This window comes from Bacillus rossius, chromosome 16 (genome assembly GCF_032445375.1).
Source record: "Bacillus rossius redtenbacheri isolate Brsri chromosome 16, Brsri_v3, whole genome shotgun sequence".
Taxonomy (NCBI): domain Eukaryota; kingdom Metazoa; phylum Arthropoda; class Insecta; order Phasmatodea; family Bacillidae; genus Bacillus; species Bacillus rossius.
In genome coordinates, this window is record NC_086343.1 from 15447095 (window position 1) to 15591273 (window position 144179).

Consider the following 144179-nt stretch of genomic DNA (forward strand, 5'->3'; position numbering starts at 1 on the left):
CCTCCCTCCCCTTGCCGAGCCCATCGAGCATCCACCTGGTGGAGGGAGGAGCCGGCCGGCGAAAAAAAAAAAAAAAAAAAAAAAAAGAAAGAAAAATATATTACCCCCTCCCTGCCGCCTTGGGTTCCCCACCACTTCGTCCGACTCGGAAACCCCCTGGTGCGGACCTGGGCAGGGCCTCTTGAACAGTCCAAGAGGTATATATAAGAGACCGGCAAGGACAAACTCCAGCTCATTGGTACCCTGGTCTCGAGGCGGAATCGCAGGCCACGCGACACACACGTACATAATCTTCCCTTCCTTCATTTCCTCTAGTTCACGAACACGCGGAAGAGGCAGGAGGAGAAATTATTACCATTTTTTTTTTTTTTTTTCCATCCAGCACCACCTCGAGTTTCCGTCAGTCACGTGGTTTCTCAAGAGACTCTCCCCACCACTGTTCGTTCCTCCCTTCTTGGATTGGACTACCCCCCTCTCCGGGGGTCCCCGCGTGGTCTCTTGTCCCCCCCCCCCGCCTTCACGGCTGCCCCCCTCCTTCTCTCCGGCGACGGCGAAGCCCCGTACCCGCTGACCCACTGTCGGTTCATTCGGTCGCGGCTCGTCCCAGCGGGAGGGACAGGGATAACGCCGCGATGATCCTCCAGTGGCTGTGGCGCCAGCTGGTGCTGGACGCCTACCCCACGCTCGTCGTGTTCCTGCTGGTCATCGCCTCGGCGCGCGCCGTCCAGCTCTTCAGGGAGCTGCGCAGGCTGCCCCCGGGTCCGTGGGGGTTCCCCGTCATCGGCTACCTGCCCTTCCTCACGGGCGACGCGCACCTGCACTTCGAGGAGCTGGCGCGCCGCTACGGCCCGGTGTTCAGCACGCGGCTCGGCAACCAGCTGGTGGTGGTGCTGAGCGACTACCGAGCCATCAGGGAGGCCTTCCGCCGCGACGAGTTCACGGGCCGGCCGCACAACGAGTTCAGCAGCATCCTGGGCGGATACGGTGAGTACTCGTGGCAGTTACATTTGTTTCACACAAGCCCTCGGTTAAGATCAACAACACCCACATCATCACAACGTAACATAGCACGAGACCAAGTCCATGCAATCAGTTTTATGTTTCTATTCCCGTCGCTACCATCCCCGGGATTCTTTCGATAATGATTGTTTGTACAAGGGGGAAAAAAAATGAAATTGTCAGTAATTTGCCCAAGTTTAACAGGTGAAAACGTGATGTATCTAATAATAATAATAAAAACATGTCGTGGCATTCTTTCGATAGTTATTGTTTGTACAAGGGGAAAAAAAATGAAATCGTCAGTAATTTGCCCAAGTTTAACAGGTGAAAACGTGATGTATCTAATAATAATAATAATAATAATAATAATAATAATAATAAAACATGTCATGGCATTCTTTTGATAGTTATTGTTTGTACAAGGGGGCGAAAAAAAATGAAACTGTCAGTAATTTGCCCAAGTTTAACAAGTGAAAACGTGATGTACATAATAATAATAAAAATAAACAAGTCGTGGGCTTCTATGCTCACGTCTTCAAGAACTAGAAACGCAATGACTTAAAAAAAAAAAAAATGACCCGAAGCCTGCGTTGCGTTTTTATGCGTCTTGCGTTCGTTTTTGAACTACTAGTAGTTTTAAAAATTGTCGGTATCGGTAATTTTTTTTTTTTTTTTTTTTTTTTTAGCGGCTTTGCGTCTCTTGCGTTCGTTTATGAAAAACCCCCGGCCCCCCCGCGCGAGGCCCGTCTGCGCGATCGATCTGTGCGTCGCGTCTGCTCGAAAAGACTTCGACGCACGTGCACAAATGGCACCGGCTCCGTCCGGGCTAGGAGTCGCGGGGAATAGCGTTCAGCGCTCGCACGCCAGCCGGTCACAATGCGATACCGTCACCTGCGTGGTGAGTCAGTGAAGTGATTCGTTAAGCCGGGAAAAAAAATTAAATAGGATAACATTTTCTAGTTCTTTATGTGTGTTTTTGTGTACACGTTCGGGAATTCAAATACAAATTTAGCTGTACATTGTTAGTTAAAAAAAAAAGGAAACTATGCTCGAAAAATTCCAGTGGAAACACAAGGCCAACTTAACTTTACAAACCCCTCCTTAAATTTTTGTAATGTACTGACTGGTTTGTTTTACGTTCCGGACTTCTGTTGTAGCCACTCGCTAGTTTATTTTTTTACGCGATAGCGTTAACCGCTTAGCTTCAATTCAATTGTAGACGGGCTTCAAGTAGTTATCCAGGGTTTGCCGCGTTCTGAAGACTGCTAGAAATCGTTCCCCACGTTCCTTTGTTCACTTACCTTGCGACTATCCTGCACTGGCAACCTCCTTTTGACATTCACTCTCGTCTTTATATTTGAATCCCCCTGGTTCGTTTGTATTCCATGATCTCACGAATACCGTTCAAGTTTTAAAACCTCACACACATTATTTCTTGTTTGAAATACATACAATACCGTTCAACGAGTAGTTTTTGTATTCATAAAAACATATACGTGATTGGCTTTCTCGAAAATCGCCATTACAATTTATTTTATGTTTACTGGATAGCTGTTATATTTTTTTGTATTAAAATAGGTACGTAAAAACTTCATTTAAATATTAAACCAAGAAACATGAATATCATTAAAACAAGTGTATCGCGGAAACACAAATATTACCTTAAAGAAATATGAAATTGCAAATAAAAAGTGAGAGTGTATGTCACCTTAATAACAATTATCGAATCAAATATAGCTATACAGATGGAACACGCTTTATTCAGAATGTTGCGTTTTATACGTGTGAGGAGTCATTTTCATTCAACCTTCTTACTGTCGTATTTTTGGAAACCAAGTAAAAAACTATATTTAAAAAATACATGCGTGTCCGTTATGTACATGAATAAATACGTACACATTTACATCTTCGCTCGGGAGCTTATATTTCTTTATATTTTATATAATGTCAAAATATTAAAATTTTGTTTGAAATTAATTTGACGTTCGTCTTTCCTTTTGTACCTTATAGAGGAATGTTTATTTTTGCATGAGAGACCAGATACTGTAATAAAAACAGACAACACATTTTGTTAATTTCGACTACTTTCGTCTGTTATAACAAGTTTATCGAGTACTGTTTACATTTAAAGGTATTTTTTTCTACTCCAGGGTTAAAGTAGCAAACAACCGTAGATAAGTCCCGTTATCACGTCAGCTTGAAAAAAGATTTGAGATACGAGATACACAGAAGATAGAGCTTCAATGTGTAAAAATAGACTTTCAGAACAGCGTGTATTGGTAAATTCATGGATGATGGTGGGGAGGGGGGTGAATTAAATTAAATTTTATCAAATGTTTTCAGCGGTACCTAACTCTTTCGGCTAGTTAAGATATTTGCTTGATTTATCAAAGGGGCATATCCTTAAATTTTCAGCTACCTCCGAATGTTGATAGAATAGAAAAAAAAAATAAGTACGAGTTTATTAACTTGAATGGTTCTTCAAAAGTTGTTTATGTAAAAAATATACCTAATTTGTAAAAATTAAAAAAAAGCTACGCGCAAATAATTATACAAGTAATTTTATCGTTACCGGAATGGAATCTTACGTTAAGTCCCTGGATGATGCCGAATGTGTTCGAGTCACGGGTTGCAAGAACCGCAACTGAATATTCACCGCCACGAGGAGTGTTTTCACTACGGAAATCTCCCTGGTGCGTAGTTCAGCGTCGACTGCTTACTCGCGAGTGCGTTACCCCGTTACTCTATCAAGGGCGTAACTAGACTAGTTTCCACCCGGGGCAAGACCTCAAATTGGCGCCCCCCCCCCCCTCCCCCCCCCCAATATTTTTATTTTTCAAAACCAACCAAACCAAAACCTTTCCCGAAAACACCTCATATCGCCACCACATATTAATTCTACCATTCCAAATATTTTTGATTCAACTCATACGGTAACTAAATAGATTTATGTGCGGTCAATAAATTTTTAATACATCGCAAGTTGGACAGTACCACTTTTTAAATATTAGACGATAAACATGTAAGTATCTTTCAATACAAATACTTCCGTTAATGTGCCTTAATGTCTTTTAACAATGTGATATTAAAGTAAATATATATAGTACAAATTACTCCCCCCAACTCAAACATACATGCGGTGCCCGGGGCTTTAGTCTGTCCCTAGTTACGTCCCTGTATTCTATTATCTTAGTTGCATAACGGGCTAACGCACTCCGAACAGATTATATTATTATTATTATTTTAGCAACTTCAGATTTCTGTTAGCTCCGGAAGGGAAATATTACTGGAATGCTTCCTCAGCAAGAAGCCAAGAGAAGGAAGATGGAAAATGTGCGATTTGCATACTAATGTGTACCTACTTTGCGTGCGTAGCAATGCACGGGAAAGAATGCATGAATATGCGTGAATATGTATAAGCACACTTGTTTTTTTTTAAAAAAAGCTCTATTAGTTCAATTCTTCACACCGCGTAAAACATTATAAGCTACAAATTTTACCTCAGGAAATATTAAGTGTAGTGTAGTAAAAAAATATTTTTCTTACCGTTAAAGCAAGATTTTTTTTCAAGCATATGCTTGCTACTTCACGTCATGTTTTTTTTTAGTAAAGCGTTATTTTTTTTTAGGGTTGGCAGGAATAGTGTTACATGACGTGTCGCAGATATTACAGTTCTCAAAAGCAGACACAATAATGTTTTGCGTGTCCTACCATCACTGTTGCCCGCGAAGAAAATCATTCGGGTGATGCTTCGCAAGAGGCGTTCCCGGAAAAGGACGCCACTGGTATACTAACTCATCTCCGGGAACTGTTACCGTCGAGACAAGTAGCCGCGACACGGACTCTATCAGCGGCGACGATTATTAGCGAGGGCGGGCTTCGGGACATTCCGACGATTCGCGCGCATGCGGATCCAGCTGTCCGCTGCATTTAAAGCCCCCCGGCAAGCAAGAAACTGTTTTGCTTTACGTCCACTATCCGCCGAGCGTCCAGTCAGCGCGACTCCGCGTAACCTACTTTACACGTTATATTCTTAAGTTCGGTAAGAGCTCTTCCGCCCCTTTTTTCTACTTCTTCACAGCGGCTGGCGGTCATCAACTCCTACAACCAAATTACGTGGCAAATAAATTTTGCTTTTTCACGGCTAGAAAAAAAATCAATCCTCGCGATTAATATAGGTATTTTTTTAAGGGTATTTATTCCAGGCTAAAAGCAGAAAAAAAAATAATCATCGTAACCGTGAAATTTAAATACGCAAGCGTATATTGTTTTGTCTTTAACATTTGTAAACACAAAATGTTGTGACAAAATATTTACGTTAAAAGTCACGCAGAAGTATGATCAAAAATTAATCTCTCAAGAATCATTTTTATTTCATGAGTTCATTTGTTTCCAAATAAATTGAGAAGAAAGTGTTCTTGAGCACAAAAAAAAAATAACACGAGAAAAAGGTAACTTAGACGAATAAGACATTTTGCATTACATATTTAAAAATAGAAAATTCTGTTTGAATGTAAAAGGAAACTGGGCTGTAAATGTATATCATTTGCTCATAAGAAGAACGTGTTTTATTGTAACAGAGACTGTGGTTATTACATTTGTACCAGCCGCTGGTACCGACTCAATTCTCTACGCTGTTTGTAATTCACACCGCGATATGGCTTTATTTCAATGAATATTAAAAATTTGCTCAGAACCTATTCTCTATGATTTTGGACTTGGTGAGCGGGAGACTTGTGAAAAATTATGCTTATATATGTAATAACAGATAAAAATATTTTAAAGTGGTTGTTCACAATCTTCTAAATGATATTTAGGAAAGTCATAATCTGGAGTGTCAGAATCAGTGAATTAACTGGTGCATCAGGAAAATACCTCCATTAGAACATTAAAAAAAATCACTGGTCACTTCTTATAATAATCTATAATAAAACGATACAATTAATATAAATATCGAGATTTCGAAATTTTATTAATTTATGAAAAAGTGGAGTTAATATTTAAAAATATAAGAATTGATCTTTTACTTCATTTCAAGATTATTATGAATAGGAATTTAATTTTAAAATTTTACGTTTATTTTAGTACTCGATAAAGTCAAATATAGGGATATATTATTTGAAATATGTTTTTCTGCTCCTAACAGTGGAACTTGAAACCATATAAATTTACTTTCTTTCTTTATAATCTTATAATAGTAAATTAACTTTTTACTTAGCGGGAACTACGACTTATTTATGTTTCATTCATGTGACTCCCACACTTATTTATACGTAACTAAAAAAACGGAAAAAATTCATTTAATTTATGTAACCATCAAAACTGCTTCAGGAGTAAATTAATTTTGAAGGAGTCGTAAAAGATAGGCGATCAAATGTCTCTGTTTTGCGGTAGTATCGATAGACTGATATTCAGAGCGAAGAGTACGGATCCTAACAACATGCACTGTTAGAAATTACAGGAAATTTACGGACTTCCCAAAGAAGAATGGGCCTCTGGAATAAACGAAAAGTTCTTCGTAATAACTGGTAACTGAATCTTGGTAGAAAATACACTCGATTCTGAATCACACTTTTTGTGTTTCGTAGAAAACAAGGTAAACAAGCCGCGGGAAAAAAAAGGAGTATTTTTTTCTTTAGTCTTTACAAGTTTTTGAATGATAAGTTGATGCCGAGATTGTTATTATTGTTTCGTTCAAATTAAATGAACATACTACCGGTTAATTGATGAAGGTGCAGCAAAGATACGAATATCCCTGAATAGATTCGCATTCGCAAATATTCGCATATTTCTTGACATTCGCATTAGCAAACTTCATGCGAATATTTTTTTTTCAAGTATGATTATCGAAACGAAATAAAATTGTTTTATTTGGAAATAAATTTAAATAAGACAATAATATTAATTTCTTAGCATTTTTTATCACAAACGTTTTTTGTCATTCTTTTCTTTTTTAAAACAACTTAAGGTTTTTCGCTAAGGTAACCTTGAAATCAAAACTTTTATCAGAATTTACTTTAACATTAATTAAAAGCTAGTAAAGCTCTAGATTTAGCATTATGAACAATGTTGATAAATGGGCGATGGCTTCTCCAGTAGTACCGGCGGGTGACGCTAGGGCGAGCGTCAGTCGCGTAGGCAGTTCGCACCCAACCAGGATTTGAAAACTGAATAGGCCTACGTATACCTAGGCGCGTCCGCGAATACCTTCAAATCTGACATTTGTCACGTCACTAGCTGGTGACAAAAATTCTTCGTAAATTTAAAGTTAATAAAATATATATTTTTTTGGCAGTGTGCTAGTATTGTAATGTATCTGGCAGATTATTCCTACCTACGTCCAGCAATTCTAACATTCCCCTCCCACATATGCGCCTTCTATAAGGGTAGGGTGGGAGTAACATTCCAGTTCGTTTTATATACATTCCAGAGCTTATTTAAAACAGAACTGTTAGGGATCACTCCCTGTTTGATCGGGAGGGTGTTAGAGCTTCGGCAATGACCAGCGGCTGGGGCCACCAACCCAGCACGGTCACCGCCTCAGCCCTGTACCTCACTCCTCCCCTCCTATGTCTGCGCCCTTTTAGGGTAGAATAGGAGTCGTCTTACGGATCTTGCTAATCCAGAGCCCAACATCTGAACTAGACTTGGAAAAACAAGTCCCCTCCGCTCTGTCCGACCTGCGGACCGCCAACTGCCTACGCCAAGTCAGTGGACATAGAGTTCCACAGGAAGTTAGCCTCAGGTTTCCGACAGACCCAAACAGCACGTACTGACTTCGGAAATTGGTGACCACCACGGTCTGCCACCGGACAGGCTTTTCAACCGACAAACTTGTCACCGAACTGAGCCAAATCCAGGTTTGGAAACCAGTACCGTGCTCCAGAGATGCTTGGCACTACACACCCTTTCCAAGCAAGGGCGTCACCAGGCGATGGCCTGGGGGGGGGGGGGGGGCAAGTTGTGGGAAAAGTACGTATTTTTTTTTGCATTTGGCTACATTATTTTATATCTCTAAGGCTCTAGGGGGGTCAACTGCCCCCCCTACCCCCCCCCCCCCCAGCGACGCCCTTGCCTCCAAGTGCACCATTTAAAGCGGAGGACGAGGATGGTTCGCTCAGCTGGCAGTAGTTGGCAGCGGGGCGACACGAAGTCGTCGCGAACAGTATTTTCCCCGCTCGCCGCCCGCGGGCCCTCGGTCGGGCGACAGTGCTGAGCTCTCTTTGTCGGTCAATGCCGACTTGTCCGCCTGTCTGCCGCGCCGCGTGTCGAAACAAGCCCGTGCCCTCGCTCCTGGTGATTCAGTGACGCCAGTCAAGGGGGGAGAGAAAAAAAGTTATACAATAAACGGAGGAAAATGTATGAAGACGGGTTAACTCGTTATTTTTGTCGGTTACAGCTGGTTTCGTTGGCGACGAAACATTTTTTTTCTTTCCACTTTGGACGAAGGATGAAGGTTAGGAGAAGGCTGGGTTCCACCCGCCATTTTTTTTTTTTTCGTTTTCTAGTGGCTGATATTAGTTAAGCGCTATTCATGTAAAGTTAACACTATACCTGTCTTGCATTTTCCGTTCTGTCGAAAATATTTTCAACGGATTTTTACATAGTGGAATATAATGGGTACAACATTTTGCGTAAGTTATAATTTAAAAAAAAACTATTTTTTCACCAATATAACACTTAAAAAATATCCGTTGAAATATTAGTGACAGAACAAAAATGCAAGTGTTAAATTTACAGCAAAAAATGGCAATGACGCGAGAAAAAAAAATCAACATGGCTTATTAGACCCAGATATACCATTGCTAAGTTCGTATTAAACCAGTAAATAATGGATCCAACAATCACCAAAAAAAAACCGGGAAATTAATTTTTTTTTTAAATTATTGCTAAGGTGATTCTGTTATTTATAACTATCATATTTAGTAGGTCAGGATGAGAGAGGGTCCTGAGTTGGAAAATCCTGGACAGACAAGGATATGCGAACCAGTTTAAAGTATAAGTCAACTCTTAAGTCTATCTGTCCAGCTGAACATGCAGTTGCAGATTAACTTTTTTCCCCTTGATATATTGGGATCAATGATAAAAACGCACGCCCTCAATTTTTTTTCTCCCGTGGTCCGTTCCGTAGAAGGAAATTTTTCTGTACATCGTGTCTTAAGCTGGTCATGAGAAAACATATTTTTTCCCCTCCTTGTTGTGCACAACTATCGTAGACGTATGGAATGCGGGCGGGAGCTCGTCAGACTCGGTTTTTATCGCAGACCTTGGAGCACGTTTCGTCAGATGCCAACAACACACAGTTAGGAAGAGATTACCACTGTAGATACGCCGTTTGCCTCGCCTCTTCTTCCTCGCAGGGTCTTCTAGCCTCTCGCTCCGTGCGCTACAATAACACTGCGCTCGCGCGGTTAAAAAAAACTATATATATATGTTCACCTTAAATTTACGAAAAAACAGTGTTTACAAACCTTAGCCAGTTATCTTCTTAAATTTACTGATACTTCGTACATTTATGGTTACTCAAAATAATTACCTTGGAGCTTTGGGAAAATCCTTCAGACCACTGCTATTTTTCCGTGAGCATGTTTACCCTGTAAATGATGGAATTGGGCGTAGTTTATACGAATATTCAGTTTTTTTTTATCTGAGGTATATTCATCATTGAAAAGTCCTCAATTTACTGTGACTTCTAATGATTTCTAACAGAGCAGAGCCGTTCAAGTTGAGTACAGGTTGAAAAAAAAAACCCTTGGTAGTGGTTGCCACCACTAAATATTATTTCTTTTTTTTAAATCAATTTTTCGCTCAAATTTTAAACCTCCAACATTTGTTTTAATAATGAAAAGTATGGATCCTTTCACAAGATCAACAGTCCCATTATAGAGTGTAATTTAAAGTATTTTTTTAATAATGTGACGATTCAAGTTCAACACGGTAAGAATAATAGGTTGTACCCGTCACTGAAACCTTAGGGTGTTCCTAGTCCGTGTAACCTTATTTGTTTTAGTTCTGGAATTTTTGCTAGTTTCAGATATTTTATAGAGAAATTTTCCGAACTAGAGACTATAAAAGTTTTCAGCTCTGAGAATTACTGCTGAGAAATTTTTTATTGTTATTAGTGACAACAATGTCATTATATAAAATCATGATCATGAACACATGGCAAAATTAGAGTAATTTTCTGGGAAAATAATTAATTTTTCAATTAAAAATAGAACGCAATAAAGGCATCCTTAAACATTTGAAAAATGAATGGAACTACCCTGTTAAAATGTATATATGTCATAGTATAAACTTTTTAGCCTAAATGAAATTTCTGGTATTACCAAACCTGAACCCGTTTCTGCTCATAACTGTATGAAACTTAACCCTTGGACTTGACTCCAATTCATGAACACCGACTCAGTACCTGGTGGTTCAAAGCCACTTATAGTTTTGCGAATAAAAAAATTTCCAGTCTTAATTTATATATTTTAATTTATATGTAAAACGTTTAGTGTTCTTTAGTTCATTAAAGTCTTCACTTGCAACTGGTTCCTTTAAGGGGACCGCCTAGTCAGAGGTGTATCTTTATAAGTGAGGCGGGATAAGTGCGACGCTCGCTAGTTATTCTAGCGCGGTATCGCCTCTAAGCGCAAGGCCCCGAACTGGCGCCCAGTCTTCTGAAACTATGAGATGTGAGCGGTAGCCATAACATTAGTTAGCGGAGAAATGAAGATAGAGGTGTAATGCAAGGTTCTTGGGTGCTTTCAAGAATCTGTACCGGGCGTTTCATGTCTAAAAATTATCATGAAAATTCACGTTTCAGCTCTTTTCACTCTCCTAAAAAATACAGCTTCAAAACGAGCTACGGAAATCAAACTACCCACCCGCCCTCGGAGAAATTCATAAAACGCTTTTTGTAATTAGACACCACTCTGATATCTTGAGCAGTTCACACATAGCGAGGTTTTTTTCTGAAGCTACGTACACCTTAAGTGTGCCCGGTTGGGCGGGGGCCTTAAGGTGTCCGCCTGGCTAGGTGGCCAATCGGTTTGCACACCTCCAGGTGTTAACACGGCATTTACATACCGCTCAAAAATTTATTGAAATTGCCTGATTACGAATAGCATCTAAGAGCCATTGCATGCTTCTATACAATATTTGTTCCTGGTTTAGTTTATAACGTGTATTTTTTTGGACAGAGAAGAAGCCTAAAACCGGTGTTTTCACGGACATTTTATGTGTGTGAAAAAAATTCAACGCACGGTATTGAAAGTGGTGTAGGGACGTGCAAGGGACCCTTTTAGCTTTAATATTCCAGCGTGCAAATTATATGGTCACCGCTGGAAGTCTCACAGAAGCGTGTCTCCGTGCCTGGCGCTTAGAGGCTAACGGGGCGTGCCGTGCGCGAGCCGGCGTCGCCCTTAGCGCCGCTGGAGCTTCGCGCGCTCTGTGTGCTGAATGCTGGTTTGTGTGACGCCCCTGTTTGCCCCTTCCCAGGGATCGTCAACAGCGACGGCCGGCTGTGGAAGGACCAGAGACGCTTCCTGCACGAACGCCTTCGCCAGTTCGGGATGAAGCACGCCGGAGTCGGCAAGGACCACATGGAGACGAGGATCATGGTGAGTGCTCACGCCGGGCGCACGCAGGTAGTGGTGGTAGTCTGGTGGTACTCTAATGCTCACGCCTGGGCGCACGCAGGGCTAGGCACGACGCGACACTTAGTCTGGTGGTACTAACATTTTATAATTAAATTTTTATATTTTCCACCATAACAAAGTGACAAAACACGCAAAATCAATTTTACAAAAAAAAAAAAAAAACGTATACAATGCTACGTAAAGTTATGCAGAAACTGAAAAACTTTAGCGTAATTTTGTTTCCCTGGGATAAATTATTTACATTTTAAGGGGCATAGGAGGATTTTGGGGTCGTGATAAAGCGGAACGTCTAAGCCATAAACGTCCGGAAACCTCTTGAACACCCACCACACTATTCAGACTTTTCCCCGTGTAACTACCATATTTTTGGTCCACTGAACAAGGCATTAGGAGGAGAAAGTTTTGAAGATGACGCTGCTATCGAACAGTAGGTGCGATTGGCTTCTGGGTAAATGTAGCTATATATTTTTTTCATGAAGGGATCGAAAACCGATTTGAAGATGTGTTTTTGCTGAAAGAAACCATATAGAAAACTTGAAAATAGCCTTGTCTCAAACTTTTTCAGCTGGCAACATATTAGAACTAGTAGTTAAATATTTTACCTCGTTATTGACTGAAAATAGAACACAATATAAATATTTTATTCATCGGCTTCATTTGTGGCGAAGTTAAGGCGATGCGTATTTTCTTTCGCTACCGTACCATTACATTACATAAAAAAATTAAGTATACCTTAATAGACTTGATCATATAGTAGACAAGATGATACAAACCAAACTTGAATGCTAACTAAATGTTCAAAGACGAAAACCAAAAATAGAACTGATTCGTATGTACCTTGAAATTAGGTATAGGCATACACCGACTGAAATGTAAATCAATTCTTAAAAATCATTATTTGCTAATATAAGATAATCTGAGAGAGTGTTACATTTAATACTAGTCACTCACACATAGGTTGATGAAGTAGGTAAAACAACTAAGTTATCATGCTGCGTATAGGAGCGTTAAATTTTTTTTTTTGGCACTAAAACAACAGCTGATATTAGTGGAAATACTCCACAGTAACTGATTCCAAAACTCCGATACTCAGATACGAGCGTCAGCTTTATCTTATCGTGGGTCCATAGTCCCGGCGTTGACGCCCGCAGCCTGTATGTTTAACCGGCGGTGGCCGGACCCCTTGATTGTTGATCAAGTGGTCGGGATGACTTACGGGCGGAACCAAGTCCCAAAGCTCCGTTCACCTCAGCAAGGCCTCTTAAGGCTCGGTCCCGCATTCAAGGGTTCAAACTAAAATGTTTTTTCGCGATACCTCTCTTGCATTTGTTGCTCTGTCGCAAGTTACTAACAGTTATACATAATGGGTGCAAAAAAGGCGCGTGAGTGTTTGTTATCATTATCACTTGAGCAACCTTGTTACAGGAATTTGTATCACAATTCGTAAAAGTCTCTTGAAAAAAAAAATCTGTGACTATAGTAAAAGAAAGAGCATTTGCGTAAGTAGCCCTTAATTGACGAGAAAATGAAAAAAATTCAACATGTCGCGTGAGACCCCGCCTTAACCTTTTTTAAGTCTGCTCAGTGGCGATGATCGCTGACGTGTCAAGCTCACACAGCGAGGGTCGCGGGTCCAAACCCAGCTTCCGGGAACGACTCAAATTCATGGGCATCGAGTCAATGTCCAGGTGGGATGGATCCCACCTATGATTTGCGTGTTCCCGTGTGAGGTGAGACACCACCTTTACGTGTATATTTTTCCCCCTTGTCTGCAGAGCGAGGTGGAGACCTTCCTGAGCTTCGTGTCGCGGCAGAGGCACGCGCCCGTCGACCTCAACACGCCGCTCGCCATGTCCATCAGCAACGTGATCTGCACCATCATCATGAGCGTGAGCTTCCGGCACGACGACGCGCGCTTCAAGCGCTTCATGGACCTCATCGACGAAGGGTTCAAGCTGTTCGGCTCCATCGCCGCCGTCAACTTCGTGCCCGTCATGCGCTACCTGCCGGGTCTGCAGCAGGTCACCAAGAAGCTGGCGCAGGTCAGTTGGAGTTGGCTAGCCTGCGTCTTTCCCTCTGCCTCTTCCACCACCCGAACCTTGCAGTGACGGTCGGCTACAAACGGAAAGATCCGAATCCGAATATCGGTCCAGACATCCTGATGTTTTTTTTTAAACCTCTTCAAGCAAAAGCCAGCATGCATCATACAAAAATCGTGTAGAAGAATTCCTCCTACTGTTCCCTTAATTTTCTGTTGTATGCCCCGCGTCTCTTATGACCTATCATATCGACTAGGCTGTAGTATAAACAGCTCTCTCTGTGTGTCATTTCATGTGGTTGGACCGTCGATAAATATGACTTGTTCCACTCAACTCTGTATCAGTGGTAAACATTTAGTTTTAAAACTTCCAAATCTCGTGTGGTTAACTCTCACAGGGCATAGAAAAAGGCAGCCAGTAAATAGCTGACCGGTATCAAGATACACCTGCCTACTGGTATACTACGCCTCGAAATGTTTTGGGGTCCCCACTCACATCACTGCTTCTTCCCGTGTCTTATCCCCGGGAACTGCTTGCTACAGCGTGCCATGCTCTCTCTCTCCTGCAGAACCGGCTGGAGATGGCGACGTTCTTCCAGGAGACCGTGGACAAGCACAGGGCCACCTTCGACCCGGCCTGCATACGCGACATCATCGACACGTACCTGCTGGAGATCGAGCACGCCAACGAGGAAGGACGCGGCGAGCAGCTGTTCGAGGGCAAGGACCACGGTGAGTTTAATGACGGTCCGTCCCAGACGTTAGGACGACTTTCGGACGAACGAGAGTCATGCAAACGAGTCCGGGACTGAGAACAATAGGAAAATACTCCGCGAGGACAATGGAAATTGAGGGAAAAACGACTTAACCATGCACGACTATGGAACAAATCACTTTTGACACAATCACCTTTAATGCAATACGATAATAGATCAGACTATGTCAGGACAAACGAATGTACAGTGGAGTCATAACCACAGGCATATGCACAACAAACAATTTTTTTTTTAAACTATCCCGATTGTTTGTGATGTTATTGTGGTCTGAAACAATGTGGAATCGTTTATTCTTGAGGCCTTGCTCCTGCACCAATTGTGACAGCTTCGGGTGGAACGTTCCGAAAAGAAATTTTAAACCGGCAATAATAGTTTTGTTCTTTTGGTGTTTTGCGGTAACGCCAACTTGTTTCTTCTGTCGGCCTGTTCTAATACCAACACCAATAATTGTTCTGTCAGGACGTCTCGTTGTCGGCTCAGGTTAATTTCTGTCCCTGTAGTCATCTACATATAACGTATGGTCTGGTCTTTCCTGTGTCGAAATCATCTATGACTGCCTGTCCTGTCATGGTGTTCCGAAGTCACCTATGGCTGTGTGACCTGTCATGGTGTCCCGGAGGCATCTATGGCTGTATGACCTGTCATGGTGTCCCGGAGGCATCTATGGCTGTATGACCTGTCATGGTGTTCCGGAGGCATCTATGACTGCCTGCCCTGTCATGGTGTCCCGGAGGCACCTATCGCTGTATGACCTGTCATGGTGTTGCGAAGTCATCCATGACTGTATGGCCTGGTCTCTGCCTATGATTGCCTGCCCTGTCATGATGTCCCAAAGTCCCCCACAACTAAATGTTCTGGTCCGGCCTGTACTGTTGTCTTGATGATATGTGTGACTCGTCTGTCCTGTCCTGACCTCGACCGGGTGTGTGTGTTCCCCCTCGCAGACCGGCAGATCCAGCAGATCATCGCCGACCTGTTCTCGGCCGGCATGGAGACCATCAAGACGACCTTGCAGTGGTCCGTGGTGTTCATGCTGCACCACCCGGAGGTGGCGCGCTCCGTGCAGGAGGAGCTGGACCAGGTGGTGGGGCGCGAGCGACTGCCCCGGCTCGAGGACCTCGCCTTCCTGCCCTACACTGAGTCCACCCTGCTGGAGGTGCTGCGGCGGTCCAGCATCGTGCCGCTCGGCACTGCGCACGCCGCCACCAGGTGAGCGTCCGGCGAACCCCGTCCACCGTCCATCGTCCAAAACACTCCCCTCTCGGTGAAGCCGCGCGCCATCATTTACAACCAACCACACGTTCCACATATCGATGGCTTAGAATCAGGGGCGCAACAACTAAATTTCCAAAAGGGGGGGGGGCAATATACCTTTTTTTTTTTATAAAGAATCATCGATCCCTCCTATTGAAGGGGGGGGGGGGGGGTCGTACGAGGGTCCTCCCCCGGGAAAATTTGTATTTCAAGGTGGAAAATGGCGCTATTTAAGCAGTTTTATCATCTAAAAAATTGATTACACAGTACTTTATTTGCCCCCGTTTGCCCCCGCTTGAAGGTTTCAGAAAAGGGGGGGGGGGGGGGTAGGAGCAAAATACCCTTGCCTTCCCCCCCCCCCCTGTTGTTGCGCCCCTGCTTAGAATGAAAACTTTGTATCTCATAAAATGCATACGAGGTTTTCTCTCTACAATGTGGAGTGCTACTGATATACGTGGTTTCTTTTTTTTTTTTTCCCGATAGAAAGCAGTAGGATGCACATTTTATTTCTTTCAGCCAAACATTTTGTGAGATACGAGGTTTTCCAGCCAAAAACATAAAAAAAAAAAAAACGTTTTTTCGTCAAAAAATTGAGATACGAGGTTTTCATTCTAAGCCATCTATATGTATCTTCAGACTTTTCGATTAGAAGTACTTTCCCTGTCCATCGCCTCGCTCAGAATTTTGGGTTTTCAAAAAGATGGTTAGTCCGGCGAATGGTAATTTTAGTTTTCAAATTTTTTTGTTTACTAAATTTATACGTAAAATTTCTGAAACGTGTTAATGTTAAATTTGAACAAATTCAATTTTTTTTCTGAAACATATATATATATATATATATATATATATATATATATTTAACCTTTCATTCTTCTTGTCGAATGTTTGGTGTAACAGCAAGAAACATTTTATTTTTTGCAATCTTTTATTTTGGTTGTTGCGCGGGTAAAAATTTATGTTCAAATTATCGAATGGTCATTTTCGCATCATGTTTGCAGATTTTTAATGGTGAAAAAATTCTTGGTGTTAAGCGGTGATTAATTTTTTTTTCGTTCTGAATGACTACGGCTGTAATAAAACTGACAATAATTTAATGTATAACAAAAATTAACATACAGTGAAATTTCGTTTTTTTAAAACTTATGATAGTAATAACAACGGTGTTATACAAAATTAAAGATCCAATGTTAACAAGCCGGGTGGTATCTGTACTGCAAACTAAGCGTGAGTGAGACATGTTATAGTCGTTTCACTTTTGTTAGTAATTTTACAAGGTTAAAACTTGGAAATTTGCATCTATCTGAGATAACTCTTGGCTTCTTGGTTTAGATCACAAGCCACGTTTGTGGAAGTAATGGATTGATTGCCCGTCGTTTCTTATTGCCTTGTTGCGGCCATTTTCAAAGGCCGAATCTATTACAGTTTTCATAGCTCCAGTTATGTAAGATTTGTGTTATTTTATACGTAATCCAAAGAAAAAGTAACAACGAGAAAAACCCCTACAACCAAATTGTATTTTAACAGTTAAATGGGAGAGATAGGAACTGAAATACACCATGTTGGTTTTAACCGTTTTCAGATCATAACTATTTTGTATCGTTTAATTGTCAACATTTGGCTTCGTTAAAGCAAAGTATATAAGTTTAAAGTTAACAGTGATTGGCCGCAACATAATTTACTGTGTGAAGTTGTTTACATAAATGTAGTAATACTATCAAAAGACAATAATTTTACGGTCTTTTAAAAGCCTTTAAATTGATACCTTCGTCTTAAAGAATGAAAGTTTACGTATTAAGACATAAATAATTGTCAGTCCTTAAAAACTGTTGAAACCAATATGGCGTCTTTTTGTTCTCATCTCTACCTTTTAATGTTACCACCTTATGTATGCTAAAATTATTCATGACCATGCGAGAACATTTGGACTGCGGCACTGGAACCTTTTAGACATTCAGAAGTACTACGTAAGTCGAGAAAACCTTTTTAAAACATTTTTTTAGTCCTTATCGTTTACCCACTGAGACGTAACATGGTATACGTAACAACTCAAAGGAAATTCGAAAAATGGGATCAATGACCCGACACGCATGCATGCTTGGGTGTTTTTTTTACGGGCCAACTGTCACTGCCCCCCCCCCCCCCTCCTTAACTCAACCCTTGATCGCCTTGGTGTTTTGCAATTGTCGTCTAGACAGCCCCCTCCCCTTTCATTTTTTATCTTCTCACTTTTGTGACCCTACAAGTGACATGCAAGTTCACGTGTCATTCCTCCCAACGAACGAGGTTAACGCTTTGACTGACTGCCTTTTACAAGTTTGTCGTTTAGCAGGATATATATATATATATATATATATTTTTTCATTTAGCGGTTCGCGAATGATTTGGGCAGGGTAAAGGTGTGACAACTGACGGAAAATTGCTTTTCAGGCATCCACCATACCGTAACCAAGTAACAAAAGCCTCGCGGGGAGTTTTATTTATTTTTATTGTGTCGTGCTTTGTTCACCTCCCCCCTCCCCCCCGAAACTCTCCACATTTAGCACGAGTAACACCCATAAAATAGCAGAGAATTTCTTTTTCCTGTGTTCTGCGCGGACGCAGTTCGTCTTTTGTGGTCGAAAAACCTGAGATTCGGTTCAGGGTGTCACTGGGAGGATTTCACACACGCATGACTCATTCGGGGGGAGATTTCTCCTTTTTTTTCCCAGGGGCGCGAGGGGGAGGGGGTGTTCAGGGGGGAAGCGGTAGCAAGGAAGGTGTGAAGCCATGTCGCAAGCCTTTGCAAAGGCGGAGGGGAAAATTGGCCTGAACTAATCGCAAATGACAGTAGGGGGGGAGAGGGGATCAAGAAGGGAGGGGGGTTATTGCAGTGGCACACTCGCTGATTTCGGGGGCGGCGCGACACCCGAGCCAGACCACGCGACCTCGCCACGCGAAATGATTTTCTCTCTTTCCACAAATTTCCCCCACCCCTACTTAATGTTTTTTTTTTCATTGGTTCCTGGTCGGACTGTCACGCTTGTGACGCCAAGCGAGACTTGGAACCGACCGTGATTTAAAAAAAAAAAAGAATATCCACAATGGGCTTATTTACCTATGGCTAATCCACCGACGTCGCTTGAACGAGTCGCACCACAGCAAATCACCACGGCGACAATGCAGTCAGGGATGATTTTCGTTAAAACGAGAGAAGAGATATGATCTTTTTTTCAACCGTTTTTAGTCCTTAATCATTTTATATATTTTGTTTTCATATTTGATCTTTGTTAAAGCGTAATATATTATTGAGAGGAGTGCTTACTGACTGTAAATGGAACAGAGATATTAAATGTAAAATTACTCTACAGAATAGTGTTCGCAGTGGTACTAGGAATCATGGCCGGGCATTTATGCTTCGTGTTGCCCCAGCACCTCCACTAGTTAAACGTTATTTGTAAACCGTTACCTGAAGAGCTTTCCAGTGTTAACTGCGTGCGTTTACACGCATGAAGAAAGAAAATTAAGTCCAAAGGTTAAATTTTTTTAAATATTTTTACTTTAATAATGTTCGCAGGCTTCCATTCGGCCATTGTCTGAAGTACATAGCTTGGCTTCTGGGTTGTTGCCGTGTCCTTGGCGAATAATTCACCAGCGTTTCGGTCGACATTGCAGTCGCCATCATCAAGGGAGCAGTTACCTATGTACTGTAACTGCTCCCTGCCAGGTCCTTTGGCGAATATTTTCACCGACGTTTCGGGTCGACATTGCAGTCGCCATCATCAAGAGAGCAGTTACCTACTGTAACTGCTCCCTGCCAGGTCCTTGGCGAATTTTTTTTTACCGATGTTTCGGTCGACATTGCAGTCGCCATCATCAGGGAGCAGTTAACTTCTGTAACTCCTCCCTGATGATGGCGACTGCAATGTCAACCGAAACTTCGGTGAATTATTCGCCAAGTACACGGCTGCAACCCAGAAGCCAAGCTACTTTATGTTTGACTTTTTTTTTTTTAATTATACTTGACTGAAACTCGTGAGGAAATCTCGGCAGGGCCGGCGCGTCCACACAGGCGAACTAGGCAACCGCCCAGGGCACCAAGTAGCTGGGGGGCGGCGCAGCACGACACATAAACAGCTGATATAATACGTTTTAACGATCATTGAAACTAGATGATGAAAATGGATTTTTTGTAACAGTTTGGAATGTTTTATATTGTGATAATAAGTAATTATTTAAAAGTCCACGGTCACCTGTTTATGATTTGTAATTAGTAAAAAGGTAAAAAAAAAAATGCCTGCTTACGTTTGATTGTTGACAAAATCTTAGGCTTACGTGTAGTATTTTTGAGCCAAGGGAAATTTTTTTTTTGGGGTTTCCTCCCCGGGGGTGGGGTGGGGGGGTGGGGGGTTAAGGTTTTTTCGCCTAGGGCGCCAATTGACCTTGCACCAGCCCTGAATCTCGGAACACGTGTATCGTGACGGGTCCGCGGAGCAGGAGTCTGACCGGCCGCGCGCGGGCGCTGTTTGCAGGGACGCCTGTCTGAACGGCTACAGGATCCCCAAGGACACGCAGGTGGTGCCGCTGCTGCACGCCGTGCACATGGACCCCGGCCTCTGGGAGGAGCCGGAGAGGTTCCGGCCGGAGAGGTTCCTCAGCGCCGAGGGCAAGGTCACCAAGCCGGAGTACTTCCTGCCGTTCGGCGTCGGTGAGTTGCGCCCTTCAGACACTCTCCGCACTCTCTAACACTCTCCAGAGCCCCCCACGTCCGTACAGTCGGTTTACTGACGATAATTTTTATGTGATAACCGTCATAAGAAAAACGTTGATGAACATGCATACTTTTTTTTTTTTTAATTTTTCAAATATTATCTACAGTTTTTTTTTGCAAATTTTAATTTAAATTAATTTGTTTTTAAACATAATCACGAACAATTATTAGTTTAAAAAAAACACCCGCCTTAACCTGTTTTGATATTATAATAGAAGATTTTTCTCGAACGGAGGCCGGCCGGTTCTTGCACGCTCGGCTCAGGCCGGAACGTGACAAATTTTTTTCGTGCGTGCGTGCAGCCGGCGTTCATCGGTTTATAAGACGTAATCACGTCAAAAAAAAAATAGTTTATCACAGCGAAAATTTTCACGGTGTAAAATTTTATCATGCAGCCAAAAATAATGGACAGGCTTTTAAAACAGTTACTTTAGTGATTGATATATAAATTACTGTTCCATATCATTAAAAAAATATATATATTCTTCTACTGTGAATATTAGAAATATAATTTGTATTTTCAAGCGTATTTAGGTATATAAGTCAGACTATGTGCCCGTTTGCAAAATTTATTTTCATTATAAATTATTACATTTTTATTTAATATATAATTAATTTCGTACACGTGTTTACGTTAATATTGACTACTCAGTCTTTATTTATTTTTTTTTAAGTTTGATTAAATTTATATTTTATCATTCCAGTCCTTTTTTTTAAATGTTATTTATTAATTATTTGCATGCAAAAATTAAAGTTTATTTTATTTTATCACGCCAAAATTAAGTTTTTTTATTACGCAATTACTACATTAAGGTTCGATAATCTGGCAAAATCGCCATACGTGCGCGATGGATATTACGTGGAAGCAAGGGCGTAGCCAGGGGGCGGGGTTTTAGGGGTTCAAACTCCCCCCCCCCCCCTTTAGCACCAAATCTTTAATTAATTTCTTATTCATCACTCAAACAAATTTCATATTAAAATTAATAAAAAAAAATTTTACCATTACAATATTTAAATTTAAGAACCGAAAACTGCTAAAATAGCAGTGTTTTACACCTTGAAATCCTAATTTTCCCGGGGGAGGACCCCCGGACCACTCGTTGTAATACCGGGGTGGGGGGGGGGCATGCTTATTAACACCCCCCATACACAAATCCTGGCTACGCCACTGCGTGGAAAGCGATCTGATTCCCTATTGAACGCGGCTGGTGTGCGTGCGCAGGACGGAGGATGTGCCTGGGAGACGTCCTGGCCAGGATGGAGCTGTTCCTGTTCTTCTCGTCGCTGCTGCACGTGTTCAACCTGGAGCTGCCCGAAGGAGAGCCCTTGCCCAGCCTCAAGGGCAACGCAGGGGTCACCGTCACCCCCGACCCCTACAAGGTAGGCCACCCCCTCCTCGCGGTCACGGCCTCCGAGTTGGGGAAGCCTTCTTTTCAACAGACGAGAGAGCCGAAACCCGAAGTTCCCCCGAAGTTTCTTCCCCCCCCCCCCCCCCCCCCCCCCCATGTATCTTCAATGTAGCTATCCTAACCAAATCAACCGTCCACAATGTTTTAAACGTATTTATGATGTAGCTAACCTAACCTTAATTGACCATTAGTATCCTTTCTATCAACACCGGCCATACTTATTTACAATGAACAAAAAAAAAAATACCCGAAGATGCACGATCGTACGTTTGGCTCTCTCTCGTCTGTGAAAAGAAGGATTCCCTCCGAGTTGTCTCATGAGTTGACGTCTTGGCTCTCGGTAGGCGGCGGTTCGTGAACGGGACGGAAGTAGCAAGGGAATGGAAACGGTTTTTAACAACAACCACGGTGCTGCCATCTGCGGCGGTTGGCGCAAACCAAAGTTCACCAAAGAAAAAAAGGGAAACTTTATAGTTAAATGAATAATTTTAACAAACTGTGCAGTATTTTAATAAAATTACTTGTCGACAATCAGGTGACGAATCCGGGCTTTAGTAATTTTTCATAATCGTCTTTTTTTTTTTCTTTTACCAGAGCTCTCATTATATAGTTTGAAATTTCTGTCTGCATATCAAATGATTCGATAATCTACGTAGCTGCCTCGGCAGCGAATCGATTCGCGCCAAGAAAACAATTCTACGCACGTTATATTTTGTGTCCGAGATTCGTATCATAATTGCATCTGCATCAAGGGAAAAACATGCATTTGCTAATGGCCAAGGTAGGTTGGATGTTATACATCCCTGGCGAGTAATTTAACACTCGCTCACTTTTTTTTTTCTCTTCTAGCTAGCCCGGTACCACTTTGCCCACAATGTTAGGTCCTCATAAATTGTGTAAGTTTGCAGGACGAAAGACGGGGGAGGTTACCCAGATTGTGTCTCCCACCCTCTGATGTTATCTCTGGTGTACACGAAGACCGGGGAAGGGGTATCTGCAGACAGGCGCAAGGAGTTAACTGTTGAGCACTCAGAGAACCAACCGTACAATGGTTGTCCTTTGTACGGTGCTTGGGGAGGGTGTGCGGGGTTTCACTTATCAGTGTTGGCCAATAAGGAGGAAGACGGCAGGGTTCACGAATGGCGCCCCGTCGTCGCTACAGGAACTGGGTTGGGGGGGAGGGGAGGATGTTGTCTAGGAGAGGTGAACAACCTCCACCCGAGACTCAACAAGGGTTGGTCCGCCCCCTCCGCTTCACGTCTTCCCCCCCTTCCCCGGAGGTCAATGACCCTCAAAGTCTGTCCGACCTCCAAGCACTACCGCTATGTCCCCCAGCGAAACCCCTCCCCCCCCCCTCATTCCTCCACCCCCACCCCGGGTCATAATTTGCGGTCACGCTATCTCTCTCCAAAACATCTACAACGAAACATTTTCCGCCCTTTTGTTGTCTTTTCCTTCCGGGAGGGGAATTGTTTTCGCTGGAGTCACCTCCTACCCTCAACCCCCCACACCAAGCTCTTGGGAATGTTTTCTTTCTTCTCAACATTGAGATGCTAGGCTGGACCGTCCGTTCCGTTGAAAAACCTTTTTTTTATTATCATTTTGTATCTCTTTAGTAAAGGAAGGGGGGGGGGGATATGTAGCATGTTTTTAATTTAATTCGCGCTGACCAGGCGTGGATGTAAAGTTTTCATTCCATAAAATAAACATTAGAAAAATGGAGTCGTAAAAATCTCTCACTCGTGCTTCATCGACATGTTTTACTAATTAACGATCGATTTTTGGGTCACTCCTTAAGTCAGTGGATAACCTCCTTAAACCGAGCGAATTGGCATTGGAATTGCTCTCGGGAAGAGAAGAACTTCAAGGTTCAAATCCCGGTCAAGTTAACTTTGATTTGTGTTGTCGTAAACAGAGCCCTCGATTGTTTCGCTGATTCAGTGGGTAGCAGCAAAGAAGACTTGGAGCACACGTGCACCTGTTTCACTTTGGTGATTGGACTAGAGTGCTCTCAACACGCGCTGAGCCAATCACATAGTGAGAATTCTAAAAAAAGACTTGATTATGTGTAGGCAAGCTGAATATAGCCTAAATGTGAATTGAATTCGGGGAAATAATCGTGGCTCTAGTTACAAATCTCCGTTTCATATTACACGGTTGACTTCAAAAATTAAAGCCACGTGTATATAGTACAAAGTGTGTCTGCATATGTTTCTGAATTGTCAAATCGAGAAATGTTTTGGGTCGTCTGGCGCAGGGTAAACTCAGGGTGTCCACATTATGAAAAGTAAGGTAAAATCAGGTAAAAGTTAGGGATTTTATTTGAAATCCTGGAAAAGTAATTTAAATGCCGTAACGAGTCTGCTAGATCATCCCATATGACTGTACTTTTTTTTACAGATGGTTTATAGTGCGTAGTCGTATACACTCTAAAATGGCGTATGCGAGGTTCTGTTGGAATGTTCACGTGATTAAGGAACTGGAGGGAAAACTAGCCAGGCAATGGGGATGATCGAGGTTCGATTTTCTTTATTTATTTCAAAAAACTGCAACATAGGTAAATTATTTTTAAAAATTAATAAGGGAAAATTAAAAAAAAAAAAATGTGAGTATTGACGACGGCGTTTTTTCGCAGGTGAGGCTCGAACGGAGAGCCATGGACGTCGACATGGAGTTCCTGGACGCGCCCAGCGACTGCTTCCTGCGGAGGAACTGCGGCACGTAGTGCCAACCTTCCCGCGCGAGAACCCAGTGACGGCGCCTCGCCTCTTCCTCCTCAAGTTCCTGTGCGCCGGTTGGCTCCCCTGCGGAAGAAAGCGCGCAGCCTTCGCTTCCCGCAAAACGGCGCGAGAAAAAAAAAAGAAACGAAAAGACGAGTGAGTTTCTTTTAGCGGGAGACGAAAATGGGGGGGAGCGTGTCCGAGCCACGAAAGACTGCCGTTTGCAGAAACAAGTGTTCGCGAAAAAAAAAAAAAAAAAAAAAGCTCAAGTGCCATAACATAAAATGTCTGTACGCTGTTGCGTTACTTGTGTTATTTATTTTTGACGAGAATCGATGCAAGGACCGGACGTTTGGTGGTTCCTATCTCTGTGGGAGGGGGGGGGGGGAAGGGATCCAAGCCTTATAAATAAGCTGTGCGATGATATTTCGTTCCTATGGAGCCAGTAGGGGCGAAAGATTCACAAACCCGGCTGTGCGCATGTCTACCATTAACACTTTTTTTTATTATCATATATATATTTTTTAACTATACTGTCTTTCCGTTCGGTTGACCGCGAAACGGCGAAATGTATTTGTTCACTAATGAATGTTTTGTGATAAATCCTGCTTGGACTGTACTTTTTTTAATTTTTTTTTTTTTCGTTGCTAGTCAGTTTGCTTTCATTGCACAGTATGATTGCAAATATCTCCCTCTGTGCGTACAAATCATTATTGTCTCAGGAAGTTATACCTCATGTTTGGTTGCGTTGATTTGGGACAACATATGAATAAATAAAATAAAATATTTGTACGCATGACAAATCTGAACGAATGTGGAAGTGAAATCTCTTTAAGGTATGCTGTACAAATTTGTTTTTTTGCTTCATTAGTTTTTTCTCCCACGAGTACCTTATGCTATTGAACAGTCAGAATTTTGTAAATCTTAGCCCATATTACCATGATTTTGAAACATATGAACATTAAACATCACTGGAATTATAATAGCGTATTGTTTAGTTTGTAAAACATAGCGTGTGTGACTTTATGGTTAATTTAGGTTAAAAGTAGAAGTGTTTGGTTCCTAACGGCTTTGAATTTTGAGCTGTGGCCTGTGTTTCAGCTAGTCTGTTAAATGAGTCTGCACATGTATTGCCAGAAATATGAAATAGTTAATGACACACATTTCTTTTAATTTATGTTGGGGGGAGTAATAACACTGCATGTATTTATTGTTCTAAAACTGATTATCTACCATACACTTCAACTATTCTTGCGCAAGTTCCAGTATCATTTTTATAAATTATACCAACAAATATTTGACGATTTTGAAGTAAAATTGGTCATGAAACATAATACAAGAAGTACAAAGCTGTGACAAATAAACAGCGTGATTTTATATTTTTGTGTTCCTTTGGTTTTTGTTTGCCACTAAAACGAGTCAGGACTTAGCATAAAGTGTGTTGTTCATCACTGTGAGTAGTTTAGTTAGTGATTTGTAGAAATTAACTTGAATATTTAAGTAAGCAACATTCATCACTTTATCTTATTCACATAAAGTTTCTTTGGTTTAATATCCCTGTAATTTGTGTTTTTAACAAAACAGAAACATGATAATGTAGATAAACCAAAATTTATATTTAAATGTGTTCAGAGTAAAAATTATTATTATTATTATTATTATTAGTTTTTCAACATTCATTTAAGTTTAATTTGGTTTGAATCATGGCCAAAATGTAAAATGTTATGAGTGTAATTTCCAATGCATAGGGTTATGCCAAAACCATGTAAAAATTCTTAGAACGTAGAATTGTATTTATTAAAATTTTCCATTGTGACAAAAACCTAATTCTAGCATGTATTATTATGTCCTATCAGTGTTTGTCTAGTGTTTGTACGATGTCAGTTGTACATATTATCATGAGCTTACTATTTTTTGTAACCAACGTAAGATAAAATTTTTACCAGCTGTATTTAAAAACAGTTTTAGATGTAGATGATGTTGTGTTAAAAGACCAAAATGTGACATTTCTATTGAAAAAATTGCACAAAAATAAATAATATCTCTTTAAATAAATGTGTTCTTTATTTTAAATTTATGAATAGTGTGTTTATTTTTACAGCCCAAACAAGAACTCTTATAAGAAAAAGGTCTCTTTCCATAAATTTTATAATTATTAAATGATAAAATCATCTTCATGGTAAAGAATTTTAAATATTACTAATTTCATATTGCTAGCACAAAGAAAATAGAAGGTAGTGAGTGTTAAGTGATGCAACCAAATACAATAAAAAATATTTCAATTTCAAGATAAGTGAACACAAACATCCAAAGATTTAAAACAAAACTATCATTTTAAATCACGTAAGTATATAATAAATTTAAAAATAGTATAGGGCGATTCAATTTTTTTTAAAGTTTTAGCACATAATTGATTGGAATGCTCGAAGCTTCTAGTGATTGGCCAGAGAAAATCGAGGTTTAAATGTATGTTAATTTTTTAAGATGACCAACGATAAAGTTTTTAAAACAATACATACACTCTTTAAATAAGTCGGATAATGTTTTATGTGTCCCTTGTGCCTTAGAGAAGTGAATTTCTTGACGATAAATTTATAGCAAAAAATTGTCAAAATTAAAAAAAAATTAAATGGCGGGCGACCACATCTTTTGCTTGAATCTAGAAGCGGGATCCTAATGAAGATGTTAACGGTGCGGTATAGAACCCAGTTTCCTACGTAGCTGGCTCATAATTTATGAGCATTAAGTTGTTAAGAATGGTCCATTGTGCCTTAAATTTGTAATGCCAAACCTCGCCATAAAGTATAAATTTATTAGAATTAATTTCGGATAATTACAAATAAATTTTAATCCTACTTCACCATTTCTCCCTCACCTTCCTTTTTACAAAACGGCCATTATGCAGACCTCATATTTTTTAAAGCATTATGATTTGAAAACAGGCTGTGTTAGAACAAAATAACATGATGGAGTTTAATGTGATTAATTGTAATTCCCTACTTCCGAGACATGGTAAGCAGTGGTTTAAACAAAAATAGAAAGGGTGAAGTATCCGATTATTATCTGCACAATACACGATGAATTTTCCCTTCGATTAGAAGGGACCAGGTAGTTAGACTTTGTCTCACTTGTCATCTTAGTCATTCAATTGTGTTATCATTAGTCTTATTTGAAAGTCTTACTGTAAATTTATTACAATAGCTTTCTTGCTTTTTATTTTTCGTTAAAAAATTTCTTCACCTGATATTTACTAAATATTATCCAATACGATAAAAAAATCAGGCCAATTTTCATAAATATGGTCACATGTGTGACATTTCACAGCTCGCAAATAACGTTTAGTAAGTAATATCCGGTGAGTAAAATAGTAATCTAACAGAAAATTCGAAAGAGCTACTGGAATAAATTTATAGGAAAATGTCTTAATTAACAGCAATGTCAAGAAAATTCAATAACTAACGGCGTATGAGACCAAGACTTGATGCTTCACGTAAGTTTTCAGTAATCCCAGGATTCTACACTAAATATTGTTAGTGTAACATAAATATTCATGTAAGATTACACATATTTGTACATTTGTACATTTTCATGAAAACATCTCTATCACTTAAAAATAGTGTTCGCAGTTGCAGTTTGGATTCTTACCCGGGAATTTATGTTTTGTGTTGTCCCAGTGCCTCCAATAGTAAATGGTTATTTGTAAACCGTTCCCTGTATAGCTTAACAATATAAACTGCGCATATTATAAAGCATAATAAAACCGAATAAAGTCAAATTATTGAATGTGCGATTATTTTTTCCATGGTTCAAAATGAAACATCGATTTGAAATATAAACTTATGCCCCAATTTTCGTAAGAAATACTCAGTATTATCTCGAATAACTTATTTATATTATTAAATACTATTTCTTGGGAAATACTGTTTTCCAAAGGAATCTTTTGTAAAAGTAGGCCTACAGGACATTGTTTCTGTGTTAAGCACATGTAAAAGAACAGTAAATAAAGTATCGTGAATGTTTCCGATGACGACAACACATCGCAGTCGTCAAAGATGGTTTTTAACGCCCATAACAATTAACGTCTGATGGCAGTATTATTACAGTGGTGGCCATCCCCAAGAATGAATTCAATACCAAACGACCATATTTCAGTGAACCGATACATAATTGTTTTACGTGCCGGATTCGGTGGTAGTTAATTCCGTTATGGCTGGATCACTACCAACACGAGCTACGTAGATCCGTAAGGAAATGGATACGCCATCTCATCACAACCCGGAGGTGTTCGGGAAAGTGCTACAACGAGAAGCCCAGGCTACCCATCCAAGCATCATTGCCACCCTTTCCTCCTAGGCTAACCCGTGGTGGACTCAAAGGATAACCCGTCCTAAATGCTGCATGCAAATTACGCTGACGTTAACACGTGTTATAGGATAAATACATCAATCTTATATGTGAGAGTGCTCACGTTGTTCTGACTTGCCGTGCTAACACGTGTTTTTTTTTTTTTTTTTTTGCGTTATCTGATGCCCAGCGCGTCACAAAACGTCGTATCACGCATCAGGCAAACTTCTGGACTTCATACTTTCGTCAGATGTGTTGTGCATCAGATGCAACTAGCAATGGAGGAACAAGTGATTGAATTTACTGCACGGTATTTAAAGCTAGAACTACAGGAACCAGCCGGGTGAGGGGCGAAGATCGGGAAGCGATCGGTTGAAAGATTGGAAAGTCGGGGCATGTTTTACAGTGATGGGATTCACCCTCACTTTTTCCCCTGACGAGCTAACATTACACATACTACTGCTGCAGAACATTCTTCCTATTCACCAAGTTCGTCTTGAAGTACACCACTACAACTATTTCACAAAACGATGCACCCTGCAAAGTATCCACGCATTATTTGACGACACGAGGAAACAACAGATCAACGTGAACGCTGCCGGGACATCGCGTGTTAACACGAAACTCAAGCGTAGTTTTGTATGCAGGTTAAGAATATCACAAGGCGCTTAACCAAGTTCTACCACAACTCTGTCACTCTTCAGACAACCCAGAGAGCCTGTGATGTGGCAGAAGTGCATCCAACTTCTACTAGCTCACCAGGCTAGTAATACTAAGCGACAATGACTTCACAAAGGGAGACTATTTGCAACAGCCTGTCACTATCGACTTCAGGTTTGCAGAAATAACGCTATGCTTTTAAGGAAACCAAGATGGCTTCTTCCATTTTCTTTTTTTCGCCCTCTTTAACTTGGGTGGTTCCATCCATTCCCCCAAATCTCGTTCCTCGACCTACCCAAACACGTCATCGGCGGTCGGAAGAAAAAAGAAGAAGAAGAAGACGGAATCAGGGCCACTAGTTCTCCGGAGCGAGGTACCGTCCCCTCATTGTTGACACTTTGAAAATGTTACGGCGTGCGAGAGTATCCCCCCCCCCTCCTCGACGCTTTTCCCGCCTTCTCCACCCCGCCCTCCTTACATCCTCGGGTCGTTGAACCCAGGAGTCGCTCTTTAAGCGCTGTGCCAACTCTCTTAACCCCCTCTCTCCAGCAGTCCTTCCCCCCCCCCTTACCAACCTCCCCCCTTCCCCTTTTCCGTCGCCCGAAAACGCGGTGTCGCGAATCCGCTTTCGCGTATCTGTGCCAACACGTTTCGCACGCCGGCGTGGCGCAGCTGGTCGTCCGCCGAGCGCGACAGTCCCCGACGAGGAGTTCTCTCCTGCCCCTCCTGCCCCCCAACCACTCCGCCCCGTCAACCACCGACCAGCGCAGTTTCGTCTCAACGATACAGACCTGCGCAATTCTCTGTTTCATTTCTGTTGTACGAGCTCGAACCTCGCTAAAGAACATTGGTGGTTTCTGACACTATACTCGAAAGACAATGAAACCATTAAAAAAAACATTAGAATGTTCAAACAAACGAGCCCATTCGCCTGCAGTCCTCCCGGAAGGTAAAACACGACAGCAGTTAATTTTTGAATGGATACCGATCAACGCGAATTCCGCTGGTGTACCCACTAATTATTGTTATTTAGAATAAATGAACCTACTAACATTACCTCATCCAACATTAACTGGTCAAAAAGTTAGGGAAAACACAATAATTATTGGGTGATCAGACAAAATTAATCAGGTAATAAAGACAAATATCATTTACAAAGACTAGTTCCAGTACGATGTGCTGACAGATACAGAAGGTTATGCTCGTTGTTGAAATGCGACGAGATATGGCGTCAGTATAGGACAGCAAACGAATCAGACACGAACACTACAGCAACAGTCCTCTAGTACGGTGCACGGTTCTCCAAGCATCCTCAAGCACCAACGTCCCCCCTTTCTCTCTCTCTATCTCTCTCTCCCTCCTCTCCAGGAGCTAGCCGGACAGTCGGAGCAGAGGAAATACAATGGTCAGAATAATTAGGAGATCCGACACACGTAATTAGGGGATCAGGCAAATAAGAACTAGGGTATCAGACAAAAGAGTTTTCAGCAGCAAGCAGTACGAGCGACAAGCGTGGCCGAACTTAAATTCAAGTGAGTACATCTGACATACATCATCACGACGTATTCCCGCATCACAACTCGGGCCACAGCCGGGGAATGCTCTTATGGCAGAGCGGGAACTCATTGTGCAGGAGTATTGGCCGTTCGAGGAGACTATACGCCGTACTAGAGGACTGTTGCCGTAGTGTGTTCATGTCTTGTTTCGTGTGCTGTCCTACTGACACAATATCTCGTCGCATGTCAATAAAGAACATGTCCTTCTGTATCTGGCAGCATATCGTACTGTAACTAGTCTCTGTATAGGATCTGGTATTGATCCTCTGACAATTTTTGTCTGATCCCCAAATTATTTTGACCAGTTTACGCTGGGTGTAGGTTCAATTATTTTCCTTGCAAAAATTAGTACACCTGCAAAATTCACTGAATTTTCTGGATCTACACACACTCGAAAATACACACAGAGACTACCAATGTTCCAATGTGTACAAATCTAGTGAAGGCATTTAAAAACAACGTGCATTTTGTAGGTCTTCAGCTACGAGACGAAGCTGCACTTGTCGGATTAGAACATAAGTTAAGAAAAAAAGCATAAGTAGAGTCATGCAAAATTCGTGTGATTATTTTGTTACAGTATAGATTGTTAATTTTTGTATACTGCATGACCTGTATCGCTGAAGCGCAGGTTATTAGTCACGCCATCTTTTCCAGACCAGCTATGTATTAAAAATTTGTAGCATTGTCTGTGTTTCGTGGTTGGCTGAGTTTCTTCCAGGTACATGTCTACTGCCAGCACAATCAATCACGGCCAACAGCGTGGAAGCAAACGCGTCCCAAATGTCCCTTCACTTGCAGACGGCCTCCAATTAAAAGGACTCAATCGCAATCACGGGCCTATAGTTTTGAAGTCTAATAAGCTGATAAAACATAACCCTACTAATGATAAACGCACAGTTAAAGAATTAAATCACCAGATCTTATGCGACCAGGAAAGAATGTTAAATGTGGAATCTGCCAACTAAGACCTGGTAATTGACTTGATTTTTGCATGCGTTTGTTTGATTCTAACGTGGCACCAAAAATTAACTCCCCAGATCTTCCTGACTCCTGCCATTTACACAAAACGTTTTTCTTTACCATATACGGGACTTACAAACTTTTCCCAATAAAGCCACGAAATATGTTCGTGATCGAACATCACTACACTGTTGGGAATCAACAGGACAAGGACCTCAAACCAGTTTCGTTATGTTGATTTATAAAAAAAAGTACAACAGTTAACCACACTACAGCACCAGTAACAAAATTATTTCAATGAATTGGGTTTCATGTGTTTTTCGCCAAAAGATTACGAGAACTATTGTGTGATAAAACACTGTAGCATCGTCTGTGTTTCGTGATTGGTTAATTTCTGCTGTTGAGACACGAATCACAGCAAATTCTGTGCGAAAGCAAACTCGTCCTGAATGGCCTGGATGGAATAAACCTCTGGTGCGGGCTAAAACTTACTGCAGTATAATAAGCGCTCGAACTTTATTTCCCCCGCGGAAAAAAAAATTGCTATGTACAGATATTAACATTTCCATAGGGACTGGAAAAATTCGTGGGTTCAAAAAGAGTAAGGATAGGTAATAAAGATTTATAAGATGAGATAAATAAAGATCTGCTTAATTTCCCGGAGACTGATTTGTTTCTATGATTCTGAACGCTCTACATTTTTGGACACTAATTGTGAACGGATACAGTTGTCCATTGAGAAACCCATTCTTTTCTCAGATCAACGCCAACATATTTGCGATGAGAGTAGAATTTCAAGGCCCGAATTTTAATGCACTGTTTTCGTGAAACATTGTTGTGAAATGTTTCTGACGCGAAAAGGACAGACAGACAGACAGACAGGTACTTGGCCAAAAAGATATATAGAGCACTATGCTGTAATTATGTTGCTGGGATCGTTTATGTTCTCCTCTTAGTGCGATTATTTATTCCCCTCCCAAAAAAAAAAGACCTGAGAGAGATAGATGAACGAAAGTATAAGACAGTGAGCGCATTCGCTTATTTCAGAAAAATATATATATGTATCTTATACAGTAAGTTGGGAATGCCTTGAATTTTATATTTGCTACAAGTGCGCTCGTGTTCCTCCTTGTTCAACCAGCAGCGTAGAGAGCACTGTTGAGACAGTCCCTGCATTTACCGCTACCTGTTATGAATTTCATATTTCGTTCAGAGATTTCACGTGTTCAGAATTGTTTGAAGAAACAGTAACCAGCACAGTTTTTTCTTTATGGCGTGTGTATTTCAAAAGTGTGTATTTTTTTTTTAAATTAATGAATAATTATTTATATCATGAGCAGTTATTTTGAAGTAGGTAATAATTTCGTTAATTCATGTACATTAACCTATTTTCATTGTAATAAAACTTATAATAAATACAAAAGAGTTTAATCCTAAATACTTGAAAAAGAAATGAAAGCTAAGAAACCCCGAGATGTGTTATTTTTAGAAAATTGTCTTCTTTCTCTCTCTCTCTCTCTCTCTCTCTCTCGCTTTCTCTGCCGGTTTACCCCTTACGATGTAGGTATTTACTAGTCGAGGTTTGAATTGCCAAAGAAGTTACACGCGTTATATATATACATACATATATATATATATATATATATATATATATATATATATATATATATATATGTGTGTGTGTGTGTGTGTATGTGTGTGTGTGTGTGTAACTTCTGATGACGTCATTGCATTTACCCTACCGACTGTAAATAGTTTTCACTTATTAAAAAAAAAAATACTTTTATTTTAAAATTACTGACCTTAGCCTTAGAATAAATTCTCTCTCGAGAAAAATTTTATACACACATATAAACATTTATTTTTTAATTTTCTAAGTTCCCAGTGGAAATTAAAATATGTGTGTGTGTGTGTGTATATATATAATTATAATGCTGATTGCAACTTGTTGCGCTCAGTGTACGGTGCGCACGCACCGGCCGTGGTGTACGTCGGCGAGTGAAAGTCAAACAACAGCCAACCCGCGAAGGTTGGCGGGGAGGGAAAAAAAAAAACAGTCGCCGGTTTTTCGGCGGCGGCGGGAAGGTAGGGAGCGTAGAAGATGTCGACTGCTGGATTGGTGAGCGAGGCCTAGGGGGTGGTGGAGGAAGGGGAGAGGGAGGAGTTATGGTGGGGGGGGGGGGGAGCGCGCGCATTTTGGCACACTGCGCACACGGGCGAGTTTGGCACCTTGCCTGCTTTTCGCGCCTCCCCCCCCCCCCCTCAAAGAGAAAAAAAAACTTTATTTGTTTATGCAAAACAGCTAGCGAGTTGGAAGTAGGTGTTGTTGATTCCCATTGCCCCTTCGTTACCCCTCTGCGCGCCAAACCCCCCTCGCTACTCCCTTCGTGCCGCTCCCGGGAGAAGAAAATGGCGCGCACATCACTAAGAAGATCCTCGAGTGGGCTTCTTCTGTTTGAATGTTTTTTTTCGGGCTGTTGCGTCAGGTCGGCTGCAATGCGCGTCTGCTGACCCCCCGAAAGTCCGAAGAATCTCCTTCAAACACCCCCCCCTCCCCCTCCACCAAAGTTTTTTTCCCCCCTTCATTTTTTGTTTCGTGTGATTTATCTGTTTACGCTTTTCTCCTTAAGGTAGGTTAACTCTCTTGTTTATGAGCACAATAACACGGTTCATGCACTTGAAGGAAATGAAAAACAGTTCATTGTACGCAGAAATTTTTTTTTTCCTGTACGTTTACAAAATATTCGTTTGGAAACCAATTACCAAGAAATATTTTGTAATACTACAAGAAATATATTGCAAATTTTTTACAACACATGGCAATGTTTATTTTTGCATATATGAATAACACTGAGTAGGTAATTCTTACAAAAATCGGAGCATAATTTTATATTTTAATTTATGTTTCATTTAAACATAATTTTTTTTTTTTAAACCATGGAAAGATAATTTAATATTATGTGATCGGGCTATATTTTGTTTCATTATGCTTATTAATGTGCCAGTCAGGGAACGGTTTACAAATAACTTTAACTATTGGAAGTACTGGGACAACACAAAGCATAAATGCCCGGGTAAGAATCCGAACCCAGTGTTACTGCGGACAATATTTTGTAGTGACACAGTTGTTTTCATGTAAATGTAGAAATTTACTAATATCTGTAATTTTATATAAATATTTCCGTTCGATTTAGAAAAAAAAAATATGGTGTAATATGTTTACAAGATGGCAAATAAAGTCCTTCAGTACGAGATAACTTACCCATTATCAAACGGCATAATTTTCACTTTTATCTTCTTCCATTGGCTTTTCTCCGAGGATGACGCTATTCAGTGAAATGCTTTATTTTTTTAATTGTTGGCAAGACTGATATCTAAAAACAAAGGAATAATTTTTAATACAATCTGCATGTAATAATTGTTATTGCTTATTTGACACTTATGAAATATGAAACTTTAAGGAAGAGCGATAGGAAACGAAAGACGCCTGTTTTGTCTTAACAGTTTTTAGGGTCACAACCATTTTTATCTATTAATTTAAAAATTTTGCTTTGTTGAATCATACAATTCCATGTTATGCCTGAAGATAATGGTTTCCTCTGTGTAGTCATTGGTGTATAATTTTGAACTCATTTTTAGGAATTTGTTATTTTCTTTGTAAATATATTACTTAAGGGTTTATATCCTGTTCCAGGTCATTATTTTATTTTTGAAGTTTGGGTAGTATTAAAATAAAACTTGGTATAAGCAAAACCATTTGATTTTTATATACTTACTTTCCGAAGAAGGATAAAATAATGAGTTGAAAGAATATCTTAATAAGTTTTCCCAAAAATCTTCATTCAAACGAGGAAAAAACTAAAAAATTCCATGTCTTTAACTTTTTAAAAATTATTTACCTAAATTTCCATTGATCTAGTCTAAAACTTTAACATGTAGACTATTGCTTTGAAAAAATAAAAAAATATTATAATCAAAATGTATATATTATAATATAAACATATTATATAAAATTATTATTTCATAATAAAACATATACAATTTTTATAAGAATATAAAAAATTTTTTCCACGAAAACAAATCTTAACTTATATTCATTTATTATAAACTTCGCATAACATACCTCAAAAAAGTATATCTATTAATTTCAAGCCTTAAAAGGCCTGTTAGCGAATTAAAAAAATGAAGAAAAAAAAAAGGTTGATTTTTCGTAAATGGATTACCGGTGCAGAGTCGAATCGAAGTGACGGGAACCCCGTACATACCTGTTCACGTTTCACGCTTAACACTATTACGTTGCGGGTTGCAGCTTCGTAGTCTATCCAGGCTACACCTCCAGGAGGCACCATAGATGACACAACACACGTGTCGTTTACCACAGAGCGTCAACACGATCGAAGTGGCGGATAAAAATTAACAACGGAAACAAAATAAGTAGAATATTGAAAGAAGAGTTTCTGTTTGATTTTGTTTATACAAATGTACGGTTTAATTTAATTTCCAGCCCGGTTAAATTTTGCTAACTTCACTTTTAAAAAAATAATTGGTTGTTTGTAAAGTCGGTTTACGGACGATAGTTTAACGTGACGTCATATCAAAACATTGATGAAATGATTGCATAATTTTATGAATAAAATTGAATCATTTAAATTTTAATAATAAAAGAATAAATACTTGAAATTATACAAGTAATCAGATTTTTAAAATGCAAGAATAATTAACCTTTATTGCAGAAATTGTTGTTGTAATAAACAAAAAACCACATTAACTTTTCACTTCACTTTATAAACAGTCGACGAAACAGTTCACGTGTAGATGACTTGTAATTAATTTTTAAAACCGGCGTTTAGCTATAAAGTTTAAATATAATTATGAACAAGTTTTCATATAAATAAACTGTAATCAAATATATATAATGAATTATATGAATCACCATAATTGTTTAGTCAATTGTAACATAACCTATTATTACTGCACTCGCCGACAGCGTAACGGAACACAGCGTAACGGAACAATGAGCGTAACGGGACACAGCGTAACGGAACAATGAGCGTAACGGGACACAGCGTAACGGAACAGTGAACGTAACGGGACACAGCGAAACGTAACAATGTGCGTAACGGGACACTTTTTTCGTGCGTGCATACGGCGTTCATCGATTTATTAGACGTTGTCACGTCAAAAAAAAAACGATAGATTCAGAAAAAAGAATCCAAGTCCCCTTACCTACCCTTTAAAGCAGGATTTTGGTACTTCTTAATGACATTCAGGTACTTCTTGATGAAATATTTGGTCACTCTTGATGACATTTAGCTACTTCTTGATGACATTTTGCTCACTTAGTATTTAAAAAAGAGGAGTAACCTTACTGCCCACATAATCTTTGTCATTACGAGTTACAATTGATACAATTAAGTGATTTGAAACGTAACTTCTTTGCTATGATTCCAACGATTGTAACTTGCAATAAACTCAAACCTACCAAATTTCAACAGTTGTTTTTTGTGCGAAAGTTTAGCTAGAAGACCGTGCGCTTGGGAGAGGAAAAATAGAAACAACACTTTTTCGAGAACCAATATTTTATTATAAACACAAAGGAATGCCAAATTTTAACAACAAAAAAATTTAAGGCACATATACTAACTCACAAAGCTGAGGAAATATCTCGATGAGGTGCGTGGTGGAAAGTAAATGACAGATAATGGGGTCAATGTGGTACATAAATTAAAAGAGACTATTTTTTTATTTAATATGTTTTTTTACATACGCCTTTGCTGGTTACACTTTACGTCATAAGAAATCTCATTAACGAAAGGAAAAAAAGATTTTTAAAAACAAGAGAAAATAATCCATAAACAGTCTAGGTCAAAATATTAAAAAATAGCTACATAAAAAACTGAAAACATAAAACACAATACCATATCAGGGGTGGGCCCGCGCGAATAGCTGGAGACTCGTCCAAGGTGAATCTCAATCACGCCACTCTTTATTTTAATATCTTGCAGTACAGGACGGTCGTATTAATATTATTTGTATTTTTATTTTGGTACTACTGTTATAAATAATAGAAAATTATGCATTATGCAATATATAACAAAATAAAAATAGTTATAGTGATTGTTTGAAAAAAAAAAATTCAATTTATACCCCCGAGTAGGGGAAGGAGTATATCCACACATAATTGTTATCTTTAATCTACTTCGAAATTCATTGGAAATGATTTTCGCTACTTTCTAAAAATTCGAGGGCCTCCGACCACCCTTCCCCCTTCCCCCCGGATCGATGAGAGTTTTCTGTCAATGTTCAAGTGAAGTCCTTTGGGAGTGCGTCAAAGTTAACATAAATAGGTGTGATTTTTTTTTCGTAATTGAGAAATCGGGGGCTTTCACTCTTCTTCCACCCGATGAGTTGGTACATAGGCAGTGAGTCCTTAGTGTCCCCGATCTAAGAAAAAATTATTCAAAGTCATAGACATAACAGTTATACCCCTACGGTTAATCTACGTCTTCTGAAAGGGGGGTTTCGAGTAAGGATGTTAGATATTTTAAAGCTTGGGCGTTTAGTTAGTTCAGTTTTGACAGCCCACGAAATTTTGGTCCCCCTTTTTTTTTGTGGACGGAAACTTTGGTTTCTTGTGACGTACAGTGTAACCAGAGATGGCGTCTGGGCCAGGGGCGTAGCCAGGATTTTATTTTTTTTTTGGCGGGGGGGGGGAATTAAACATTTGGCTATTCACCCACCCCCCTTTACGAAACGGGGGGTGTCCGGGGGCCATACCCCGGAAAAATTTGGATTTTTACGTGCAAAATGGTGCTATTTTTAGCAGTTTTCATAATATAACATTGAATATTGTTCTGCTGTAAACATTGATTTTGAATATTAAAATAACACAATTTACAAACTCAACTCAGGTAATAAAAAAAAACCTTCCACACATTTCGGGGGGGGGGGGATGGATCCCTATGATTCCCCCCCCTTCCCTACACCCCTGCGTCTGGCCGAACGAAACTTCTAGAAGAACCAAAGGTTGGCCCTAATTGCAAGGACCACACCGAAAGAACGCGAGATGTTAGGGTATGCGAGAAGGCTGCTCAGGACCGGGGCTCGAACACCAGGGGCTGGGGGCGAGGGGTGAGGGTGATGCCCGCCTCTCCTTCCAGGTCGACCGGGGCGCCTCCCGGCGGCCGGACGCGGAACCGACGCAGGATCGCGGCGCCGAACAGGAACAGCAGCATGCGCGCCAGGTCCTCGCCCACGCACGTCCTCTTACCTGCGGGACAAGCATAGGGTCCTCCAGCACCCGCAAGGAGACGACGAGCAGAGCAACGTGTTCTCAATGTTCGCAGATACACTTACAACACGACAATCGCAACACGAAAATTCAACGTAGAATTCTTTAAAAAAAAATGACGAACCTGATAAATATATGCAAATTGGGTTTTAAACTGGGTTTTCAGGACATGGATCACACGCCGCTAGAGTTAGTGTTCTGCGCAGCTACATGGACTATTGAATCATTTGATTAGCAGACAGAAATTTTAAACTTATAAGGACTTGAAAAATTACCAAACCCCGCCTTTGAACCTAATTTTTGACAAGGAATTTCATTTAAATACTACTAATATTGTTAAAATTCATCAAGAACTTAATACTCCAAAGTTTCCCTTTGGCTTTGTGAACTTCGGCTCGCACCATACGCCACATATGGCAGCACCGTGGTTACACAATTCTGTGCCATTCAATCCCAACAAATACTTTAAACCGAGAACTAAGATGTTCACAAAAGAGCCTAGCGAGTTACCGCAGGTTCGGGCTGCCGGCACCTCGCGCGTGTGGCGCACGGGGCGTCGTTCCGTAACCTCGACCAGAAGCGTCGATGCAACATGCTTCCGCACGATCGTCATATGCAAAATTTTGCCCACGGCATTCGAAACACGAGTAAGGTCACTCGTGCATAATCAGTAATGAGCTGTCCATGTTGTCCATGTTATCGCTGTAGACTTCCGAAGCGAAGCGCGGGAACCCCAGCTGGTGTGTATGTATGTATGTATATATATATATATATAGACACACACACATATATATGTATGCGTGTGTGTGTACTAGCGACCCATCCCATCTTCGCACGGATGCGATCTACTATGTGGCGTCATTTAGATTTAATAAGTAAGTACTCATGAGTAGCATATATTGTGGATAGGTTAATTTGGATATAAACGTAATGAATTCTTAAGGTAATTAACATATTTAATTGGACATTTAGGATTAGTATACTATGTCGGTAAAAATAGCTTCGAAAAAAACTCATTTTCTAACCAATTTCGAAAGATAAAAATGGTCACTGTGAGTCATCATTAGAAGATAGACATTCGTTAAAACGGGTTTCCCTTCCTGTAGGCCCCTTTAAGACCTACAATTTTGTAGTACATTGATTTGAGGAATCAGTCATGTATAAATAAACATAAGCCATGTAAGCGCATTTAAAATGTATTTTTACGACTTATTACAAAACATTTAATCTCTATACTATTTTAATATTTAATATGAGTTAAACCTTCTGGAATAAATTATCTAAACGAATGTGAAAACCGTATCAAAATCCAATGTGTAGTTGAGAAGAAGTAAGCGAACAGACAGACGCGGATCGCGATTTGGTTTTATAATAATTAACAATTAATAATAATTACAGAAGAGAAATACCACTCACTGACTCACTCGTCACGAATTCTCCGAAGCAATACGATCTACAGAATTGAAATTTGGTACTTATACTCCTTTTGTTACATAGGATTTTACGAAAATCAACTCCCAAGGGGGTTGAAGAGGCGTTAAATAATATAAAATTTACGTTTATCAACAATACGTTATAAAAAATATAATTTTTGCAGCTTTCTTATTTCCATTGGACTTTTATATTTGTAAATTTTTATTTGACTAAAAGAAACCTCTTCACGATGTGTTTAGTTCGAGCAACGCCAGGTACTTAAGCTAGTTATGAATGTAGGAAAGTTGAGTCTAGCCACCTATACAAAAACATTTTGTACAGGCCGTCTTGGACGATATATTTTTATGTTGTGGCGCAGTAATCAGGAAACGGAGCAGGTTTACCTGCGACAAGCTCACAGTTCCACGAACAGACGAGAGAACATGTGACGTCATCACTCGTCCTCACAATCGAGATGACATGGGTTCCAGCGATCTCAAACTCGGCAGATCACGTCGTTAATTAGTGATTAGTAGGGGCAGGCATTATTCGCGAATAAATCTGGACGCCTATTAGACTGAAACAAGGTACACCTGCACCAGAGGTTTCTTCCTTGTGATTGGCGGCCGTCTTGAAAGAGAAGTCGTTGCCTTTTTTGGCCGAGCCACTCAGGACGCGTTGCTTCCCTGCTGAACTACTGTGGATTGGTGTTGTGACAATCGACATGCGCCTGAAAGAAACTCACCCAATCACGAAACACAGTCGGTGCTGCAGTGTTTTAACTTATAACTGATCTCGGAATCTTTTCGCGAAATATGCATGGCCCTAGTGATTAGTCAAAGACACGACTATTTCACGAATTCATTTCTCTCCTAGCGAGATCAAACTTGAGTATACTGCCTAATCAAGCCTTTTTTTTTTTAGAGTGCTCACTGGTCGATAAAAAAGTCACATCCCTTGGCCACTTACACGTGACTGGGATGGCCACTCCTTCTTCTTGTTTACAACAGCTACAAAATAAATTATCAGAGGTCAATGCCGATAAAAAAAATTATTTAATTTTCAGTGGGATTCGCCGTGGACAAATATAAATGTAGGGTTTGTACAAGCGCGGCTCCAGAAGGGGGGCGGTGTGGGCGATAGCCCCTCCCGAGACAAATTTTGTTGATTAGTGTATATTTATGTTTACTTAAATATTTAATTTCATAAGTTAAACTTTTATCTCATCATAAGTTGCATGGAACTACTAAGGTTCTGTATTTGAAACCTGTAATACGTAAATAATACCTATTCCAAGGCCAATATCTGACCACTTTCATTTTTTTGCAACTACGACCTTTCTTTGTGCGATAGCCCCTCCCGAAAAGTCATCCTGAAGCCGCCATTGGGTCAGTGTCGACCAGGGAGATGCGCAGTTGTTGCACGCAGCGGCGAGTCCTGCCGCTGACGCGCGCTCGGCAAACACCGCGTGACGTCACGCGGGCGATAGCGGCGCCGCGCCGGAAGGATTTCTAGCAGTTTCTGTGCTTTGCGTTCAAGAGTCAACGCGGCGATGTTCGCTTCGTCTTCCGAACTGCTCGCCTTCCAGAACAATCCACGGCCGCGCGATGGCTCAGTCCGTTGTCCACTTACGCGCGGGCGAAAACTGAACCACGCCTCGGCAAGTTAACAACGTACTAAGGGCGTAGCCAGGATCTGAAGGAGTTGTCAAACATTTCGAAAACAATTTTAAAACGATTTTGTGTGTAATTATGGTCCACAATCGTTACAAAAATACACCATTTCCTCAATTTTTAAATAAATATATAATTCCCCCCCTTATTAATAATAACTTCTGTTTAGTAAGGGTTTATTACAATTAAAGCAAATAAACGATAATATTTTCTATACGCCTGTTTTCGACGGGTAAATGTGGAGATCAAATACCCCCATGCAAGCGAGCCTGGAAATTATTTTAAAAATACGTACTGGTTCATTCATCGAATTATAAGTATGAATATAATACATAAATTTTACTTATACTTATTTTACTTATTTACTTATTTTAAGTATAATTTTTTTATTTTTGAGGACATCTCTGGTTTTTGTAAGTTATATCCTCGGTTATTTGTATGTTAGAGTTGTTATCTGTGCATAAATAGCGATAAGCTTCTACACAACTAAAAAAACAGCACAGCGACTTGGTTACAAGGGAAATATAAATAACGCCATCCATTTTTTTTATAAAGGTTGTTTTATTTAAAAAAATCAATTATTATATAGTTGGTAGTGTGTAATAATGAGGAAAACCAGTCATATATAGGTATATTTTGTAAGTATCTAATATATGTATAATTGGAAATGTCTATATTCCAAAGTTTAACTCTCAAAATACCACTCTAGACTACCTGAGCACATAAAGTATCTCCCTGGCTCTCTTGCAATCTCCCAGGTTTTATAAATTTTATTTAAGGTGTCCGCCTGGCCGGACATAGAGCTCTCAAAGCGCAGGGTCGTTAAGGGCGAAACTGGCTCGCGTATCACACGTCTCTTCGCCTCTACGCGCCAGGCACGGAACTGGTGTGCAGTCTTCGTGGCGGTAATGCGCCTCTATGGGACTTGTAGCGGTGACCCTATCAAACAGAACAATGAGTGATAAATACGTATACAAACAAAAATGTTTTAGTGTTAACGCGAATAATGTCACAACTTAAGCAGGTCAACGCTCTGTGAAGTGTAACATAGTTATCACATACACACACTATCACGAATTCCGTTTCAAAACAACGGGAAAAAGCAAGAGTAAACTTTTTTGTCTCCTGGTTTTTCAAACTCACTATTGAAACGTGACTACGACTGATACGTGTGTTTTGCTCCTTGTTGGAATTCTAAGCATTCATGAGGGAAGTCAAAACTTTCTGCGTAAATATGGTTTCATGCATGACTTCTACAACACAATTACTTACCCCCCCCCCCCCCCCCCTCGTTTTCGCTGTGTTCAGAAAATTTGTTTTCTTGCGGTATGGTATTTTTTGTTCAAAAAAGAATATCGTAATGTAATAAAATAATGTTCGTAAAAAATAAAAATGATTAATAGGGCCATGCATTTTTCGCGAAAAGATTTACAGACCAGCTGTGTCTTAAAACTTTGTAGAATTGTCGGTGTTTCATGGCTGGCTGGGTTTATTTCAGGTACATAACTACTGTCAGCGCACCAATCAAAGCCATCCAGTGCGGAACAAAACGCTTTCTGACTGGCCCGGCCAAACAGGGCAATGGCTTCTCTTGCAGACGGCCGCCAATCACAAGGGCGGGCCATGCAATCACTAGCGCGGGCATACCTTATTTCATAATAATGAGTTTTTTTTGTTGCAAATATGCATACCTCTGATTATGAATGATTGTGGTTGATCAAAGGTCTGTGAAATAAATCAATGCAACAATAATTTCACGACAAAAAAAAAACAACACGAAATCATAGCTGGGTCCAACCAACTTGTACTTTGACTCGGCGCAAATACGTTTAGAACGATACCACACGAGCGAGACACCTTGGCGATCAGTACGACGGAATACCGCAGGTTTCGTGTACAATAAGCAAATGTGATGCAGGAACTTCCCGAGCAGACTATGTTCACGGAACGTCTCTATAACGCGTGAACGCCGGAAGCAACCAACAATAATTCATTGACCACGAGTCAGACGCTCGAATAATCTTCGTTGGAGTTGCTGTTTTCTGGTTGTAAACTTAGGTGGTACTTCAGTCATAAAATTTATCTTTTCTTATTCCAACCCAACAATAGCTTTATGTATATTTGAATAAAAAATTCAAATACTAAAAAAAAAAAAAAAAAAAAAAAAAAAAAAAAAAAAAAAAAAAAAAAAAAAATCTTAAGAAACGCGTAAAGCATGCATGTCATGAATAAAGGTAGAACAGATTCCAACTCAAGAAGGCGGCGTCTGCAGGGTGCACTGCATATTATAAAATAATAAAGACCTGCGATATACTAATATGGCATCATTTAGATTTAATAAGTAGCCTAAGTACTTACAATTATCAAGTTCTCGTTACGTGTTCGGGGTTTTCTAAATTATATATAGCACGTACTCCATTACTACAGACAAAGTTTACAGCTTTCTTTTCATCATGAGACAACACAAATAGATTTGTTTATAAGTCACGCACGATGAAATTGAGCTATATCAATCCGCACGATACAGAAAAAAAAGACAACATTATTAGAAACATATCAAATAATATAGCGCTAAAAAGCACGGTTTCATGGATTGCATACGATATGGTGTAAATCTCAATTTTTATCTAAATAAAATGTCTAAGGTAAATAACATATTTAACTGGATAAGGATTAATAATGTGTCAGTAAAAGTAACTTCGCAAATCATTATTTTTTTTAACCAATTTTGAAAGAAAAAAAATGAATACTGTGTGGGTCATCCTTATAAGAGAGATGTATGATATCGCGGACTCTTCTGTGGGTCTTTTTAAGACCTACAATTCTGTAGTATTCTAAATCATCATTTATAAGTCAGCATAAGTGATGTAAGCACCAGTTATTTTACGACTTGATTACAAAACATTGAGGTTACGCTACTATCTTTAAATTTAATATGAATGTATTATGCACGTAAACATTCCGAAAGAAATTCTCTAAATTATGGTAAAAACTGCATCAAAATCATTGAGTAGTTAAGAAGAAGAAAGTGAACAGACTGACGCGGATAGCGACTTCGTTTTAAACTATTTTTGAGGTAGCGCCTAGTTTGTAGGCTCTATTAACTTTCTTTTTCTCTTAGAGTGTAGGTGCTGCTAATAGAGACCTGGTGGGTGGTGAGTGCAACCATCCACCACCAAGGGCACTTGTGCCCCTATTTGCAAAAATCCAGACCTGGATCAAACATGAAAGCAGACCCAGCGCCAAAGGGTCCCAACCCCTATCTAGTTTACTCTTTTATGCCCCGACCAACTATTCATCAACGGTTAATTGAAATCTATGTTCTAGAGTAGGGGTTTCCAACTTTTAAGGGCTCGAGGACCACATTGCAAACCTTAGGCAAAATTGTGGGCCGCAATTTATTAATAGGCCAATTTTCACAAAATTCAGCAAATAGGTCAGAAGTACCAGTCATAAATGATATGCATTGCTAAGTTAAAACATAATTTTAATTTCGGATTGTTTAGTTTAAAGTAAAAAAAGCCAAATAAAAATAAACAAAAACTATCATAACCAGAACAATTTTATTTGGAAGAGAATCACTAACATCATCGGTTATTTTGGAATAAATATTTAAAAAATGGCGATAAGAAAAAAATAAACAAAAGACAAACTGAAATAAATAACGTATTCAAATATATTTTTTTGAAACGAGCTATAAAATATTTATTTTAACTTTGTTAATTTGTTTTCACAAGTATTCGCGGGCCATCAGTTGGAAACCCAAGTTCTACACGATGGAATGTTGTTACTTCACGCTAGGGTGGAAAACATGTCATCAAAAAAAAATTATGAAAATATATTTTTAAACGCTAAACTGTGCTTTATGTTATAACGTTATCTCTGCGATAGTCACTCTCTTACGTTATAAGGTTATCTCTGCGGTGGTCACTCACTAATGTTATAAGGTTATATCTGCGGTGGTCACTCACTCATGTAACAAGGTTATCTCCGCGGTGGTCACTCACTCGTGTTACAAGGTTATCTCTGCAGGCAGTCACTCACTCATGTTATAAGGTTATCTCTGCGATAGTCACTCACTTACGTTATAAGGTTATCTCTGCGGTGGTCACTCACTCATGTTACAAGGTTATATCTGCGGTGGTCACTCACTCATGTTACAAGGTTATCTCCGCGGCAGTCACTCACTCGTGTTACAAGGTTATCTCCGCGGTGGTCACTCACTCGTGTTACAAGGTTATCTCCGCGGGCAGTCACTCACTCATGTTACAAGGTTATCTCCGCGGCAGTCACTCACTCGTGTTACAAGGTTATCTCCGCGGGCAGTCACTCACTCATGTTACAAGGTTATCTCCGCGGCAGTCACTCACTCGTGTTACAAGGTTATCTCCGCGGTGGTCAATCACTCGTGTTACAAGGTTATCTCCGCGGGCAGTCACTCACTCATGTTACAAGGTCATCTCCGCAGCAGTCACTCACTCGTGTTACAAGGTCATCTCCGCAGGGCAGCCACTCACCAGTCTGGAAGGGCATGAACGCCTCGGGGCGACGGAAGCTGCCGTCCTCCGCCAGGAAGCGGCTGGGGTCGAAGACCTCCGGCCGCGGCCACAGATCCGGGTCCATGTGCACTGCCCACTGCAGGGGCACCAGCATCGTGCCGCGCGGGATGCTGTAGCCGGCCAGCTCCGTGTCCTAGAGGGGGGAGAGACACGCGTCTGTTCCTCGTCACACTGCCGACCCGTCGACTCTAGGGAGTCCCTGCTCCACCGGCCTGGTCCACTGCTCGCTCGGGGCAGGCTCCAGTTAAACCGCGAGCAAACAGCAGAACCAGCAGAATTGTACACACGTTTGAATTTACGCCCATCACGAAATGAATCCGCGAATTTTGCAGGTCTCTCTCTCTACCCATGACATCTGATCAGTAGGGACAGGAAAAATTCGCGGTTTCAATGACCTGCAGGATGAACTCCACAGTTCTACGTACACTCGGTCAAATAATACCACCCAGGCTATCCTAGAGGTCATTGAATCCGCGAATTTTTCCGGTCCCTAGTCATGGGATGGTAATTTAGTAGTTAATGTGTTATTTACTTACGCTACCAACAGCTGCAGAATTTCATTGGCTGAAAATAAGAGTAAGATTTTAATTAATTGTGAACCGATTTCGCACCCGTCATGTGCAGTCGTGTGCATTGCTGCTGTGCCTCCCCCCCCCCCCCCCCCAAACGCTGATGGACTGACACGGCGATACAGCTCCGATACTGGTAGAAGCTGGCTGCACTTGGGCCATATCACAGGCTTACTGGTTTTTTTTTTTTCCTGAGGGCTCCTAGACTTGGATAAGCAACTTGTGATATACTCTGAGGATGCGGAATCACTCTGAGTCAACCACAGGTTAGTTGAGCGGGTCACGGGGGGAATGGGTAGCCTCAGCCTCTCATTGCAGCTCCTTTAAAAAAAAAAACCTCACGGTCGCGATGAAATTACGTATCTTTTTCCTTCTGGGCCTTTTTGTCGGTGGTGATCCGGCACTAACAGGATTAGCTCTGCTTTATTCGAAGAGCCTTGGATGATTATTTTCAACCAGTGCTCTTCGAAATTCCAGGTGAAAAATCTTTTATTTAGTGTTTGTAAAGGCTCGGACACAATCAGCATAGTACTAAAACATGGATGGTTACAGCGGTAAGCACTTACACAGCACAAAACCAGCACTGCGGCCTGGTTACAACGGTCATAAACGTAACCCCATTCCTTTGTTTGTGATGGATGTTTAGCCTCTGAGAAATCTGAGTTATAATGGCAAATCAGAAGATAAAAAAAGAAATGAAAATGGTCTGTGGTTAAAGGCAACGATGACCTGGAACATATTTTACAGTAGTGCAAAGAGTACAACATGACAAGCTTTAGAGTAATAGCAATAGGCTGTACGCTGCTGTGGTTAGAAGTGTATAGTCATAAGAAAAAAATTATAAACATTATGTAAAGAATAAAATGCATAATGCACAGGAATCTCGAAATTTAATGCAAAAATCTATTTTTTTCCCCCTCCATCGGTAAGTGTCTCGTGAAATTTATGACGTAATTCCATTTTGCAAACACGAGGAAAAAAATATTCGACACAATAAAGTCGAAACTCGCAACTTTTTTAAAATTTTATTTATTAAAGTACTTAAGTCATTACGTAGTAGGAAGTTACGAGCAAATTATTGCCCGAAAACGTATCACAGTTTTCAGCAATAACTTAGTAGGTGCATATTAAAGCAAGAGTCAAACCAAGAGCGAACTCTTAATGCTAATACCGGACTCGGGTAAATGCTTACATCGATGAACGGTTGAAGCTGGTTAAATTTAATTACGTGAGTTAAACTGCTATGTTTAATATTGTGATGTGTTTAGAAACACCTTTGTTAGTTGGTTTAGGCTTTGAAATTTTCTTCTACATCTTTCTGAACTTAAAAGAAAATAACCCTGCATTGCAGGTACATTGTCAGGGGCATGCATTTTTCGCGAGAAAAAAAATCTGAATAAATCGTATGCCCGTGCCAGCGGTTTCTACTTTGTAACTGGCTGCCGTCTGCATAGAGAAGCCAATGTCTTATTTGACCACGGCATTCAGGACGGGGTTGCCCGCTGAATCATTGTGGTTGGCGTGCCGACAGTAGACAGGGTCGTTACCACAACGCCGAATGCCAAAATTTACCACAACCTAGCGTAATATAACCTAACCTAACTTAACCTAGCCTATCCTAGCCTTGCCTAACCCAACCTAGTCTAACCAGGGGCGCAACAACTAAAATTTCCAAAGGGGGGGCAATATACCTTTTTATAAAGAATCATCGATCCCCCTATTGATGCGGAGGGAAAATTTGTATTTCAAGGTGAAAAATGGTGCTATTTAAGCAGTTTTATTATCTCAAAATTGATTACACAGAACTTTGTTTGCCCTCGTTTGCCCCCACTTCAAGGTTTCAGAGAGGGGGCAAAATACCCTTCCCCCTTGTTGTTGCGTCCCTGAGTCTAACCTAACCTAGTCTAACCTAACCTAGTATAACCTAACCTAGTCTAACCTAACCTAGTCTAACCTAACCTAGTCTAACCTAACGTAACCTTTGTGGCAGTCCTGCAATGACATTTTTCAGCGTTAGTGTATTTCGGCGCTGTGGTAATTCGGCGTTGTGGTACAAAGCAGTTTCCTAGCTGTCGACGTTGTGGTCAATTTGGCATTTCGGCGTTGTGGCATTTCGGCGTCGTGGTGCGTCCCATCGAGTGGTGCTCTCGGCGATGGGGTCTGACCTCGAGGGCCCCGTGCGGGATCCCCAGCGGCACCACGGAGCGGATCCTCTGCGTCTCGGCGAGGGCCGCCGACGTCAGCGGCAGCGACGCCGCGTCGTCCAGCGTCGGCAGGCGTCCGTCGGGGCCCAGCGCGCCGTCCAGTTCCTCCTGCACCCGCGCCTGCGCCAACACCGACACCGGGGGCAGGGTCAGCATGGATGGCACAGGGCTGACACCTTTGAATATATATATTATATATATATATACTGCATAGAAGTCGCGAGTGGATAGGATTTACTCTACGTTTTTCAGAAGCGTATGATGAGCAGCTTGGGAACTTACACCGCTGCTTTTGCGCTGCCGTAACGCCCTGTATCGTCTTAGGTTGTTATTTGCACGTTAGAGCGCAGCACTGTCGCCCGATGTCATTCCCCCGCACCCCCCCCCCCCCCACCCCTTATCATTCACTGCAGCTCATGGTCGTTCAACGGGAGGGGGAAAGGGGTGTTTGAAGAGTTCGACACTTGTCCGCTAGGGACCGCCGCAAGTCGATGCCCTGGAGGTGGTGGCGATTGCGGCGGTGAATTAACCAACTACCTCAAAACCGTATTAGAAATTTTTAACCTGGGCTGGCGACTTCTATACAGTATATATATTCAAAGGTTGACACTCGCAGCAGCCGGCTGCCCAAATGTCGTTCCGGCCAGCCTGGAGACTGCGCGAGGCGAGATGAGATGAGCGCATGCAATGGCGTAGCCAGGATTTGTGTATGAGGGGTGTTAAGAAGCATGGCCCCCCCCCCCACCCGTATTAAAGCGGGGGGTGGGGTGGGGGGTCCTCCCCCGGCGGAAAATTTGGATTTTAAGGTGTGAAATAGTGCTATTTTAGCTATTTTTAACGGTACTTAAATTTAAATATTGTAATGGTGAAAATTTTAATTAATTTTCATATGAAATTTGTTTGAGTGATGAATAAGAAATTAATCAACCCTATTAATTAATTAATTAATCAACCCTAACTCCCCCTCCCCTGGCTATGCCCCTGAGCGTATGGAGCAGCGGCGGAATGAATTTGGTGATGTTTGAGGGGGAAGGGGTTGAGTTTACGGTATTACTCTGAGAAAGCCGGCAGGCCACGACAACGTCCGCCATGTTTCTCACTAACGAAATTTTTTTTTTCGGGGTTTGACCCAGTCACAGGGAGAATCGAACCAGTCACCACACACCTCTTTAACTCTGTGACATATGTAATTTGTCTCAATATCTGACGCAGGGGCGCAACAACAGGGGCGGAGGGGGGGGTGCAAGGGTTGATTTGCCCCCGGCCCTTTCTGAAACCTTGAAGTGGGGACAAACGGGGGGGGGGGGGGGGGGCAAAGAAAATGCTGTGTAATCAATTTTTAGATAATAAAACTGCTTAAATAGCACCATTTTCCACCTTGAAATACAAATTTTTCCGGGGGAGGACCCCCAACCACACCCACCCCCCGCTTCAATAGGGAGGTATCGATGATTCTTTATAAAAAAGGTATATTGCCCCCCCCCCCCCCTTTTGGAAATTTAGTTGTTGCGCCTCTGATCTGACGAATCTGAATATCCTAAAATCCGCGGTTGGCAAAGACGAGCGGTCGGTGACCTGCAGGTCAGGGTCGGCGGCGACGAAGAGCAGGAACCAGCGCAGCGTGGCGAGGGTAGTGTCCACCCCTGCGCCGAACAGGTCGGCCAGCAGGTGGTGGAACTGCTCCGCGGTGTAGAAGTCCTCCCCTCCTGCTGCTGCTCCCTGGTCTCCCGCCTTCTTGCGCCGCGACATCTCCACCAGGAAGGCGGCCATGACGTCCTCGCTCTGCTCCAGGTCCTCGCCGCTCCTCAGCCGCTCCTCCGCCAGCGCCCGGTACACGTCGTGGGTCTTCTGCTTCCCCGTCACCAGGAACTCCATCATCCTCCGGTAGCGCGGCAGGAAACTGCCACGGAGTTTCAAAAAACATTCCATGGTGTCAGTTATATCTTTGAATATATATACTGTATAGAAGTCGCCAGCCCAGGTTAAAATTTCTAATACGGTTTTGAGGTAGTTGGTTAATTCACCGCCGCAATCGCCACCATCTCTAGGGCATCGACTTGTGGTGGTCCCTAGCGGACAAGTGTCGAACACTTCAAACACCCCCTTCCCCCTCCCGTTGAACGACGTTGAGCTGCAGTGAATGATAGGTGGGGGGTGCGGGGAATGACAGCGGGCGACAGTGCTGCGCTCTAACGTGTAAATAACAACTAAGACGATACAGGGCGTTACGGCAGCGCACTGCAGCGGTGAAGTTCCCAAGCTGCTCATCATACGCTTCTGAAAAACGTAGAGTAAATCCTATCCACTCGCGACTTCTATACAGTATATATATTCAAAGGTTATATCCTCACTCTAGGTCAGTGGTGTAGCCAGGATTTGTGTATGGGTGGTGTTAAGAAGCATGGCCCCCCCGGAAAAATTTGGATTTTAAGGTGTAATATAGTGCTATTTTAGCAGTTTTCTGTTCTTAAATTTAAATATTGTAATGGTGAAATTTTTATTAATTTTTAATATGAAATTTGTTTGAGTGATGAATAAGAAATTAATTAAAGATTTGGTGCTAAGGGCGGGGGGGGGGGGGGGGGTGGAACCCCTAACCCCCCCTGGCTACGCCCCTGCTCTAGGTCATCGCTGCCTCTAAGCTGAACTTAGTGTATTAAATCGAAAATGCTTCATCTTCGGCTAATTCTAAAATTTATAGAAAAATTTAAAGATTCGTGCCAACTGTTATTTAATTAACAACTTAAATTAATTAAAATATTAAAATCATGAATAAAAAACTAAATGTAGGTAAATAATGTACTTGTCTTAGAACATGTTTGAATGCACCGGTAACGAATAAAATTTAACACTTGGCGCGCTTAATGAAACTCGGACATACAAATTTCAATGAGATATGTATAACTTAAAGAATGCACGATCTGTGTCCAAAGTTAAATAAGTTTTGCAAAAAAAAAAAAAAAAAAAAAAAAAAAAAAAACATTCAGTGTTGGCACATCAAATTATTTTTCACCGCTCAGCTTGAATTATTGCGCGGACCGTCAGTCTGTGGACTTTGCAAGCAAACGTAGAGAGACCTGCAAAATTCACGGATTCATTGACCTCTAGGATGGACTCCACATAGTCCTTTAAATACTCGCGGAAATGACACCTGTTCATCGGCTACTGACGCGTGAGACGTCTCAACTAGGGCTGTCCGTAATTCGGCGCTTTCTTTTGGTTTAGCGTTTCCCATCGGATCACAGTTCCCCTGGATATAAAATGTGGGCCGATCGCAGAAGCGGTACGAAGGTATAGTTGTTGGGGGAGGCACTTGCCCCTGGTGCCGCTCCCCCCCACTGGATCCGCCACTGGCCGGAGTGCTATCAAGATGGCGGGACGGGACCATCAGGAACGACGCGTCGTCGCGCTCCTTGAAGGGGGGGGGGGGGAGAGAGAGAAAGAGAGAGAGAGAGAGAGAGAGACGCCTCTGACGCGAAGCCTATCGCGAAATGAATCCGCGAACTTTCGCACGTCTCTAAACGTCACATATATGGGGGGGGGGGGGGGGGGGGGTTTGTGAGTGTTGAGTGAAAAGGCGTCGTCACCACTGCAAGCAGGGGCGCAACAACAAAATTTCCAAAGGGGGGGGGGGGGGCAATATACCTTTTTATAAAGAATCATAGATCCCCCGCTATTGAAGCGGGGGGTCCGGAGGACCTCCTCCGGGAAAATTTGTATTTCAAGGTGGAAAATGGTGCTATTTAAGCAGTTTTATTATCTAAAAATTGATTACACAGCACTTTCCTTGCCCCCGTTTGCCCCCACTTCAAGGTTTCAAAAAAAAAGGGGGGGGGAGAAATACCCTTGCCCCCCCCCCCTGTTGTTGCGCCCCTGACTGCAAGGACCTGCTCACCGGAGGAACGGCAGGAAGTTTAATGGCCCGGCGACGCCGATGAGCTTGGTGCCTTCCTCCTGGAGATGCCTCAGCCAGCGCCACACGGGGTCGTCGTCGGCCCACGTGCGGCCGAACACCAGGGAGTTGACCACGTTGCCCAGGCAGTGGTGGAGGGCGTGCAAGGGGTCCCTCGGGGCGGCTGTGGACCGCAGCTCCTTGGGGACCCCACCACGCACACAGATCAGTCATCGGTCATTTCGATGTACTCTCATTTAACGTTTCAATGTTACATATGCGCTCCTCACGGTCAGGGCCGGCGCGTCCACACAGGCGAACTAGGCGACCGCCTAGGGCGCCAAGTAGCTGGGGGGCGGCGCAGCACGACACACAACAGCTCATATACATAATATGTTTAACGATTATTGAAACATGATGAAAATGGATTTTTGTAACAGTTTGGAATGTTTATATTGATATAAGTAATTATTTAAAGTCCACGGTGACCTGTTTATGATTTGTAATAAGTAAACAAGAAAAAAAACACAAGCCTGCTTACATTTGATTGTTGACAGAATATTAGGCTTACATGATGTATTTTGAGGCATGGTCAATTTTTTTTGGGGTGTCCGGCCGAGGGGGAGGGGGGGGGGCAATAAAGATTTTTCGCCTAGGGCGCCATCTTACCTTGCACCAGCCCTGCTTATGGTTTAGAAACACGGTGACACAGGCTCCAGATAAGCCATGGGCACAGACCGGGAAATTTCGCGGATCCGTTTGGCATCAGGCTGAAATGTAAAGCCCTATTTATACTTTACCAACGTATACTTTTCTACTGGCTGATTTCTTGCTGTAGAAGCTCCCCCTTATTTGGGATATGTCGATGCGATTCATCAACTCTACTGCCAGTTGGTGGTTTACTCGGCCAAGCAATTGTGATCCTATCTACAAACCAATGCAAATGTATGCATGTTTGCAGTCTACCTTGCGAAAAAAAAAGAATCTTTGAAATTTATGGGCCTCTACATATGGGGAAATGGTTACGCCGTTTCATTGCGATCTGGATGCAGTAAGGGACACACCGTGCCGAGAGGATACCTATTCCGCATCTGGCATCAGCACCAACATTTCCTCCATACCCTTTCAGCTAAACAGTAAGAGCAAGTGGAGCAGTACGAACCACACCTATGACGCACAGCTGTGTCAACTGCAGGGGTCCTGGGTATCGATGAAATGATTAAAGAGCGTATGTGGGTAAATCTGAAGTTGGGGCATCAACTGCTGAAAGGTGATGCAATGAAGGGGTCTGATGGACAACGTGGTTGGAGGACCCGCAATGAAGAAGTAAGAAATGCTAAATTGATAGACACTGAGAGCTCCGAGAAAATCTGCCATCCATTGGTCGAAGTCAACCACTTAACCCAGAAAGCAAAAAAAAAATTCAAATTTGGGAAAGTGGCTAATACAGAAGCTCATGAAGAGTCTGAACACAATGTTTATCTTAGTTTTTTTCCCCGAAAACATTATTGTAACTAGTGTGAGTTACTATCAGAAGTTTTGGGGAGTGGTTTGGTCACTTCAGGTCCTCAAACTACTTGGACCCATTTATGTTTAGTGAGGCATGTGATTTTTTGATGTTACCATATCCCAGATAAAATCACAGCGATAGAAGTTTCTGTGTCCCACCATAGTTGGTGGACTGTTTGTGTAAGTTTATTCAATACTAATATACAGAATCCTGATACTGCAATTAATAAATGGCAATAAGGGTAGGCTCTAAATACGAGACTTGGAGCATGAAAGACTTGCAATGTGTTACCTGGAGGCACGCCTTGACTCCACACATGATGCGCTGTTCAAGCTTGGCTCTCTTCAGACCGAACTTGACCATTCCAAAGTTCTTCAGGCAAGTAGACACGAACTTGCGTTGGTCCTTCCACAACGCACCTTCAGCACATATAATTCCTGGCAGGAACAGACAAGCACATCGTGAATGTTCAGCTATTTATCAAATCAAAACGAAGATATCAATAGAGCCACGATTATTTCACTCCAGGCTAGACTCAACTTGCCTATACACAATAAAGCAGTTATTGAATGCTCATTGGTCTATTAAAAGGTCACATCCTTTGGCAGGTCACACGTAATTGGGTAACTAATTCTTTTACATGTTTATAACTGGCTCTGTGTCTTCAAGGGTGTGTTAAGAACATTGTAGTCCAATCATAAATATGAATATGAATATTTTTTTTTTTTAGTATATACCGTTCAAGTTGATTTGCTATCCAGTGAGTCAATGAAATAAACATGGCTCTACATATCACTACCACATGATGGTAGTACGCTTTTCTTTTCAAACTGTGAGGCCAAGCTTTACTACTGGGCAGCACTGAAAGATGGACTTTTTCACGATCTTGCTTACCTGGTCACAAACCCATTTTTAATAATTTTACATGCGTCAAGCCACTTGACACAATTTCTCTTTTAAACACAAACCACATTATGGACTGCGAAAAGTAGAACATTGATGCGTAAGTAACAGAAAAGGTTACGACTTTACGACTTAAAAAAAACACTCAGTAACACCAACCTACACTAGTAGCTACATACATGGAAAACAAGGCTACATATAATATTTTATAATTATTAACATTTTATCAGTATTTTAGTTCATTGTGATGGTAGCAGTTAAAACTACAAAGAAATACATTGATCAGAGATAACACAGAAAGTAAAGTAACAAACAAGTAAAAAACACATTAATAGGCAATCCAATTTGAACATTTCCTCATAATTTCATGAATTACTTAAAGATATAATATGGAGAATCAAAACTCATCATCCACAGGATCCTTTAACAGGTTTACTTGCGAAGGACATACATTGTTTTTTTAGTGAGATAAAAAAAGTGTAGATTATCAGTCGCTCTTATTTATGGTTGTTGATGTAATGAAATTAACTGAGGGTTATTAGGACAAATTTTTAAGGAACATACGTATTTTTATTTCTGTTCAGATGGGGTTAGTTCAACATTCAAATCGAAAGTCAAGTCACGAAGAAGTATTAATAAATCCAAAATGGGAGGTAATTAATTCACCTAAACGCTACTCAACCTGCGTTGTTATGGCACGCAGAAGGTCATCGAAAATCGCCATTCGTAGGCTGTCACGAACACATCCCCGAAGGACGCTATGTGGTAAAACCGTCCACCTATCGACACCGCCGTCACACAGGCAGGACGATGTTCACATTCACCCACAAGGGAATTAATTGATATGAAGCTGACGCCAAGGGTAGTCCTTGTTTCACAAACTCACTGTGTTTACGAAGATTTTATCGTCTGGCTGTGCGTGCCACTCGCCAGTTATTATCTGGTCTCGTTGCTTTGTCAGCTACACTGTAAAAACACTTTCTTTACGACAAAGAATAAAATTAAACCCATTATATCCAGTGCCGTTGAGAGAAGAGATCACGGGGAGCGGGGAAAGGGGAGGGGGCAAAATTCCCACGGCCCGGACGTCCTGTTTTGAATTTCTAGATTTTTTTTAATGCACGAGTTTACCTGAAAGTAGTGCGAATAGGCAAGCTATGCAACACGTGCAGTTCATATTTTCAGATATGGCTTCGGTAACGCTTAGACTTTATTTTTTATTAATCGCGGGATTTGTAAATTGTACATTTTGTAATTGGGAATATTTATTATCGGTATTGTAATACCAGTTTTCGTAGGTATTTTAAAACTTGTGATAACTTTTTTAGTATTACTATTTTAGTTTACCAAATATCCAGGTTAGTTTAACTATCGTAAAGTTTCATTTGACACACAATTACGTTTTATATGTCCCTTAATGTAAACGAAACTGGCTATATATGAGTTTATGTTTCTACACGTGGATCCGCCATATTTGTGACATATTTCTGTTCTTCGACTCCCGTTAAATTTTCACGAAATTACTCCTACCAAATGCCGTGTACCGAGATGTTTACACGTAAAAAAACTTTGTTGTGGCAAAGGAAACGGTTTTTATAGCGTAGGTGCGTTCCGAAAACTGTACAATTAGTGAGATGGCCGGATAAATTATAATGGCGAGAGGAGTTGGTGGCGGCAAACAACCCTCGCGTGCCCGCGAGATGTGAATATTCGTTAATTAACGACACGAACTGTTGAGTGCTGCGTTTAAGAACGAGGTGTTCATTATGTCCGTTCGCTGGTGGCCATTTTATTTTGATTATTCTGATGGGCCTATACTTTCGTTAGGGAGAGATAAAACACTATTATTTTGTTTCTATCTGTAAAAATTAAATTTTTCCGAGACTCATGTGAAACAAAAAAAAAATATTTTCAGGGAAACGAATTACCTTACAGTTAAAATTATTGCGCGTATGATCTACATACTCAATATATAAAACACCATGGATTTCAAGTAGAAACTTATGGTTCTGCTGCTGTGAAATATGAAGTGTGAAATTTATTAATGTGGTAATTTTTTTTATCCTATATCATTAATTTTTTTTTATTTTAAAAGTATAGTAATGGAATCACTCAAATAGGCTATAGCTTCTTGAAATTTACATATGTACGGGAATGGTAATATAGTCACGAGTTAAGCTAATTTTATAGTTTGAATTCATCATTAAATCATTCTTCGTATGATAAAAAAAAAAGGATGAAACTGAAAAAGGAAATAAATTGGGGGGGGGGGGGGGGGAGGGGGCAGTTTTAGCTCGGTCACAGAATATTTATTTAGGGGAGGAAACTCATTTGATCTTAGATCTAATAACTAAAATTTTAGTATTGGACCGTAATACGAACTTGATAACTCTCGTGGCCTATTACTATTATTATTTAACACTACATTGGGAGTGATCTCATTGGTGGTCTGCTGTTAAAGTTGTTTGGTACATTTAAAAAAAAAATTGTCACCTCAAATAAACGAAGAACAAGGATGACAAAAGTTTCCAGAGCGCTTCGTAAATTTTACGTATTACTTCGTAAGTTTGCGGGTGCCCAGTTTTACTTAATTAGAAGACGAGCTTCCAAAAATCATATCTGAGTGAAAAAAAAAATCTTTAATAATATGTTATATCTATAAAAAAAACAATAATTTTCCTTCTACGTAAATGTTTTAAGCATTTACAACAGAACATATAATTCGAAAGTTGGAAACTTAGCGTTATTTCTACCAGGATCTGGTTATCTGGAACTACGAAAAATAGTTCCTTTATTTGAAAAGTCTGTAAATTTGACTGCTTTACTGCAACTTCTGACGCAATAATCACCACATCCTCAAAAAAAACCAAACAGGAAAGCATTCGTCACACGCTGACAAAGAATTTTTTTTTCTGTTTACACTTCCTAGCTTATCTTGGTAAAAACGACTAGCCTAGCCAACATGTCTATAAATGCCAGAAAATGACACTCAGAGGTACAGTGGAAATGACGATGTTCAGAACTGCGCTGTGTCGTTCCTTAATATCTTCCTACTGCGGAAGGCTCTGGCGATCCAGTAAAGAATGGTCATGTACCATTCCAATTTTTATAACATGCGGCGAAACCATTTTCATGAATACGTTTGTGTTACTTATACAAATGTTCACATATTGACCTCAAAATAGCATGTCAGTTGTGGTTCACAATTTTTTTTTGTAGTATAAATTGTAAAATCTTTTTTTTTAGGAACTATTTAAGTAATAATAATTAGTAGGTGGCAATGGTGTTGACTATTTCTTATAATTTCAGTATTTAGTACAGCGTGGGGAAATAAAAAAAAATATAAAATTAGTTGCAACTGACATGTGATGATTTCGACACAAAAAATTTCTCTAAGAATGCAAAGTGACGAAATGCTTCAAAATACAGAACTACGAACCAAGACTAACTACTTAAACACTTCTTGCGAGCATCGAATTAATTTTACGAAATTTTACGCTGACGTAAGCGGAGGGAAAGGAAATTCTTGATTCACGCCGGGCTACGAGGAAACCATTGATTTTTTTATTTTTTTATTTTACGACTGATGACAGGTAGGAAGACATGACGCATCAGGCGGCGACGAAAGGAAAAGGCCGAGGAAGGATCCTTCGAATGTCCTGAGCCTCGTTCCAGGAGCGCCGGACTGCTTCCAGGAAGCCTACGGCGACAGACGTCCAGCTGCGCGCGCGCTGACTCAGCTGTGGCGTCACCAGTCAACCCTCGGGAGGTGGTGTTTGGCGTGGGGGGGGGGGGGGGGGGGGGAAGGTGTTGACATTACACGAAGAAGTAGCCAGTTTTTCTAATAGCTCAACGCGAGGACGCACCACAACGCCGAAATGCCAAATTGACCACAACGCCGACAGCTGGAAAACTGCTGTGTACCACAACGCCGAAATACACTAACGCCGAAAAATGTCATTGCAGGGCTGTCACAGTGGTTAGGTTAGTTTAGACTAGGTTAGGTTAGACTAGGTTAGGTTAGACTAGGTTAGGTTAGACTAGGTTAGGTTAGGCTAGGTTAGGTTAGGCTAGGCTAGGATAGGCTAAGTTAGGTTAGGTTATATTACGCTAGGTTAGGTTTGGTTAGGTAAGGTTAGGTTTGGTTAGGTAAGGTTAGGTTTGATTGTGGTATTTCGACGTTAAGGTATATTTAAGAAACACACACAAATTCATTCAGTTGTTATTTCGGCGTTGTGGTACATTGCAGTTTTCTAGCTGTCGGCGTTGTGGTAACGACCCGCTCAACGCTTATTCGAACCGCGGGAAAATAAATAAAACTTTTCTAGCTACTGTATTTTTTAATCATATACAAGGCATTTATTATATTTATTTACAGCTTTATAAAAATTAACTTAAATTATTATTACCTACTCTTAATTAAAAATAAGAAATTCTATTTTTAATTAGTTTTGATCACGTGTTGCGCGTGTTGAATCTTGGGAAAAAATGAGAGGAAAAAAAACACGGCGTAATGAATGTGATAGGCGAGCATTTTCGTAATATATGCGGGAATTTGATACGTAGAGTGTATGTGTGTGTTATAATACAAGTACGGGAGACTAAACATTACCATCTTTTTTTCTCTCTCTCTAATATTCAGCCGCAGCTTATAATACAGATTCGGTATGAAATTTTACGGGCGCTTTTCAAAGGTGTGTCAGAAGGGGGGGATTAATTTTTCATAATTCAACTTATTTCTAGGTAGTAGAAGGTCCAAGTTGCAATACAATAATAAACAATAACAAAAAGAAGAAATCGTTTATTAAAAAAATCTAAACGATCCTTTGTGAAGTTTAGTAAAAAAAATGGCCTCTAACTGTAGCTCCTGGCTCCTTGTTTTAATTAGCTTCCACTTCAGGAGAGGGGAAGAATTTCTACCCTCCCCCCATTTTTCTGCCCCACTCTGGATACTTAATTATGACATTCGTGGAGTGGCGTAGCAATCACGACGGTTTTAGTTTGCGCATGTGAAATGATCGGTGATTGCAACAAATTATAAAAGGCTTGGGAGGTATTTGTTATGACCTGTCATGTCGTGACATAAAACCGGACATCTAACTTAAAATAAAAATTACAGCGCATGTCTGCAAGGTCGGCCTGCGCGGTTCAACCAAGAGCATTCTCGCCCTTAAACCGGGTGGACGTAGATACACAAACCTTTAGTAATCACTTTTTTTAATCGCTGAGTGATGAAGAGATTTATGCACGCAATTTCGTTACAATAATTGAAATATTTCGTTTAAATTATTTTTTTTTTCGCGACTCTTTGAAAACAATTTGAAACTAAAATTTAGACATTGAAAAGATAAAATCCTTTAAAAAATAATTTAAAAAAAAATTAAACCAACGTGATTCCCGCCCCAACTGAGAAAAAAAAGAAAAGAAACATATCAAAAACAGTATTTGTGATGTTCAAACCCATATAGACGGTTAATATAAGATACAGGTATTTAATGACCTGCAAAATTCGGGTTTATTATTTGCCAGCAGTTCAGATGGCAAATATTTGTACCTTGATGGACCCTTTCCGTTGGATGACGAGTTTTTTTAACACTCCCTATGCATTTAAGAATTCTTTGAAGGCGTATGAGTAGTTATGTATCCGTATCTATTTTTTAAAAGATTTCTTTAGAAGAATGCCTATAAAGCATGGAAGCAGAATTATTTTTAGGCACGAAACACTAGGTAAAATTTTCTTAAAGCACTCATGGGACTTTAAACAGGCATTTATATTAATTTCTCCGCAATATAGTGAAATGGGCCACCGCTACATATAATCTCACAGTGGCCCTATGCACGACGAGAAGACTGTGCGCATGTCCACAGCCTTGGTGTTAGAGGCGATTCAGCGCTTGAAACCCCAGCGGGCGTCGCACTTATCATCCCGCCTCACTGACGCAAGTACACCCTTGACTTGGCGAGCCCCGTAACAAGGTTAAGGCCCCGTCATCTTAATTTTTTTTCTATCTTTCCGCTATAATTTATAATTTTTTAACTATTTAGCCACATTTTTTTGGCATAACAGGACATACATAAATCACACCAACCAGACATTCTATACCTTGTTTCAACCACATATTTCCTAATAATAAAAATAATAATAATAATAAGCTCTAGTCTGTAAGCACCGCGAGGAAATAAATTATCAGCTCCTGCGGGGGACTACAGCTATCATGACAATCACACCAGTTCAAGAGTGCTGACTTCAACAAGCAAGCCTACATAAGTCCCATGCCATGTCCAAAATATACATATATATATATATATGCGCATGGGAACTTTATTGCAAGTGGTATCAATCAAAAGTACTTGAAATCGCAAGACAGAGAGGCCTCAATTTCCCCCCCCCCCCCCTTCCCTTCCATAAGCGCAAGGGAAACGAGAGCTCATGTGTTTCTGGCCCGGCGGAATGCAAGTCATATCGCACAAACCTTCGCAGGTTGCCAAGTTGGTGTTGACCTGCAACCCGTTTGGCGAGCTGCTATCGGCGCTCAAGGTCCGTCAGAGGTCTTGCACGCGGCAAGGTCTGTTAATCCCCCCCCCCCCCCCCCCCCCATTCCTTTTCGGAGTTCGCCAAGTAGTTGACATTTCCTTTTTATTTTTTAATTTCTACGTCGTTTGCTCTTTTGCAGAATATTCCAGGCGTGACGGAATGCTCGTTATTTTTTTTCCCCATCGCACGCTGCGGTACACTGTTGCACTCGCGTGTTTGCGGGTTGTTCCTCCAACTGCAGCGCGATCATGTCGCACATTCTGCCAGAAGGCCGTCCGCTAGAACAACCTCCGCGACAAAAGCGCCGATTCTTGGAACTCGTCCAGTAATCCGCCTCTCGAGGTTAACACGCGACGGTGAGAATACATAAATGAAAACACCACAGAGATGTGCAAAAAAAATTGTCTTCTCGGCATGCAATTGCTTTTATGGAGTGATTTAAAGAAACAATAAACCACGTGATGCCGTCAGCGAGATTCCGGAGATCACACGCAGAATATTTCTCGTAAATACAGTTCTTAACCCACACAGTTACACATTTTCTGTACTTTTGCAAAAGATTCGTTTGGAAACTAACTGCCAAGATAAAGTTTCAAACACTACACATGACTATGGTTAAAATTGCGTATATGAAATACATTTTTTGAGATGATGCTGAGTGTTTCTTCCAAAACTCTGGCGCATAATTCTATACTATAATTGATGTTTCATTAAAGCATAATTTTTTAAACCATGAAAAAAAAAAGATCGTATATTCAATAACTCGACTTTATGGTTTTATTATGCTTATTGATGTGCGCAGTTAATTATGGGGCGCTATTCTGGGAACGGTTTACAAATAATTTTAACTATTGCAGGTACTGGGACAAGCACAAGGCATTAAATGCCCGGTGTAAGAATCCGAACTCTGTACTACTGTGAACATTATTTTGTAGTGACACGATTGTTTTTATGTTACTGTAGAAATGTACAAGTATATGTTATTTTCAATGAATATTTATGTTGCATTTGAAAAAAATAATACAGTATCGGCTTTCGTGGCCCTAGTTACCTACAGCTTTTTGGCTTCTGGGTGAGGCCCATGAAGATCGCTGCAAAAAAGAATGCTGAAACGTCAAGCACACTATATATTTTTTTCATAGACGTGGCCTCAATATTTGAGCTAAGAAACATAAAACAAAAAAAAAATATTATCGTCGTAATTACCGTCGTGGCTGAAAATGTAAAGTCCTCACTCCTATAAAAAAGTGCACTTCCCATACGTTTGGTACCTTGAAGGCGCGTGCGAGAGTTCTCTATGTGTACGACATGAAAATATTCATTACTTGGTATCGGAAATACAAGTGATCATACCTACACACGTGAGTGGGAAAATTTTCTGGAAAAATATATTCACGTATTTTTCAGTAAAATTTAATAAAAAAATAACTTTTATCTATTACATAATTTAAGATAGGTTGATATACTAATATACTAAGAAAATAGCACAATATTTCTTTGCTGTAGTCTGTAGTCTTAGCCTCCATTACGTTTTTTATGACCACCTGTAAAATTTTACGATATTGTTATGTTACAGTACAGGTATAAAAACTCTTAAGTTAAAACTATGTATAGAATTGTGGAGTAAGCTCGTACGTAAAGTACATTTTGTCTTTCTTTACCAGCCAACGGCTCACTCCTTTTGTTATTTGGTTATGTTTGTACAGATATATTGATAAAATTTGTTGAAAAATATTTCAGTTTTACAAAAAAAAAATTCTGGAAAATTATCCTGGAAATGTTTCCAAAAACTCCTTTTTCTGTAAAAATAACATCTCTAGTCATACCCTGTCGCCTTGTTTCAAGGAAAAATAATCGTTAATAGTAATTTCCACGAACGAATCGGAAAAAAATTATCTACGTTTCCAATGATATCTCCTCGAACATATACGATATTACAAATCACAGTATTTTTATGGCATTTCACTGAAAAAAACGCACCAAAAATCAAACGAAGGGTAAATGTACTTCAAAGTTCTAAGTTCCATTGTGGCTGGGTGAAGAAAAAAAATGAAACTAAAAAAAAAGTGGGCCTGCCGTGAACTTAACACTTTTCTGTGTGTTATTGCTCAGTAAGTAAACGTAGTAGGCTGCCTTTTAATTTACGAAAATGTTTGTGGATAAATTGAAACCAGGGGGCAAGGGTGTAAGAAGGTGGTAGGGGATATAGGGATATCATCACACACCTCCCCCCGAACTCCTAAAAAATATATTATTTCCACCACAAAAGGAAAGAATTTGAAAACAAACAACGGGGAAAGTGGTGCAAATCCCCCCTCTCCCCTTTCTCCTGTGACGATATTCTGCTGGCGCTCCTGCAAGTAGATATCTTTCTTAATTTAAAGTCAAAAATTTTAATAGTGTGATAGATGCTGTACATAAAATAAAATCTGGACTATTTAGTAGGTTTGGAACATATGGACTCCATTATCCTTTTTGCTTATTGGAGCTGTTCGCATGGAAAAATTTGTCGAGGTAACTTTTAATTCGGTCCCTTCCTTGGTCGCGCGGGTACAGCCTCTGATCACATCGCACGAGCCTGAGGTCGGTGTTGAGGGAGAAACACCAGGGGAAGAAGCGATCCACCCCGAGTCAGGTCAAGGTCGGGGAGGAAACGAGCCCGGCTCGAACTGGGCCCCGGATGTGCTAACGAGGGGTCGTTACCACAACGCCGAACGTACAATAACGCCGAATGCCATAACGCCGAATGCCAAATTGACCGCAACGCCGACAGCTAGAAAACTGCTGTGTACCACAACGTCGAAATACAGTAACGCCGAAAAATGTTAAATGTATCTTAACGCCGAAATACAACCTAACCTAGGCTAACCTAGCCTAACCTAACCTAACCTAACCTAACCTTTGTGGCAGTCCTGCAATTACATTTTTCGGCGATAATGTATTTCGGCGTTGTGGTACACAGTAGTTTTCTAGCTGTCGGCGTTGTAGTCAGTTTGGCATTCGGCGTTATTGTACGTTTGGCGTTGTGGTGCGTCCCCCTAACGAGGCGGCGGACAATGTTCGAACGGAAGTACCCTAGCAGTTCGGGATCTGGCGGATCAGCTTCACGGAGTAGTGAAAGATCGCGCGCGTGATCACAGGCGGGAAAACCCGGATACAAATCGTTGTGTGGCTTAGGAAGGAAGGGTTTCTGTGGCTTCTGCGGTCAATGACGGGATTGTAATGAGGCTCACTTATATACGCTCGCGCCAGCCTGAAAACAGCAGAGGATGTAGAGCGATTGTGGGCTGATGAAAATAACTTTCTGCTCCGCGAGTTTCAAGGCAAAGCAGTAGGTACTAGACAAGCATGAATTCTGACGTTTTTCCTTCGTCAAGCCATTCAGTAGTCCGAAACCATTCAAGAGGCGAGAGACATCCACATGTTTAGCTAAAATAAAGAAGAAGCTAAGGTTTTTTTGTATATAACTTCTAAACGATTTTAAGAATTTTTGTTTAAACTGATAGAAAGTATTATTTGAAACCATGGAATTATAAATAGAGACCGGAAATATTCGCAGAATAATTTCACAAACACACATAACTGTGCTCACTATTAAATTGGCTGACAATTTGTCTGGAGGTCTTTGGGCCAATCAGAAACCCTAAACTAAATTACTGACGAATCGCAGTCTACCCATTTTATAACTGTCACACATGTGATCCTTTTAATTTTTTTCGTGTGTGAAGCTTAAGACTGAGGAGTAGGTATATCCTGAATTTTTCCAGTTCCTATACTTATTAAAAGTACTAAATTTACTAACAGATAAACTTAACTCTGGATTCATTTCGAGAAAAAAAAGGTAGCTGAATACAATAATACAGTTCTACTGGGATATCTTTGGCACATTCAGAGTGCTTTTTAAGCGCGTAAGCAGGGAGGTGTAGCCTGCTACATTTACAGCCTCGTGCAAGGTGCATAACGGAAGCAACGAGTAAAAAGAAAAAAAATGTCGCTTTCAAGGTGATCCGAGAGCCTTCACATTCCAGTCTTCGCGAGTTCTTTCAGTGAGTAAGACCAAGGGCAGATGCAGGATTGACTTCTGGGAGGGGAACCAGAATTCTCAATACAATACGAGGCTTAATATCTAGATGATGAGTCTAGATATTACATCCGGTCTAAGTTATTTATAGTAATACCATTGTATATATATATATATAATCATATATATTCAATGTTAATACACAAGTCTTTGATTAGTATTCAATATAAACACAGACCAAAATTTACTTCCGAAGTCGTTTTATCCATTTTTATTTTTACTTTTTCCAGGTGATGGGGGGTTGGGGACGTGTCCGTATGCTCCCCTCTCCCTTTTCAGGAACCGGCTATGCGTAAGGCACAAGAACATTACACATATTTTCAATGTATGTTTTCCAACTGCAGTATGCGCTTTCCCGTCACATTTTTGAGCAGTTTTTGTAAGACGTGGCTTCCGGAAAAATTGATCCCGAGTGTCCGAGTTGTTGATCCAGTTCCGAAAAGCTTCGAGTCTCGTCGAGAACGATTGTTCGAGTGAGGGATAGGCCATGACGTGTTGGTCGAGAACTATCGCAGTCGTCCGGAGAGCAGCAGAAATCAGGATGGCCGGGACCGTGGATTCGAATCCGCGTCCTTCCCTTGCCAGAGCGCCGTCAGTGGCGTTACCAGCTAAGAATATTCGGGAGGGGCGGATGACGGAAAGGTTTCAAATAACACTGAATACCTCTCGGATAAATGGAGAGTCTAAAATGTTGCTTTGGGGCCCACCTAGTGAGGCTGGTGCTTCTAGCGCGGTATCACCTCTAAGCGCAAGGCTGTGGAATGGCGCGCAGTCTTCTCGTCGTGCATGGGGCAACAATATGAGATCTGAGCAGTAACCATAAAATTATATGGCGGATAAATGAAGGGTAAAGGTGTAACGCAAGGCCCTTCGGTGCTTTCAAGACTCTGTACAGGGCGTATCATGTCTAAATATTAATCTGCCCTTTTCACTCCCTTAAAAATACAGTTTAAAAACGAAACACGGAAATACAACTACCCATCCGCTATCTGCTTATTCTTAAATGATTTTCGTTGACAGACGCCACTCGGATAACTTGAGCAGTTTATAAGAATCACGTGGTTTTTTTTTTCCTGAAGCTCGGAGCACCGTATGTGTGCCCGGGTATACGGACCCCTTAAAAGGCTATTTTAACTCATCATTTCTGACGCCACGTAAACAAGAGGCACTAAACATAATTTAAAAAAATACATTTTTTCAACGGTCGGATGCTGCTTGCTATCGCTCCAGTAATGTTTTATTGTCTAGTTGTTATTGGGAGAGGGCGCCTTTCTCGCTTCCGGTCCACTGTCCGGATCACTTGGAATGCGATAAACCTGGGTAGTCGACAGCGGGGACGCACTACAACGCCGAAATACCACAACGCCGAAATGCCAAACTGACCACAACGCCGACAGCTCGAAAACTGATGTGTACCACAACGCCGAAAAATGTCATTGCAGGACTGCCACAAAGGTTAGGTTAGACTAGGTTAGGTCAGACTAGATTAGGTTAGGCTAGGTTAAGCTAGGCTAGGATAGGCTAGGTTAAGTTAGGTTAGGTTATATTACGCTAGGGTTAGGTTAGGTAAGGTTAGGTTTGATTGTGGTATTTCGGCGTTAAGGTACATTTAAGAAACACACACAAATTCATTCAGTTGTTATTTCGGCGTTGTGGTACACAGCCAGTTTTATAGCTGTCGGCGTTGTGGTCAATTTTGACATTTCGGCGTCGTGGTGTTTCGGCGTCGCTGGTGACGACCCGTCGACAGCGACGCTCGGGCCAAGATCTCGCGGACCACGGGACGTTATTCTTTCTGCAGTTCGCGCGCGCGTTCTGCAAACATAGTCGCCCTCTGCGAACGAGGCTGAGGCTTCCTTCCTTTCCTTTTCTTTTTTTTTTTGTGTTTTTGTTTTTTCCTTCGCCTCGCCTCCTCTTCCTCGGGTGTCAGCCCAAGGTCGGCGGCGGTGCAACGGCGCAAACAAGAGACCACCTAAACAAACGCTTCGGCGTCGGCGCGGCACTGGAATGTTCTCGAGGGCCGCGGGCCTACCTCGCGCGCACCTGCACCTGGGGCGGGGTTGGGCGCTCCTTCCTCTCCGGTCTGCAAGAGCATGTCTTAAGGTGGGTCCGGACATGCAACGAACGAAACTTCTATACCCATATTCCTTTTGGGCTTGCTAAAAACTAACACCAATGAGTAGGAACCGGAAAAATTCGCGCATTCAATGACCTCTAGAATAGCCTCCATTATCCTCTGCATTTCTCAAGTAAACACGCGTGTTCATTGGTTACTAAATTGTGAGGCGTCTCTACTGGGTAGCTTGTGATTCGACGCTTCTTTGGTCGATAGTCTCTCAATGGCCCAGGGAGCTCCAGTTAATCTGCGAGCCAATAGCAGAACCAGCAGAATTGTACACATGTTTGAATTTCAGTCTATCACGAAATGAAACCGCGAATTTTTCCGGTCTCTACCAATGAGTAGGGGCATGCATATTTCGCGGAAAGATTCCGAGGCTAGCTGAAAGTTAAAACATTGTAGCATCGTCTCTGTTTCGTGATTGGGTGAGTTTCTTCCAGGTGCATGTCATTTGTTACAACACCAAATCACAGTACTTCAGCGCGAAAGCAAACGCGTTCTGAACGGCCATGTCAAACAAGGCAAACGGTACTTCTCTCGCGGACGGCCGCCAATCTCAAGGAAGAAACCGCTGTTGCGGGTGAACCTTATTGCAGTCTAATAGGCGTTCAGATATTTTTTTCTTCGCACAAATTGCCTAACAATAACTACTATAGCCACGTGTCGTACAAAGTTCCAATACCTTTGTTGTAGTATTACTAGGGGCAGGCATTTTTCGCGAAAAGATCTGAACGCTTAATAGACTGCAACAAGGTATACCCAAACCCGTGGTTTATTCCCTGTGATTGGCGACCGTATGCGAGGGAAGTCGTTGCCCTATTTGACCGAGCCATTCAGGACGCGTTTGCTTTCGCACTGAATTACTGTGATTGGTGTTGTTACTATCTGGGAGAAAATCACCCAATCACTAAACACAGACGATGCTACAATGTTTTAACTTTCAGCTTGTCTCGAAATCTTTTCGCGAAATCTGCATGCCCCTAAGTATTACAAACCATTTCTTGGCAACTGGTTTCCAAAGGCATGTTTTGTAAAAAAAAAAAAGTATAAAATATTAGTTTTTTCTATCCTGTGTACATACGGGTGACGTGTACGAATGCGACAAAGAAAGCGAGTCCAGCCTCTGACTCCCGCCGCCAGGGCGCAGCACCCAGCTCCCTTGAACCCGACGACTCGCGGGATAGTGTTTCTGACGCCAGGCCAAGTCCGCGAAACGTCAAGGCCGGACGCTGGCCTTAAGAATTAAAAAAAAAAAAAAAAGTCTCCGGCATGCCACTAGGTGCACGTCATGTAGCTTCATGTATTTCTTCTTTTCCTTCCTTCCTCCTCCGCCGATTCCCGCCGGGGTGGACAAAAAAAGCGTCTAATAACTGCGCGGCAAATAATTATTATTCTTTTTCTTTCAAAGGCGAGAGGAGACCCTGTAATTTGGCGTTATATTTAACCGCTTAGGCTAAAACTCGAAGCTCTCCGCGGATTGGCCAGAAAGTGGTCAAGGTAAAGATACTACTTTACGCTAAGTGGTCATGCACCAAACAGGTTAATCGTTTTCTGGGACTCCAGATATTTATAAAGAACTTTGTTCTTTTTTTTGGTGACTATAGATGAGGTCTGGAGGCTAAAGCCGGGTTTATAACGCAACAACGCAACGCGAAACCAAAGCAAGACATCACATTCGTTTATAAAGCAAGTCACAAAACCTCATCAACCCCCACAACTTGAAATTGTAAAACATAAAAAAAAACACATTTCGCCCCGGGCTTACTTCGGTAATTAATAATTATCATGTAAACAAAATGAATTTTTAATAATATGATTTACATAATTTTTTTTTTACTTCACTGCGTGAAAGTTTAACGAATATAAAAAACGTGATGTACATAATAAAAATAACATCTGTTATCTTCAATGCACATAACGTCTGCGTCTATAAAAGTTTTCGAAACACTTCGCTTCAAATATGGCAATTGAAAACGAAAGTTAAATCTCAAGAAGTTAAAAGTTGGTCCATGCTTGCATGAATTTTTGTGTTTTTGGTATTTTATAAACGGGTAAGAGAAAACGCCGTTATTTAACTTTAAGCTTCTTGCATAGTTTATAAACCCGACCTAAGTTCACTATACTAAAATCCCTATTTTTAACTGTACCTAAACTCCATAATCTGTTCAATTCCTGCAGACTTGCGAGGCGTTTCAAATGGGTAACTTGCGAGTCGATACTTCTTTGATTGATGTTCTCGATTTCGCTAAAAGCCCTCCTGAGTAACTGTGAACCAACAGCAAAAAGCAACACATGGGTATAATTATTTTAATTTTAGCATATCACGGAATGAATTCGTGAAATCGTCCGGGCTCTTAGTTATTGCTCATTAGATGATCTGCAGCTGCTTGTAGCATTACCGGATCGACTACAGCACCTGAAATCCTCAACAACACCATAAAATATTTATTTTTTTACTTTTAACAAGTAAAATCGTGGAAAACTCAGTTGCCAACGACATAGTTTGTAAAGCTACAAGGCAGGACATTGTAAAATTGCAACTGCTACAAAGACCTCCCTCGCAATTTTACAAGTGATATATTTGGCAACTGAGTTTCCAAAGGTCTATCCTTGTAAAAGTACAATGTACAAAAGAAAATAATTTGAAAACAAACAGCGGGCTACGTGTAGCTCTGTAGGTTCTGCTGTTATAGTTCATTTCTATCGAATAATCGATATTTGAATATACGTTAAAGCCAATTGTTTTTAAATTCAATCTTAGCATACATGCAAATAATTACTTCTACTGCAGTGTGTATGTAACATCCACACTCACATTTTCCCTGATATTTAAATAAATAATATTTTTTGGGCAAGGCTGTGCCTAGGTTAATTGTATTTTTGTTAAATAGTTAAAAAAAATTCTTTTTAAAACTAAATATTATTTCCCACCTTTATGTGTGTTAAATTTGAGGTACGAAAATTGCTTGGATGTAATTAGTTTGCACCTTGATATCCAAATTTTCTTCTGGAATACGTCCGGCTTTATTAGTGAGATTAGTGTTCCCTAGTAATACAATCAACAACATTTGGTAGATTATTTCATACATGAAGTTCTATCGCTCCCGAAATAAAATTCTGCGTACGCCTTTGTACACCATTTCTAGTCGTGTGTGAGCCTAAAGCATATTGTGGGGTACACTGATTTATTTTTGTAAACGGAACAGAAATATTCATGTAAAATTACAGGTATCTGTAAATTTATATACTTAACATGAAAACAACTGTATATACTACAGAATAGTGACGCAGTAATAATGGGTTCAGATTCTTACCCAGACATTTATGCTCTGTGTTGTCCCAGTGCCTCCAATAGTTTGATTTATTTGTAAACCGTTCCCTGAATAGCTTTCTAGTTATCACTGGCCACATTAATAAGCATTATAAAACAAAATAAAGTCCAATTATTGAATCCTGGTTATATTTTCCATTGTGTAAAAAAATTATGCATGACTGCAGCATCAATTAAAATAAAATTGTATGCTACAATTTTCGTATGGAATACTCGGTATTATCTCGAGAAAAAATAGTATTTCACACACGCAAAAATAACCGTAGACATGTGATGCACAAATTTACGATATTTATTCTTGTAGTGTTACAAACTATTTGTTGGCAACTGGTTTACAAAGGAATCTTTGTGAGAGCACAGAGAACTCATTTCTGTGTAGCAGGCGGGCATCTGCGGTCCCGAACGCGCGAGAGGAAAGAGCAAGTATTTCGGGATGACGTAATGCCCTTGAAAACGCTACCTGCCAGAACTATGCGCGGGACACCGCGGACTTCGAAAACAGTTCCGAATTCTGCGAACCGCTCTTGGAACGGCCGCGGCAAAGAGGATGTTTTTATCGCCGCTTATGAATGGCGAAGCCGGTGTCAGGTTTTCCGAGAACTCCGAGAACAGGTTCCGACTCTTAAATGTTGGGGAAAAAGTGAAAAGGGGTGGGGGAGGGGGGGGGGGGGTAGGTGCGCGATAAGACCGGGTTCATAAACCACGCGAGGGACGCAAAAGTCGCAACCACATATCTCTGCTGTTGCAGGGTGTTTTTTGTTTTGTTTTTTTCGCCGCGTCGAGGCAGATGAAGGAGGGAAGACCAGCAGGTCAATGCTGTAATAGTTTGAGACCAAAAATTTTGTTTTTTGATGGGTTAGAATTCCAAACTCGTTTACACCTTAGCTTGTTCGGTGATCGGACCACAGTTGACCTTAAGAGCTCTGAGTTAATTGGAAAAATCCTTCAACGAAACAAGCATCCTATATCACAAGCGACCCGGGATAACAAACAGGTCTCGCATGTTTTAGTAGCAAATGAGCTCGTGGCGTGTATGGGATTTGAGTCCATCCTAGAGGTCATTGAAGACCGCGAATATTATTTCCAGGCCCTCGTATGCAATCGCGTAGGGACCTGAAAAATTCGCGGATTCGATGACCTTCAGGAGAGAACACACGATACTCTGTACACTCGGGCAAATAACACCAGATCATTGGATGCTGAATTGTGAGTCGTCTGAACTGGTTTGCCCGTCATTCGTTACTTCTTTGGTTTAGGGTTTCTCATTGGTCCAGAGTCGCCCAGACGAGCAGTGAGCCAATAGAAAAAGCAGCTTAAAGGTATATCTGTATGAATTTCAGACTATCGCGAAATGAATCTGAGAATTTTTCCGGTCTCTAGCAATCGGTGTTTTCCAAACACGGTGGTTAACAAGCTTCACTCGCAGCCATAGGCCACAGATGTAGATTGGTCAAATCACTCGCCTCCTTCCAAAGGCGAGTCGGGTTTGATTCCCATGCGGGACCGAACACGTTTTATTTATTAGCAAGTGGAGAAACGTGGCGGATGCTACCGCGTGCCGGTGGTATTTACTAGTGGGTACTCCCCTTTCCCCCCATCCACTCATCCCGTCAATGTGCCGTCATCATCCCATGATCTTTTATCGTCCTAATGACACATCGATATCGACGAGACGTAAAAAATTAAATCCAATTCATTTCAGAACCAGCAACATAATTATCTCTTTACTGAACATTCTTAACCATGGTTTGTAACCAGCTACATGTGTTGTTTAGTTTATGGAACTAATGTATCTTAGTAGAGACAGGAAAACGATTTTCGGACTCATCTATGGATGGAGTAAAATTCAAACAAACTACATTTGCATCTGATTGGGTAACCACTTCTTCTCAGGGTCGTCAAGAGCGTGGCGAGAGCACTGCAGTCCAATCATCAACGTGAGCATGTGTACACGAGCTTCAAGTCTATCGCGCCACCCAGCGGTTATGCGAGATAATCATAGTTCTATACATTTGGGCTAAAACTAAACAATGTTGGTAAGTTTGGACAAGGAATGTTGCCTGTTAGGCACACAAGGAAAAAAAGTGAGTATATTTACACTTTCTAACTGTTTGTGTAAAATTACGCATCACCCGTTGGTGTATTATTGTCGCAACATGACGTGTTTTACTTTATGTCAATGGAATTTTATTTGGACATTGTGGGTGTAAAACCATCAGAATAATCGTTTGTTTACTCAGCAACTGTGTGTTTTAACACTAAAGTTGAATTTTTGATTGTAAATTTATATTTGGTGTAAAAGTACACTATGTACTAACAATTATGCACAAGAATTTTATCAAAATTCACCAACTGTGTGCGTTTTTCGAAATTACTCGCCAAAAATATAAAAAATACCTACACGAGATGAGTAAATTTAAACAATAATTTTTACAATGTAACAAACCCATTGGATAAAATATCTGTAAAGGTTAGGTTGTGTAGTAAGAGTCAACGGCGAAAATTTGCTGGATTCTGAAGGGGGTTTTGGAAGAAGGTGGGGAGGAGGGGGGGGGGGGGGAAGGCCGCGTAAATCTGCGGCCCAAGGGTTTGGTGCGTGAGGTTAACATACACAAGTCATCTCACTGGGCGGTCTAGTCCTGTATGCTGGCGATACGCCGAAAACTTTATAATATTAAAAAAAAAAAAAAAAAAAACCTTTCCGCAGTTACGATCGCCTCCGCAGCGAGAAATGTTTCAGTTCCTGGGGGCAACCCTTAAGCTGGGTTTACGATTGATTTCCTTAAGAATTGTAACTTAACATCGAGCACACGATTAAGTCAAAACTACATTTTCCAGTTTATGATTGACATAGAAGTCGTTAATTCTATCCAATCACAGCACAAAACACATGGTCGGCCATTGTTCGAAACGGAGAAGCAGGTTTGAAATAGGTTATTGACAAATGGGATATCTATTTTTCGAAATGGATGATGATTAAAAATGACAGATATACGAATTCTAACCCAAAATACTGCCTCGCTCGGTCCAATAATAAGACATAAACTTCCGGTTTGTTGTGATTGGTCGCTTCCCTTAAGTCTTAACGAAAAATATAAAATATAACCATTTCTGTTAAGTCTTAAGTCATCATATGGTTCGCACACGACCCGTCAAAATTCACACACGACAATCATAAACCATTCCACTAGTTTACATAGAGTCATATGGTAAGTACACGACTAAGTCTTAAGTCTTAATTCTTAATTTTCAATCGTAAACCCACCTTTACCGCTCGGATCTACGGGGCACAGGGTTTTTGGTTCCTCCATTTTCACGAGTGCACGTTGAACGCGCGCCGATTTCCTGTTTTTGCACGGGAACGGATAGTGACCAAGGTCACTCCGGGGGCGATCCCAACATCCCAAGAGCGTTAGAAGAACTTGCCAGATGATGAGAAAGGGGGAAAGAAAGAGTTGATAAAGGGGGGAGGGGAAGTATTTATACGCTCACTTTTGCACTTAATTGGTGGGGGGAGAGGGGCGCTTCCACGAAGCAATGACGTCATTCCGGCCCCCAAACCCAAACCTCGTTGCGGCCTGAAAGGAGGAAGTGAAAGTTCAAGGTCGCGCAGGCGTGACTCGGCCATCGGCGATTGGCGCGGGTTTTTTTTTCTTTTTAAACAGTTTCCCTCCCTGGACCCGCTGGTCCTAGCTCGGGGGACGTGTGCGCAGTTCACGAGCCGGGTCACGCCCAAGGTCACATGCTTCGACTGCCCCCCCCCCCCCCCCCCCCCCCGCCCCGTGCCTCTTCAACACACACACAACTTGACATCTGTAAGGCTGGGTTCACAATTAAAAAAATTAAGCGAGTGCATAGCAAGCCATGCACACGACCTGTGCACACAACCTGTGCGAAATGCGAAATCGATTCACAATTGAATTCTTACTGTTAATTTCAGCCAATGAAATTTCGCGAACAATGCGACATCTGTTTGCAGTGTTAGTAAATAAACATATTAACTTTCAAAATAACGATGATACTAATCTAACCTCGACATTTTCTTACCACAATATGGTTAATAAATATAAACATATTTCTAGTCCCACCAAAAAAGCACCCTGCTCTTCTCTCATTGGCTGTTGTGCCATGCGTACGCGACCGAAATAAAATATATTCATTTCACTCGTATGCGCACGACCTCGCTCCCATGCACACGACCAACTTTCTGCTATTGTGAATCGTTAGGTTAGGAAACATGGCGTTCATATCCTGTGCACACGACCTACTGTTACTGTTACTGTTATTTTTTCAATTGTGAATCCAGCTTAAGACGGCAAAACACGAGAAATTCTTCCACACAACTTTGTTTTTTTTTCTTTTCTTTTTCTTCATTTCAGTTTTTAATTCTCTTCTGGCAAGCGATGTCGTTAGTAAACGATGCCAAGGGACATTAAAAATATATTCGTTATTGCTACGGGCTGGAAAAGATTCGCGGTTTCAATGACCTCCAGGATGGACTCTTAAAATCCTGTACATACTCGGGCAAATTCCACGTGCCCATTGGGCTACTAACTTGTGAGACTGGTTATCCGTGTTGCTTGTGATTAGATAATTCTTTTGTTGAAGATTTTTTTCAATAGCTTAGAGCTCTTTAAGACAAACTGTGGCCCAAATACCGAAGCAGCATAGAGGTAAACGAGTTTTCGATTCCAACCTATCACGTGATGATTTAGAGAAAATTTTCAGGTCTCTATTTATTGTCTAGAGACAGTCGATATGACTGTACTAGACATGTGTTTTAATTTCAAGCTGAGCTCACCCGTGAGTCGCTATGGTGTCCGGGTTTTATGTGCAGTATCATCGTTGGGTTCGTCTGTTTGTCAATGTGTCGTCCAAGGTTGTTGTTCGTCTGTATTCACTGTTATTGTAGCAACTGTCTCGCCGTTGTCAGCCCTCTGTGTTCGTCTGTGCCGTGATATTGTTCCACGTAATTCTCTGTGCCTTCAATGCATATACCATTTGACATCGGCTGACTTTGGCTTGTTTTCTGTGTGTTGGTGTATTCATCTTTGTTTGTCTGTTATTCAGGTTTTTTTTTCTCTATGACGTACACTTCAAACCAGCAATGGCGTATGGCTAGAGACCGGAAAAATTCGCGGATTCATTTCACGACAGCCTAAAATTCACATAGTTATACCTCAGTGCTGCCTCTGCTATTTGGCAAACAACTCACCTGGACGAGACTCTGGGCCAGTGAGAAACACTCAACCGAAGCTGTATCGAATCACAGGCCGCTACGTTGGGACACCTTCGCAAGACAGCAGCCATTGAGAGGGGTGACATTTGACTGAGTGTACGTAGAACTATAAAGTTCATCCTAGAGGTCATTGAACTCGCGAATATTTCCGGTCCCTACGTATGGCCAAAATAATTTATTAGAGATACGAAAACTTCGCGTTTTCTTTTAATTTTAGGATAGACTCCAAACTATTCCGCATACTCAGAGAAAAGTCTATTCTTCATTGGCTGTAGACTTGTGACACGTATCAACTAGGAACTTCTTTCATTTGATCCTTCCTTGGTTGCGGGTCTCTCATTGGCCCAGAGTACTTCCCCACACACTTGGAACGAATATGGAAAACCGCACAGAGGTAAAACAGTTTTAATTCTAGCCCAGCACGAAAATGATCCGCGAATTCTTCCGGTCTCTGAAAATAATGTTTTAATCAATCTTCTCCATTGTCATTGGATCACTGGTTATTTAACACGCCTTGACGCCAATATCAAACACCTTAAACAAATCATCTTACCGAATCATGCACTACACGGACAAAAAATAAATATAAAAATGTGTGAGCGGCGAATTAACGCAAGACATCGCCTTGATTATGTTCACCTTTGTCTTGCAGAGCCTGGCGCCAGGTAAATATCGACATAACGACATATTTTGCAGAGCTCTAACAAGAAGATGTAACAAAAGACCTGTAAATTTCGCTTTATTTTCAGGCACAAGGGTAGACTCCACCACATTCTAGTAAAAAAAAAAACTCAAACGGTGCAGCTCGTTGATTGGCTACTACCGCACTTAAATTTTCTCACGCGCTTCTTACAAGTCTGACATTGGATGTTCGTCTCTCAGGGCACATCGAAAAAAATCATGAACCACCAAAGGAGGTGACTAAAGAATGATAAAAAAACTGAATAATGCAAAACCATTTACACCACAAAATATTAAATCGCTCGAAAGTCGAAGGATAGTTTATATATATTGTAATGTTACATAAAACTATTAGTTCCGTTACAAAAACTCAACCTGTTATCTATTTCTTTATCCAACAAGCACATTTAATTTATTTTCAGTTTTGGTTAAAAAAAATCAAGTCCCGTAATTTTGGAGGATATTTTATGTTAGGTTTTGTTATAATGTGGAAACAATATCGCGACGGCGCGATGCGAAGATGGCGATGCGATAGCAAAAATTCCGCGTTATTGCGAACATACGGTTTTCACCCGTACGACCACCAAAAATAAGGGATTGGCTATACGGTTTCACGTCACCCGTATTTTCACAGAGGTCCCACACCTTGTAGTTTATTTCATTTTTTGGAAAACCTTTTTTGGTAAATACCTATTAGCTATTACTGTGGTTTTAACACTCCATAACTCTTTTACAATTTATAATCGATTAGAATTTTTGTCACTAGATTTTTGACAAAAGTTATTTTCGAGCTTTAAAATGACATGACTTTTACCGCTATTATAAAACAATTGAATAAATGTATTTTTTATATAAAATGTATTTTTCATGTGAATATTTAATGTTAGTTTATGAACTTAGTGGCAACAGTTTTTATGTCAGTTCTAACATGTACTGAAAAAATGGAATCGTGTGGTGTGCAGTTATTTATTAACCGTTCGTATGTAGCTTTCGTCTTAAAGCAAGTTTTTTAATATATAATTTATAAATCAATTAAAATTAGTTTTCACTAAAACCCTGAAACACTAAATAAATATATGGTTTTTGGAAAACATTACTTTTTTCATGCTATAAATGATATACTAAAAATAATGTGTTTGAAGACGATGGCTACATACGAACGATAAATTCAAAACTGTATACCACATGATTTCATGCTTTCAGTTCACACTAGGACTGTCATGAAAATTTTCCTTTGTTTAGTAAAATACGTATTTTTATAAACAATTGAATATGGTTATATTTTGAATTTATTTAAAATCTTTTGTAAAAACACGAAATATTCGAAGCAAAATAATAAAGCCATGGGACCTCAAATATTAGATCACATGGGAGCCGACCAGGTACTCATTAAAATAAGCCATGATGGGGCATTGGGATAGAACCCAGAGCCTCGCCCCACAAGTATTACGTGAGTGCACGAGGCGCACCCCCCCCCCCCCCCTTCACAACGGCCCTTGTCAAAGGACGACAGTGCATTAACATTGCAGTGCTCGCTTTCCACTGGGTTAATGAGATGTTATCGCTAACGAGTGCTGTCCGGCTAAGGAGATGGAAAGGACCTGCCAACCTAATCCAATTTAAAACTCTCTGTCTGAGTACCTCCTGTCAGTGTGTGTCAGCTCTCTGTCTCTCTGATGTTTAAGATAGCCGTGAAGCATTAGCATTGCATTTTGCAACCTTGCAACCTTCAGACTTGATTCAACACTGACAGATCACAGCACTGATTAGAATCCTACAAGTTTTCGGACTGATGACCATACCTGGATCAATTCTATCGTTGGTAATGGTACTAATGATAATTTTTAATATATTATTTCACCAACATTGATCTGGCCTACCCTCAAACTTACTGAGTTCAGCAACGATTACTGTGCGGATTCATTGGCTAACAAAGTAGGTTTGAAGCACATATACATCTGCTGGACTACACACCGTAAAAAAGTTTTATACTTTTTACAAGGAAAATCCTTGGAGATTGCCAATGGTACAAAGCTTTGCCTTGCAATTTTACAAGTGACATCGTTTGTCAAATGAGTTTCCAAGGACTATCCTTTTAGAAGTACAAAAAAAAGGTGCTATTTACGCGCTCTTAATGACCCTGAGCCAGTTATAAATAAGGAGGCTAACCATGTGCAACCCGTTAAAAGATGCGATCTTGTTACAGATAAACGAACACTTTAAGACTTATTATTTATAGGCCAGTTGAGTCTAGCCTGAAGTGAAATTAAGACGCGAAGTAACGGTGGCTCAAGCGATGAATAGGGGCGTAATTTTTTTTTGGCAAAAAGGTTTCAAGACTAACTGAATGTTAAAACACTGTGAAATGTCTGTGTTTCATGACTGATTGAGTTTCTTTCAGGTACATGATTACTGGCAAATTGTATTGAAACCTGTCGTACACTATAATTTTCCCGCATTAAATCATATTCGGTATGTCTAATCATATTTAATCATTTTTATTGGTTCTGATATGTGATAGCAGCTCGTTTTACATTCTACTTTCAATAAGGAAACGCATAATTAGAAGCCCGGAAATTTCCTGGGTTAATTTGTCGTCAGGATAAATTTCACAGTGCTATGTATACTGTGTAACATCATCTTCTTTTGAGTGGGTGGTTGTGAATTGGTCTCTTTATACTCCTGGCTGCTAGTTGACTGACCCACGGTCATAGAGGGGATTTGTTGAATAATAATTGTGAACATATCATCAAAGCAATGCTAAGTAATAAATGTTTGCAGTCTTACTGGTAACCAAAAGAATGAACGAAATTTCTGAGTCTATTCACTTACCAAATGCAAAACAGAACATAGGCCTACATGATGAAGGCTAAAATTATTACTTCCCGGAGGAAAAAAAAAAACAAATTTTCAAATCTTAAGTTTAACTGTTAACTGCAGACTATCTTTGTTGCTGCACATTATTTTCGTAATAAATCATTATGTCTGGACATACCCTTAAAGGTTTCTTTCCTAACATTTCATTAAAATTACCAACAACTAAAGGACAGATGCAATGCATAAAAATATTATTCAGAAGCCCTTATTATATGTTAAGATGCTAGGACTTTTACAGATTTATATGATGATTTCGAATATGTCGATCAATTTTTTTTAGCCAAGTTTTTCAAATTTTTAAGTAGTGCACATAAATATTCACCGTGAAGATAGGAAACTTGGTCTTGATTTTTCCCCAAATTCTCGGCAGTGATTCTTCGAAAAAGCGAGAGTGGAGTTAAAATTCATTATTTCTGATTTTGTTTGTACAGCCTCTTAGGCGCTTCTTCATATATGCCGGAGGTTAGCGACCGGATGACATCTCTCTTGATAAACAAGTATGTACGTCAACAAATGATCGCCTCTAAATATTTGCACGCTGCTTACACATCATATCGCCGAGTCACAAAGGTTGTGGGCTGTTTATTTGGGCGAGTAATTGTCAGGTCAGTGGTTCTAGAAACATCTGTTTGCGTAGTGACCACTTACCTGAACCATCGTGTTTATTTCAGGCTTCCCAAGACGAACCTCCTTTGATGAACTGCTGCTTTGTATCGCATTTCTGTCCCTAGCTGGGCACACGAGCTAGAAAGTTATAGAGCCGTCGCTAAGGGCGACTCTAGCTGGCGAAGCACACGCCTCTTCGCCTCTACGCGCCGGACACAGAACTGGCGTGCAGTCTTCGCGTTGGTAATGCACCGCATGTATCTATACCTAGGGACCGTAAAAATTAAATACGGCGATAGATTAGAATTCAAATACGTTTACCTTCATGCTGCTTCAGTGATTGAACCACAGTTACCTGAAAGACTCTGAGCCAGCAATGGAAACTCTTCAACACAAGAATTATCGAATCACATTCATCCCTGTAAACAGATCTCACAAATCATTAGCCAATGAGCAGTTGGTATTTACCCGAGTATGTAAAGGAATGTGTAGACTATCCTAGAGGTAAATGAAATCGCGAATTTTTCTGTAAGTGTATCGCCATTTGCAATTTAGTGTGATGATATTTGCAGACCGTAAAAATTCACTGTTTACATGGCAACCAGGATAGACTACAATGTCCTCTACATACTGGCTGCAGACTTGCGAGATGTCTCAACTTCGTAGAATGTGATTTGATGCATATTTGAGTGAAGTTTTCTCATTGGCTTAAAGTCCTTCCCATAAAACTGAGGACCAATGACAAAAAAAAATCACATGGGTAAAACTGTTTGACTTTAAAGCCTATCACGAAATTAATCTATGACATTTTATGGTCTTTAATGCCCGAATCTTTGCAGGTTATTTTAAACCAGGAATAATTTATTTCTAGAGGCAGGCATTTGTCGCGAATAAATCTGAACGCATATAAGACTGCAACAAGGTATACCGGCAGCAGCGGTTTCTTTCTTGTGATTGGCGGCCGTCTGCGAGAGAAGTCGTCGTTGCCTTGTTTGACCGAGCCACTCAGGAAGCGTTTGCTTCCGCGCTGAATTACTGTGGATATGGTTTTGTGACAATCGACATGTACCTGAAAGAAACTCACCCAGTCACGAAACACAGACGATGCTGCAGTGTTTTTTTTTTTTTAACTTACAACTTACTAGTCTCGTAATCTTTTCGCGAAATATGCATGGCCCTATTTATTTCCGTTTCTCCCTGACTTGTATGGCGTGTGTTTGTTAGTTTCTAACGGTTTAATTGTTGACAAGATGTAAAAAAAAAATAGTAGAGGGGTAACGACCTCTCGGACCGCCCCCCCCCCCCCCCACCTCTTCCTTGACATTCCTGTCGTAATCAGCGCACCGTGACGCCAAAAGCACAAAAATCTCCCCCCCCCCCCCCCAAAATCCTTCGACGAACTGGCGGACCGCTCATTCGCGAAACCCACTGCGCACCACAATCTAAGCGGGGCATCTCTTCTCTTGCGCGCCGCGCGATATTTCACTTGCCTCGCTACACGCCAGGCCGAGACACGTTTCGGACGTGGAAAAAAGAAGAAAAAAAAACGAAAATGCCTTGCGGCGGTCAGTATCCCACTTTGGAGATTTTTTTCCCTCATTTCCCCCCCCCCCCCCCCCCCCCCCCTTCCTCAAGAGTTGACGTACCAGATACGTCACGCTTAGAGACTTGTGCGATTCGTCGCCGGATCCACGGTTATTTCACGTTCCATTCCAGGCTACGGTGTCAACTTGCCTACACACGAACAAGACCTCTTTCTGGATGCCCATTGGTCTCATTCTTCGGGAGGGTTACAAGCGATTGGGTAACCGCTTCTTCTCCTTGTCTATAACTGGCCCAAGAGTCGTCAAGTGCGCTGTGGTTCGGTCATTAACTTGAAGCAGACGTATATGTGCTTCCAAGCCTACTCTGCTACCCCAATAAAACTGGCGAAATAATCGTGGCTCTACAAATAAGATGCGAAAAATTTGGCCTTCAAAGTGCAGTGGAGATTTTCTTTCCCTGGCAAACCAGGCAGCTGCCCCACAATCATAGCCCCAACCACGGAACATTATTTAATCTTGTAGTTCTGTTTATAAACGTTTAAGTTATAATTAAATATGATTTAGAGATTGGAAAAAAATCGCGATTTAAATAAAACTATATGATCGTCTCATTGGCTAATGATTTGTGAGACACGTTTACTGGGATCAATGTTATTTCATAATCATCGTTTTGAGTGTTTATCATTGACTCACAATCCTTCAGGTAACTGGGGTCCAATAATTGAAGCGGCATGAATGTAAACGCAAATCTGGATTCCAGTCTATTGCAAAATTAACCCGCGAATTTTTCTGGTCTCTACAGAGATGATGGATAAGGGCATGGGCGAAAATTGTGTGATTCCTGGGTAAAGGGGCGGAGTTGGTAAGATATAACGTTTATCATTCCCATTTCACAATTACGATTTTGCAATACAAGCGGGCCCCTTCAGGGAGGGGATTTTGTTATTTCAGAGGAGGGGGAGCGGACTCCCTCCCCCCTAGGATCCACGCCCATGCATCCATACATTTTGTCCGGAAAAAAAATTGAACGCCCATTAGACTGCAATATGCTATGCCCGTGCCAGCGGTTTCTTCTTTGTAGTTGGCGATCGTCTGCGAGATAATCAATTGTCTTTTCTGACTGGGCCATTCAGGACGCTTTTGCTTCCGCGCTGAATAATTATGATTGGTGTCCTGACTGTGGACATATGCCTGAAAAAAACTGAAATAACTGAAAAAAACTCAGAAAATTACGAAAAACGGATTTTTAATTTCTCAGCCAGTCCAGCCAGTCTCAAAATCTTTTCGCGAAAAATACATGACTGTAATGATGGATTATTGAGGGTAAATTTGATATTGGTTGTTTTTATTACACTCTGTCCTCATTTCAAACGTGAATTTATTATTGGCTCTTATCGTTCCGCATTTAATTCAACCAATACTGAAACAAAAATCGTCTTTGATTCACCATAAAAAAAAGTACGAAACAAGAAAATTTGATCCGATAATAAGAGTAAGAAGAATTTATGTGGATTGCAGACGTGTTGTTGCAATTTTTTTTGCGATAATTCTTCTCTAATTACAATGTTAAAAAATATAGTTGTTACTTCTCTGTTTTATTTCTAAGCCTGCTTTTCTTTTTCACAAAGTCAAAATACGTGAAATAAATAAAGGATGCAAATATATTAACTGCCAAGTTGGCCCTGTGTCTGTATATACGGTCATGTCGATGTGGGTGTTTCTAAAGAGATATTACGAATATTTTAATTTTTTCTGGTTATTTTGTTTCTTGTTTGGATATTACCATTCATACAGGCGTGTTCACCTTAAAATTTACGTTCCATGATTTTAAGCGTGTTTTCGTTGTTGTTGTTTCGCTGTCTTCAATGATACTACTTTCCTTCTTCGAGAACTAAACTCCCAAGACTCGCACGACCACATGACTGAGTTGCTGTTCGCCGATGCGTACTAGGAACCTGTTTGCACGACGCCAACTGCTCGGCAAACAGTTCTACAACCACCTCCCCCCCCCTTCCCCCCCCCGCCCATTCCGCCCTCTAGAGGTGACACGGCACGAATAACAAGCCGTGTTTCAAAACAGAACCCAGTTGTAAACTTGACGGCGAGAAAACACCCGAGACGTTACAGCGCACGGGATTGTAAACATTGGGGCTGTTGAACAAATACGTCGTCAACGTCTAGGTCAACAGAAAATCGTCCGCCAAGTTTACCACTTGCCAGAAATTCCGCCGGGTTATGCCTCGCCAGTAAACCAACCTGAGCCGCCTTTCTGAAAATGCACGAGATTTAACATCTCACCCGCCTTAACCTTCCCAACTTTGCTTTGTTTACATCAGGGGTGATTTCACGCATATGCGTATAACGTTACTACATTCTTGGGCTGGAATTACAATGGCTCCTACAGTAAGTGGCCTCCATCCATCACGTGACCTGCAGCCAATCAGAGAGCTCGAAAATTTTCATTCGCCGGATGGATTATACCTATGATTTGGTAACGCCAATCAACTGTCACCATAAAAAAAACCTCCGCCCGACCGCTAGACTAGGGTTCGTTCAGCAGTTTTTTTTTCATACAAACATTGCGGTTGTTAGAACTCACTACTCTTGAATCACGACTCTTGAATTTTTTCGGAGGATATGCTGGTAAAATACGTACAGAAATATGAAATAAACAGCAAACAACATCGATTCAAATCTCTGAGAGAAAAAAAATGTTTGTTGGCAGCATTGGCGTAGAACACGGGGGGAGGGGGGAAGGCCACTTGCGCTTGAAAAATCGTCACTTTGAAATGGGAATCCGAATAACTAACGTCATCATACGGGTTCCCCTCTGGGAATCCTACAGAATTTACATCCATGGTTGACTGATTTGGGAAAACAATCTGATGGACGGATGAAGTAATGTTGAAGATTTCAAATACATAGTGTGATCACGAATTTTTCTTGCTTGCGGGATTTAGCCACTCGAGACAGAACGTTTCACCGACATTTAGGATTCGATCACTGTTAGCTGGTAGTTGATTGGTCCACAGTCGTAGAGGGAATTGCCCAAACATTTATGATTCAATCATCAAATAAACAGAGAGTTATACATTTTTCTAGTTTACTTTGCGAGAAAAGAAAAAAACGTGAAACTCCATTGTATCTACTCAGCAGGCGTTTGTGTAAAGACAGGTTTTTGAATTCGAAATTTGGAAGATTCAGGATTTGAAGTATGCTTATAGACATCCTGAGCTTGGTTTTCCATGGTTTTCAAGGTTTTCCGTGGTTTTTTCATGGCTTTCGATAGTTTTGCATGATTTTCAATAGCCTTCCATGGACTTCCATGATTTCCAATGGTCCATAATTCTCCATATTTTTCCAAGGTTCTAAATAGATTTCCATGGCTTTCCAAAACCACACCAGAAAAATGCTGAGATTGTTCTTTACAATAGGCCATCCCATTACATCAATTACCTTTAAAGGGTGTCTCCATTTCTGAATAACTCGCTGTTGACAAGCTGCAAAGCCACTTGCAAAGCCATATGCAAGATGAGCTATGTGTAAGAACAGACATAGATATTTTGTAAGTCCACTCACAGGAGACCTGAGAACTTCGAGTTACTATTATATCTGGAAACCAGGATAGACGCCGTATTCTTGTACATAATTGGGCAAGTGTTATTTGTTGTTGTTGAAGTCTACTTTGCTATCCAATGAAATCGTAAAATAATAAAAAAAATCGTGGCTTTCCTAATATGAACGTTCAAATTTTTTTATCTAACTGAGGTGACTTAACATCGAACCACCAGAACAAGACTAGCGTTAACTCAAAAACAACAATTGACTTTCAAATCAAATGTGTGTTACAAGTTATAAATTTTACCAGTAAATTGCATTCATTCTTCGCGACATAACCTAAGGTTCATAAAACCGTTTTGTTAATGAACTAAATACTCACAGTTTTTTAGATATTTCATTATTTCGAGTTACGATAGTCGTGTTCTGATGGTACGATGTTAGTCACCTCAGTTAGATAAAAATTTGAACGTTCATATTAGGAAAGCCACGATTGTTTTTATTTTACAAATTCATATATATAATTATATAGTATACTAGCTGCCCGACCCGGCTTCGCACGGCTATACTAATGGAAAAAAATTAAGCCACATCTCCCATTTACAGTAATCATATATATATATATATATATATATATATATATATATATATGGCGATAAGTATTTCTACGCTGGACATTTTGTATCTTCTCATTATACATACCCCTCCTCTTGGGCACGCCACTGCCGTTACCAAAAACCTTTCCCATGGTTACGCAGAAGGCAACAACAATGCAAAAGCCCGTTGCCATGGAGGCTAATTATCAACAATGCTTAGTTTTTTTGCTTTTAAAGCGTGTTTTTTTTAGTTTTTTCTTAACTTAGAATCGAGATAAAATATCCAATTGTGAATCTAAACCATCCTCGAATCCCCGTGAACTCACACAAAAAATTTCATCAAAATCGGTCCAGCCGTCTAGGAGGAGTTCAGTGACATACACACGCACACAAGAAATATATATATAAAGATATAGTATATTTCCCTTAGAAAATAAACGTAGATGTTTTAACGATGTTAGTTTCAGCCTGGAATGTCTGGAATGTTTCGCAAGGCTGTGAGCTGGCGCGACGCGGACCGCCACTGAATCTTGAAACTAGGTGCGGCCCATATCGGGAATGCGCGCGAGTCGTCGGGCAGCGCGCGGGGGCTCCGCAGCGACGCCCAGTGGCGCCCGGGACATACTGGCGGCGAGCCGAGGTCAGTCGGACATGCCCGAGCGGTGACGCAATTACAGAGCTTCGGGCGTCACCCTTCGTCTCGTGTGCACAGTGTACTACCTTTGAATATATATACTGTATAGAAGTCGCGAGTGGATAGGATTTACTCTACGTTTTTCAGAAGCGTATGATGAGCAGCTTGGGAACTTCACCGCTGCAGTGCGCTGCCGTAACGCCCTGTATCGTCTTAGTTGTTATTTACACGTTAGAGCGCAGCCCTGTCGCCCGCTGTCATTCCCCGCACCCCTCTTCCATCATTCACTGCAGCTCAAGGTCGTTCAACGGGAGGGGAAAGGGGTGTTTGAAGAGTTCGACACTTGTCCGCCAGGGACCACCACAAGTCGATGCCCTAGAGATGGTGGCGATTGCGGCGGTGAATTAACCAACAACCTCAAAACCGTGTTAGAAATTTTAACCTGGGCTGGCGACTTCTATACAGTATATATATTCAAAGGTACTACAGCTTTAGCTCTCGTTATACGGGGTATTCCGGCAGCAGTGATTTCGTGTGTATTAAAAGGAAATGAGTCTGCGTGGAAGTCTCAGAATCATCTACCCACGTGATTCATTCCTGTAATTGTGTGTACATTTTTTTTTATGAAAATCTTGTACACCCATCAAAGTACCAACACCGCTCGATGGTGCTGAACTTTGATAATAGTTCAAACTTTACCCGTTTGGCCACCATGACATCACGAAATACAATAGTCTTATAAACGTATACGTATATATAATAATATCTCAGAAAAAAATATATGTATGAATCCCATAACTTTACTTTTTTGTTCTTTTAAGCCTCTCTGCGTACATCAGCGCACGAACTGCGACGTAACTGTTACGAAAATACCCGACTTAGTAAAAAATTGTAGGAATTAAAAAAAAAAAAATTGCCTAACCTAACCTGGGCTGGGTTCGGTTCAGTTACGTTATTATCCTCTCGTAAAATAGAATTATAGTTGTGTTTTAAAAACGGGAACAACTTTTACCTTCCCCCCTCCCCTAAAATGAATACTTTTCGAATATTTATCACGCTCTGTATTTATTTATTTTTTTAAATAATTCTAGGTTTATAATAGTGTCACCGCTCGAGTCTCATGGAGGCGCGTTACCGACGCGAAGACTGCACGCAAGTAGAGGCGAAGAGGCGGGCGATGCGCGAGCTGGAGTCACCCTTAGCGACCCCGCAATTATAGAGCTCGTGCGCTTAGACACACGGTTAAAACGATCACCTTAATTTTACGAAGAATGCTGCTTGCAAATCATCCATGGTTCTTCGTAAATTTACCGATACTAATATTATTGCCTTTGCACATGAATCCAAGAAAATAATCTTGGTATACTAGCGAAACATCCAAAAACCTGTTAAGACACCTGCAAAAACACTGTTATTTCTTCTAGAGAGTGTTCACCAAAAAAAAAAAAAAAAAAAAAAAACAGAGCGCGGAAGTCGAAAAATAGCTTAGTTCCCACGAAGATACAATTATATGAAGTTGCGAAGAATTGTTCCTTTTTTTTTTTAGGTGAATTCTTCGTTCAAAAGTCTGTATTTTTTTACATTTTTTTTTTTAGGAGTGAAGTCGTACACCTTATAGTTGGACTCACAATGAACCTTCTGTCAATCATGCGACCTGCAGCCAATCAGATAGCAACGGAAAATTCTAAGCGTCCTCCAGTTAAAACTTACCAAGCTTAAACTTTCGAAGGGCAGACGGATAAAATAACCTCCTAAATGTTAGCAAGGTATTGCCGGCAACCTTTACTATCTTAACGGTTTTTTTAAGTCTGTTTGTTTAGTTGCTTCAATTAAATGTTTTTAGTTTAGGATTGAACACATTATTACAACTGAATTTTTTTTAATAAACATCAGAGCAAAATACTGAGTTTAATGATACATTAAGTGCTTGACTTTCATGATCGTCAATCCAATATACACTGTTAACAATTTTCACCTTCAATTTACGACGAATGCTGGTTAAAAATTATCTAGGGATCTTCGTAAATTTACGCCTATCTTCGTCAATTTACGGGTACTGTGTTCACTTACCTTTAACACGAATCCAAAAGAACATTCTTTGTGTATTAACAAAAAATTAAAAACTGATTACGTCTACAGTAAGAACAATCTTATTTTGCCAGTGTGTGTGTGTGTTTACCTTTGTTTAAAACGGAAGATACAGCTCGGAATTCGCAATACGGCGTAGTTTCTATACGAAGATTCAGTTATTTGAAATTGCGAAGAACTCTTAGTTTATTAGAGTTATATTCCTCTTTGAAAAGTCCATTTATTCACTGTTATTTCTAAAAGAGTACCTGTACAAGATGTGAATTCTGACCACTACTTACTCTAACCTTCTAGTCAGTTTACGGCATCAAAATGGAAAAGTATTTGACGGACGTACGGATCTTTGTGGATCGTTCGGGCTTGTTGGCGGGCGGATGGACGGATGCGTCGGATCAACCTTAAGGGCCCCGCCTACCCGGGCACACATACGGTGTGCAGAGCTTCAGGAAAAACAACGCGATTTCAAAACTACTCAAGATATCCGAGTGGGGCCTATTTACGAATAGCATTTAAGTGTTCGCTGAGGGCCGAAAATTACTTTTAATTTCGAATTAAGTTTTTAAACTGTATTTTTAGAAGCGTTAGAATGGCTAAAACGCGTGTTTTCAGTGTAATTTTTAGGCATAAAACAATCAGTACAGATTCTTGAAAGCACTTAGGGGACTCGCATAAAACCTTTATCTTCATTTCTCCGCCATATAATGTTACGGTCACCGCTCAAATTTCACAGTTATCCTGTGACGACGAGACAAATGCGCGCCAGTTCAGAGCCTCGCGCTTAGAGGCTATACCGCGCTGGAATCACCAGCGAGCGTCGCGCTTATCATCCCGCCTCACTAACACACATACACCCCTGACGAGGCGGGCCCCTTAAAGTCGAGGCCACACAGACAGCTACGCTATGTTCACGATGTACGCTTTGTTCGCTGCGCCAGGCGGCCAGACAGGACAGTCCAGTTCGCGATGTCGGAGAGACGCATGCCGTGGGATTCGAGTGATGATTCCGATGATGATGATATTCTGCTGGCTCTCACAGTATGTGAAAGTAAAAAAAAAAAGAAATGGGTTCACGGGATTTAATTTAAAAACAAAAGAATTTGTGAAGAATTTCATCATTTCACGAAGCAGTTGCTAGTGAGGACGAAAACCAAAATTCATGGATTATTTCAGGATAAATTCCCACTCAGTTTGATATCATTCCCTCGGAATCAAATCCCTGGCATAGTCCTGGACATCCTGCCTTCTGTATTCTTCCGTCGATTTTATCCCATAAACATAAATATTTTCGTGATCTTTCAATTAACTTTTTCCGCCGAATTTACTATTTAAAGCACAATACTGAGATGAATCAAACTACATAGAAAGCAAAACGCAGAAATACAGCACAAACCCGGCGCGGACGGAAACAGATTTTTTTTTTTGCTTATCTGCGCATGCGCGAAGTCAGTGACGTTTTAGAAAAAAACAGCTGAGAACCAAACACCAAAACCGTGAACATTGCGAACATAGCGAACACAGCCTTGTGTGGCCAGTGACACCTGAGATGCAGCTAAGCTATATTTTACTCACGTAGCGAACATAGCGAACATAGCGAGCTTAACGCCATGTGTGGCCGTAGCTTAAGAGGCCACTCCAGTATTTCAGGGGCACTACGCAACCTGCGTTAACCTCATAAGATTCAATGCTATTTTCATTTTTCTTATAACTTATTAACTAATATAGATTTCGAAATGATGCTTGCTTGATATGTAAGACAACGATGCTCTTATCAAAGCCCCTTTCTTCAAAAATGTGCATAAATTATGGTTCAAACCTAGACAACACACTTATGCATATTAGTAAAGATTAGTATAAAACCATAATTCATGCACGTTTTTGAAGAAAGGGGCTTTGATAAGAGCATCGTTGTCTAACATATCAAGCAAGCATCATTTCGAAATCTATATTAGTTAATAAGTTATAAGCAAAATGAAAATAGCATTGAATCTTATGAGGTTAACGCGGGTTGCGTAGTGCCCCTGAAACACTAGAGTGGCCTCTTAAGATCAAAAATCCCCCCCCCCTCTTCCGTGTTGTGCGAGGTCAAACGCGAAACGCGACAACAGACTCCCTTGACCCCCCCCCCCCCCAACCCTATCACACGACCACCCGGGGGAGCGTCAAGGATAGGTGTTATATCAGCCGGCCATGTCAGGAACCGCGCCAGTGTGGCCTACGCCCTTCTTCCACCTGGGGAAGAGGTAGGAGAAACAAATAAATCATTTCGAGTTCGGCGCTCGGCGGAGGCCTTGGGGGGCACGCAGGCGCCTGTCATTAGGCGGTTTGAAAATAAACCCGTTCCCCTGTCCGCCTTGAGATCTCCAGGCTCGGCGGAGGTCGTTCGGTTTGATTTATCTCTGCTTTATTTTCTTAACCTTCCACTCTCCCACGAGGACGCTGTTCGCTTCGCGGAAACTGAAACAGTACAACGTGCCGATGCGTAAATCCGAGGACATGACTCTCTCTCTTTCTCTCTCTCTCTCTCTCTCTCTCTCTCTAGATCTCTTCAGTTGCGGTCCTATGGAAGGGCGATGAGTGCAGTCGCCCCTCCCACCCCCCCCCCCCACCACTACTCAAACAAACACTAAGAAAAAACGAAGGAATCACAAATTTTTTTTATTTAATACAGTTTTCACCTAACCTATAAGGTCTGTTCATTTTTTTTTCGAATGCATACACAGAGTAAAAATTCAGTTCTTTTACAGAAGATTTATTTGGAAAGCAGTTGCCAAAAAAAAAAATAGTTTGTAACACTACAAGAAAGATGTTGTAACTTTGTACAACATTGACTTGATGTTTCGATCATGGTGTAGGCTAAGTCACTGTGGGCTGTGCAAGCACCCTTTAAAGCGTCATTTCACAACTTCATTACAAAACATAGAGATTTCCCTACTACCTTTAAATTTAATACGGACGTATTATTCAAATAGACCTTCCGGTAGAAATTCTCTAAATGATGGTGGAAACCGCAGTTTATGAGAAGCAAGCTAACAAACAGGCGCGGATGGTGACTTTGTTTTAGACTATTTAATAATGAGGAAGGCTAAGGATAAGGTTAAGGATAAGAATAGGCGTCACGTGACTCTCCTCAGACCCGCTGTTCGATGCCCAGCACACATGAGGATCACGAGGACAGAAACTGCTATGAACCCACCCAAAGAACTTTTAAAAATGTTAAGAGTTCTTGATATTAAGATATCGCATATTAGAGCTGCAATAATGAGTATGTATCGAAGGAAAAAATCAAATTCAATTGTGTAGCGTATAATTATCCTACACGGCATAGACAGAACAAGATTTTACCTATTCTTCTATTTCATAAAACTACTTTACAGAGATCTTTAGAATTTTTGCTCTCAAAATTTTTATTTATTCTTCCTAAAAACTCAGAAAAAAAAACAAACAAAAAATTTCAAACAAAAAAATGTCAAACTTAAATTATTAAATAATAAATCTTTAATTATTTAACTGATGAAAAAACTTCTTTGATATTTAATTAAGATGTAATATATTGCTGTAACCTACGTACTTGTTCTTTTCCTATAAATATTAATTTTGACTGTTTTATATTTAAAATTATTACTGAAACAATGTTACACTACATCATGTATTCAAATTAATTTGTCTTATTTAACTTTTAACTTTATAAAAATTGATATATGATTTCTTTTATTTATTTGTCAATTGTTTCAATTTTTAAAATGTTTACATTAGTCAAAATACTGCACGTATATTAAAGTGACTAGATGCACTCACACAAAAGCCTGCTTTTGTAAGTGATACATTTCCTGTTTAATTTAGTGCATTGTAGTTAAGTGTAAAAAAGGAGAAAATAAATTATAACAATACTGCTTGAGACTTAACGCATATTCCCTGCTAAGGTATTGTCTGGACAAGCGACGGGTCTGAGCAGGTGTCAGGCAAGTATAGTGATCTGCGAGCCATTGTCGACCTTAACGCACCCCCCCTTCCCACGGCCAACCCTTTTGAACCAAGAGACACGATTATTTCACGGATTCATTGGGTGGAAACGTACAATTAAAGCACTTATACATATGCTTCACATTGATGATTGGACTACAGTGCTCTTGACACGCCTTTCACAGCCTTGAGGCAATTATAAACAACGGGAATTAGTGGTTACTCAATTATGCGTAACCCGTCAAAGAATATGACCTTATTATCGACACATGAGCACTTTAAAGAGGCATATTTATGTGGAGGGCAGCGTCAAGAATTTTGCAGAGTTGAGTTTGCCATACGAATAAAATAATCTGAATGCTTCAGAAGTGAAATACGTAACGCGGGCAATTTTTTTGTTGCGAAAAACAAGAAATCTGATCACTGCGGACCTGAAATATTCGCGGTTTCGATGACCTTCAGGAGAGGACACACGGTCCTCTGTACACTCGGGCAAATAACGCCAGATCATGGGCTGCTGAATTGTGAGTCGTATCAACTCGTTTGCCCGTCATTCGTTACTTCTTTGGTTGAGGGTTTCTCATTGGCCCAGAGTCGCCCAGACGAGCAGTGGACCAATAGCAAAAGCAGCTTAAAGGTATATGTATATGAATTTCAGACTATCGTGAAATGAATCAGCGAATTTTTCTGGTCTCTACTGATCACTCGTTAGACTTCGATAAGGTATTCCTGTGCTAGCGATTGTTCCCTTGTGATTGGTGGCCGTCTGCAAGAGAAGCCACTGCCCTATTTGAATGGGGAATTCTGGACGCGTGTGATTCAACCCTGAATTATTATGACTGGTGCTAACTGACAGTAGTTATGTACCTAAAAATAAACATGAAAAATCATGCAGCGGTGTTTTAACTCCAAAACATTTTGCGAAAAAATAAAAATTGCTCAAGGAATAACCGTAAGCCTACCATCTCGAACAGAAAGTAGTTTTGGTATGCTGGAAGGCATTCGGGGTTTTGATGTCAAACCTGTGTTTCATGGGAAAACTTTCCTGTAATTTTTTGTACTTTTCTGCTTATTGCATGCATGTATAAGCCAGAATATGGGCAGAATAATCCAGTGGCGTAGCGAGCGGGCGGCAGGAATGGCCCCCGCCAGGGGTTTTCGCGGTTACTGAACCCTCCCCCTTCCTCTCGCTCTTTTGATCCATGAGGGGGCGCCAATTTCAAGTCTGGCCAGGGGCGGCCAGTCGCCTTGGCCACGCCACTGAAGTATATCCCATCCGGAGACAACCTGTGTTGGTCGATACCCTCGCGCGCACCACACAGGAACATCAGGAGACGCACCACAACGCCGACAGCTAGAAAACTGCTGTGTACCACAACGCCGAATTACCACAACGCCGAAATACACTAATGCCGAAAAATGTCATTGCAGGACTACCACAAAGGTTAGGTTAGACTAGGTTAGGTTAGACTAGGTTTGGTTAGACTAGGTTAGGTTAGGTTAGGTAGGGTTAGGTTTGATTGTGGTATTTCGGCGTTAAGGTACATTTAAGAAACACACACACAAATTCATTCAGTTGTTATTTCGGCGTTGTGGTACACAGCAGTTTTCTAGCTGTCGGCGTTGCGGTCAATTTTGACATTCAACGTTATGGTATTCGGCGTTATTGTACGTTCGGCGTTGTGGGTAAGGGAAGCCTACAACTCACGTAGTTTAGGTTCCCTGCAAGAATTTCCGAAGATTTTCCGAAGTTTTGCGTTTTGGTAGATATAAACGCCACTTCAGCCGCTGAATCAGAAGTTTTACAATGAAAACAAGCATGTTGTGGCCGACCTAACCTAACCTAACCTAACCCTTCGATATTTTTTAATTTCAATTTTTGATGAGAAATCCGAAGATTTGCACGAACGTGGCAGGGAACCGAAACTACGTGAGTTGTAGGCTTCCCCGTTGTGGTGACCAGGGGCGCAACAACTAAATTTCCAAAAAGGAGGGGGGGGGGTAACATACCTTTTTATAAAGAATCATCGATCCCCCCCCCCCATGGAAGCGGGGTTGGTCCGGGGGTCCTCCCCCGGGAAAATTTGTATTTCAAGGTGGGAAAATGGTGCTATTTAAGCAGTTTTATCATCCAAAAAATTGATTACACATCACTTTATTTGCCCCTGTTTGCCCCCACTTAAAGGTTTCAGAGAGAAAGGGGGGGGGGGGGGCAAAATACCCTTGCGCCCCTGGTGGTTGTTGCGCCCCTGGTGGTGACGACCCGGCACGTGCTCCTCGCGTGTTACCGTGTCCCTGCATGATGCCGTGCGTGAGGAAGAGCGGCGCGCGGCCCGCGAAGGCCGGCGAGGCGAGAGCGCGCCGCACCAGGCGGTGGTCCGACACCACGACGGCGTACACGCCGCCCAGCTTCAGGCCGAACACGGGGCCGTGAATCCTCGCCAGGCGCGCGAGGCTGAGGTGCGGCGCCGCCGGGTCCAGCCAGGGCAGGCAGCCCACCAGCGGCAGTCCCGCGGGGCCCGGGGGCAGCGGGCCCCCTCCTCCTCCTCCTCCTCCTCGCAGTCGCGCCAGCAGCGCCGCCAGCCACGCCAGCAGTCGCGCCAGCAGCCCGGGACCGGCGCCTGCCAGCACACGCACACACGCCTCACACTCGGGGAACAGCCGGAACAATGCCTCAGCACGCGTCGCAATGCCTCATTCATAGAGACCTGCAAAATTCGCGGATTCAATGACCTCCAGGATAGACTCTACTACACTCTACACAATCGGGCAAATGCCACCTGTTCATTGGCTGCTGACTTGTGAGTCGTCTCGACCGAGTGTCTGTGATTCGACACTTCTTTGAGTGAGGGTCTCTAATTGGCCCTCATTACTCCAGATTAACAGTGAACCAATTGCGGAAGCAGCGCTAAGGTATAATTATTTGAATTGTAGCATATCACGAAATGAATCCGCGAATTTTGCAGGTCTCTACTCATTCATTAATGGGGACCTGCAAAAATTCGCGGGTTCAATGACCTGCAGGATGAACTCCACAGTTCCATACGTACACTCGGGGTCAAATGCCCACCCCACTCATCGGGCTGACTGTCTTTGTGAGACGTCCCAACGTAGCAGCAGCCTGTGATTCGATGAAAGCTTTGGTCGGGCGTGTGTTTCTCATTGGCCCAGAGTCATCCAGGTGAGTTGTGAGCCAATATAGCAGAGGCAGCACTGAGGTATAACGATTTGTATTTTAGCCTTATCGCGAAATGAATTCGCAAAATTTTTCAGGTCTCTACTCATTCATAGAGACATGCAAAATTCGCGGATTCATTCGGTGATAGGCTAGAATTCAAACACATATACCACTTAGATAATTTTGCTATTGGCTTACTGTTCATCTGGACGAATCTCAACCGTTTATAAACCCTCAACCAAAGAAGGATCGAATCACAGACAAACCAGCTGAGATGACTTACAAGTCAGCAGCCAATGAACTTGCGCTATTTGCCCGAGTGCACAAGGGTATGTCCAATCTATCCTGAAGGCCATCGAAACCGCGAATTTTGCAGGTCTCTACTCATTCATTATTAGGGACGATCTCCAGGATAGACTCCACGATCCTGTGCACACTCGGGCAAACGTCACCATTTCATTGGCTGCTGACTCGTGAGGCGTCTCAATTGGGAGACTCGTGATTCGATACTGCTTCGACTGAGGATCCATTAACTGGCCCACAGTCCTCCAGGTTAACAGAAGTTGCGTAAAGGTACAATTATTATTTGCATTCCAGCATATCGCGAAATGAATCCGCGAATTTTTCCGGTCTCCATTCATTATTATTTCGTAATTTGTTCGAAGTAGGGACACATACACAAAGCATCACTCTACCTCTACCCCTACCCGAAACGATGTGGGATTGAATAATACTTTTATTTTTTATTTTTAGTCAACACACCCACACCCCTTGTTCTCAGGAGGTTAGAAGTCCCTGTACCAGCTCTACTGCTTAAACCCCCTACCCCACCCTTTTCCCCCCACACTTTTTGTAATCTTAAGATGTTAGTTTATTATTATTTTTTTATTTTGGGTGATATTTTTCAAATCTTGACGGGGTCCGAGTGACTTTCGTCACATCTCTACCTCTAATTCTATGGTACTTTATCTATCTCTCTATATATATCTATCAATATATCTATATCTCTTTATCTTTCTATCTTTCTATCTACATTTATCTCTCTATATCACTGTCGATATCTCCCAATATCTAACTCCTATAAATACCTTTATCTACCACTATCTCTTGATATCTATTTTATATTTCTACCCCGCGCTATCAATTTTATATATCTATATCTCTCTCTCTTTTATTCAATTATGTCATGCGTGAATTCATGCTGAAAGGAAAGAAAATTATTTTAGAATTGCAGGAATGCTCTTTCAATTACATTCGCCGGTACGCCACCTACTATAAGTCAATTGTACTATGCCTATGACCTTCGCGCATTTGCAAGCAATAAGTTGACAAACTTTCAACTCAATCGGACGAACGGTATGGCAGCACATAGAATACGAACAAACAAGCATTGATTTTTTTCCTCTATATTTTTAGATTTTCTTCAATTTTTTTTGTTGAAAATATTGAATAACGTATTCGAGACCATACATTTATAAAAATAATCAAATCCTATTTCTGGCTTATTTTAGAAGGGGGCCTGATAGTCGTGTTTTGCAACTGAGCCTTTCTTTACACGATGGCCCGTCCCGAAGAGTCTTCCAGGAGCCGCCCCTGGCCAGCGCACGATAGGACACGGCCGGTGGTCCCTTGTTTTTTGGAAACGGATGTCGGTGTCCCATCCGTGACCTATCTGTCGCCCGAATGCTGCGCGTGCGCAGAGCTCACTTTTTCCCTGATTTCGTCTCAATGGCGGACCCGCGTCTGGCGCCATTAACTCGTACGTATTTACAATCTCGTGAACATCGGATGACGTAACCAAACGTATCGGTGTGCCGAATGAAACTTTATCGACAGCGAAATCAACCTGGAATACATTTTGTACAATTTAATGTCAGATGGTGCCGCTATCTCCAGTATTTTTTTTTTTTTGCCGTAACAATATTTGTGTCGATGGTAGCGAAACGTCCGCTCGAAATGCGTCGAAACCAGTTTCTGGCCTCGCGCGCGGTACCGTTTGTTAAAACGGGTGCCGATTTGTTCCCTTGCTGTTATTCGGTCGGGGTGCGTTAAGGAATACGGCGCGTGAGTTGGGTTTACGATCGTGACCCAACCAAGGCAGTGCTTATTCGCTACCTGCCTTTACCCGAATACAGACTGGACACTCGGTACTTAACTTTGGGGACTGGAAAAGTTATGTAGTGGTGTCAATGATCTCTGGGATAGGAAAAAAAAACTCTTCCAACAAATCTTTGGAAACCACCGATTTTGGTAGTTCTAACTGTTCTAAGACTCGACCCGAGATCCAAGAACTGTGCTTAAAAAGGATACATTTAACGAGTTATAATTACGAACGTTCGTTTTACCAATACGTTTGCATATGTATTTTGAAGATTTTGGCAACTCATGTATACACACACACGCACACGCGCACACGCATACACACACACACACATATATATATATATAATAGTTTGTTTTGAGATTATTTGCAAAGATATATTTGTAATGAACCATCATAAAGTATTTAAAATCATCTGTATTGTGTAAGTAAAAAAGTTGTGTTGAAACTATATTTGTGTAGTGTGTTTATGTGCGAAGAAATGATTTAATACTTACTAAATAATATTTTTACGTCATGGACGTAAAAAGAGCAGAAAATTATATGCGTTAGTTACATTACAGATAAGTATAACTATTTAATTGTTTATTTATTCATGGGAAACAAAGTTTTATTAAGTACAAAGTAACAAGAGTTTTTCGGACAGCATAATTAACTTCAAACATTCAGGTTGATCAGTCTTGATTAATCTACAGAAATTTATATTTACAGTGAAGCAAAAATACGTACATAATACTTCTCACAAAATCGCACTACTTTTTTTTATACTAACAGAAGTATTTAGGAAATCTAGTGCAAAATTATTTTTTATGTCATCATAAATTATGGTACAATTAGAATTAATGTTTCTTATTTCCACTCGAACTTAACATACAGAAGTAATAAGTCATGCTAAAAAGTTATATTTTTAGTGCATACTGTGATGGCACAAAACTTATGTATGTGGTAGGTGTAAGAAAAGTCAAGCTGAATAGTGTGATTGAGGCTAAGAGATATAAGACGAAGTGTTCTATAACCCCATCACGAGTGGAAAAAAAAACATTATGGGACTATTGCGTACAATCACTTAAAAACTATTATAGCTAAGACTAGAGATGTGAGAAAAAAAATATATTTTTTAGAATTTTTATTTCAGAAAACTGTGAAAAAATATAACTACATATTGTAAATACATAAATGCGCATTTTTCTGGTCTCTACCTATACTTTCTTTCACTACGTGGAAGTTTAACAAGCGTAAACATGATGTATGTGTAAAGACCGGAAAACTTCGCAATTCGAATGACCTATAGGATAGACTCCATTGTCCTATGCATACTCGAGCAAATGTCTCTTGTATAATAGCTGCTGACTCGTGAGATGCCTCATTTGGTTTGACCGTAATTCGATACTTGAAGGGCTTTCACTGGCTTACAGCCCTCCGTATTAACCGTAGCCAATGGTAAAAAGGTCGCAAAGGTATGCAATTATTATAATTTTAGGCTGTCGTGAAAGGAATCCGCGAATTTCCGGTACTTAAGTGTTTAATGAAAAGAACGTCGTGGGCTTATGAACACATATTGTCGGCATGTTTAAAAGTTTTCGGAACACGTATCTTCAAACATTTCCGTCGAAAACGCAGGCCGAAACGTAACGATGTTGGCTTTCGGGAGGTTGCTGAACATGTTGCGTCTTGCGTTCTTACGTAGTTAATAAATCAGACTTAAATATCTAAAGAAATTAATCAAAAACAGCTCAAAATCATTTGATTAAACGACCCGGAGAGAAAGTTAAACACCACAGCAGACAATGAACACGTGACATCGTTGTCTATGGACATGTTTGTAGAGTGCAGCATAGCGCCCGATTATAACGTGGATTTTGGCAGGTCTCTACCAATCAGCGACCAGCTTAAAATCAGCTCTAATTCACTGTTTTTTTTTCCACCTTGTAAATGACTCATATTATAGGAGAAAACGAAAACCTTAAAACAGTCTTGACAAGGGGAAACAAATGTAAGCATGAGGGACTAAAACCAGCCATACGTAACATAAGGTTTTGCAAGATAACCTTGGCTAACCACCAAAACTAATGCGCTTTCATAATATAAGTTTTTTTTTTTACCTGTAGAAAACTGTTTCAGAATAAACACTTGAAGTTCATTCACCTGTTGCAAGATTCTGAAGTGAAACTTTTTGAACCCTGTTTTGCGCAACTTGTTATTGTTCAATATCAGAAAACGTTGCTGACAAGTGAATTTCACTTTTCAGACAATAACACACATAGACTTTGTATATAGGTATTTTCTTTTGATAAATATTTTCTTATCTGTACGAAACTTAAAAATACAAACAGTGCACAGTAGTTGTTACTTTTTAGAAAAGAAAAAAATGTAGAATTAATGCTTGAAACAATTCGTAACTTACTGTGTACCACACTTTTCTCAATTGTCACCGATAAAGTACTGAAACATTTAATCTTCGTGACTTTCATAAAATCCTTTAAAGACAAAATTATTAATTTACTTTATTTACACGTATTCAGCGTAAATTCAGTTGGCAGGACTATGCAAATTAACGATAAATTGAGTAAATATTTATTCTTCACATTTTTATGAAATCATATCCAAGTTAATTATATGCACACCATTTATTATATGATTTTTGGCTCATGTTTTTTTATCCTCACAGAACGTACGTACACATTTTTCTGACTGGATAAATTTTGAGTTTTTTTTCTTGTGCCCTAGATAGTCATTAGCAAAGCATTCGACAAAAAACTGCAAATAAAAAATGAACAGTCATTTTAATTGATTTCGTTTAAGTGGAACAAAGTTATAAATAAACCTCACAAACGGATCGTCCCTGACATATTTTGGGTCACAATCCACGAAAGTATGCCAAATAAACACTGTTTCTTCCTATCCGCGCGATCTTATTGCCAACTGAGACGCGACATTTCGAACAAATTCGAGACGAGCGGACGGGGTTGAACTGTTTCAAGCAAACTTTCATTTGTTTTAAATTTTAGCCACACACATCTTATCCAAAAATATTTTTAAAATGCTTTCACTCTTAATAAAATTTTCGCGGACAGCAGTAAATAACGATGTTCCTAAGACACATAACGTTCAAATTTGAAAATTTAAAGACTTTATAAAAGTTTAAGTAGAGAGCATACAAATGCAGAAAATTCATAAATAACAAAACGTTTTTTTTTATAGATCTTGCAGATATTTGTTTCATATTTGCACACTATCCAAAAATTAAAACCACATAATAAAATATACGGTTCACTTTTCAAAGTAAAAGAAAATTATTTTTGCATTACATTTGGAAATAATTGTTTCTCTGTTAATTGTCATGCTGTAACATATTTTAGACCAGCTTTATAAACAACGTAAGAAACGCAAAAAGCCACTGTATAATCAGGCAACTTTCAGCTTATTGTTTTTCGGCTAGCGTTTCCGCCTTCTATATTTTAAGTGAATTGTTCCGAAAACGTTTTAACATGCAGACGTTGTGTGAATTTAATATTTACCACACACATCACGTTTTTACATATTAGAACATCTCACACTGAAAGCAATTAGTGCTTTTAAATGATTAATGAAAAGAAGTTTGCGCGTTTTATGAAAAAAAAAAAAGTTTATGAAAAGAAGACCGATGAAGAAAATTGTTTCTTCAGTGTGACATTTTCAAATTGCAGGGTTGGTTATGTCTTGAGTCTAGAGTGTTTTATAAACTACGCTACCTACCTTGCGTATGTATCACGTTGAGTCTTTGTGGCACTCACTTTAGTTATAAGGAATATTTATTATTTTATTACAGTAGAAAAATAAGAATTTGTGATTAACATAATATTATTAGAGTCTCTTTCCTCCGAAATAAAAAGCTATTGCTCCCGGACTTGCGTAAACGTTCCTGAATAGGCTTTACACCTTGTACAAATATTTAATACCAACTAAACAGGGTAAAACCCTGTTACAATAGAGCGCTGCCGATGGGCGCTACGCAGTAATTTTTTCTTCTTCATAAATGTGAAAGAAATATTCACGTAAACTTACAGATATCTGTAAAATGTACATTTACATGAAATAAAATAAGTAAGTATACGGCTAAAAAACAGTGTACGCAGTTTTACTGGGTTCGGATTCTTACCCGTGTATTTATGCTCTTTGTTGTCCCAGTACATACTTCCGATGGTTTAAAGTTATTTGTAAACCTGAATAGCTTTCCAGGATTAACTGTGCACTTAAAAAGCACAATAAAACAAAATAAAGTCATATTATTGAATACTCGATTGCCTTTTCTATGGTTTAAATAAGTTATGCTCGAAAGAAACATCAACCGATATATATATATATATATATATATATATATATATAATAAACTCTGACACCGTTTGACTGATCATCATGAAAGTTGGCACAACGAAGTGTTTTTTTCATGCAGAAGGTTTTTATACTACCAATATTTTTTAATTTTCCACTAGATGGCGTTGCAGAGGCTCAATACTCTATACCGTTAAAACTATTGCCTTGGGTAAATTGATTTCTATAGAAGAAAATCATAGGTCATAGATAAACGAACAGTGAAATTGTGTCATATCTCTATGTCCGCCACAGGGTAATATAGTAAGGTTTGGCAACTTCCTATCAATCTACTTTGGTGAGACCTGAAGGAGACAATTACTGTCTGTATCGGAATTCAAAACACAAAAAACAACATTAAAGAAAACCATGTAAACGTTCACTACTATCCCGCATCAGTCAGTTGTCACGAGTTTGTAAATAAGGGAAACATTGGCCATGTACGTTTAAGCGCACTCATAAAATACTTGCTTACCTATTTTTGTTATTTGCAAATAGGAGTTAACACTGAGCTTCCGTTTACTATTCGCAACACATTCTATAGATTATGAAAGTTGTTACATTACGTATTCCTTTGAATTACGACAGTAGTAAATATAAAGTTATAAAAAAATATATTTATATAATTCCATAGAATATTTTTTTTTTCAAAGTGCCTACATTGTGGTTATGGTGTACGTCATTTGTGACGTGACAGAGCAACGGCCAATCACGCGTGTCCTGCCGGCCTGCTGATGGCCCCGAAGCTAAACGTTGACCACCAGGCCGTAGCGTCACAGCAGGCCGGATTGACGTCACGGCCAATCAGCTTCCAGAATTGGGAGCAGCGCGTGGCGTGACGTCAAAGGATCGTCCTATTGTAAAATATCTTCAAGGCCGGTATTTTAAGACACAAAAATTAGGGTTTAGGTGTTAAATATGCTACACCTGTTTCCTAGCCGTGTTCCTAGTGCACGATAGCACACGGCCATCAGTCCCTTATTTTCAGGGAACGGATTTTGGTGGCCTATACGTTAACTATCTGTTGCTCGAATCCCGCGCATGCGCAGAGCTCACTTTTTCGTTGATTTCGTCCAGAGGCGGACCCGCGTCTGGCGCCATTAACTCGTACATAGTCACTTTCGTGATCATCCCGTGACGCACCAAGCGTGTCGGCGTGGCAAATGAAACTTTATGATGGCGAAACTATTCTAGGTTACATTTAGTATACATTTTAACGGTCATCTCAACTTAAAAAAGTACTTGCGAAAATAAGAAAGGCGGTTCTATCGCTGGTATTTTTGCCGTAACAATTGTATCGATGGTTGCGAAACGTCCGCTAGAATGCGTTGAAACCAGTTTCTAGCCTCGCGAAGGGCACCGTTTATTGAAATGTTCGCATATTTGTGTTTCCTTACTGGGATTCGGTTTGGACACGTTCTGGAATACGGCCCGCGAGTTAGGTTACTGTTGTATCTCAACAAGGCAGTGCTTATTCGCTACCTTACCCGAACGTCTTGGAATACCACGCTAAAAGTACTAGATCTGAAGGAAAAATACTTTATTTTTATTTTTTATTGTTTTAAAATATTTAGACGAGTCCGCGATGTTACCACGTTGTTATAGATGATCCCAAATGTGAAGCCACTGAACTAACAACAGATATATTTAAAGAAAATGTCAAAACTCAACTGCTTCTATCGTGACTTGGCATTTGCAAACTGTGTTATGGCGTCATCTAAGTCAATGGTTCCGGCTCTAGCACGTTCAATAAAGATTGTTGATAAGGAGCTTAACCGCTCTTGCGACATTGTGCTACTTAGATAGTTATTGATGATTTTCAGTTTTGAAAATGACCTCTCGGCACTTGCAGTTGTAACAAGTATTATCAAAAAAATTAAGCACGCATTTCCCAGATCAGGAAAGCTGGAACTAACTTGTGCACGCACTATTATAGTATCTGCTAAGTCCCTAACACTTTTCATTTCTTCAGTATGACCTAAAAAACAAGTTTTAAATCTAACAGCCTGTGGGCCTAGGTTGTAAGAGCGATCATCGGGGTAGTTTTGTACTAAAACTTTGCAAGATTCTAATATTTGTTCATCATTTGAGTCCTTTAAAGTTGCTTCAAGCTCTTAAAAGTTGAACAGATTTCACTGACCGCGATAAAACGCTCTGTAACCTGGGTACTTATTATGTCCAAGCTTCGGTTGAATACTTCAACTTTGAAACGCTTCTCTTCATCTATAATTGGGTCATCAACCTGAACTTCATCAAACATTCTTTTCTTCCTTCTTATTCTTGAGACGGGGAAGTGGGGCGGAACATTCCATTTTAAGCAAAGTTCAGTTGCATCATTTTTTACGGTTTGCCAACCTTTTCTGAGTTTACTGATTTTTGTTTTTAGATTTGATAGCATTTTGCTTGCATATTCTATATCTTCTTCAACACTTTGTAGTTTTTTGGAGATAATGTCAATTGATTCTAGTACAACACTTTCTATCAAAATCAATATTACTGTAGGAAATTGTTCAAAACATTTTAAAAGTGACTTCGCCTGGTCCATTTCTTCTTGGCCTTACCATCCAAGCTCAATAGAGTTAGTATTTTCATAATATCAAAATAAACACTACGAAGAGCGGCGATGGGCTTGATTTCTCAAAGACCATCTAACCTTTTTCAGATTTTTTCTAACATCACTGATTTTCTCAACAATGTCCATTTTTATATGGCCTTGAAAAATACATAGAGATTTTGAACATTGTCGAAAAAGTTTTTGATCTCGGGAATACTTGTTACACAATCATTAATTACCAGGTTAAGTGCATGAGCATAACAGTGCACGTATTTTGCTGACGGATTTTTTTCTTTGATTCTCGCTTGAAGGCCTGAATAAACACCGATCATATTTGCGGCTCCGTCGTATCCTTGACCTCGAACTTTAGAAACATCCGCGAATTCTACAATTATACTTAGTACATTTTTTTTCTTCAAATATTCTGAATTTTGGCTTTCTACCTCAGTAAATCCAAAAAAAACCTTCTTCTATTACCAACTTTGTTGGCTTTTCTTCATCGTCAGTTTTGATTGTCACACAGCGAAACACTATGCTTAACTGGTCCATTTTTGCAATGTCTTGAGTTGTGTCAAAAATTAAAGTTACAAAGGGGCTTTCCTGAATTTCGCCCTTAAATTTATTGTTTTCTTATTTCGTTGGCAATGAGACTGATCAATTCATTTTGATTTTGAGGACTTAGGTAGTTGACACTTCGTTTGGGTTGTTTTATTAAGTCTGCTAGGATTTGGTCATATCTTGCCTACAAGTGAATTATTTCAAGGAAATTTCCGTTGGATACAGTATCGTCAACTGACACCCTATGCGCTCTCAGTAGCTGAAGTTATAATTGCGTCTACAACGCGTTTTAGCACTTTCCTCCAATAATAATCAGTAGATATTTTTAACTCTTCTAGATTTTCACAGTCAACAGTCAACCCATTTGCCAGCGAAAGTATATTTCACTTGAAATTACGTGCCTGTGTGATTGTTCATGGTTTGTTATGTTTAGTCCTAAATGTGCCCAATCGGACGAACGTTGGTAAACCCTACTTCACTACAAGACATATCAAAACGCCAGCAAGGTTGACAGTAGCAAACATTTAGGACGTTTGAATAGGATAACCAGCTACTTGATGTAAGTTTTTGGACATACGCCATTGCTAAGAACTTTTTCTGTTGACAAAAACTAAAAAATAATAAAAAATAATTTTAAAAAATAATAATAAATAAATAAATAAAAATACCCAAAAGACAAAAAAAAAAAACACAAATTAAGCAAAAAAATGCTGTTGTCAACAGGATATAAACACCACAAAATATTCCGTAACAGGAATATGGTCAAAAACCAAAGAAAAACAAAGAAAAATGTACTAAGAGAACGAAAATAACCCCACAAATGATGACGACACAAAAATATTGAACCCCAAAAATTTCAGCACAACGGTTGAAACGAGACAAAAACACGACAAAACGAAAAGACGAAACAAACACAATAGTTTTCCAAAACAGAATAGAACGATAAAAAAAACCCACAAATGATGACAACACAAATAAAATATCGAACCCAAAATAATTTTGTCGTGTTTTTGTCTCGTTTCAACTGTTGTGCTGAATTATTTTGGGTTCAATATTTTTTTGTGCTGTCATCATTTGTGGTTTTTTTTTATCGTTCTATTCTGTTTTGGAAAACTATTGTGTTTGTTTCGTCTTTTCGTTTTGTCGTGTTTTTGTCTTGTTTCAACCGTTGTGCTGAATTTTTTTTGGGTTCAATATTTTTGTGTCGTCATCATTTGTGTTTTTTTTTTTTTCGTTATCTTAGTAGTCTACATTTTTCTTTGTTTTTTGACCATATTCCTGTTACGGAATATTTTGTGGTGTTTATATCCTGTTGACAACAGCAATTTTTTGCTTCATTTGTGTTTTTTGTCTTTTGGGTATTTTTATTTATTATTATTATTAATTATTATTTTTTTTATTTTTTAGTTTTCAACAGAAAAAGGTCTTAGCAATGGCGTATGTCCAAAAACTTACATCGAGTCATGCACTCCCATTGCACAAATCTTTCAAAGATAATAACCAGCTACGTTTTACTTTTAATAGGTTGTTTTTATTTTTCTGAAAATACCATCTCTCATCAAACCCCCTATTTTTATTTCTACCGTCTTGGTCTTTCGGGAATGGACCTTTCGGCTGGTGAGGACCTAACTTTATTATTAACCTATTTTGTTGAGATGTGAGAGTTTCTTCAAAGTTTCCTTTATCACTTGAAATAATCTCTTTGACATCCCGTTTTTCACCAATCTGTTCACACTCTACCTTTTCATTTGCAATCTCAACTGTGCCACTGGGCCCTTGAACAATCACAGACTCGCACTCTGAGCTGGTGCTGGGAACAGGGAGAACGTGTGAAGTAGCCGATGTCTCAGACTGTGCTACTTCTTCATTATCTCCAGAAACTGTTGTTTATTTAACGCCTCACTTGTTTCCTAAAAATAACACGATACCTTTGTTGTTGTTTTTTCCGGTTCAATTAGTTCTGCACTTTCTTTCTCGTTTCCTTCGTTTGTGGCATTCTGCACCACTACACTTCTTTGACGTTGTAACATGAAAATATAACGAATTATTACCCACTATCACAATATATAGGTAACCTACCCGTGTAACCGCGGTTTAAAAGTAAATTGCACGTAGGCCTACTGTATATATTATACCAATTAAAATAAACAGCAAAGCAATCGCAAAGATCACAAAATTGCGCGACACTGATGACTCACTAGCCACTCACTACACAAGACTGAGCACTATCGTGTAGTTCGTTGAACGAGTGAAAAACCCAACAAATGAGATGCGCAGTAGCAAAAGTCTAGTGCGCATGCGCCGATACGCCGCCAGACGGCAGCGCGGCGACGTGGCTCAGTCGACATCCAGACCATGACAAACCTTTTGGTGGGGATTCAGCTACAGATATTGTACTTCATCACAATTATTTTATTTTTGATATTTAGTTTATAAAAGAGAAACCAGATTGAAGAAGAGCCAACTTTAATTTTATACATATCCGATATTTGTAATAATTACAATCATTTTCTCCAAGAAGTTCCGCCCCCCAGAGCCTTACGCCCTGGAGCGACTGCTCCACTCGCTACACTGTCGCTACGCCAATGGAAAACAAAATTCTGACACGCTTTTCATAACACTGCGACCACGACGCGATGGAAATAGAAAATATTTCTAATCAAGAAGCCTATCACGTCCACCATTTTTAATTGCGTTTACGTCTCATAAGTGTCGAACGTGATGGGTTAGGAATCTTTGCATCTTCGTCGCAGCGTTATTGAGATTCCAGCATAACGTTGAAAGATGTAAGATTCGCTCTCCTACAGCGTTTTTCAACTTCAAAAAAAATACTTAACTAGATACTTTGAAAAACGTTCTAAAACCCCAAAAAGTATATGCAAATTACTAGATATAGTACCATGTAATTATTTTTTAGTTGAAACATTAATATAAATGTTTGATTACAGATATTTGTACATTTACATGGCAATAACTGTAGCACTACCAAATAGTGTTCGGGCATTTATGCTCTGTGTTGTTAACGTTATTTTTAAACCGTTCAATGAATAGTTTTCCAGTATTAACTGAGCACATTAATAAGCAAAATAAAACATTTAAGTCAAATTATTGAATATTCGATTATATATTTCATGTTTTTAATATATATATATATATATATATATATATATTGAAATTTTCTTAAGAAACATTCTGTATTATCTCGAAAAACGTATTTCACATGTGAAAAAAAAAACAAAGCCATATGTTGTACAAAGTAACTGTATTTTTCTTGTAGTATTTACAAACTATTTCTTGGCAAATTATTTCCACACGAATCTTTTGAAAAAGTAGAGTTTTTTTTCCATGTGTACGAAAGACCCAGTAGCGGCAAGCCTCCTCGTCCGAAGCAAAGATGCGTACGATTGCGAATCAAGATGGCCGCCCACGCGACTCGCGCCCGGGGTGGAGTAGTAGTGTGACTCACTCACCTTTCGTCTGCGTCTCGGGCCGCATCGCTAGCGCCGCGTGGCGTCGGTCGGGAGAACTACCAGCCTCGCTAGACCGCGCAATTTCCTTCTTTTTCTTCTCTCAGCTAAACAAGGCGTGCTCGGGAACGAAGACGGTTCACTTCACTTCCAGCCCTGGGGGAGGGAACGCGAAGGGAGCGGCTACCGCGAGGCCCTCTCGCGAGCCGACGGCGAACTACTTGCAGCCCGGCCGGGCAGGCGACTGACCTTGGAGCGCCCAGCAGGGCGCGCTACCGTGCGGCCAGGTGCCGAAGCCAACTCTTCGCCGGCGCCGTAGCTACAGTACGTCCAACGTACGTCGAGCGCTTCGGGAGCGACTGTTCCACGCTAGAAGCCGGGACGGACCGCTAGTACTGAATAAATGGAAACACCATGGACAGGAATTTATTTCTAAATTTTTATTTTGTTCCGCAGGTACCACACATGGTCGAACAGACCAATTACTAGGGACCGGGAAAATTCGCGGGTTCAATGACCTGCAGGATGAACTCCATGGTTCTACGTACACTCTGTCAAATGTCACCCACTCATTGGCTGCTGTCTTGTGAGACTTCGCAACGTAGTAGCTTGTGATTTGATAGAGCTTTGGTTGGGCGTTTCTCATTGGCCCAGAGTCATCCAGGTGAGTTGTGAGCCAATAGCATAGGCTGCACTGAGGTATAACTATTTGTATTTTAGCCTATCGCGAAATGATTTCGCGAAAATTTTCCGGTCTCTACCAATTACACGTAAATAACCACACAATGCTCATATTAAAGTTGAGGAAAGCACGTTACCTTTTTATATACAATCCAGAACATGTTATTTTTAATAAATGAGTACGTTATACGTCGTATTTTTATGAAGAAAATTTTTAGTATTTAGAACATTGTAAAAAAAATGTATTAATTAAATTTCAAAGACATGTAAACCTAAAAACAACCATCAAATAAATTTTTATTCTGTGTAAAATATTTGTTATAATTAATATGGGTTGAAATTTAAATATCAGTTAATCTCAACCACGATCACATTTATCTATTTTTATTTAATTAAAGATATTCGTTAAAGAATTATAAGGCTGTTCTAATATAACTTGTTTAAATGTTTTATTGGCAAACTGTTTATATTTGTTGTATTTTTGTTGTAATAAACTGTGGGATCATTATACCAAAATAATTTATACCTTCTTCAAATTGTCTAGTGTTATGTTCTGCTATCCTGTATTTCCTTGAATTTCTGGTTTCGTATAAATTAATATCTGTGTTTTTTTATTTATTTTTTACGGATAAATTTGAGTATCTGTAGAATGTATCTCTTCGTAAACGACAGGTTTTTAAGTGTGTATATACATTTTAAATATGTATATATATATATATATTTAATTTTTGCTTACAATATTTTTTATTATTATCTATACATCAAATATACGAGTGGTACTTTCTTGTAATTTCCACTCCCATTGCTTTATTTCAAATTCAAATTCTATACGTCATTACAGAGTGAAAGTGAGCATAGTAAACACGTTTCGAAGTGTTCAGGTTAGGTGGGACGAACTATGTACAGGCGCAGTCGATCGAGACTCATCGCATATTCGGAAGGGAGCGTTCGCGACGTAAGCGCGTAACCGCACGCGTCTCTTGTTTTGAAAAGCTAACGACTCTGCCCGCCGAGAATGATCTGGCTGCGAGAGCTAGAACGGTCTATAAGACCGATCTCCAAGATGAAGAATCCCTTTTATCTCATATATTTATTGATGTGTAACATAGCTGTCGGCATACGGGATTTAGTAGGAGTAAATTTCGTGAATGGAATAGAAGTAATTTTGTAACGGAAATGTGTAACATGGTGTAGCCATACTTGGCTAACCCACAAACTATTTTCTATACACAGAAAATAATTTAAGTCTGAAGGTAAAATTACAACGTAAAAAAAAATAATTCTAGATATATGTGCGTGTTGCAGATGAAACTGCAACCTTCACAAACGATTTACCAAATGTTCTTAATTACAGACACATCAATAGCCTAGAAATAAATATATATTGTTTTTCCTCCGCGCAATGAGGGAAGCGTTATAATCCAAATTACTTTTGATGATGCTTATGACGTATCGGTGGGAAATGAGGCTGAGTTCACACAATAAAAAGAAAATTATTTTTTAATTGGTTAGGTATGTAATTCTTATTCCAAAGTTAGTTCAAACATTTTAAAGCTAATTTCCACGCTTTTGAACAATCTATGCAGGCAATGACTTTAGAAGTTATAGCTTAAAGAAATGGCAGATAAGAAGCTACTGCATGCGTATTGCTAGGGCCGTGCATATATATATATTTTTTTTTTTTGCGAAAATGATTTTGAGACAGGCTGTGCGTCAAAACTTTGTAGCATTGTCTGAGTTTCTTGGTAGGCTGGGTTTCTTTTTAGGTTGATGTATACTACCATCGGGTCACCAATCACAGCCATCCAGTGCGGAAGCAAGGACGTCCTGAATATCTCCTCTTGCGGACAGCTGCTAGCGCGGGCATACCTTATGGCTAGGGACCGGAAAAATTCGCGGATTCATTTCGCGACATGCTGAAATGCAAATAATTGTACCTTTACGCAACTTCTGCTATTGGTTCACTGTTGACCTGGAGGACTGTGGGCCAACTATAGACCCTCAGTCAAAGCAGTATCGAATCACGAGTCTCCCAGTTGAGACGCCTCACGAGTCGGCAGCCAATGAACAGGTGACGTTTGCCCGAGTGTGCCCAGGATCGTGGAGTCTATCCTGGAGGTCGTTGAATACGCGAATTTTTCCAGTCCCTTCTTATGGCTAGTGAGAGATCAGAATTTTTTCCCGCAAAAAACAGAAGGCCCTTCGTATAGCCATGAATATTTCGCGGCTCAATTGGGTATCAAAGTAGACTTTAAGAAAAATATATATCTGCTTCACGTTGTTTATTGGACTTTAGTGCTGTTGACCCTGGAGAAGAAGTTGTTACCCAACCACTTGTAACCCGCGAAAGGACGTGACCTTGTTTTCGACCAATGAACACTCTAAAAACTCTGGATCATGTCTAGGCTAGTTGAATCTAGTGAAATGACTGCGCGACATAATCGTTACATCTATGAATGCGAAATAATAGTCTATTTCAGCTGGCATTTGTGTGCCCCATGGTCCATTCTTGCAATTGTGGCAGTTATTCAGGAATCAGTCGTGGATTCATACATAATGGATTATCGGGCAAAACCATTTGCAATTGTAATTTAAGCCGCGTACACATAAATAACATTGTCGCTACAAGATTTTGTGATCACGTAAGTGTTCGCCTGACACCAAGTGATTCATGCAAAAGGGAATTTTAATTTAACACAATTTTTTTTTGGACATGCGCCATTGCAGTTTTGCATTGTTTTTCATGAAAAAATTTCAAGAATGCAAAAAAAAAATTAGAACATAAACTCACAGACAACAAGCCTAAATCAGCTGATGTCGAACCAATGTACACAACTATGAAACTAAAACTTGTATTATGGATAACACAACGACGACAACAACGACGAACACATTCAAACTTAAGTATCAGACAGCACAAAAAAATAACAGCACAGACGACCACAGTGGGCTAACAACGACGAGACAGTTTCAGCAAAAACAGTCAGTGAAGACAGACAACAAAACTGGACAACGCAGCAAACATACGAACATATATATATTTTTTAATCATTATATTCATGGTGAAACTTTGAGAAAATTCGTTTTCTTTACGCTTATCAAGCAAAATTTTTGATGATGTTAACACTACATATAACATTTTTTTTAGACCAACATGCACAATATTCTGTGAACAACAACCAAAACACTAACTAACCACGTATTTTACATTTATATTAAGTATATTTATATATTATGTACACAAATAATAAGTATACCAGAAAACAAGGAAATACACGTTCCGAATAACCCCATGGTCTTCAATTCCAAGTCTGCAATGGTCGATAAAGCTTGTTTGACTGTACCAGAATATTCACAACGGGAGTATGAGTCTGGGAATTCAATTCCGCATTGCCCAGTGACTTCAGCATCGATTTTCTGCAATTTTGTTTAACCCATGCTGTTGTATATCACACTAAATTTGCGGATATTTCTACAAAGAAAGAGTATCGAATAAACGAAAGGTTCTTCGTGGTTCCAGATAACTGGATATTTGTAGAAAGTGCTTTGGGTTTCGTCTTTAAGGGGCGTTAGGCCTCGCCATCTTGCAATTTCAAATATTTTGATTTTGCCTGCAATAAAGCTTCCAGGCTAATTTTTTTTTGGTTTGACGTGGCATAGGTCCTAGCATTGGCTACATGTTGAAGTCAACACTTGAACTGATTTTATTATCAAGATAGTTGTAATCGCCTGCATGAAATAATAAGTTATTTACTCGTGGCGTACCTTGTTTTGAGATCGTATCCCTGTGACCAGATCGTACTCCTGCAATGAGATCGTATCCTACTTGAGTTGAATTTTGGTCTTTTTCGGTAATGTGCTTCCATTTTTTTTAATGTGCTTCCAAATGTGCTTCTTTTTCTTGAATGTGGTTCCAGATGTGACCGTAACGAAAATTGCAACATTCGGGGATTGGGGCGCTCTATTACAAGATGGTGGAATCCAAAATGGCGACTGAGGTCGAAGGTCAAGGTGAAAGATCAAGGGAAATGTCAAGGTTCAATGTCAAGGTCATCCAATATGGACGCCATGACGTCATCGAAGATGTAGGTTCCAATGCAGACGCCGCCACCTCACACCTCAGCCTGAAGCCTGCTGCAATGCCCCTTTTATGTAAGTACTACTGTTACTGTGGTAAATATCCACATGAATGCATATGTAAATTTATACAAAACGAAGTAAAAATACACCAACAAATACGGCATGTTTACCAAACCATAGCAATTGTACTTTAGCACTATTGATAGTAATTTCACTTGAGTACAAGAGTAAAAAAAACACCAACAGGATTAGGTGTAAAATGACACTAACAACGGTGAAGTCTCTGCTTCCGCATATTTTTTTTGTGTAAAATTACACCTTTTTGTTTTGTTTTACAGAGTAGTTAACCTTTCAATAAATGAAGACATTGGGATAATTTTTACAAGTAATCTCAGTAAAGTTAAAGTTAGTGTAGCTTTCACCCTCCCTACCCCCTCCTTTAATTTCTCCATCCTCAGACATATTTGAGGGTTGACGTCTTTTTAACTCCGGGCGCACTTTCATTTTTCAGTCGTATAATAAGTAATAGTATTTCCGTGCGTTAGCGCTGTCTTTCCCAGCACATGTCGGTGAAAGTTTTTTCTTTGTCTCATTTTTTTTTCTGTGCGCTCTCGTAACAAACTGGCCAGACAGACAATGATCACAACTCCTGTAGCACGTCAGGGACATTTTCACCCGCAACACGATCTTCATGTCAGACACTCCAATCGTGTAGAGAGGTGCTCTCAGGGAAGTGAGAAAATTTTGTTGGAAAAGGGAGGGGGAAGAGAAGGGGGAGTAAGACTGTTGGAGTTACGCAACATCTGGTGGAAAAGAAACTTCGGTCCGCATAGGTGAAGGATATTTTTTAATGTAATTTTTTTTTCAGGTTTGGAGGCTGCTTCAATAGTCTCTCGCTCTCTCTCTCTCTCTCTCTGTCTCTCTCTCTCTTTTTACCGCAGGCAGGGAACAAAGAGGTGGCTGTCTGGCGAATATTACCCCCTCCTCCCCTTCACGCAAAGTCTCGTTTCCCACGCTTTCCTCTTTGTACCCCATTTGATCCGAACCTTTCTTCTTTGGCGTTTGAGTCAAACGTCTCATACATCACGTTTTCCCATTGGATCACGTATGGCTATCAGAAATGTCAAAATTAGCTTATAAAAAATCACGAGACACTTTGTTTTACAAATACACGCTCTTTTTTTTTTTAAGTTGTTTAATTTGAAGCAGTGCGTATTTTAAGGAGTCCACCTAGCTGGCCACTGGCCACACAGACAGTGTGCAGAGCTTCAGAAAAGAAAAACAGGCGATTTGAAAACTTCTCAAGTTATCCGAGTCGTGTCTGTTTACTAAAATGATTCTAGAATATTCTGAGGGCGGATACGTATTTCTGTCCTTTGATTTAGTTTTTAAAGTGTGTGTGTTATTTTAGGAGACTGAATAAAGGCTTAAAAACGTCTTTTAAGAATATTCTTTAGGCATGAAAAATCCGGTACGGGTTCTTAAAAGCAATCAAGAGACTTGCATTACATCTTTATGATTAATTCTCGGCCATCTAATGTTATGATCACCGCTCAAATCTCATAATTATCCTATGCACGACGTGAAGACTTCGCCCCAGACCACAGCCTTGCGCTTAGAGGCCCAATGAAACGTGGACAAACAAAGTTATGTGAGATTTCATAACATTGACAATGTTCCCTCTGCGTGTGTTATGAGAAGAGAGCTTTATTTCCCGATGATAGGATAGACTCTACAAATGCGCGTGCATGTTATAATTTTCTGCGGCCAGATTTCACTTCGGTCAGATAATTAATCATTTAATCCGGTTTTCGTTGGCTTTTGTTTCTCCAGGACACAAAAATCGGATTTTGGTGACCTATCCGTTTCCGATTGATTGCCAAAATACCTCATATGCGCAAGGCTCGCTTTTTCGATGATTTCATCCAGATGGCGCAACCCGCGTCTGGCGCCATCAACTCGTATATAGTCACTTTCGTGAACATCGGGGGACGTACCAAGCGTGTTGATGTGCAAAATGAAACTTTATGGCAGCGAAACTGTCCTGGAATACATTTAATAATCTTTAATGGCCACAAGAAGAAATAATCGCAACTTTAAAAGAACTTGAAAAATTCAAATACGGTTATATTTTTGTGCGATGGTGCTGCTATCTCTAGTATTTTTTGCCGTAACAATTGTATCTATGGTTGCGAAACGTCCGCTAGAATGCGCGGAAACCAGTTTCTAGCCTCGCGCAGGGCTCCGTAACGACTGCCGATTTGTTTCCTTACTTTAATTACGGTTTTGGACACGTTCTGGAAGACTACGGCCCGCGAGTTAGATTGCGTTCGTATCCCAACAAGGCCGTGCTTATTCGCTATCTAACCCTAACGTTTTGGAATACCGCCCTTAGTGTCATCTAAGAACCCGTGATCAGACGACAAGGGTCATACAAATGTAAAAATTTTTGCAATCTGGACTGTCACCGTAGGATAACGCCAATTTTGTAGATCTATAGTTATGAGCCATGTAGGTTTAGGGATTGGCAAAATTTTCGGGTTCATTGGCCTCTACAAAACTCTTCAAATTGTCACGTGTTCATTGCCTTATTAAACTTACGAGACAACTGGGTTGCTTGTTATTCGATAATTCTCCGGTTGATGGATTTTCATTGGCCCAGAGTATTCCAGATAAACTGTGAGCCGACAGCAGAAGCAGAACAATATGTTTAGTTTTTCAGTTGTAGCCTATAGCGAAATGAGCCCACAATTTTTTACAGTCCACAGGCCAACTTATATATACTAAGTTTCTATAGGAAAACAAACCGTTCAAGGTTTAGACAAAAAAAACATGTAACTACTAAGCAGCTATCCTAAGCGACCATACTTAACACTATTAGAGACCTGCAAGATTTACGTTCTTATTTTGAGAAAGGCTGGAATGCATACCATTGCACAACTGAACTGAGTTGTTATTGGATCATAAGTAGTGTTGACACGTCTCCGAGGAATAATAAACGAATAACCACTCTCGTTATGCGGCATTTGGTAGGAGTAATTTCGTGCATGGAACGGAAATAATGTAACCACTGTAAGGGTTAAGTTACTGTGGCGGATGTCGCGAACCAAATTTCGAAAAAATCTAGACGGAAACTTTATAGTACTAACCATTTAATGAAATTTTTACAAGACGGGCAGAATTTTTGATAAAATATCTCGTCGAAAATCAGATCGAAAGCATATATAGTATTTTTTTTTTCCAAGTCTTCTTCGCGGTTATTAGAGCCGTTTCATTATATAGTTTTAAATTTTCGGTCTGCAAGTTTATGAAAACATTCTCAGGACTCGAGGCAGACGCTGGTCGGACGAGGCCCGTGTGTCGCTGCGTGCACAAAGACTTTGACCCCGCGCGCGCGTGGGGAGAGATTCGCAATCTAGCAGAGGCGTCGGGTGGCCGTACAGATGTCTGTCGGCTTGGGAACTTCTCCTTTGTGCAGCAAGGATAAGAGTTCTAGAACAAACCAGAATATTTTTAATACATATTTTTTAAAAAAAATTACAATTTTCGTGATTTAGGTACTGATCTTGTTTCAGCAAGACGATAGTTGAAGTAACTGCTCCAGCATGCGAATTCTAGCGGCGGGAGCGGGAAATACGTGTTTTTCGCGTCCAGAAATGTAGTTTGAAAAGAAATCGTACGTTGAAAATTCCGTGTCCGAGTTTCGTATTATAAGTGTATTTTCAACATGAGAACGCATGAATTGACTTGTTACCAAGGTTAGATGTTACACATCACTGGCGAGTAGGTACATGATTAAGTGTTTCTTCATCCTCCCCCCGCCCCCACTCCGCCAGTCAATAATCATTAGCCTGCGGGTCGCGTCCCGCGTTTCCCGACGCACTTCACGCCCGGCAGTTGGCAAACTTGCGTTTCGCGACGGGCGGGCCTCATATTTTCGCACGCGCGCAACAAGCCAGAGGACATTGCCTCCTCCCCCCCCCCCCCACACACACACCCCTTACCACCTCCTGGCCACTCCAGACGCCTGCCAGACGTTACGCCAGGTGAAAGTGATTTCGGCTGCTTTGACGGCCCTCGCCCGGGCCTAAAGAAAGGAGCAACGACCTGACTCGTTCCCCCAAATCAAACAAAAAAAAAACCTAACCTCGGCAACGAGCAAATTCATGTGTTCTCGTGTTGCAAATACACTTATAATACGAAACTCGGACACGAAATTTTAACGTAGAATTCATTAAATTAATACCAAGCATGATGAACATACGGAAATAGTGTTTTCCGACTACATTTCTAGATTCGAGTCACAGGTAGTTTCCACACCCGCCGCTAGTATTCGCTGCCGGAGCATCTACGTCGACTATCGAATCATTATATTTATTTGCAGAGGGAAATTTTAAAACATAAATAGAAACGGCTCCTATAAAAGCGAAGACCTGGAAAAAAAATACTAAATCCCAATTTTTGACCAGATTTTTGACTATGTATTTTATTAAAATATTATCCATCTTGTTCAAATTCGTTAATAAATAATATAAAGTTTCCATTTCCCTTTGTGAACTTTGGTTCGCGCCATCCGCTTCAGATGGCAGCACCGTGGTTACACATTTCCGTTCCATTCGATTTCCGTTCCATTATGGACATTACTCCTACCAAATGTCGTATATCAAGAGATAAGATGTTACTCATAACGAAAATCTTGCAATAAACGTTTTAAGGCGGTAGTGTCCATAATTATTTTTCTTCTAATACTTACGTTTTTACACATGTTTTTAAATAAATTCACAATAAAACCACATTTTAATTGTTTATAAAATTATTTTTTCTACTAAACAATTCTTTGTTAAATGGTACTTATAAACTTATAGACAAATCTTTGTCACTTCTAGCATGTAATAAAAGAATGAATGATTTGGATTTAACGATCATTTGTAGCCTTCGTCTTAAAAATCTTTATTTTTAGCATATCACTCATAAATCAATAAAAACTAAGTGTTCTCAAAATCCTGAAAAACTAAGGTTTTTATGGTTTTGTAGAAACTTTATTTTTATTGAGTTAAAAGTGATATGCTATAAATAAATAGTTTTAAGACAAAGGCTTTGTTTGTATTTCACGCTGTATATATATATATATATATATATATATATATATATATATATATATATATAGTTTAATTTCATGTTTTCAGCATTGTAGGACTAACACAAATTTTTGTCTTTAAGTTCAATAAAGCCGTTTAATATAATTTACGGTACTTCTGCCTTAAAGTACGAACGATAAAGAATGACATTTATGGAAGGCTGTGACTTTTTTCGACTCAAGGATACCTCTTGGATTTTTTTACATATTCTAAGGTTGTTTTATTTTAGAGTTAAGCCTCATTAGATCATGGAGATAGGAACTGTCGAAAGACGCCATGCTGTGACGTTATCTTAACATCGCAAAATTGCGTAAATGTGGTGCTTCGTGCAGGTTATCACCACGGCGGCCATCTTGGAAAGCATTGACCTTGGCATGTTACCTTAAATTTGACCCAGGCGGCAATTTTTTTTCTTAGAAATTTCCGCTATTTTGGATTCTAGAACTTTCTACTATTACGAATTATGACATACCTAATGTCCGCCATTTTTAATCATGATGTCACCATTGCAATTTTAGATACGGTCACCATCTTGAGTTCGGCGGTCATCTTGAAAACGAACAACCCACTACCCTAACGTTGCACTTATCTTTACGCCCGTCATCTTCTGACATCACGTCGACATTGCAGTCGCCATCACCGTGAAGCAATGTCGACCGAAACGTCGGTGAATTATTTTCCAAGGACACAGCTACAACCCAGAAGCCAAGCTACTTCAGACAATGGCCGTGAAAGCCTGCGAACATTATCAAGAATACTGTAGTCCATTCATCAAACGTGAAGCTGATGTATATTATGCGCTTCAAGTATACTTTGATGCCCAATGAAACCGGATAATAATCGTGGATCTAATGATACGGAGCCACCTTTTACAAAGATTTTTTTTTTTTTAACTTTAGTTTCCAAAATATTTTATTTTAGTGCTACAAGTAAAACATTGTACACTAAATTACACATTTATCCTGTGAAAGAATATTTATCATTAGTTTTCTTTAATTCTATCATATTAAATTCTTCAATGTTGAAATTATCTGTATACAATCCACGGGAATTTACATTGTTATGGATTTACAAGGAAATATTTTGGTAAACAGTTTGGGAAGGTTTTTTTTTTTTTTTTCGTAAAATTACAATTTTTTTCCCCCACATTTTACGTACAGTGGAATTACACTCAGTTTCAGCTAGGAATATAAAACAGTTAGGAACTGAGCTCGCGTGGGATGTGGTCACAATAATTAACGGCAACATGAACGAGCCTCTGTTGATAGTATCGATTTCCACACGTCGCCCGGTTTTTAGGGGATATTATACTTTGTTTACGGCGAGCGAGCCGTTTACACGCGTGCGGGCCGGTCTCTCTCTCTCTCTCTCTCTCTCTCTCTCTCTCTCGGCTCGATGGACAGGAGACACGCCATTGGCTCCCACGCACCACGCGACGTCTCGTACGTAGCTCCGCGACCCACTGCAGCTCGTGGTTACGTGGCGAGCGCGCACACAGAGTTCTGGCCCGAGGCGCGCTCGTCAGACAGTCTTCGGGGGAAGAGCGCGACAAGTCAACAAGTGAACTGACGATCCTGCTGTGAAAAATCATCTCCCATCGCAACACTTAGGACGCCATCCAGGTTTGATGTGTATATATACAGGGGCGCAACAACTAAATTTCCAAAAGGGGGTGGGGGGAGGGGCGATATACCTTTTTATAAAGAATCATCGATCCCCCCTGTTGAAGCGGGTGGTCCGGGGGTCCTCCGCCGGGAAAATTTGTATTTCAAGGTGGAAAATGAAAATGGTGCTATTTAAGCAGTTTTATTATCTAAAAATTGATTACACAGCACTTTCTTTGCCTCCGTTTGCCCCCACTTCAAGTTTTCAGAAGGGGGGGGGGGGCAAAATACCCTTGCCCCCCCTTGTTATATATATATATATATATATATATATATATATATATACATGCATGCGTACAGTGAAAAAAGAATTTGTACTTTTACGAGTAAAATCCTTGGAAAATCAGTAGCCAACTACAAGGCAAAGCTTTGTACCCAAAGTGCAAATGATGTTCATTGCATTTTGTCGGGTGTCGGCGGCCATCTTGTTTTTAGATCGTCTGCTATCGACCGCCATCTTGTTGTAGATGCATTTAATATTAAAGTTTTTAAAAAAATAAAAAAAAAAATCGCTGACGCTGAGTGTTGGTCTCGAACTCAGTGAAATAGCTTCGATTCGAGAAGCCTAGAACTTAGCCACTAGGTTAAACAACCACTTCGGAAGTACAGATAACATTAAGAAATGTATGGTTTCAGAACATGCTATAAGCTTCTGGGAAGCTATAGTACTAGTTTCGAGTGAAAACCAGGTCTGTCATGTTTGTGCAGTTGCACGAGATGCTACTTCTGCGACCTGTTGCGACTGTCAGTAACTACTCATTTATTTTACAACTTTTTAAAGTGTAAATACATACATGGCTATATACACAATATGTTTTATAACTACTTTCAAACATTTTAGGTCACCTCTATGATATTGCAGTGGGTGTACGTATCGTCATATCACCTTTATACGTACAACTATTAGACTCTGAGTGGAGACCCAGCCAGGGGCGTAGCCAGGGGGGAGGGGTTTAGGGGTTCAACCCCCCCCCCTTAGCACCAAAATCTTTAATTAATTTCTTATTCATTACTCAAAAAATTTTCATATTAAAATTAATACAATTTTTACCGTTACAATATTTAAATTTAAGTACAGAAAACTGCTAAAATAGCACTATTTTACACCTTAAAATCCACATTTTCCCTGGGGAGGACCCCCGGACCCCCCGCTTAAATACGGGGGGGGGGGGGGGGCATGCTTCTTAACACCCCATACACAAATCCTGGCTACGCCACTGGACCCAGCGATATCATCGTTATTTTTTTTTTTTAAACTCCTTTAATGACTGACTTTGCACTTGATGTACTTGACGGTGTCGCACTTAGCGTTTCATTGCGTTGTGCCAATAACAGTTAACACAATAACTTTTTAGGGGAAAGACAAAGGTGATGTTGGCACGAACTTCGAGTTCCCAATCACCTCCAGGTGCAATGCAATGAGTCATTGTGATTGTGGTTTCATACAACGCAACAAATAGCAATGCATTAAAAATAATTGGGGGCTTAAGAATATGAAAATTCTTACAAAAAATACAGTGTCGAAAATATCTTTTTACGGCACAGACAGTTGAAAAACGAAATTTTTCACTTATTTATTTGAGAGGATAGTATAGGAGTTTGTGGCCAGAGTCACTATTTCTTGTCTCCTGGGTTCACCTGACGTCCGAGAAAACTATTGCGTGCACAAACGTCATAATATAGTTAGTTTTTTTCCAGTGGGCTGGCATTAGCAACTATCTTCTACCCATACAGATACTTGACTCTAGATTCAAGGTTCACGTGGCCACTAAATACTTCTTGGCTTCTGGGTTGAAGCTACGTTTACAGAAATGAGGGCATGCCCATAATTTCCACGGACGAGTCCTCAACGCACAAGTGAAGAAGCAGCTGTATCTGTTCAATTATAAAGAACATCAATAAATTATTTTGACCTAAGTAGTACCCTTGTTATGGCAAGTAGGAACAAACATATGAACAACTTTATTTTTTTTTTGTTTCAGATGAAAGGACCATCGTTGATTGAAACAACGTTAATATTTCTGATACAGCCCAGCAAAGCGCTGTCGCTGAACTATGAGATCATCGAGGGTGGAGGCGACGTGACGTTAGAAACGGTAGTTGATTATGTGAATCAGGTGTTTCACGAGCATCTGGAGATGGAGAGCAGTTTACTTCTGGTGAACTACGACTCCTACGCGAGGGCAGATGTGGTCAACGACGTGGTGAGGCACTTGAATCGCGCTGGGCAACCTCTCGTGACGACTGTGGTTTCTTCGCGCTCCGATCAAGACGACGGACCATCTTCCAACGCAAGCACTCTCACGGGATATTCTCGCGCGCCCTCCATAGCTTTGTACCGACACGAAAACGTGGAAAACAGTATTTCTTTCGTAACTTTCAGGGACACTTACGAGGAGAAATGTTTCGCTGACGAGGCGTGGGCTCGGACGCCGATCTGGAATGCCAAAGCGCGTTTTCTCTTGGTTGTCACGTCTCCAGTTGAAGAAAACTTTACCAAAATGACTGGAATGTTCCGGGACTGTTGGAAAACAGCAAATTTGCTCAACTTGGCAATAATTTACTTGCAGCTTCATCCCACCAAATTTGCCCGTGAACGTCACGTCATTCGCTCCAAGACATTTAATCCGTTTGTACATCCGGATGGTGTGATGAACGTTACTGCTGGGACCAGAAGCAAACGTGAGTACGGGATGTTTCAGGATAAGTTAAAAGATATGCATGGCTACGAGATACCTGTCTTCCTGAATCATTCACACCCGTTCTTGACAGTAACACAAGATGGAAGCAAGATAGCTTTCGATGGTCCAGATGGACAAATCTTCAATCTACTTTTGGCTAAGCACAATTTCACTCCAGTATCTTCAACTAACGAGAAGAGACTGGAATATCGAAAAGGAGTGTCCATGAAGCTAGACGAAAAACATTACTACAAGAATGCCTTGATTGCGAATGAAGAGGCTTTGCTACCTTTTAACTTCAAGCGTTCATGTTACCCGTTTTATCAGGACTACATAGCAGTTATAGTACCCAAGGCACTGCCTCTTCCCAGATACATGAACGCGATACTACCTTTCACTGACGGCATATGGACACTGTACTTGCTCTCGTTGATTTCATTGTCTGTAGTTTGGCCAGTTTTGAACCATTTTGGTAAGCTCGAAACAGTTCATATATGGAACGCAGCATTTGAAACATTCCAGCTTGTCATCACCGGAGGAACCAAAGTGAAGAGGCGTTCGCTTGTTCAGAGACTCTTCATCGCAGCGTGTTTGGTCTTCTCTCTCGTAATGAACAATGCCTACCAGGGTTCCATGACAAGTCTCCTGACCGTGACGTTGTACCAGCCGGATCTCAACACGTACGAGGAGATCCTCGACTCTGATCTACGAGTCGCTGCTTTCTTCGACGACTCCTTCGTGGAGGAGAGCTCCGAAGGACTGGAGCCGAGCAGTGATTCGGACGACCCGGACGATTTCCAAGCCAGGATCATCGAGAAGCTGGAATTCATCCCGGACGATCACGAGGCTCTGCGGATGGCCGCCACCTACAGGAACGTCTGCAGACCCACCTACAGGTTCGTCTCGGAGATGCTGGTGGAGCACGATGACTACTACAACGGGGAGGAACCTCTCCTGCACATCGCGGAGGAGAACTCGTTTCCTCTGCTGGAAGTCTGGTGCCCGCTCGACAGCGACTCCATGTTCCTGCAGGCGTTGAGCAGCTTGACTGGGAAAGTGGCCGAAGCGGGGATGATCAACAAATGGAGAAGCGACATGCAGTTCCAGTCGTTGATTTCCACCGGGAGGCGGAAAAAACATTACCGCGGGCGCATAAGGCTATCCATGCAACACCTCCAGGCCGCGTTCTTCATACTTGGATTTGGATTCCTTTTAGCTTTCCCGGTTTTTTTGATGGAAATGATTTCCTTACAAAAATCTGTTATGATGAAACGTTTCTTCTTGAACCATATTCCTGAAACCTCGTAAATGCAGTGCTGTTTTCAATCTAATATAATTTTTTAAATATGTAAGAACTTATGCTGCTTAAATTTCTGTAAGTATGGCTTACAGCGAATTCATCAAATTGACAGTGTAATTTAAGGTTAATTACTGTACACAAATGGATTCTAATGTACATTAATTTCAGTTTAGATTCACTTGAAGATCCGTGGTGTAAGGAAAATGAGAAAAAGGGAAAAGAAGATAAAAACAAATGTATTAAATAAGGATTTACAACAACCACGGGAATTTATGTCAGTTACATAATACGCAAACACTTGTGTTATAATTTGAGAAAATATTTAATTTTGCTATACTTTTTTGTATTTATGAACAGTGCTTTTTTCTTAATTTTTGGAAGGTTAGTTACCAATTTTATTATTCCTAGGGAATTTTTTTTTTACTTTTATATCTTATATTAGTGAATTTTCCCAAAATGATAAATGTACAAAGTTTTATTTCAAAGAGTTGTTATTAATAATTTAAGAAAACCATGAAACTTTAAATAATCATAAATATGACAATTTATTGGCTCTATTGCAGTACGATACATGTATATACAATTAAGTTGGACTCAGTGTTAGATTTATTGTAGTGTGTCAAGACATAACATGTATTTTGGTACCATGTTCCGATTACAGAAAGAGATCGCAAAAATTATTTTGTACAATTTCTTCAGATTAAGTAGATTTTCCTGCCAAAGTTGGTACGGCAGTATTTTTGCATTGGGAAGACACTGGACCGGAGATCCACACATAACTTTAATAATACACCTGAGATAATTCATAACTTGTAATTATCACAACTTAGAACTAACACAACTTAGTAACGTAAAAATTCACATCTTGGAAAACGTTCGTAAATTAAAATTCACTACTTAGAACTATCACAAATTAGAGAAACGCATGTTAGAAAAATTTAATAACTTAGAAACACGTGACTTATAAACACACAACGCTGAAGCACGCACCTTAGAAACGTCGTAACTTATAAATAATAAATTCGAACTATTACAATTTTGAATCACACAACTAAGAGCCGCCGTTATAACTTAGAAACGCGTTACTTGGAAAAATCACAAATACGAACCAGATTACTTAGATGCATCGCGAGTTGGAGCCACATTAACTTACAACAGGCATAACGTAGAAAACTCTAGCTTGCGTGAGTCTAAGTTACGTGATCACGAGGTGTGTGTTTCCAAGTCATGACAGCAAGCGGTCTCCCGCTCCTGAGGGGTGGACGGCCGCAGATGACGGGGGCGCGTCCCGGACGGAGTCACGTGCCTAGACTCCACGTTGCGAGAGGTTGGACAACACAACGACAAACAAATGTACTCGACGATGATTCTAAACAATAATCTGAACAACACGACAACAGAGACACACATGCGAACCAAGCGACGTGACTAAAACATCAATACGACAGCACAGACGAACACAGCAAGCTACCTTAGTAGATAATATATTTAGTCTCACCGTTGGGTTCGTCTGTTTGTCGCTGAGTTGGCCAAGTTTTTTTTTGTCTGTATTTACTGTTGTTGCAACTGTCTCGTCGTTGTGAGCCAACTGTGTTCGTCTGTTCTGTAATATTTGTTTACAAATTACTTTAACGGAATTCTGTGTGAAGTTAAAGGAATTAAATTTGGACGTCGGATAATTGTAGCTAAGTTTTTTTTCTGTGCGTTTGCGTATTTTTTTTTTTTTTTTTTTGGTTCGTCATTTAAGTTTATCTATTGCTTACAGTATAACAAGCAATAGCTTAAGTCCAAGATTGCAATCGGTGCCAAATCGCGTAACTTGTTAGGTTTTCAGTTAATTCGATTAGCAAGAGACTTTCTATTTTCGTCGTACTATCAAAAATAAAATCTCAAAATTAAACGGGACCCCACCCTGGTGCTAGGGTCACAGGGACTTTTCCCCCTCCTTGTTGCCCTCCTCGTCTTTACGACTGCCGTTAATGAAGTATTTCACCTCAGGGGGGTTCAGAAATGTAATTACTAGGGACCGGAAAAAATATTCGCGGGTTCAAAGACCTGCAGGATGAACTCCATAGTTCTACGTACACTCGGTCAAATGTCACCCACTCATTGGTAGCTGCTGTCTTGTGAGACGTCCCAACGTAGCAGCCTGTGATTCGAAAAAATCATTGGTCGGGCGTTTCCCATTGGCCCAGAGTCATCCAAGGTGAGTTGTGTGAGCCGATGGCAGAGGCAGCGCTGAGGTATACCTATTTGTATTTTTTCCGGTCTCTAGTAATTAGCTACCTCTAGACGGACAAGCAGTTTCGCTACTTCCGGCGCGCCAGACCCATCGGATGGAAAGCCCACTAACTCGTCTCTCCCCCCCCCCCCCACCCCGCGCCAAGGGATCGGCGCAGACCGCCCCCCCCCCCCCCACCCCACGGCGACTCCCCGGAGACCGCGGCGTCAGTGGGTCAGCCGCGCCGGCGCCCCGCGCGAAGTGGGACGCGGAGCGCCGCGATTATGTGATTCACCTTCGAAAAACGTCGCCCGGAGAGGTTCCCCTTTCTCCTCTCTTTCCCCTCCCCCAAACCCACCCTACCTCGTGGACCAGTGAAAACTCTTTAACCGCTCTTCGTCTGCCTCAGGGTGACTTATATCTCGACATTTGACCGTCTCCTCGAATATATATATCCCCGTGTCTACGCAGGTTTTTACCCGGGCCCCAAACTTAACTATTCATAGTCTCGGAGTTATGACAGGGGAGTGAGTTAATGGCCGGTGACTGGCCAGTCCCCAGTTAAAGCACATGATGCATTCTACCTTTTCTGCATGGTTGAAACCCCGCGTAATAAGGCGTATATGTAGGCTTCGGCCTGAGACGCACTTCTAAAGTCTTCCCCAACCCAGTCCCCTTATAACGCAATACACACTTAGAATATGAGTTAAGTTAGGCTCAGGGCTGAGACTTGTCGCTCAGTCTGGCAACACCGCCTCAGGTCGAGCAGCAACTGTGCTGTCGTCACAGCCATTGCGGGCCTCGAGGTCTGAGTGTCAGATCCGGGTCATCGAACCGCGGGCCCGCGAAGAGTTACTGTAAGTTAGGGAAACAAAACGTTCTCAAATGTAGTAGCAAATGTCTGCGCATGGGCGTAGATCCTGAAAGAGGGAGAGAAAGACCCCCCCCCCCCCCCCCAATTATTGTGGAAGTAATCGTGAAGGTAAAACGGGGATGATAAGCCTAATGACAATGATGCCAATACTAAGTTTAAAGGAAACTTATTTTATAGGTTGTATAAAGTTTCCCGCTTATAGCGTGCATTAAGTACTAGTCCACCAAGTCTCGGTTACCCCAGCGCATTAAGAGGCCACTCCAGTGTTTCAGGGGCACTACGCAACCCGCGTTAACCTCATAAGATTCAATGCTATTTTCATTTTGCTTATAACTAATTAACCCTTTCGGTCCATTCGTCCACTGAAGTGGACAATTTGTGTCTCGATGATACACGGAGTTTATGAAACTTTGAATTTGTGGGTTCAGGTGTACTCACATTCTAGTGCACATCGTACTTTAAAGCTATGAAGTAAACACATTTTTAAAACTTTTATTAACTATTATAAAATAATCATACATAAATATAATAATTATAGTATGAGATTATTATCACACAAATAAAAAGTTTAATTATAATAAGAAAAAATTTAAATTAGGTAGCCTATATCATAGGATTTGACAAAGTGTGACTGAAAGGGTTAACTAATATAGATTTCGAAATGATGCTTGCTTGATATGTAAGACAACGATGCTCTTATCAAAGCCCCTTTTTCAAAAACGTGCATAAATTATGGTTTTATACTAATCTTTACTAATATGCAAAAGTGTATTGTCTAGGTTTGAACCATAATTTATGCACGTTTTTGAAGAAAGGGGCTTTGATAAGAGCATCGTTGTCTTACATATCAAGCAAGCATCATTTCGAAATCTATATTAGTTAATAAGTTATAAGCAAAATGAAAATAGCATTGAATCTTATGAGGTTAACGCGGGTTGCGTAGTGCCCCTGAAACATGCCCGCGGATCGCGCGGAATGGCGCCCTCGGGTTCACGCATTCTTCCGCGAGTGTCGGCCTGTCAGCAGCTCACCGTGGATCTCGGTGTTCGGAGAGAAAAATAAACTCGAGCGAGTCTTTCCGCACTCGCCAGTCATGTGTGACAGCCAACCTCATCACTAGAGACATGCAAAATTCGCGGATTCATTTCGCGATAGGCTAGCATGAAAACAACTATACCTTCGTACCGCTTCTGCGATGGCCCACATTTCATCCGGGGAACTGTGAGCCAATGGGAAACACTAAACCAAGAAAGTGCCGAATTACGGACAGCCTAGTTGAGATGTCTCACGCGTCAGTAGCCAATGAAAAGGTGTCATTTCCGCGAGTATTTAAAGGACTGTGGAGTCTATCCTAGAGGTCAATGAATCCGCGAATTTTGCAGGTCTCTACTCATCACGTGTTATCATGTTGCGAAATACGAAACTACGTGTCACCAAATTTTAACGTATGTGGAATGCTTCAAAACAATGCCCAGCATGATAATTACAATCGAATTGTGCAGTTCAGGACGCGAGTCACACGTAGTCGCTGCTGCCGGAGCAGCTACGTTGAATATCGAATCATTCCATTTGCAGACCGAAATTTTAAAACTATATGTAATGAAACGGCTCCGGTAAAACTGATAAAAGACTTAAAAAATTACCAAATCCCGTTTTTATAACCTAATTTTTTGTCAAGGAATTCTACAAAAATACTTCCCAACTAGTTAATTCACCAAACAGTTAATACTATTACATTTCCCTTTGGCTTTCGTGAAGTTTGGTTCACGCCTTCCGCCACAGATGACGGCACCGTAGTTGTTTAAACATTTCCGTTCCTTGACGTCTGTCGCATTCACGAAATTAATTCGACCAAATGCTGTATACGAGAGATAAGATATTACGCGTCAAAAATAATGTGATGCTTTGCATGTAACATATGAATACTTTTGAGAAATTTCAAATTTCAGACAAGTTACATGACACAGACTATATCTCTATTCCCCGCTGTGACACGAAACATTTAAGACTTTAGTGAAGCGAAGTTGTTGCTTTTGTCACTTGGAACTGAAAATATTTCGTGAGTTTAATCAATACACAGTTTAAAAAAAAGTTTAAATTTAAATTTGCAAAAAGAACTATAAATTCTAACACGCGTACTTATATAAGTAAACACACTTTTATTTTTCCATTTTTATCACGTTTGTTGCAGCTAGACCAATGTCTGACAGGTGTAATTTAAAAAATGTATAAAAAATGTGATGATCAAGATTAGCTATTTGGTTTTCAGATTTTTTTTTATTTGGGTAAAATAATATTGAGTGAAATTTGTACTATTGGTTCGAATTACTATGGCACAAATAATGTTCCCAGGCTTTCACGGCCATTGTCTGAAGTAGTTTGGCTTCTTGGTTGTATGTAGGTAACTGCTCCCTGATGATGGCGACTGCAATATCGACCGAAACGTTGGTGAATTTTTGCCAATGACACACGGCTACAACCCAGAAGCCAATCTACTACTACTTAATATGGCACAGTTTTTAGCATTGCTGCCCTAGCCAGTGTTTATATGTATTCAACTGCTTGCGTTTATTTGAAATAGTAGGCCTATTGTCAATCGATGCGAATGAGGTTCTGATAATAATTGCCAGGACTCGGGGAAGCTTTGACCTTTGAATATATATACTGTATAGAAGTCGCCAGCCCAGGTTAAAATTTCTAATACGGTTTTCAGGTAGTTGGTTAATTCACCGCCGCAATCGCCACCATCTCTAGGGCATCGACTTGTGGTGGTCCCTAGCGGACAAGTGTCGAACTCTTCAAACACCCCTTCCCCCTCCCGTTGAACGTCCTCGAGCTGCAGTGAATGATAGATGGGGGGTGCGGGGAATGACAGCGGGCGACAGCGCTGCCCTCTAACGTGTAAATAACAACTAAGACGATACAGGGCGTTACGGCAGCGCACTGCAGCGGTGAAGTTCCCAAGCTGCTCATCATACGCTTCTGAAAAACGTAGAGTAAATCCTATCCACTCGCGACTTCTATACAGTATATATATTCAAAGCTTTGACGTACACGCGACTTCTCCTTCCCCTCTACTCCCACTTGCAGCCGCCGTTTGCTGAGTTTTTAAGTAGTTTGCCCTTTTCGTTTTTTAGCGTTTTCAGCCGCCGAGCTGTTACTGCGACCAGATCCAGCAGCAGCACACCTCACATACTGTGGAGTCTGTTTGACGGCGCCCGCTCCCCGCAGCCTGTCCGGCCAGCGCGAGTCTCTGGGTCGTTGGTCTCCTCCCCCTCGCGGCAGAGGCTTTGTCCCGGACGGAGAGTTCAACGCACGAGCACAAGTGTAACTCCTGCCCCTCGCCGCGGGACGCGGGTGTGAAAGATGGCTCCCAGGCTCGCCCGCGCGCGCGGGAAATCGCAGGGTCGACGGCCCCGCGAAAGAGGCGCGCGCGAGAGACGCCGGCCCGCCCCCTCCGCCGCGTGTTTGTCGGGGGGGGGGGGGGGGGTTGAACGACCTCGAGGAAGGTAGCCAGAGATGGAGGGGGCGACGGGCAAAGGTCGCCCGGGGGATTGAAGGCCCTGTCCACATTCGTGCACCACGCTGTCCGATGTGGATTTTCTGCGGCAACGTACGTGCCACGTTCACTTGTCTGGTGCAACTGGGTCCGCACAGAGGGCAGCTTGGTAGATTTGCTATATATTATATAATCTTTGTCTTTGCTGTTCACTCGAGAACCTTGAGAGATTTGTGTAAAAATATATGAATGGAATTTCGATAGTTTTAATTTTAAATTTAACTAAGAGTTTAATATATTTAATCCACCACGCCTACTATTTTCATGTCTACACACACACATTTACCATTTTATTTACTTTTCCGTTTTTAAAGCAACTTGACGGTGAAAAAAAAAATGAAACAAAATGGTGGCCGACCCGAAATTATACAAACGTGCAATTAAAACGTTTTTTTGGAAATGATTATTTTAGCGCGATTTTAATTTGTTTGCACTTCTCATTGGCCGATATTGATCATGACCTCAGTTGCTGGTGGTGCTGAATGACCTGTCTGATCTATCGGAAGTTCAAATTCGCAAGCTCTGGTCAGACTCCGCGCGGCTGCACCATCGGCATCTGACGTCACAGGTCACGCGAACCAATCAAATGCCGCATCCGCATGTGCATGACCATCAGCTCCGACGCATCGGTCAGACGCGACTGTGACGTACGCAAGACGGGGCAAACACCTTTCCCGAGAAACCTCTAGGAGAGACTTCTTAGTTCTTTCTATGCGTAGTCGGGGGAAAATCTTAACCCAGACATTAGGCGCTGACATTTTAGACGCCTCAACGCATTGGCCTGCAATTCGATAGTGCTTCGGTTGAAAGCTCAATCATTGGCCCTGTGTCCTCCAGATAAGTTGTGAGCCAATAGCAAAAGAAAAATTTGCATGAAAGTATTTTGAATTTTAACTTATCGCAAAATGAATCCCGAAGTTTTCCTGTCTCTATTTATCGCTGCAGAAACGATTATTTCGCGGGTAAATTAGGTAGCAAAGTATAGTTGAAGCGCGCATATACATTATTTTATTTCACTCTTGACGCGCTCTCGACAACCCTGCAGAACTTATAATTAAGGAAAAGAAGTGGTTATACAATCACGCGAAACCCGCTAAATGATATGTCCTTGTTTTCGACCAAAAATAGCTTGATATTGTATAATCCATACGAGTCTAGCCTGGAGAGTAAGGAAACCGCGAAATATCCGGGCCTCTATATTTATTGCGAAAACGTTTTGAGCTGATATAGATAGCGTATGTATAGAGACCTGCAAAATTCGCGGATTCAATGACCTCCAGGATAGACTCTACTACACTCTACACACTCGGGCAAATGCCACCTGTTCATTGGCTGCTGACCTTTGAGTCGTCTCGACCGAGTGTCTGTGATTCGACACTTCTTTGAGCGAGGGTCTCTAATTGGCCCTCATTACTCCAGATTAACAGTGAACCAATTGCAGAAGCAGCGCTAAGGTATAATTATTTGAATTGTAGCATATCACAAAATAAATCCGCGAATTTTGCAGGTCTCTACGCATGTATTTCAAACTCAAACCAGCGTGGCTACCTCTGAAGCCACCGGAGCAACGTAAACTGAAGAGTTAAGCATTTCCGAGCTAATCCATACGGGTCCGTCTCCGTCTGCGAGCTATTGCAGAAACACCGTATCCGTTTACGTGATCCATATCCGTTTTCGTGTCATCGTAGAACGGGCTTCAAGCCCCCAGACCATGCGTTCTTCAGCTGCTGCCACAGAATTGATTTATTTTAGTTTGTTTGCTATTGACTGCTAGTCCTCCAGGACGTTTCAAATAACTCATGATCCAATGGCAAAGGTAATTCAAGCGCACGTGTATTTGCAATCTATATAGTGCCGTCAAAAAATAGCGTGAATTCCGCAGGTCCCCCTCTGCCTATTACCTTTGAATATATATACTGTATAGAAGTCGCCAGCCCAGGTTAAAATTTCTAATACGGTTTTGAGGTAGTTGGTTAATTCACCGCCGCAATCGCCACCATCTCTAGGGCATCGACTTGTGGTGGTCCCTAGCGGATAAGTGTCGAACTCTTCAAACACCCCTTCCCCCTCCCGTTGAACGTCCTCGAGCTGCAGTGAATGATGGGTGGGGGGTGCGGGGAATGACAGCGGGCGACAGCGCTGCCCTCTAACGTGTAAATAACAACCTAAGACGATACAGGGCGTTACGGCAGCGCACTGCAGCGGTGTAGTTCCCAAGCTGCTCATCATACACTTCTGAAAAACGTAGAGTAAATCCTATCCACTCGCGACTTCTATACTATATATATATTCAAAGCTATTACCGTTGGAAACCTGAATTGTTGCGCCTGGCCACGTACGCTACATCGCACAGCACGCCAGACGAGAGCGAGAGTGAAAACGAGTTGCGGCCGATTCCCGACAGAGCGCAGCACCTCCCGACTGCCGAGAGGAAGATTTGAATTGAACGTTAATAAAAGCGCCAGCATACGGACCGCTAGATTGTTTTTTTTTTTTTTTTTGACAAATGAAGTTTCAAGATCCGTCTTCAACAGTCCGAACCTGAAGAAGGCGGTTCGTGTCCTTGTTCTAATGTGAATGACGTCACATTGTCGCACGGAGAACTGCCCTGTCTGCGATTTCTGTGTCCGATGTCCGAATATACTTTTATAAAGTGGTCACCAGAACGCAATAAATATAGAGCGCCAAAATAACTGTTTTCCGATTGTTTTTGGTCAGTGTTTCCGTGCATTGTAAATGAATACGCATATTCATATATCTTTGAAAGTTGTGAGAGTTCAATAATATTTATTTAATCTGTAATTGCTAATAAATTGATTCTAAGCATGATGTATATGAATTAGTGTGTTCGGCCTTTGAAAAGCGCCGGTCCGCAAACGGACAGTACTGATCAATATTTTGTTTCGGTCTTCTTTTTGTTTTGCTTCATACTACACCGTTCGTTATTTTCTGTTCACCTTTTTGAAATGGGAACCAAAACAGCAAATATCACGAGTGTTCTTCTTCTGTGCTACCAAAGCGCACGGATTTTGGACATGAAGTTCGGATTGACCAATGTATTCGGACCAGGGGAATTTGGAAAATCGTCCACACCAGGCTGAAAAAACATCTTTGTAACAACTGCTTACCATGACCACTTCGCCGCTACCCTACTGCTTGAATCTGTGCGTGAATGTGCGAGTGACTGGTTTAAATGTAGTAGCACCTATTTTTTTTCCCCCGGTGTTGATACTATTTGCTGTATGTTTAATTACTTTCCTTTTTATGTATGTCTATGCTTATTTTTAATTACTTTAAATTAGTTATGGTTGAATCTTTTGTAATAGTCAATATTTGAACATTAAGTTAAAATTTTAATATGTTCTCTTAATATTTAGTCAAAATCTGCTTATATCATGCTTAATTTTTAATATTCCACTATTTTATGTAATTGGAGAAAAGTGGTTCAGTGTAAGAACTTAACTTAACTTAACTTCGCCTCCAATAAAGACGATAAATAAATAAATAAATAAATAAATAAATAAATAAATAACCTCAGAGGGTCGCGTGGGCCAGTCAGCGATCAGTGTCCGTAGGGCACAATATGGGGCACTGCATGTGTAGACGAGCCTTCACAGACGGAACGTGCTTAGAAAATTGAACCATTTTTATCTGATTTAGGAGCCTAGAATTTTTTTTTTCAAATAATAATTTTGAACTTGATGTAAGCTTTTGGACATTCGCCATTGCTAATCACTTTTTCTGTAGAAGAAAACTAAAAAATACCGAAAAGACAAAAAACACAAATTAAGCAAAAAATTGCTGTTGTCAACAGGATATAAACACCACATAATATTCCATAACAGGAATATGGTCAACAAACAAAGAAAAATGGACTAAGAAGAGGAAAAAAACCCCACAAATGATGATAGCACAAAAATATTGAACCCAAAAAAATTCAACACAACAGTTGGAACGAGACAAAAACACGACAAAACGAAAGCTTACATCAAGTCATGCACTCCCATTGCACAAATCTTTCAAAGATAATAATAATTTTGAAGTTGACATTTCAATAATCATAGACTACTAAACATAACTCGCACGGAAGATGTGCAGTACCAAAATTAAAGGGAATTTAAAAGAATAGATTAACCCGTCATCCATCTGTCAATCACGTGACCCGCAACCAAATAGATAGCCCGAATAATTCCATCCGTCCATCCGTCAAAAGTTAGGAAAAGTCATACTTTTGACGAACAGATGGATGAAGTTATAACCTCCAAATAACTGCAAGGTTTTTGCGTGTCGAATATTATTATATTATAAGGTTTTTATGTTTCTGTTATTGCAAAGCAATTTCCATTTTCTTTTCTTACGCTTGAACACATTTTAAAGGTTAATTTTTGAAACGAAACTCGTTAGAGTCACAGAAGTATAACTAATTACGCGTGGTAACTGTGAACATGTTTAAGGTTCGTTCTACAACTGCACGGAAACGGAGACGGATCGCGTAAACGGAAACAAATTTCCCGGAACATTTTAGTATCGCGTCTGCTGCTTCCACAATGCACGGAAACGTAACAAATGGAATCATATGAAATTACATTTCAAGATAACGATATATTAATTGCTTAGAGATCATTGCATGGCAGAATTTACATTTATAATGAAAATAAATGACAAAGTTATAATAGAACACTCGATACTATTGTACTGGAAACAAATGTAAACGCATTTAGAACATAAACAAACTTGGCTACCACCTTAGCCAAGTACTCGGCTTCTATTGGTCGCACGGAGCAACGTAAACGGAAGAGCGGAGCATGGCCGAGCTAATCCGTACTGGTCCGTCTCCGTCTGCGTGCTGTTGTAGAATCTCTTTTCCGTGAGATACGTCTCCGTTTTCGTGTCATTGTATAACGGGTCTAAATAACTACTAGGTTTAAAAATATGTATTTTTTTATTGGGTTATAAGTGCAGAACTTATATGATTGTCAAAATAATCGAATTAATCAAAGTAAATTTTCTCCAAAATGTGTTTTCAACAGTTGGTAGCTGTGAAATGGAATATATATATATAGATATATATATATATATATAGAGGAAAGTGCCCAAAACCGGACTACCCCCCCTAAAGTGGACCCCCGGTCTCCTGGCTCTGCATTCTCCTGAACTCTAGCGGTACCGAGTGCAAACAGTAGTCATGGCTTCTGCCACGCCGTAGCGGAGCGCACACCTCGCTCACTTCACTTGTAGAGTGTCCACCCGCCATTGTGTGTTGTGGCAGTGTAAAAAGTTTTTGCAGTGTGCTACATAATTAATAATTTCTCCAAGATATTGGCAGGTAAGCCTTTGGACCTATATATATTTTTTAATGGCAGGGTGTACCATAAATGTTTGTTACCAAACCGTTTCATTTGGATGCTTGATTAAAAATTTATTGGGTTAGCAATATGTTAGCTACAGTCGCGCAAACCGGACCCCCTTCAGTTGCCTAAACCGGACCCCTTGTTCCCTTAACCGGACCCCTTACATAATCATGTCATATGTCGGCATACATTTGTATATACTCTTATACGTTTGAAATTATGTTGCAGATTCCAAAAGGATAATGGGGAAAATTGATCAAAGAAAGTGGAGTCCTTCTAAAATGACTACGGCTATTAATGAAATTCTGAAAAAGAAGATGGGTTGGAAGAAGGCCAGTTATCAAATTTTAGTGTTCCGAAAACCATACTAATGAGGTTGTCCAACATGAAATACGGTACACCTGAGGAAGCAGCAATGACAGAAAGAGGCAGACCTACAGTTTTGGGTGAAGATCTTGAAGATGAGCTTGTTCATTATTGTCTGGCTATGGAAGCTTCTTTTTTTTTGGACTTACTCGTAATGACTTCCGAAGAATGGCTGTACAATTGGCAGAGAGAAATGACATTGAATATCCTTTCAAAGATGGAATTGCTGGGAAAAAGTGGGTAAAACTTTTTCTTAAATGCCACAAAACCAAACTGTCAGAAAGGAAGCCTACTGGAACATCCTACAGCCGGGCTCTTGGGTTCAGCAAAGAAAATACAGAGAAATTCTTTAATGTTATGGAAGATATTTACGAGAAAGGTAAATTTTCTCCTGACAGAATTTGGAATGTTGATGAGAGTGGAATTACAGTGGTAAAAAGTAAAGTAGCAAAAGTAATTGGCCTTAAGGGTAAAAAACAGGTTGCTGCCTTGACATCAGGAGAACGTGGGGCACTTATAACAATTGTTGCTTGTATGAATGCTAGTGGCTCATTTGTACCACCTTAAGTAATTTTTCCGAGGAAAAATATGAGTGAACAGCAAAAAAAGGTGCTACACCAGGAACAATCTTTGCAGCGCATCCTTCAGGGTGGATCCAAACCAACTCCTTCACTCAGTGGTTTCGACACTTCATCGAGTTTGCCCATCTTACGAATGAAAAACCTGTGCTGTTGCTCTTGGATGGTCACTTTAGCCCCACACAGAATATTGATCTGATCGACTTGGCAAAAGCGAATAATGTTACCATTCTGTCGCTGCCGCCACACTCCTCGCACAAACTACAACCGCTGGATAGAAGTTTCATGGGTCCTCTCAAAGCTTATTACAGTGAGGAAATCAGGCATTGGTTAAGGCACAATGAGCGCGCCGTCAGTCCTTTTGATGTAATGGAACTGTTTGGCAAAGCCTATATTAGATGCCAAACTGCTCAAATAGCAATCAATGAATTTAAAGTAACAGGCATATATCCCTTGAACAAGAAGCTGTGCTTTGATGCTGAATACATTGAAGAGACAAACAAAAAACGAGATCCAAGTTTCTATGAATCTGTGTTGAAGAAACAAACTGCAGAAAGTCAGAGCTATCGAGAGATCAGAGAAGAACGTAACACAGAGGAACCATGAGTTATTGTAGAGTTTGAACCAAGTCAACCATCAACGTTTTTGGCAGGTCTTGGTATTCCGCGGCCATCAGCTACAACTGAGGATCCTCAGAATTCCACATCTTTTAAGACAAGCCCATTTGACATCACTCCCATCCCAAAAATTAAAAAGAGGACCTCGAACAGAGGACGAAAGGCCTGCAGTTCTACAGTTATTACATCTACTCCTTACAAAACCCAATAAGTGGAAGCTAAAAAAGCTAAAGAAGCCAAGGAAGCAGAACAGCAAGAACAAAATCATGGTCAAGGACGCAAAAGGAATCGTGGCCGGGTTCGTGGTTCAGGAACAGAGCCATCAAGAAAATAAAAGGGCTCTTGACAAGGTGTTTTAATTTTGAGAGAAATGTGAAAGGATCAAGCACCGAAGATGAAAACAGCATACCCTCTGAAGATCCGAATTGGACATTCTGCCAGGAGTCTCCCCATCGAAAGATGATGATGCTTCGTGTATGTTTTGTAAGAGGAAATTTACGGAGGATTCTAAAGGGGAACTTTGGGTCATGTGTGTTATGTGCTTACTGTAGGCCCATGCAGATTGTGCATGGGCTGAACAGGACGTTTATATTTGCGACTTTTGTCGCTAAATGATGTAATTCTGTTTATAATTTCTGTATCTTTACATTCTATAGGTTTATTTGAAACTTAATCAGTTACTGTTTATATTATGTATATTTTGAAACTATAGATATTATGTTTTCTTTGATTTAATACCTTATTTGTTGTTTTACTCTGTGTTATTATGATAGTTTTTACAAGGGGTCCGATTTAGGCAACTATTTTTAAAATCGTCAAAGTGTAAGGATTTGGTAAATAATTTTTTTAAAGCAATTTTTAATTATATTTTCCAAAATTACTTATGCAAAAGCTTTACAACTTAACAAACTAAATATATCATGCTTTAAAAACATATTTTTTTATAGTTTTCTATGTGTTTTTATTAAAAAACAAAATGGGGGTCCACTTTTGGGCACTTTCCTCTATATATGATGACGGCAGAGTGGAGTGTCCGTTGTAAATCCCCGGCGGCTGACGGACCCGACGGGCTATTGTAATTCAGGCATTATACGCAAGAGAAATGCCAAAAACATTTTTTTTGCATACAGATTTAACACAATTTTTTGTTTTGATTAAGGGGGCCGCCAAGCTAGGCGCGTGAGATACATACAAACGCGCGGGTGCGATTAGGGCTATACTGGCTCACGCTTCACACGTCTCTTCGCCTCTACGCGCCAAAGCACAGAAGAACTGGCTGTGCGGTCTCCGTGGCGGGGTAACGCGCCTCTACGGGACTTGTCAGTGAAATGGCGGAAAATTTTCCCTCCCCCATATCTATTGATAATTTCTAGGTCCCAGGGAATTTCGCGAACTCTTCTGGCCTCCGGATAGAATTCAAAGTCGTATAGGTGTGCTCAACCCATGTTTGCTTTCCCATTGGTTTTTTTTTTTAACGAGAAGACTTTTATCCTTGATAATTGACACTACCTGATTCGTTTACTTCTCTCCGAGCTGGGCTTCGTTGGCTCAAGGTCGTAGAAGGGCGTGTCCGAATAACTGCGGTGCAATCACGAACACGGTGCGAGAGTGTGAAGGTTTGCATTCTAACTCGCGACTTTATGAATACGCGTAATTTCCGTGTCTCTAATAATAATTTCCTTTACCACTTCAGAGGTCGATACACGTCAGAAGGAGAGACCCGCAAGAAGAAGTCAGCGGCTGGTGTAGCGTAGCGTAGCACGCGTTCGAGTAGCTCCGCGCTCCCTGTACGTGCTGTGGAAAGAAGTATGAGGAGGGGGGGGGGGAGGTCGATGACCCGAGCACGTCTCCCAGCCTTGAAGGGGGTCCCCGATGGACTTTCTCTTCTGGTGCCGGCTCAAGGCGCTGGGGCCACAAAGGCTCATCTTCTTCCCCCCTCACCCCTTTTGAAATGTGACGAATTCAAAAGATCTTAAAAAAAAAAAAAAAAAGAAGGCACTTGAACAGACTATTAATGTTTTTTTTTTCAAACAAGTAAGCTTAGTTAATTTCGGCAATCACAGCCACCCCGTGCGGAAGAAAACGCGTCCCTGAACGGCCCCAGCGAAATAGGGAGATGGCTTCTCTTGCAGACGGCCGCCGATCACAAGTGAACACTCGCTAGCGCGGGAACACCTTATTGCGGTCTAAACGAGCGGTAAGATTGTTCTGCTAAAAATACATGCCCCTATTTATAACTGACCCTACGATCGTCAAGGGCGTGTCGTGATAACTGTGTCCAATAATCAGAAGGAAACAGTTAGTTGTACGTGTGCTTCAGGTCTACTTTGCTGACCCAAGGAATCACGAAAAAAAAATCGTTGGTCTACAAATAATTTTCAAAATATATTTCCTTTGTAAAAATTTCCGAGAACTCAACATTGAAATAAAACAATTTTTGTACCTTTGTTTTACTTTGGCTTCTGGAACTTGTGGCTATTTCGAGTGCAATCTCTAGTGGCAATGACTAGAGACAGGAAAAAATCGCGGATTAATTTCGCGATGGGTTAGAATCGAAATACGTTTACCTTCATGCCGCTTCAGTGACTGGACCACAGTTAAGTACCTGAAGGGCTGTGAGCCAGTGAAAAAAATCCTCAAACACGAGAGTTATCGAATCACTTTCATCCCAGTTGACATTTACCTGAGCGTATAAAGGATTGTGGAGTCTATCCTAGAGGTCATTGAAACAGCGAATTTTTCTAGTTCCTAGTAATGACTCCTCGTTGTGTGTACCACGCGGGTTGTTACGTGTACGAGGAACAACGACCGAAGTACTTCCGAGAACAAAAATTATAACACATTATTTGGCCAGATGTTACCCGCAGTATAATACCCACGGCCAGAGGCTGATTCCAGATAAAATAAGAGCTATCTCATTCGAGCTACACCTCCCGCTTGGGATTTATTTTGAAAATAAAAAATAGTTTCTTGTGGTAAAGCACAGCTGGTGAGTGAATTTCCCGAAGATAATAACGATGATCAGATTTTATCGCTACTTTTCTTGGAATCAATGGGAATGAATAATAAACAGAGATTATGATTTATCGTGAAGATTTTTTTTAAAGTAAGTCGAGATAGATTACGAAACACTATAACTTTTACAAGCTATTTTAGTTTAAATATACATTTATGACATTAGAAGAGAACGGAAAAAAAATAATCGCTGTTCCAATAAACTCTAGGATAGACTCCAGTGTCCTTTACATACTCGGGAAAAAGTCACCTGTTAATTGGCTGCAGTCTTGTGAGACGTCTCAACTCGGTAAAATGTGAATTGATACATATTTATCTTGAAGGTTTTTTTCATTGGCCTAGAGTCCATCCCATATACTGTGAACTATTAGCACAGAGGTAAAATTGTTGGAATTCAAGCCTATCAAAAATGAATCCGATAATATTTTCGGTATGTATAGATATTAGCGTAGCTACTTTCAGAATAAACTCATATTCTTGTAATACAGCTGCTGCCTTCTAATTGACCCATCAAAATTCCATACAAGTTTTTTTTATTTGAAACAGCCAATAAGTTTATAAATTACATACCTACTCAAACAAAGTGTTTTTAAAGTTCTAACAAAAAGTTAAGGATTACAGACTGTGTTGTGTGTTGCGGCCCGTCATAAATCTGATCACTGGCATTATCAGGGGAGACTAGAAAGGTGGTGAGGGTGGTGGTGAGAAGGGTTGGGAGTTTAGAGTTCAGAGTTTAGGGTTTAGGGGGGTGAAATGTCCCACTTATGGCCACGCGTATCACGATCCTGCCCCCTCGAGGAAATAAAAAAAAGTGGTTGTACGAGGGCAGCACTACATCACACCGTCGTGTCTAGCGTTCGAAGCACGCCTCAACGCCTCACGATGAGACCTACATACCTGAAGTTGCCCCCGAAGAGGCTAAAATGGTGGAAAAAACCTCATTGGTCAACTTCTGGTCTATGCTCTGGATATCACCTTGTAACCGCCAAAAAATTATTTTCCTTTATACAGAAGTCACAAAATATTTTTCATCTAGATCCTAACTCTTCGTGGCTAGTGTTCACTTACTACTGCTTGGCTTTTGGGACGCCACGGCAGTCGAAATTATGGTGTGCCGAACGTTTCGGCGTCCTTGTTGCAGCCATCTTTAGTCGTTGGTCTACTTTGAATATGGCGGCAAACAGGTGAACATTATCATTACAGACTGGAAAAATTCGCGGGTTCATTTTCATCCAAATACGTTTTACCTTTTTGCTTCTTCAGTGATTTGGCCACAGTTTGTCTGAAGGATTGAGCCAATGGATAACCCTCAACAACAGAAGTATCGAATCAAAAGTATCACGAGTCGGTAGTCAATGAGAAGGCGTAATTTGCCCGTAAACGTAGCTAATTGTTGTTTTATTTGTTTGTTCAAACTGAATTATAAATGGCCGTTGTTCCACTATTCACCAAGAGCTCCAAGAATTGGTATTTATAATGGTAAAAAAAAACACTAGATGAGTCGAAACCACGACCAGAACACAGTGCAAAGCCTGCTTGAACTGGCGCTAATTTTTCTTTGAGAAATTTTTTGAGTGGATTTAAAGATAATGTTAATGGACATCCATTTCCTTTTCAATTATTATTCTTTTAATTTTTTTTCTCAAGTAGTTCTTTTGTTAAAAAAATATCAATATCTAATATTCTGAGCTCATTTAAGGACACACCAAAAGTGATATGTTTAATCTTCACTTTAAAAAATAATACAATTTAATAGAATTAATGTATTTTGTCCAGATCCTAATTTTCTTTTTTCATAAATAATCGAGGAACTGCAAAAGAAGTAATGTTTTCGTGAATTTGAGTATTTTTAACTGACGTAATTTCTTTGGCTC

General features: G+C 40.6%; 3 protein-coding genes across 3 annotated transcripts; 2 read left to right on the plus strand and 1 right to left on the minus strand.

Annotated features, from left to right (window-relative positions):
• Positions 1 to 227: 227 nt before the first annotated feature.
• Positions 228 to 26644, plus strand: LOC134540395 (cytochrome P450 18a1). The gene is made up of 8 exons (XM_063383101.1): positions 228 to 984; positions 11485 to 11606; positions 13421 to 13687; positions 14253 to 14415; positions 15404 to 15668; positions 20222 to 20397; positions 21683 to 21840; positions 24505 to 26644. Exons 1-8 carry the CDS (start codon positions 633 to 635, stop codon positions 24592 to 24594), a joined length of 1593 nt encoding a protein of 530 aa, XP_063239171.1. The 5' UTR covers positions 228 to 632; the 3' UTR covers positions 24595 to 26644.
• An 11591-nt stretch (positions 26645 to 38235) lies between these two features.
• LOC134540361 (cytochrome P450 306a1) lies at positions 38236 to 110408 on the minus strand. The gene is made up of 8 exons (XM_063383042.1): positions 110184 to 110408; positions 96261 to 96593; positions 55512 to 55657; positions 53714 to 53910; positions 51394 to 51718; positions 49780 to 49938; positions 47004 to 47178; positions 38236 to 39379 (listed from the first exon to the last, which is right to left on the minus strand). The coding sequence occupies exons 1-8, from the start codon at positions 110206 to 110208 to the stop codon at positions 39201 to 39203; spliced, it is 1539 nt and encodes a 512-aa protein (XP_063239112.1). The 5' UTR covers positions 110209 to 110408; the 3' UTR covers positions 38236 to 39200.
• An 11132-nt stretch (positions 110409 to 121540) lies between these two features.
• Positions 121541 to 126401, plus strand: LOC134539834 (uncharacterized). Its single transcript, XM_063382133.1, has 2 exons — positions 121541 to 121701; positions 123726 to 126401. The coding sequence occupies exon 2, from the start codon at positions 123726 to 123728 to the stop codon at positions 125730 to 125732; it is 2007 nt and encodes a 668-aa protein (XP_063238203.1). The 5' UTR covers positions 121541 to 121701; the 3' UTR covers positions 125733 to 126401.
• Positions 126402 to 144179: the final 17778 nt, after the last annotated feature.

Coding starts and splice junctions, on each gene's coding strand:
- LOC134540395 (XM_063383101.1), top strand. CDS start 633: ATGATCCTCCAGTGGCTGTGGCGCCAGCTGGTGCTGGACGCCTACCCC. Junction 11,607..13,420: donor ACATGGAGACGAGGATCATG/GTGAGTGCTCAC, acceptor CCTTGTCTGCAG/AGCGAGGTGGAGACCTTCCT. Junction 14,416..15,403: donor GTTCGAGGGCAAGGACCACG/GTGAGTTTAATG, acceptor TCCCCCTCGCAG/ACCGGCAGATCCAGCAGATC.
- LOC134540361 (XM_063383042.1), bottom strand. CDS start 110,208: ATGCGGCCCGAGACGCAGACGAAAG. Junction 49,939..51,393: donor CCGCCGACCCTGACCTGCAG/GTCACCGACCGC, acceptor GTGTTGGCGCAG/GCGCGGGTGCAGGAGGAACT. Junction 39,380..47,003: donor GTTCATGCCCTTCCAGACTG/GTGAGTGGCTGC, acceptor CTTGTCCCGCAG/GTAAGAGGACGTGCGTGGGC.
- LOC134539834 (XM_063382133.1), top strand. CDS start 123,726: ATGAAAGGACCATCGTTGATTGAAACAACGTTAATATTTCTGATACAG.